Source organism: Haliotis rubra, unplaced genomic scaffold (genome assembly GCF_003918875.1).
Source record: "Haliotis rubra isolate DU_JTF1 unplaced genomic scaffold, ASM391887v1 Scf93, whole genome shotgun sequence".
NCBI lineage: Eukaryota > Metazoa > Mollusca > Gastropoda > Lepetellida > Haliotidae > Haliotis > Haliotis rubra.
In genome coordinates, this window is record NW_025767668.1 from 594,472 (window position 1) to 738,650 (window position 144,179).

At 39.0% G+C, this 144,179-nt stretch overlaps 1 protein-coding gene across 1 annotated transcript; it reads right to left on the bottom strand.

Moving 5' to 3' along the window:
* Nucleotides 1-42,909: 42,909 nt before the first annotated feature.
* On the bottom strand, nt 42,910-110,827 carry LOC124264531 (vesicular glutamate transporter 2-like). Its single transcript, XM_046699273.1, has 12 exons — nt 110,298-110,827; nt 75,202-75,484; nt 74,404-74,522; nt 73,141-73,255; nt 72,687-72,774; nt 71,097-71,183; nt 69,404-69,540; nt 67,139-67,288; nt 66,446-66,575; nt 56,587-56,697; nt 46,990-47,135; nt 42,910-45,555 (listed from the first exon to the last, which is right to left on the bottom strand). Exons 1-12 carry the CDS (start codon nt 110,384-110,386, stop codon nt 45,214-45,216), a joined length of 1,797 nt encoding a protein of 598 aa, XP_046555229.1. The 5' UTR covers nt 110,387-110,827; the 3' UTR covers nt 42,910-45,213.
* Nucleotides 110,828-144,179: the final 33,352 nt, after the last annotated feature.

A 144,179-nucleotide genomic window follows, 5' to 3' on the forward strand; every position in this document is an offset into this window, starting at 1 on the left:
TATGATTCACTTTTGAAATATTAGTATAAAAGTCAACGTTCTGACATGTTTGTGAAGGATTAAAATAGAGACTTTGCACGACTTGCATTATAACGCCATGAGTGTTAAAGGCTGTTTCAAAGATACTTAGCGAAATTCTTAATTCAACGGCAATATAATTTTAAAACCAATTTACCGTCATTGTTGGAAAGCATTGATCCTTGGCTTGGTAGTGTTCATCTTGTTACTTTCTTTTATTCTGAAACCACTTTTGTCATACCCAAGGCAGTACGTCTGAGTGATGTCGCAACGATATAACCAAAAGTGTTAGGATTTTCCACATGAACCGGTAACGCTCAATGTGACAAATTTAAATATGAACTAGAAGGAAAGAACACCTACGGGTAAAAACAGTCCGGATCATGTGACCAGTTTCGGGTGTCTCCTCGGCGAGGTTCGTTACTGAGAAGTTTGATTGAGGGCAAATAGAACTTTGTTGTGATTAAATGATAAATGATTTCTCTTTCTCAAAATTGATTTTACTATCAATTACTGTCGAATAGAAAAACAGGTTTTGTCACTGAGAGGTTTGATTGTGTTTATTGATAGAAAAGACCTCCCAATAATAGCATATGTACAACAGAAGTTAACTGAGAAAACGTTTTGTTGGAGAGATATAGATATGTACATATTTGAAAACATTCTGATTTGCAGTAAATGAGACACCTGCATTGCCATGTAAGATACGAATAATACCAATCAGTGTTCTAATTTTAACAATACTTTCTAAAGATTGCAACAGTTTATGTCTTTGAGTAGTATACATTGACATTCAAGGAAGTAATGAAAACATTCTCACATCCATGGTCACATTCACATGATGCGTCATACTTTAAACAATTATTCTAAATAAATCGTAGTTAAGTGCACTCGTCCTATATCTTAATATTGTGTGCAAAACATATAACATTTAGGTTCATAGTCTTTATTTGATTTATACGATACAACAGTGTCGCAATTTCTAATAGCTAAGTTAATGTTTTCAATATGATGATGCTGATTCCCGTTAGACTAGAAGGTTAAACCGAAATGTTTATGAAAATTAACTGACAGTGTGTTTATATTGCAGCAATAAAAATTCAAATTACTGTCTTTTCGTCCATCTTCAAAAATAAATAATAAAGCTTCAGTTTGTTCCTGTGTTTTTATTTGAACTATTCCATAATAATGTGTAGGTAACAGGTAGTAGATAATCTGTTCACTGAACCGTAAATGTTGTTGTTTTAAGGTGTCTGCGAACTGGCTGTCTGCGTAATGGGAGGACACCGTCTGCATAGGTGTGAGGGAAGTGATGTAACTATGTATGAAGCTTTCAGCACGCTTTTCTATCTAGTGTTTGAAGTGTCAGGCTTCGTTTGAGTAGTTATGGAGGGAGATTGCGAAAGTTACTCATCTTGCGCTCTGATAATTTCTCGTTAGACACGACCAGGGGATCAAAGAGTGTATGGGTAACATTTCCTTTAAAGCGACTGCGAATGACTGCAAGCTGTTGATGCGATGTTAAGCAATATTCACTCACTCACTCACTCACTCTCTCTTAATATGAGTTTAGTTATCATCGAGGAATAGTTTGAAGATTCCTGTCAAATATTTCAAAGGTTAAACATTGTTTGTGTTGTTGGACTATTTTAGGAGATGGCTTTCTTGATAACGAGAACCCCCCGTGCCCCTGGACAAGCGTTCACAGCGAAATCGATACAGACGCCTCCCAAATAACACAATAACCATAAATGATAATTAGATTTTGAAACTTTATGAAAGAAAGACAAATCAGCCATACACGTGCAATTATTCGATAAGGAAATACGCATTCTGCATCTTTGACTTCCAGATTGCCAGGGTGCGAAACCTCATCTGAACAACATAATTCCTGACATAATGTTCTGGCAGGGGTTGTACTGCCTGTGTCGAAGCTCAAAGAATTGCTATATTGATTAGGATGTCCATTCCAGTGAAATCATATCTGCTGACTTCCAATCTCAAGTTTGTCGAGACCAATGAAAGCTGATAGGTGCTGTCTTTGGAAGTACTTAATTTCTTAGAAAAATAAAATTTAATGCTTATCAACTGACATTAGAACTGTAGGTTATAAATGATGATACTGTAGGTAATGAATATTGTCACGAATACCTGGTGCCCTATAGATTTTAAAGCCAATCATAATGTATAATATATATTTTATATACATGTAGTTAGAATCCGATCACAAGAAAATGTATCATGATCATGGTTTACAAAAACTACATTTTAACTTTGGAACGACTTTGGAACTTGTCAACTGACTTAGAACTGGAGGTTATCAATGATAATACATCTTGTTACAAACATCTGGTGTCTGTTATTATATATAGTAAATATAGCTAAAATCTGAAAACAACAAGATGTATCATGATCATAATTTTGTTGCTATTAGAACTATTCCAAGCCTACCAGTCCTTGTGTATGGTCTTGAAACAGACAGGGTAACAACAAGTGACTATTGACGATAGATGTGTTGCAAAGCTTTACTTAGAATCAGCTGGGTCTCTGCGCTGTTGCAGACTGGACATAATGCCAAAATATTGGTCGTATTAAGTTTGATTAGAGTCAGTGACTGCAATATGATGTGAAAAGACTTCTTGAACACATCCTTGTCCAAGTAGAGCTTCCCAAACATGTGTCGTCCAAATACAAAAGAAAATCCCATGAATTTTTATAATCTGTAGAACAGGATCTGATTAGTGTTAAAGAGTGTAAAACAAACAGATCATTTAAATAATTTTATATCGTAATAAACCCAATTGAACCGAAACATATTTAAATAGAAACATTTGACAACTTACACACGTCACTGTTCAAAATCAGCGGGAACACCTCAAGACGTAAAGTATCTACAAAATGATAGTATATACAATGTCTTCAAAATATTGTTCCAACACAGCCCTTAAACCTTTTCTTCACACACAACTCTATAGATTTTTAGAGGAATACCTTAGATGAATGTGAGGAGGTATCGAGTTTGCTGGATTTGTAAACAACACTCACAAATTGAAATGAAATCGAATAGGCTTGATACAAGATATGTTAGATATTTCAGCTGACATTGAATGTTTAGCCTCGCAGAAAGGTATTTTTTCTTAAAAGATTAATGTTAACACCGGCCAAAACACGTGATGTTTCTGTTGTTATGGAGTCATGTGTAGAGGTTCAATATAGACAGACTTTATGGATAATAACTCCTTTATTTCGTGAGTGCGACGTTTCGATGCAGAATCTTGTACTGTTGTGAAGCAGGAATTCTGTACTTCTCAACTTCTAAAATGCCAGTTAAAGAAGTTAATATGTACAGGCTGTTGGGAAAAGGTTCTCTTTTGATTATTGCCAGAACGCCCTTGACTACAGACGTAGGTTGTGTTCACAATCCATGTTGCTCTTGAAGTTCGCAACAGGTATGCTGCTCGTGTGCCTGAAGTAACTAAATTACGTACATGACATCAGGGATTTGTGAGACATTTCTTTGACAGTTGTATTAAGTTGAACAATCAAGCACGTGATAGTAGAACAGCAGGTAAAGTGTTGATCTCTGAGAGCGTATCAGTAGTGATGGATTATTCGATTGCTTTGTGAACTAAATACTTTTACATGTCACATATAGCTAGAGGGGAAAGCGTTCGCTCTCCACGCAAAGACCCGGGCTTGATTCCTTTTATGGGTGAAATGCTTGAAGCCCACTTTTTCCTTCATTGTAATATGGGCTATGTCATTACAGCGGTATAGAACCACACTCACAATTCTCATGTATGTTTGAGGGTGACACCGACATCTATCTGAATGTTATGGGTCTTTCCAACACCTGCTAATCTGAGAACTATTGATATATGCAAACGTTGTTAAGTATTAATATTCTGTATCAGACATATATCAAGGTTTCCTCAACGCGAACACTAACAGTTAGAGAACAAACAGGTAATACGTTTCCGAGGAAATTCAACCACCCTGAAATAAAACTGAAGTTGATCATGTTTGTTTAATGTTGCATCAATGACGTCATATGCTTCCGCCGTATATGTAGTACACATCCGATAGAAAGAAGCTACTTGACGCATAATGAGCGTTTGAGTCCAAATTGGGTTGTACTTGTTGTACATCATGTAACACAAACTCCTTCATGTTATTCATCAAACAACACCATGGTTCGTGTAGTTTATTCATCAAATGTCACAGACTGTGTCACAGACATATCACACAACAATTTCCCGTTTATGGAGGCGCTACAATCAACTGGGCTCGACCCGCGACCGACCTCGGGTGGTAGACCACGGGTAACCAATGCTGCACAGGACCGCTACATCCGGGTGTTCCATTTACGTAACCGGGCCGTCCCAGCAACACAAACAGCAGAGAACGTCCCAGGTCTTCGCCGCGTCTCCGCCCAGACCATCAGAAATCGCCTCAGACAGCACGGGATACGCCCTCGACGACCTCACGTAGGATGCACACTACGACCTCATCATCGCCTGGCACGTGTTCGATGGTGCAGGAACGTCCAGAGATGGAATTGGAGACATTGGCAGCGAATTTGGTTCAGCGACGAATCTCGTTTCCAACTTCAAAGACACGATGGTAGGACGAGGGTCTATAGACGGAGAAACGAACGTTACGCCCGTAATTGTGTAGTTGAAGCGGACAGATTTGGAGGGGGAAGTGTGATGGTATGGGGGGCCATTTCTTACAACGGGAGAAGTGACTTGGTGCACGTCCGTGGTAACCTGACTGCAATTCGTTACAGGGATGAAATTCTGCAACGTCATCTTTTACCTGTCATCAACCCTCAACGTCACGTTTTCCAACAGGACAACGCCAGACCGCACGTGGCTCGCATCACGATGGACTACCTGACGAATTAGAACATCACAGTTCTTCCCTGGCCTTCAAAATCCCCCGATTTGAACCCAATAGAGCATTTGTGGGACCAGCTTGGGAAACGCGTTCGACGTCGTCAGCCTCAACCCCAAACGTTGCAACAACTGTCTCAAGCCTTGCAGGAGGAATGGAGGAGGATCCCCACAAGCACGGATTCAAAGACTGATCATGTCCATGGACAGGAGGTGCCAAGCTGTGTTGCAAGCTCGAGGTGGTCACAACAGGTACTGACCTCCACGCCATCTGTACGCCCGGTGCAATGGTTGCAGAGACAAATGATAGCTGCATGTTGTAAAGCTGACTCTTGACAACATCCATGTGAAATTTTATGTTCGTGCGATCATTAGTTAAAGTTTTATTTGGAAACAAAATAAAGTGTTTACATTCCTGAGTTTTCACCTGTGCGTTTCTTTTTTTGCAGAGTATATATACAATGTCTTTGAAATCTTGTTCCAACACAGCCCTTAAACCTTTTCTTCACACGCAACTCTATAGATTTTTAGAGGTATACCTTACAAGATTGTGAGGCGGTATCGAGTTTGCTTGATTTGTAAACAACACTCACAAATTGAAATGAAATCGAATAGGCTTGATACAAGATATGTTAGATATTTCAGCTGACATTGAATGTTTAGCCTCGCAGAAAGGTATTTTTTCTTAAAAGATTAATGTTAACACTGGCCACAACACGTGATGTTTCTGTTGTTATGGAGTCATGTGTAGAGGTTCAATATAGACAGACTTTATGGATAACAACTCCTTTATTTCGTGAGTGAGACGTTTCGATGCAGATTCTTGTACTGTTGTCGAGCAGGAATTCTGTACTTCTCAACTTCTAAAATGCCACTCAAAGAAGTTAATATGTAGAGGCTGTTGGGAAAAGGTTCTCTTTTGATTATTGCCAGAACGCCCTTGACTACAGACGTAGGTTGTGTTCACAATCCATGCTGCTCTTGAAGTTCGCAACAGGTATGCTGCTCGTGTGCCTGAAGTAACTAAATTATGTACAATACATCAGGGATTTGTGAGACATTTCTTTGACAGTTGTATTAAGTTGAACAATCAAGCACATGGTAGTAGAACAGCAGGTAAAGTTTTGATCTCTGAGAGCGTATCAGTAGTGATGGATTATTGGATTGCTTTGTGAACTAAATACTTTTACATGTCACATATAGCTAGAGGGGAAAGCGTTCGCTCTCCACGCAAAGACCCGGGCTTGATTCCTTTTATGGGTGAAATGCTTGAAGCCCACTTTTTCCTTCATTGTAATTTGGGCTATGTCATTACAGCGGTATAGAACCACACTCACAATTCTCATGTATGTTTGAGGGTGACACCGACACTGTCTGAATATTATGGGTCCTTCCAACACCTGCTAATCTGAGAACTATTGATATATGCAAACGTTGTTAAGTATCAATATTCTGCATCAGACATATATCAAGGTCTCCTCAACGCGAACACTAACAGTTAGGAAACAAACAGGTAATACGTTTCCGAGGAAATTCAACCATCCTGAAATAAAACTGAAGTTGATCATGTTTGTTCAATGTTGCATCAATGACGTCATATGCTTCCGCCGTATATGTAGTACACATCCGATAGAAAAAAGCTGCTTGACGCATAATGAGCGTTTGAGTCAAAATTGGGTTGTACTTGTTGTACATCATGTAACACAGACTCCTTCATGTTATTCATGAAACAACACCATGGATCGTGTAGTTTGTTCATCAAATGTCACAGACTGTGTCACAGACATATCCTGGAGAACAGAACATCGTGTCATCAAGACATTTCATTTCAACTTTACATCATTAGTTTCTAGCAAATGAAGAAGTTGAGCGATTTAAATCACATTTAGGGAAAAACATCGACGTCTTCACACCTTCGTTTGCGATTACTATGGAAAGAAGTTACGTTTGAGACTGCATGTTCAATTAGCGGCGTCCGAAAACTGAATTATGAAAAGGTTGTCACACAGGGACTGGCAATAATTTTGACTGATGTCGAGTTCCCTTGGCATTTGCAAAGAAAAGCGGCATGTAAGACCATCATCGTACCAGGGGAAGAAGAGATGAATTAAATTAACAGGCGAGGATGGTGACAGGTCGAGAACAACATGGCTAAAGAACCTCTTGGTTTATGACTCCTCATATCCTGAAGTTATGTGGAAGAACAGGATTGTAATTTTAAGCTATGTATCACCGCCTTCCATGGGTTTCTTTATATCATGTTTATTGCGCGCAATGTGGTTAAAGAGTCATGTTGTTGACTAGAAAGCTGTTGAACTTTCGGCTCGATAATGTCTTCCTTCAAGCTCCATTGTGATCAAAGGATTTTAAAGTGTCACAGGTTCTTTCGATAGGCTTGCTGGATTCCGAGATACGACGACAAATTTGTCTGTTGTGGAAATATCCAGTGTTATGTTATAGGTCATAATAATAAAGGTTCTCTTTTCATCACATACTATAAATTAGGCAGAAGCGTTCGCAGAAACAAACAATGGGTCTTTTATTACTCTTCATTCCAAATGAGGAATATGCCCACTCAGATGGACAACCATTTCTATTGTTGTAACACAATATGTGGAAAATGACCATTCCATCATATAGATTAGATATTTTATCAGAATTCATCTGGAAGTTAAATGTAAAAGTCCATTTTTAATGAAAACCAGTATTACTGACGTTGATTAAATCGCAAGTCCCAAATGGTTGTCATGTATTAGGAACAAAGGCATTGTGTACAGAGTCACAATCACAATGAAAGAAAAATTGGTGTTAACTTCTTTTGAAACCTGACATATTTACACACTAATCTTCCAATGTTCTTCCGTTGGACAGATGTGGATGTCACCACGAATAACTCTCACTCCAAACTTAAACACACATTAAATCAGATGTTAGAAGTGCTCACAACATCCAAGAAGGAAGTACATGATGCCTTGTATCATATTTGATTGAGGGCTTCGACTGGTTTCTCAGTTTGCCTTTCAACACCTGCACGGCCAATAAAGGTCCAAACCCGCTATTGACTTCATGGCTGACAGTTTATGAAATTGATAGTGGTCGGTTTCACACGTGAGGATGTCAGTTTCCTATTTGGTATGAAATGAAGAGGAACTGTTGTCCATTACAATAGTGTTATCCACAGCCCAGTCCAATATGGTTGTCTCAACACGTAACGAAAGGAGACATGTTGTGAGTTGTGATGTATGTTTCCGTTCGTCACTTGAACGATGAATAGATCTTTTGAACAGGCATATCGTATCATTCAAGGAGCAGTGTTGATTTCACTGGGTAAGACAGGCTGTATAGCAGAGTCAAAACGACCATGTCAAGGGAATGTTCCTTGGGTTATAAAGTGTCAGACCCATGTGCGATGATCAAGTAAATACGACAGTTATATGCAAGTTGCATCCCTTCCTGTGACAAGAAATGATGTGCAAACAGAATGTAAAGATCCTTTACAGCTGAATTGTACGATTCCGACCATCGGGTATGTGTTCATGAATCCGTATCAAATAGTGATGATAAAATCAACTGTGCAACGGAAAATCAGACAGGAACACATAAGATATGTCATAAAAAGCATTTGCATAAGGCAAAGTTATTGTTACCAGGGATCAGGTGCGGATACAGCTTTTTGAGAAAGGGGGTTGGGTTGGGTGCACAGTTCATCCGAACTCGTTTTCACGAAAGTTTCAATGGTCATTTAGTAAACTTTCAGGACAAAAGGGGGGACCATGTTTAGGAACCGTACATGAGGAGATTTAAAACACACATGAGTTGTCCTGCAGTAGGAATATACACCCAATACAATGTCTATAATTACACTTGCAATACGAAATCCCGTGATAACCTCAATATATGATGGGAAAATGTTTTATTACCCACATGGAACACATCTGGCAAAATCTTCATTCATCCGATCTTTACCTCAAGTAGGATTGATGTGTGCAAGCTGTCAGGGTATATATCGATTATTAATGAAACAGAATCATCGAAAACAAACGATCCAAGATAGTTCAATGTGTAATATAAACTGTAGATTCTTTATCAGAAAAATTATGGAGCTACGCGAGTACATACCTGTATTTAGAAACACAAAATACCTATGTAATATATCTATTGCCCTAAAGCTGCTGGTTTATGGAGCATACAAGTTTAACACTCTAGGACATGCGTACAGGAGAATAGAAATCCTCATATATTCCTGCTGCCCTGATCACCCAACTGAAATTTCTCTGAAATGCTCATAATGTCAATCACTAGATTGTTGAGCCGGACCACCTTTCGTTACGGACAGCCATCAAATAGCAGGTACAAAACAAGCAAACAAACAAACAAACAAACAAACAGGCAAACAAACAGACAAACAAACAAACAAACAAACAAACAAACAAACAAACAAACAAACAGACAGACAAACAGACAAACAAACAAACAAACAGACAAACAAACAGGCATTTTATGCAATTGGCAAGCCATTGTGGGTTTGAAGGAAATGAGGTGATCGCACTTCATGAAATACATTTTAGTTTATGCTCACATATTCGTATTCCTAGGGGGAGTGCGCCATTCAAACAAAAACAAAAGAAACCCTGGAAGCTTTCTGGAACAATGTACAAAGTGTTATAAACTGTATAAATATCATCACACACAAATGATTGGGTTAGTTGTGGCTGACACTGAACAGTAATTAAAACTTTTTATATCCTTCAGTGTCCTCGGCTCGCGATGGCACATGTCAAAACAAGAATTCAGAGTGCATTCAGATATGCATTCTTCCAACATAATACCGTGAACTCGAGCTGGGCAGTGACCACACAAGCACAAAACCAAACCATAAACTTACTTCATGATAGAAGTTGTATGTCACTACAATTATCTCCCTTGTTCAAGGAAAATTATTGTAAATGCTCCTTGTGAGTGCTTTCTCAGTATCATGCATATCATGTTCCAAATGTTTTCGGAAATCTGTTCAAATATATATTCTACATAAGAACAAGATATGTTATGAAACTCAATGGCAAATCTGAAAAAGTTTTAAAATATAACATTTCAAAAGCTTTAGTTAGGCCTTGAATCCTGTGTAAGAAATCAGGTAAGGGTTATCTGGTGGCTGCATTTAGAAGTAACAGCATCGTTTTAACTTTCAGTACAACAGAAACTTGTATGTATCTTAATGAAGTCCATAATCTTATTACTCTCGTTGTGGCCGTAAAATGCGGTGTGGCAGTGTTTCGGCTTGAGTCCTCGAGCCGCGTGTTCTATGCCCCACCATGAGCTTTGATGCGCCGGTATATACAAGAAACAAGGTTGAGAACTTCAAGGGTCAGTCTAGTGGTATAAAAGACCAGGTCCTGTTTCATTCAGTGCCCACCTCGGTACGGAGACATTTCATACAGACTATCGTTTAACCAGACGCCTGTATCTTTAATAATAGAAAAATGTGTTATGTACCTGGGAAGGGGAGAAATGAGGACTTAAGGAAAATGGTAGGAATGTGGGCAGCTCTATCAATATAATTTCTCAGAGGAATTTCTTTTGGGTAGAAGTAGATAAAGGGATAAGTAAGATTAAAATTGACTTTCATCCGTGTGATTGGGGAATTTCTCAATTTGTTAGACACTATACTTTTGTTATCTATAAAAATTCTGTATATTTTCAACAGGCCTCCCGCCATTATTATCAAGCCTAATTTATGAACCACACAACGTTGTTTTCCAGGTTAGTCCACAACATCACCATCACAATGATCTAAACACTCAACATAGTCCGTGAACTCTGCTGTCACTGCGTGTTTGAGGCCATGCGCGAATAGTTCAATTGTAACTATGCCACTTCTGAGCAAGATTTGTAGTACCATTAAGTACTCACAAGAATGATCATCTGGAAATGACATTTTTCTTCATTACTAAATAGTAATTTCGTCCCACCACATGCTTAACCTTTAATATTTGTAAATCAGTTGCAAGAATTTAGCAATGTATGTTATGGCAGCTGTTAACATTTTGAAGTTACTACGCAAGAAGTGCATAATCTATTTTTTAATCCTGGTCAAATGTGGCACACAGTTCACATGTATTATGTTAATTTCTAAATAAATAATACGAACAGTACTTGCACTTATTTGGGCTGCCTGATGTTTGGGGTCCTTAAACACCCTCATCAGGGAAATCAATGAAACAAATATGAAAATAGCTATGTGAGAGCATGTAGTAATCCCGCCGGTGATGTTTATGAGACAGAGGTAAAAGTCTCATTCAGTATGTCGTTTTTATTCGAAAAATGACGCCATTTGTTCGTTCATCAACTATAGTTTGGTTTGACTAAAAAGTGATTCCTCAAATGGATTCGGTTATGAAAAGTATAGTGTGATGACGTGAAGTTAAACGTCGAGCCTGAGTGGAGGTGCCTATATTGGTGGTATTATAAATGTTCAAACGTTTCATGCCATTCCAATATTTCGTAATTTTTCAAATATCGCAGCTCATTTAATAACTCAAACACGTTCTTTTTTAAAAGAAAACAGCGGAAATACTTCAAGACACAGCTCCAACATAAAACATATTCGTGTATGGTTTGCCATCTTCAAAGGGATATTATTGACAATGTCATTGGATTTGTTTTCTTTTAAAGCAATGAAAAATACTCATCATAAGCATTTCTTTTGATATTTCAAATAAAGCTTTACCATCAATGATTGTGAGGAACCATCGATATCTTGGATTTGTATACAACACTCAGCTTTCGAAAATGTCAATAGGATTGATACATTGTTCAAAGGCTTGCGCAAAATGGTTTCTTAAAAAAAATGTTTTTCAATGTCTTAATAATTCTGCCGCAGCAGTAAACAAAGCAACTACACGTGCGTTTTTGACGTTCCAGAGGTTTTATAAAGCCATTTTGTTGAGGTTGTTGAACAAACACTCTCTTCTGATCCAGCATCGACACGTCCTTGAAGACACACGTAGATTGTGTACACAAACCATGTCATGTTTGAAGTTGAGAGAGTGAAGTAACCTGCAAATACATTCAATTTCGTTTTTGCTAGTGTATTGGTAAAGGCTGCGAAAACCGATACCCACTCACTTTAAGGAAAAGGTGTGTTCATACTGAGTGATGGTTGATTATTTACTTTCTTAACTGCTACTGCTAAAGACGAGGACGACGGAAAACGGTGACACATCTTTATATGACCTTACTTTTTTTGTTTTAGATTATTAGATTATTTTGCGTGTGGCCTTACATTGTAGACCGAACAAGTGCTGCAAAAGTGTGTTTATTTAATGCTAAGTGTAACAGCACATTTGAATAATTGGATTGTAGTTTACACAATCAAATATAATCGAACGTTGAGCAAATCTATTTTTACTCGTGATCAAGGTTGATTGATACACATTTAGGTTTTCTAGAAAAATGCATCCTGTAAAAGAATAAATACAAACACAAGACAAATCACTTGTCAGTCGCGAAATATCACGTTGAGCACGATCTCCTGTTAACGGGGTTGGTATATTGACTTCCATGTGAAAATCTGCAATATCAAACAATTAATTGTTTGATAAAGGCGTGCCGTATCTAAATATCTCAGAAAGCAAAGGTGGATCTAAAATGTTGACATGCCAACTATTTGTTGAAAGTCCAAACACAGTTTCAAGACTGATATAGCTCCAGATAACAAAAATAACACGACAAATGACGCCATGACACGAGTTCAAAGTTGTCTTTTGATAGCAAACAAGGATAAAACCTGGGATGTAAGCAAAACACATTGTAAGGCTCTGTATGTTTATATAAAAAGAATGATATGATAAATTATGAGGCACCAAATCAAGCAGTGTTGTGTAAGAACACGATTTCAATGTAGTTGTTTTCGAGCTGTGTTTTAATGTATTTCCGTTGATTTTAAACAGGGAGGTGTTTAAATTATCAAATATTTCGATTTGACTGACTGAGTTTAGGTTTACGCCGCTTTTAGAAATATTCCAGCAATATCATGGTGGGGGACACCAGAAATGGGCTTCACACATTGTGCCCATGTGGGGAATCGAACCCGGGTCTTCGGCGTGACGAGCCAACGCTTTAACCACTAGGCTACCCCACCGCCCCTATTTCGATTTGAATATTAGGTGACGCAAATAAATATTGTAAAACACCTTCAGTGTAAACATAACTGGTATCATAATGACTTTATTCACGCACTCTTGACGCCAGTGTTAGAAGAAATAGTGGAAAGCAAGAAAACATATTTGGAATACATGTATCCAACTATCCTCATATTCTTCATTTTCGAAGGGATTTGACAACAGTCGGATCTTGCTCAACAGATAGTAGATGCTCATTGGATTTTTTAAATATTTCGACTACACAAGCTTAGGAAGCTCTTACTATGATAAGGATGTGTTTTCTGGCACTCTACATGTATATGTAATTCAGCCAAATCGATGTTTCTGCTGTAGGATTGGAGTCATATGCTCAGTAGCATATTTAATTATGTAGAGTCAGCTACAAAAGAAAGTTTTGAACCGAAACATTAAAACGTTTTCCCAAATTGGTTTTAAAGAAGTTTTATTCCCAAACATTTGACCAAAATAATGTCCGATGCAATTCCCTATTTTCACTTATACCATACGTTCCCTCATTATTTCAGGTGAACAAATGGCTAATTGTCATATGTTTATGACGGGTGCCACCGGAGGGGCTGGGTACGCTCACCTTTTCACGAACACCTGGTATCATCACTTTTTTTTATAGTGGTTCAGAAACACATGCTCTGTCATCGTATCGCATGGTGACAATCACCGGAGTGCCTGATCCAGACTCGATCTGTTTACAAAAAACATCGTACAGCTGTAATACTGGTGAAACACTTGTCTGCTCATGATATAGCCACAACTGTACAATCAACTCTTGTTTTATGAATGTGCAAACTAGGATTTTCTCGCTTCTATTTACTTAAAAGCTTAATAATCCCTGTACTTCTACACAACAGTCACAATTAAAAAACCCATCTGATCACGTGATTGTCTGGTTTGTTTGTACGCCGCTTGGCAGGAGCACTGCTGTGCTGCGTCACTCAAAAAGTACTTTACTTTTAGGCACACTTTGTGAAGGTCAGGACATGCTTACCCTTTTCTCAAACACCTGGTGTCCTCAGAAATTTTCAGTGATCCATTCATAATTGTCACAGCTATTTTCCACTTCACACCAAACGCAGCCTGTTTCTGAGGATACTGAAGACTAGATATTGTTTTGCACTGACGTCATACATTTAATTGAAAGATTCATCATGAGTTCAGTTGCATAATTACAACAAAAGTGTTTGGTTTGATACATTAAAGCTGGCGACCAATGCGTTGTATAATATCTATTTCCAAAATGTTATTTTTCTTTACTTATAAACGTCGGAGTCCCTCGGTCGTGGTTCGGATGGCCACTATGTGTATTTACACTATTCCTTCAGAAGGTAGCGATTTTGACAAATTTAGCTATGAATTAAAAGACCATATATTATAATATTAAAAACATGATCACATCTATCTTAACAGATATTTAGACTGAAATCATTTACGACAATATGACATCGGAAACTGAATATAACAGTTTCAAGATCCATTCGTTAATCTTAAAATACAAAATGCCAAAGCCAGAGAACAACCAGCCTCGATTACCTCGATTAACCTTGAGAACAAAAACACATTCACCACACCAGATGTCCGACTTCAAGCATACCACAGTGGCAGCACCCGCCACCCATACATATGTATGCGTCTTCTAACAGACAGATCACCTCAGTTAATTACGTCCGCTGTGCATAAGCGCGCAGACTCTGCTTCTTGTAGGTAAAGAATAAGATGCTTTAGAAGTATGCTTGTTTTGCAACAGTAGGGGACAGTTGCAACAATGTCACGACACACTCACACGACTTTAAAAGATAGATCATCTTCCCACAGAGGTCACGCTCAGGCTCCGAATGAATGAATTCATAGAAACACTGATTTGGGAATCGTCCCTTGAGTACACAAACGTCATGGACATTAACGAAGGAATTGATACAATTGTCGATTATTAACGAAATATCGGAATGACACATTTGCCTCCGGCTCATAAACCTCTCGTGAGATATTACTTCTGCCTCTCTCATCGCTATTTCCATATTTGTCACATCGATTTCTCTGATGAAGACGTTAAACTGCAGCACATATCAGGTACCCTGGATCAGTGGAATCACGTTTCAAATGATTCACTTTTGAAATATTAGTATAAAAGTCCACTTTCTGACATGTTTGTGAAGGATTAAAGAGAGACTTTGCACGACTTGCATTATAACGCCATAAGTGTTAAAGGCTGCCACAAAGATACTTAGCGAAATTCTTAATTCAACGGCAATATACTTTTAAAACCAATTTACCGTCATTGTCATTGGAAAGCCTTGATCATTGGCTTGGTAGTGTTCATCTTGTTACTTTCTTTTATTCTGAAACCACTTTTGTCATTCCCAAGGCAGTACGTGTTAGTGATGTCGCAACGATATAACCCAAAAGTTTTAGAGATTTTCCACATAAAACGGTAACTCAGTGGCAAATATTGTGACAAGAGGAAAAGAAACTGATCATGTGACCCTCGTTTCGTCGTCTCCTCGGCGAATGCGTCTGTATCAGGTTTGAGGGAAGAGGTGTAACTATGTATGAAGCCTTCAGCACGCTTTTCTATCTAGTGTTTGAAGTGTCAGGCTTCGTTTGAGTAGTTATGGAGGGAGATTGAGAATGTTACTCATCTTGCGCTCTGATAATTTCTCGTTAAACACGACCAGGGGATCAAAGAGAGTATGTGTAACGTTTCCTTTAAAGCGACTGCGAATGACTGCAATCTGCTGATGCGGTATTAAGCAATATTCACTCACTCACTCGCTCCCTTTAATGTGAGTTCAGCTATCATTGAGGAATAGTTTGAAGATTCCTGTCAAATATTTCAAAAGTTAAACGTTGTTTGTGTTTTGGGGCTATTTTAGGAGATGGTTTTCTTGATAACGAGAAACCCCCGTGCCTCTGGACAAGCGTTCACAGCGAAATCGATACAGACGCCTCCCAAATAACACAATAACCATAAATGATAATTAGATTTTGAAACTTTATGAAAGAAAGACAAATCAGCCATACACGTGCAATTATTCGATAAGGAAATACACATTCCGCACCTTTGACTTCCAGATTGCCAGGGTGCGAAACCTCATCTAAACAACATAATTCCTGACATAATGTTCTGGCAGGGGTTGTACTGCCTCTATCGAAGCTTAAAGAATTGCTGTATTGATCAGGATGTTCATTCCAGTGAAATCATATCTGCCGACTTCAAAGTTTGTCTAGACCAATGAAAGCTTATAGGTGCTGACTTTGGAAGTAGGAAATATTATGCATATCAACTTACTTATGTTACTGTATGTTATAGATGATGATATATATTTTTACCCACACCTGGTGTCCTTTAGATTTTAAACCAATCATAATGTATAATATATTTATAAATAAAGTTAGAATTTGACCACAACAAGATGTGTCATGATCTTGATTTTGTCGCTACTAGAACTAAATTTTGACTTTGGAACGACTTTGGAAATTGTTAATCGGCTGAGAAAATTGTAGCCCTTCCAACTTGAGTAAATCCAGATCAGCACTGACAGGACATGGCACCGTTTGATGGTGATTCATTAACACACGCTCCTTGGCGGAATCGGGTAATGGACGTTCACCAGCGAATTCCTGTGATTATGGACACTTAGGGTTTTGTGGCACTTTTTCGAAGTACGAGTAACTCATGACAATAGTTCATATGGAACACGGAAACAACTGGAGGTCACTAAAACAAAAATCTGTCCGTGACAGACACAGTTACTTTCCTAAATGTGCATCTGATGAGTTTACAACTACTCTCAGATGTTTATACGGCATTACGTCTTGGTCATTTTGGTCAGCGACAGCCACGAGAGTTGATAATCACTGTTCGTTGATGTTTTGTCGAGAAAATGTCCACTCTTCCCGCATCAGCGTCCAAAATGATATTGAATGAAATTCCCCATTTTGAACTGCACCGCGTGTTCTCGTTTATGTTCGGGTGGACAATTGACGTGCCTTTGCGTGCATATGTGATGGGTGTGATAAGCTCACTTTTTCTAATTTGTGTTTGTTATGACAATTCAATTGAAACTTCAAACGAACGAAGCGGTGACCTACATTATATTTAATTAATAAAACAAAATCAACAAATCCCTTTTTATCGATTGTAGAATTCGAACCATATCTTGTTTGCTTATGAATCACTTCTTGATGGTAATTACACCAGGTGTTCTCGAAACATATGAATGCATTCTGCCTTATCCATGCCCTAAACTATGAAAAAAGAACAATCCAAATGCAATCTCATATAAAAGTGGCTGACTGAAGAAAAATGTCACAGAATATCTTTTTTAGAACAAAGCATAACGGCGGATTCAATAGAGTATAAGGCGAATATATCGGATATCATTTGTCCGGTAACTGGTTTAAAGCCACACTAACGTAACCGTCTGTAAATAATCGAGTCTGAACCTGTACTGTAAGTCCCCATGGTTCCTGGTATGGTGATCTACCTTCAGTTGTTGGCAATCTATAGCTGGGTTGTATATTGTATTGTCATTTAAAAGTGACATATTTTAGATTTAATTACTAGTCTTAAATATATCCCTGTGATAATCTAGTTGTTGTACTGTCCTTCGTCGACAGGTGTTTTATAATGTAATTGTGTTTATTGTTAATTTATAACTTTTTAAGTCACAATATCGCTGAAATATTGCCGATGTGACTATAAATTTGAACTCACTCACTCACTCGAGTCTGAACCCAACAAACCAGTGTATTATATCATGCAAATATTTCACATCGATGACACCCATTCCACCAGTCATCAGATCTGAGCAACTTGTCAGTTGTGTTGATCTTATTTTATGAATTTCGCATCCAACATGCATACGTCTCGCACTAGAATACTGATACTCACACAGCAGAAGGAGTTACATTTGAGAAAACTTTCCTTGACTCAAACACCGTTAACCTGAGGTTTTCGGGTTTTTGAGATGTTCTCTCCGCGAAGTTCAAACAAGTTATTAATGTCACGTATTACAGGAGTGAATTTGGTTACAAATGTCTTTTAGCAATATTCTAGCAATATCACTACGGGTGAAACCAGCAATGGGTTTCACACATTGTAAACATGTTTGGAATCAAACACGGGCTTTCGGCTGACGAGCGAACGCTTCAATCACTAGGCTATCCACCGCCCCTCAAGTATTTCAGGACTCCCGAGAGCTATCATCATCTTCTAGCGTGGCAAGATCTTCACATTAACATCTAGTTACATGACTCCATACTAAGCTTGTCACTTAAATCATCTATGTAAAACAAATACAGTTCGGCTGACAAGAGCCTCCTCTAAAGACTAAACCATCTTGATTGATGGAAACCTCTTGATATCGATATTTAGTTTAACGGTAAGTGCTGTCATACTGAAAAGAATCGAAATCTGATAACTTCCACGCATATATAATATAAGTAGAGATGTAAGAGATGATTCAACCACACCATCTGTTTTATGTTAGCTTTAACAATTATGCACTTACAATATCTCTATATACATATGGATCATTTTCCGAAAACCCCTTTTAAATCCGATTCGAATGATACGAGGCTACAAAGGCCCTCCAGTCAAATTAGCCATATTGGTAAATGATATTGTGATAATGTACAGTTAGAGATTGAATATATACACCACATCTGTCATCTGTCATACATATGGAATACAACAGGAAACACAACGAAATAGTTGCGTTGTCCGAATCCTTTCACCACAGAAAAACGTCCAAAACGAAAGACACGTAAAATCACACATGCCATGGCTGGGAGCAAACTAACAATATTCACATGCCTTCTTGTGATGGCAATAAACCGATCTAGCTGGTTGCCAAATTATCATTTGGTCGGGGGATGTCTTTCTCATGATCAACACACAACCAGTTGTTCGATTACAGCTCTAAAGTATGTCAGTATGTCACAAGAGGTTCAGGTTTAAAGACTCAACACGTTTTTTGTGTCCTGAACATGCCAATCCAATTAACAGTTCAGGTTGAAATTGTATTTCAGTAGAATTGAAATAGAATATCAAGTTTACTCTCTTCTATTGATTAAGTCATATAGCGATGTGGTTGTATTGACCGCTTTGAAAGGTTACATTTAAGTGCAGCATGCGCTAAAGAACAATACTCGTGGTGCTCTATTTCCCACATCCTTTTTACAATCAAATCAGTCCAGTTTGCCAATACATGGTCGTTTGTTAGTTCAGGCTGTCACTTCGACTTATCTCGAACACTTCATAACTGTCAAGCAAAACTCAAACGCTCATTATTCAGCGGTAAAAATGCATGTAACATCCACGAAGGAAGTAAACGATGCATTCTATCATATTTGATTGAGGGCTTTCAGGTTGCAGGAGATCATCCTTTGTCTGAAATTAGCTTCTCAATCCGCCTTTCAGCACCTGCATGCCTTGACGGAAGTGTCGTTCAAAATTTTCCGTGTACTTCATGATTGACAGCTTGTGGAATGCACAATGAACGGTTTCACGAGTGAAGATGTCAGTTTCACCTCTTGGATGAAATGAAAAGAACGATTGTACACTTCACCAAGGTCAGGCAAATACCAATGTTCTCTTGTCCAACATTGTCACAACATGTAACACATGCAATTGATCGAAAATTGAAACGACGTGGATTAATAATGAAATATCTGTCACTGTTCTGTAATCCAATTATATGTCAAGGGTAAAATACACTGATCGACTTTTTCATAAAGTTATCGTAGAAGCTTATCAAAGGGGGAATGCACACTTGGGATTGATGTCTTTTTAAAGACCCATTATCAGTGATCGTTCGCGAGACTAATTACCAGCCTTACTCGTTTGATCGTTCTGCTTTGTTTGACGATGTTATAACTTTATAGTTGTATCAAACAGTTTACCTAATCCCAGTTTAATGTCTCCATGGTGCTCTTGTCAATACCTTGCTGGTATGTTTAAAATTGATTTTGACACGACTTTTATGCTAGATAACTAGTGTATGGTCAATGATCAAAATTACATTCACCACATAAAGCAAACATATAAAGATTGTAACACAGTATGGGAAAACAACTATTTGGGCATAAAATCCCATTACTGGAGTTCAAAACCGTTGTTTGCACCTAGCACACCGTTTACTGTCCTATGGGGGATTTGCAGCTAACGCCTGTAGCATTTTAATCCATAAATGCTGCCTTGTCATCGAAACTGCGTTCAAGCGGAACACATTTTCGCACACAGAACATCAAAGAATCTCATTGACAATGTAACATTATGCATATACATTCTCTCATTCGTATGAATTATTTGTGACGCACTCGCGCAAATTCCTTCAGCATCAGCTCTTCAGCACCAGCAGCAGTCATGGTACACACGAACTTGAATGTAGCACTCTTGTCAGCTAATGGTACTCAAATGTCAAATCCTGTCAGAATGTGTAATAATAACCATTCACATCTCCAAATGTCTGGGGTGTTACAAGATGACAGATTGTCATGGCAATAGTACCATCTTGTATACATTCAACACAGCAAGTGGTTTAAAGTGTGCTTGCGTAGAACGCAGGATCCTCAGATTTTCAAGTGAGTGAGTTGAGATTTACGCCGCTTTTAGCAACATTCCAGCAATATCACGGCGGTGTATACCACAAACGGGCCTCACACATTGTACCATGTAGGGAATCGAACCCGGGTCTTCGGCGTGACGAGCGAAAGCTTTAACCACACCGACCCGCTTTACAAGTGGCAGTTTCACTACAGCAGTTGGTAGGTGATGTAGTTATGTATAACTTTATCAATTCAACACGGCGTCCTTTTACACAACTAGGATACATGTACGATAACATGTGTCAACCACGTCAGAGAGACTGATCACTCGATGTCGTCAGTCGCCTCTTACGACAAGCAAAGGTTGCTGAAGAACACTTCTAACTCGGGTCTTAGTGTAATTATGAAGAACATTATATTCAGGTGGCAGAGCCTGCCAATTGGTAGATTTTAACAACCCCATCACTGCTGCTGACAGGGAGTGAGTGAGCGAGTTTAGTTTTACGCCACACTCAGCAATAATCCAGCTTTATGGCGGCGGTCTGTAAATAATCGAGTCTGGACCAGACAATCCAGTGATCAACAGCATGCCATGTGTCAACCGAGCCAGCGAGCCTGACCACCCGAGTCGCCTCTTTACGACAGGGAGTGTAAACCTGAGATGAAACAAACTCTGCACTACTGTTATTAGAGAGCTCAATTGTGTAAGATTAAACAACCCCAGTACTGATGTTTTTAAGAGAGCGCAATGTAAGATTCAACAGTACTGCTATTATCAAAGAGTGTAATTGTGTGAAAGTAACACAACATAACACTACCGTAGTCAGAACGGTTAATCGTGTGAGAAGCCCAGCACGGCTGTTGACACAGAAAGTGTTATTGTGTGGAACTGAACAACCCCAATGCTACTGTTGGCAGAGAGAGCGTACTTGTGTGGAAATCATCAACCCCGACACTACCGTTGGCGGATAGAGTGTAGTTGTGTGGAATTGAACAGCTCTAACATTACTGTTGGCGGAGGGAGTGTGACACAGAAAGTGTAATTGTGTGGACTCGAACAACCCCGACACTACTGATGGCAGAGGGAGTGTACTTGTGTGGAACTGAACAGCTCCAACACTACTGTTGGCGGAATTGAACAACTCAAAGTTGGCAGAGTGTACTTGTGTGGAACTGAACAGCTCCAACACTACTGTTGGCAGAGAGAGTAACTATGTGGAACAGAACAGCTCCAACGCTACTCCAACTCCAACGCTACTGTTGGCAGAGAGAGTGTACTTGTGTGGAACAGAACAGCTCCAACACTACTGTTGGCAGAGAGTGTACTTGTGTGGAACAGAACAGCTCCAACACTACTGTTGGCAGAGAGAGTGTACTTGAGTGGAACAGAACAGCTCCAACACTACTGTTGGCAGAGGGAGTGTACTTGAGTGGAACAGCTCCAACACTACTGTTGGCAGAGAGAGTGTACTTGTGTGGAACTGAACAGCTCCAACACTACTGTTGGCAGAGGGAGTGTACTTGTGTGGAACTGAACAGCTCCAACACTACTGTTGGCAGAGAGAGTGTACTTGTGTGGAACTGAACAGCTCCAACACTACTGTTGGCAGAGAGAGTGAACAGCCCCAACACTACTGTTGGCAGGAACTGTGTGGAACTGAACAGCTCCAACACTACTGTTGGCAGAGAGAGTGTAACTGTGTGGAACTGAACAGCTCCAACACTACTGTTGGCAGAGAGAGTGTACTTGTGTGGAACTGAACAGCTCCAACACTACTGTTGGCAGAGAGAGTGTAACTGTGTGGAACAGAACAACTCCAACACTACTGCTCAAGAGACTACTGTTGAACAGAGGGCAGAGAGAGTGTACTTGTGTGGAACTGAACAGCTCCAACACTACTGTTGGCAGAGAGAGTGTAACTGTGTGGAACTGAACAGCTCCAACACTACTGTTGGCAGAGAGAGTGTAACTGTGTGGAACTGAACAGCTCCAACACTACTGTTGGCAGAGAGAGAGAGTGTGAACTGAACAGCTGTGTTGGCAATTGAACAACCCCAACACTACTGTTGTTGGCAGAGAGTGTCTAACTGTGTGGAACTGAACAGCTCCAACACTACTGTTGGCAGAGAGTGTAACTGTGTGAAACTGAACAGCCCCAACACTACTGTTGGCAGAGGGAGTGTAACTGTGTGGAACTGAACAGCTCCAACACTACTGTTGGCAGAGGGAGTGTAACTGTGTGGAACTGAACAGCTCCAACACTACTGTTGGCAGAGGGAGTGTAACTGTGTGGAACTGAACAGCCCCACACTACTGTTGGCAGAGGGAGTGTAACTGTGTGGAACTGAACAGCTCCAACACTACTGTTGGCAGAGGGAGTGTAACTGTGTGGAACTGAACAGCCCCAACACTACTGTTGGCAGAGGGAGTGTTGGCAACTGTGTGGAACTGAACAGCTCCAACACTACTGTTGGCAGAGAGAGTGTAACTGTGTGGAACTGAACAGCCCCAACACTACTGTTGGCAGAGGGAGTGTAACTGTGTGGAACTGAACAGCCCCAACACTACTGTTGGCAGACAGTGTAACTGTGTGAAACTGAACAGCCCCAACACTACTGTTGGCAGACAGAGTGTAACTGTGTGGAACTGAACAGCTCCAACACTACTGTTGGCAGAGGGAGTGGAACTGTGTGGAACTGAACAACCCCGACACTACTGTTGGCAGAGGGAGTGTAACTGTGTGGAACTGAACAGTTCCAACACTACTGTTGGCAGACAGTGTAACTGTGTGAAACTGAACAGCCCCAACACTACTGTTGGCAGAGGGAGTGTAACTGTGTGGAACTGAACAGCCCCAACACTACTGTTGGCAGAGGGAGTGTAACTGTGTGGAACTGAACAAACCCCAGACACTACTGTTGGCAGAGGGAGTGTAACTGTGTGGAACTGAACAGCTCCAACACTACTGTTGGCAGAGGGAGTGTAACTGTGTGGAACTGAACAGCTCCAACACTACTGTTGGCAGACAGAGTGTAACTGTGTGGAATTGAACAACCCCAATGCTGCTGTTGGCAGATAACGTGTACCTGTGAAATTGAACAACCTCAGCCCTACTGTTGTTATATAATGTAATTGTCTGAAGCTTCATAACCTGAACGCTGTTGGTCGTAGGCAGTGCTACTGTCTACAGCTAACTAATGTTCAGCAATGTATCAAAAGGTCACCTTGTATATGTACAACTACTAGCAAATTGTACCCTTGATATGTCCAAGTAGTTTTAAACCACCATGGGATGTGGGACTTTGATGTTAACACAGTTGAATTATTTGTAATGTATTATCGATCATTGCCATTCCAAATTGTAAGAAGATTGATCATTAATTTCGAGATGACCTTTAAAACATTATTGTTGATTAATTTTGAAAGTTGAAAGTTCCAGCATCATTTAAAGGTTATCGTCGGCTTCAACACAGACCACTGGTCCCGTTTTTCTATTTTCATTTGTAACAGACTAATTACGTCTGCCGTTTGTCTATAGAATTCTACAACTCTAGTTCATAATTATGTGAATGTCATGAAACTTGCACAACCAGACTTCAAAAGTTCATTCTTTACTATTCCTGTATCATTACCGGTGAAGAGATATGGGTTTTTCGCTTTGCACGTGCCTGCATTCAGGGTGACAGAACGATGAGCCATTCTACAAATGTTCCTTTAAATTGTGTGTTGCGTTATTCTTTTGGATAACTGGACAAAGTGTCCACCCCCTAACGAGAATGTACTCCAAGCAGGATAAGTGATACATGTATGTCATCTATATACTGAATAATATACTCAAAATAACCCTTAAGGACCACCCCAATTTTCAGTGTTAAAGTGCCCATACTACCCATCAAAAGTTTAGACTCACTTAAAGCACTCACTATATGTTATGTATATATGTATGGTTACATCGAAGATGAATTTCTCCACTAACTTGGGGAACCAACTGAAAACCTCTTCAGATGACTTGCACGAGGATCATGCATCAAATTGCTGTAAGGCATGTGCAAATATCATGCATGTGTAAAGTTTTGTTACGAATTCCTCAATTTTCACTGAGTTTCATCATTTATTGAACTCATGACGATAATCTTTTCAACGTTACAAATGTGTTTTACAATACATCAGTTCATGTGTAAACAGTACCTTTAAACAGTATGGAAAGTTTTGCAAAATGTATTTTAGAACAATTGACTTAAGTAAATGGCTACATTTACACTAGTGAGTCTAAACTTTTGTTGGGAGTATATTTAATAGTTCATATTATGATCAATATAATACTTATAATAACATATTTCTTGAGTATAGATGAAAGATATAGTAAATGCCATCATAATGATAAGATGATCTAAAATATTGATGTTCATCACGCTAGTAGGAATGTATGGTGTGATAATTAGATCTCTGCCATTGGATTCCTTTGCAAACGTGATAACACTATGACAGTGATTTCATGCATAGTCATCCGATGTCGTGGGTACAGCACAAATGAATAGCTGGGTCAATTTTGGTGTCAGGTCTTCTGTCAGGTGGCGATTCATCCATGGTGACCCTCTTGTATTTAATTGCATCTTTATTAGGCGATTGACATATCGACATATGTGACAGTTATATGCCAATAATAACTACCCACTGAACACAGACATATTAATCCGACTTCTGTCTTGAACCATTAAATGTAATTACTGTTTCGGTACGGTGGATGTTCTGTTTCCATATTAGAACACTGACATATTGACACCATTGACAATAGCGTACCTGACAGAGGTACAGATAAGCTGCGTATCTGCGTAAATTACTCAAATATTTATGTGAACACTCAATTCCTATTAAGTCTATTGCGTACAAGTACGCTTCAATTGTTGTAAATACTCAATAGATTTGATATTACATGCGTACAAACAAAATAAGATAAAATAACTGAGGTAAATTCAGAGTTTCTACTTCAGCACCTATTCTTGGCAACGTGCAGTCTTTCTGATCGTTTGTCATATTACAGATCAAATATGAATAACAAACACGTAAACCAACATTTAAACTTTAATATATTTTTACAATTAATGGAAAATGGCAAAATACCCAATTGCGTTTGAGTGAGGTGGGTACAATTTATTTGGTTACTCAAAGGAAAATTAGGATACCCAATTAACTAACTCAATGACCCAAAAAGTTATCTGTAGCTCTGATACCTCATTCACGTTCTCATCAAAACACAGACATAAGAATCCGGCTTCACTCATGTAAAACCTAAACCACCATTTTTAAATACCTTCCCGACCCTGCGGATTTTCTGCTAGGAACTATAACAGTTGAGATCGCGTCTAACGAGAGTCCATTATCATGCTTCCCAACCACCTCCTCAGTCATGGCCCAGCGCAAGAGTCATCACTTCTGCACTGACACTGTAAACGCCAAATCGTCGACCGATTCTTATCTCTTCGGAGATATCATATAACATTAACCATAAACCCGTATCTCGTAACATACCACAGACCAGTGTCCCTCGAGAACACCAAGACGTTTTAGCGATAGAAGAATTATTTCAAGCCATCGTTTGGTGGTGTCCCACGACGAAAACAAACATCGCTGGTCGTCAGTTATGGGTCTTGGGCTGTGATCATCAGATTCCCGGGTGAACAACACATTCATCATGCGGCTGTGGAGATAGACACTCTGGAAAGAAAAATCGCGATACTATTGGAATTCAATTATCAAGCTCTAGCACGTGTGTGTATGATGGAATGAAATCCCTCGAGCTTACACACACTGAAAGAGATATCTCGGCTTTTTGTAATCGCTTTTGGTGATGGAAGAATTTTATTCAAAAGTTTTAGTTCAGAAGTATTATCTTTACACTTTGATCAGTGGTACGTGTTGATTCCAAAATTGAAATTTAAAAGTTACCCGGGACTCAGTCCTTAGGAGAACTCTATTCTAAAAATAACTTATATCACAAATCAATACATATTCAGTATGTAGGTGTCACTGTGACGATATAAAACCGAGTTGTAATTCTAATTCAGAGGCAGTTTAATACAAGTGCAGTGTTATAGCAATAAAGACAATGGTGGTAATATTTATGTCTGAGTAACAGTAACCCAACTTGCATCTAGGCCTGGCAGGATATGATGATCACACACGACGCTGGTCTTCTGGTGACTTGAGGGGCGGTGGGGTAGCCTAATGGTTAAAGCGTTGGCTCGTCACGCCGAAGGCCCGGGTTCGAATCCCCACATGGGTACAATGTGTGAAGCCCATTCATGGTGTCCCCCGCCGTGATGTTGCTGGAATATTGCTAAAAGCGGCGTAAAACCAAACTCAGTCAGTCAGTCAGTCTGGTGATTTGAGATCTAATGTAAAATAAGAGGCAATAGCTAGCTCCCCTCATACACACAAAAATTGCTGGAAAGTCCTACAGCACCTTCAAGAACGTTCCGAACACCAGAGGAGGGTTCTAGTACAATCAAGCCAAGCCGAAATATTGTACAGCACTGGCCCTCACTGAATTTACAGGTAGTATGTATAACAGGTGAAACATTGTTGCACAACATATAGCTGCCTCATAACAGTTACAGTTATGTTGAACTTGATATTTCAAGGTGTGTTTCTTTAAAAAGCATCGGACTTGTATATGTGATTCCTGAGCAATAGACGTTAAAGGGCTGTCGATAAATGATTTAAGATCACTGATATTATCAGTATATATAGGAAGGTTCTGAATATATGATCATTATTCAAATGAGAATAAAATTTGATAGGTGTTGATTTAAATGTCAGATCATGGTTTGGTTTATTCATCATTTCTGTGCTGTTCCAACCAAGTAATGCTATCTTTGAATGGTATTGAAACACTATTGTAGCCTTCTCAAGTTTCAGTTATGCAACACTGCACAGCGAAATACTGCGTCTTGGATGACTGCCAATTATGTGCATGTTGACGTAGGGGGTTGGGTAGAGTGGGGAGTCATAAACGTATCCTTACAATACGGTACAATGGACCCGCCTTTAAGGGAAAGTGTCTCATGAATATGTTCAAAAGTAAGTGAATGTTTGCCTTATCCCAGGTTTTGGTCAATTTACGGCATGTCAGCACAATGGGAGGAAAGACTGAGGTTATCGAGTGTCACATATACATGCTCACCAAGTTCGGTTTACCCACGATCACAAAATTTGAAACATAATCCTTGAAAATCTGGGATTCGAACCCCTGACCATAACACTGGACGCAACTGGACACTGCGGGTAGTGGCGACTTTGACTGTTAAAAGTAGTCTCAATAGCCACAGATGTGAACTGTCAGGTAACATTACTCTTCCGTCGCTGTCCTCCTCCTCTTCTTCTTCTTCTCCTCCTGCTGCTATATATCTTCTTCCTACTTCTTCCCCCAATACCTCCTCGTATTCGTCATCGTTCTGCAGAGTTACCGGAATCTCCTGGTCGTGGATACGAACTTACATTAGTTATACCCTTGAGCATTTTCACAGTACCATCCATTTTAAGCAGAGAGGTAACGTCAAACTTGGTCACTCATGTGAATGTTTTAGCAACGATATTACAAAAACATTTATTGCAATAAGTATGGGGTGAGTGAGTGAGTGATTTGAGTTTTAGGCCGCTTTTAGCAATATTCCAGCAATATCACAGCGAGGGACACCAGAAAGGGGATTCACACATTGTACCCATGTGGGGAATCGAACCCGGGCGTGACGAGCGAACGCTTTTGAAAAGTGTTGCACTATTACCTCTAATTTCACCAGAGTCTTAGAAGACAAACTTTAAATTCAAAATAGCTCTTTTTTAATTCATAAAAGACATTATTTCATATGATGACATGTGAAATGATGCTTAATGATGTGCAATGTTGGGGTTTAGCAGCCAATGTTGTCCTTTAAAAACTGACGTGAATGAATCATCGGGAAGGTGGAAGTGACAAGCAGTAGGATGATACTTGATTATATGCCGCGTTTAAGAGTGAAATAAATCCCCGAGGGACCACACAGAACACACAACCAGGCGTTTTGCATGTGGGGAAGTTACCAGTAGTAATTCGATTTAAAAAAGAACTATATTCGGTAATCGCAAATGTAATCGCATCAAATTATTTATAATTTCAAAGTTTACAAACGAGGCAACCATCGTGAAATTATTAGGGTTTACGATCAATTTAAACGAAATACTTTATGTTATAAAGTGGTGTCAGATAATGAGGCTCAATCATGTGCAACAAACTCCTGAAAAATCCATTATCATGGAACAAGCAGTTTCGCCCCTTCCAATCTGTGCAAGCACTACCTTCCTGGCTGGTCTGACTCTCAAGCTGTGGCGACCAATGCAAAAATCGAATCTTTTTGTTCTGTTTTGTTTCTCTAGCGAATCTCAAATTCCTGTTAAATTTCTCCCAGGCTTTTGTTTGGTAATGGCTTGATTAAGGCGTCGATAAACTCCACTTTCTTCACAGATACGCACCACAGCTTTAATGGAGGAAAAATGGACCTGCCAGTTTTAATTCCGCATTTTCATGTCCTATTACCATGCTCCAACTTTGAAGTCGTGGCTGATAATTATTCAAACCACTACGGGATTGTCGCACAGAAAATTCGGTTTCATTTGTAGAATCCTTTTTTTCTTTAAAGTCAACAGAATCTTCTCATCGCACTGGCCCAACGATTCTAAGGCAACCGTCGACCTATAGGGCCTTTTCTGGTAAAACAAATTCCAATCAGTCACTGAGTAAATAGGTGAGTGATTTAAAGAAATTCTTGTCAATCTTCCTACAATCATCTCAATGAGATTCTCTGCAATCTGAATGACATTTCAATCATTGGGTAGTCGATACAACGTTCGGTTCGTGTCCGGGGCTGCTGGATACAATTAAATTGCTTCGACAGACGCTAGATAATTATTGCCATAGATAGTAGACGTGTTCTATTTGTTAATAAATGATTAATCAAAGTATTCGGATCTGTCACTCCCCAGTCGGTCGAGACAGAAGATTCGCGAAGAAAAGTTCGGTTGTATATTTGTAACATTACACAATGTGTACACCAATTTATCTAATCGAATACTCATCAGAAGGGTCATGTGGCTGTTCTGACGCAGAGGCGGTCACGGAAATCAAAGGAATGCTACTTTGATAATGAAACATTTGCTATGTCATAGGTGTCTAGGGGCTAGATGAAGTCTGTCCAACATTCTGCCGGCGTGTTTCAACACAAGAGGGATACTTGCCACATGTTATGATAAAATTGATCACACTGAGGGAACACTGTAAGGAGTTTCAGGAATGGCAATTTCTAGCTCTGACCCATAATTTGCTTGCCAAAACTACTACTACTACTACTACTCTAGGTATTATACAGTCCATCGATGACAGGCTTCTTTATCATACCATATTTGATATTTATATTCAATTTCCCGTGACGATATGGCTGCAATATTGCCCTTGTGACGTAAAATTGTAACTCACTCACTCACTCACTGCTGCTATTGCTGCTGCTGCTGCTACTTCTACTACCTACTACTACTACTACTACTACTACTACTACTACTACTACTACTACTACTACTACTACTACTACTGCTGCTGCGACTACTACTACTACTGCTCTGCTTGGAAGAAAACGGATAGAACCGTGATTACAATTATCATAGTCCTTGCAATTTGTCCATTAAGATTGACAATAGAATTTGCCAGATTCTATTATACAAATGCATATATAACAAAAACCATGAAACTACTTTTGCATGTCATTATTGCTACTCAACACGTCGTCATAATTCAGGAATAACACAATTAGAAGCATATTACAATCACCAAAGGATGCCCTTCATTGTTTAAAACAAGATCAGAGTAATTTGATGCTTTTGATGTTTTCTACTTTTAAACTGCTATGCATCTCTAATTGGAACTGAAGAAAAGGCATTTCACAAATACTTTGTTGTGTAGAGAGCACACAAATTTGCTATGCAGAATTTAAATTTGCAACGGATATTTCCAGAAAACACACATCAATGTTCTTTCAATTTCCCCCAGCGAAAGAGGCATTTTCTCAGTAATTAACGCTTAAGCTGCAGCTTCTACTACCACAACTACCACCACCACAACTACTACTGCTACTCCTCCTCCTCCTTCTATTACTAATAGCAACAGCAGCAACAACAACAACAAAAGCAACAAAAACAACAACAACTACTACTACTACTACTACTACTACTACTTTATCGTTGCTTTATCATAGGCTTTACAGTGTTACGGATGCGATCGACATGATAGATATGCAGCCAAACAGATCAAAACATTGTTTTATGATGTTCCAAAAACTTATGTAGTGTGTCCTAAGTGAGAGTTTCTGAAGACATGTCGTTAACTATTTTGGCACATTATGTTAAACAGGGTGGTTCAAATATACATCTGTACATAGCATCTGAAGTTGCTTCATTGAAAGAAATAACATCTTAACCATCTATAGAGCGTCAGTGCAAAAGAATACCCAGGCTTCACTATCCCCAGAAACAAATTCTGTTTGGTGTAAAGGAAACAGTAGCTGTGAAAAAATACATACAGTGTACTCACTCTAACCGACATCGCTCGGGACCGGTGAAAAATGTCGGTTTAGAGGGAGTTTTTAGAAACTCATAACAAGCACTTAACATGTGATTTCACCAATCTATGAATCCCTGGAACTAGTGGGGCGCTGAGAACCAGTGAAGACACCGACTGTCCTGCCCTGCATAAGAAACACGTTATAAAGTATAAAGATTATCAGCCGAGCGTCTGTACTGTAATAATGTAATAACCATTTTCTAAGAAAGAAAACATGTATTAGAAATTTATTTATTAAATAAATTACGAGCATATAATACGGAAGCACACTTGGCGAATAATATCGACCTGTTTGTCTCTAACACACTTCCCCAGAATATGAAACGGTCGGTCCGTTGAGGCGGTTAAATATTCAACACCAGGTGATTCACATCTGAGACCTGCTGGTTGATACTGAATGCCTCTAATAGCAATGTTTTGATGCCATGGAGCATTAGAACTGCCGGGAATATTCATTAAGGTATATTTGTATACATCTGTGGTTTTGAGATGCATCCTGAGTACGACGAACAAGAAACGTTTAATACCACTGGCATTTATACTGTCGGGAGTATTCATTACAATACATTTACGATGTATCTATGCTGACAAGGATGTTTTGATTCTACTGGCATCTATAGAACATTCATTGAGGTATATATATTTCAGGTACGGTGATAAATCTGTATCCTAAATATGTTTACAATGATTTTACTCTTGTAATGCAAGTCATACAACAGTTTATGCCATACAACGTGATGGATGAGCGTCTTCCTGGATTGTAGTACTTCACAGGCCCGGGTATGAATCATCCTGACATAACATCGTTCCTCATGACGCTGGGCTAAGGTGGGATTACGCTGCTTGTTATTAAGGAATTAATTGAATAAAGTCTCCATTGCATGGCTGATTGATTTATTGTGCTCAAAAGTCATGTCCTAGTTCTTCATGACTTTAGTTTGGAGGATTCCTGAAGCTGCCTAGAACTCACTTTAAGATGTGAGAATCTTTCCTTTCGTGACCGTGCAGTGATATGAAATGATATTCCTTGTCAACATATCCTTAGGGTGTCACGATCTGGCTGAAATATTGCCGATGTGACGTTAACTCACTCACTATCCTTAGGGTTACCGTTGTTAAGTTGAATGTTCCGAACTGGCGTAAAAATCTGAATGTTAATTTGATGCGAAAAAATTGCTTTGGGGGTAAATTTTGGCATTTAAATTCAACCACTTTTCTGCCTTATGACAACAGTGCCATCTGTAAACAACATGTACGCATAATAGTGTTCCTTCGCATGGTCACAATCACTGGCTTGTCACCAAAATTATGTTTAATTTTTTAACGAACCTTTGTATTTTTTCAACTTACTGAGTTTAGTTTTACGCCGCTTTTAGCAATATTCCAGCAATATCACGGCGGGGGACACCAGAAATGGGCTTAACACATTGTACCCATGTGGGGAATCGAACCCGGGTCCTCGGCGTGACGAGCCAACGCTTTAACCACTAGGCTACCCCACCGCCCCTACTGCTGAAACAAATATATACTCATGATATAGTCACAATTGCACAACCGACACTGTTTTTAGTAGAGATTTCTTCTGGATGTGGAAAGGGTTTTGTTGCATCTAATCTATCTATGTATACATGTATTGTCTTAGATTGTTTGTATAAATATGTTGCGGGAGGTAGGTGGAGGTGGAGGTGGTGGTAAAGGGGATGAAGACAGGTGGGGATGGGGAAGTGGGCGCAATAATCCGCTTTTATTCGGTTCGGTTTTTCCCCCCAGACATTTGATCTTCCAGCACTATCACCGTGATCATGGAATTTATCAGTGGGATTACAAAAAGAAGTTGGATTGGGATTATTACTGTTTCTGCTATTGATAGTCATATCTGTACCTCGTTCATCCTAAAACTATTGTTCTCTATTTGCCACTATTTCTGGTACCCTAATCTTTACTAACACCATGCTATACTCACTGTCTATTATTACGGGTTTGATTCCCCAAATGGGTACAATGTGTGAAGCCCATTTCTGGTTTCCTGGTGCTGGAATATTGCTAAAAGCTGCGTAAAACTATATTCACTCACACACTTCTCAATGCCTACTACTGCTACGCTAAACATTCCCAACACCATGTCATGTCAACTGTTGAACATTACAACTATATTTCAGAGCCATGTTTCCAATACTGGTATATCTCCAGTACTCATCTTGCAGTCAAAACTATGCATTATCAATTTCTTCAACTAAATGTAAGACGTCAACGCCACAGAATAAACAGTCGTGATTATTCAGGGAGACAGATGAAGTGGACATAACGGTGAAAACGATGTGACAGAATCACAGCGATGACACCAGGCCTGGCGAACGAAGAAAGCATAACATGTCGTCCTGGTTAGCCGAGACTGAAATCGTAACCTACCATGTTCTACAAATTCTACTACTGCTGCTGCTACTGCTACTACAACTACTGCTACCACTACTACCACTACTACTACTACCACCACCACCACTACTACTACTACCACCACCACCACCACCACAACCACTACTACTACTACTACTACTACTACTACTACTACTACTACTACTACTACTACTGCTGCTGCTGCTACTACCACCACCACCACCACCACCACCACTACTACTACTACTACTACTACTACTACTACTGCTGCTGCTGCTACTACTACCACCACCACCACCACCACTACTACTACTACTCCCTTTTCCATAAGTACGACCCTTGCAACTGTCACAGTTGCTACCGCTCCCCAAGCTGTATGTCTATACAAGCATTTACTGTGGAATGCAGTGGTTGTATCGTGTTGTAGAGCCACGGACTGCATGTTTTCTACCGCACCCATCCGATCTTACTGCATCCCACCGCACTGTAATACCACCACGCCCGTCTTCATCACATGTCACCACACAGTACTACATCCTCTTATTACCACAATCAATATATGGCGCTACCATTGTACAGGACAGTATGTTTATAATCAGTCCAAGGTCACCTGGCTCTAATGAAACACTTTCTTATGAGAACACCTCCGTTAATATGAAACTGAAATGTCTATGGGTAGAATGCTCACCTGCTGCTAGTGTAGGCAGGTTAAATAACTGTTAATTAAAATCTCTCAGAAATACCTTATTAAAGGCTGATATAGAATTATTAATAAACGTATAGCTCATAAAGGAAGAGAAATAGGATCTCTCTCAGAAAGTATATCCGATCTGTAGTCCTTTCAGGATGATGAGATATTATATGAGAATTTTATTATAGTATTTTGTGAAGAACAAAATTGTGATACTTTGCTTTTGTGCTTGTAGAAAACATAAATGAAGCTATTAGTTCATTCAATGTGACACCGAATATTAATCGAGAGCTATACCTGATACCCTTCGAGGAGCAATGACTCAATGAGTCCTCTACTGCATCTCGTATTACGATGGATCATCGTCGTTTGACACAGGTAATGCGAGACATGCTCTGGGGCCTCAGCCAAAGAAACCCAAACTGAATCCATGACAGGACTTTCTGATCATTTCGAGAATACTCTCATAACGAGCGTTTCAATTCATTATTCTTCACTTTCACCGGATCTAGCGAATCTGGCCCGTGGCGATGCCTACGGCATTTGTAATAAAACTGAAGAATATTAGCTGAAGGGAATCTACCAGCGCCTAACCGATTTAATTAACCGATGGCCTATTTTCTGATATAAAGTCCCTTTTAGGTAAAATCAATCACAAATAGGGACCCCCGCAGCCACCGTCAAAGCATTATAGTACAGAAAGACACAGTCGGTTCTCTCATCTTTGCATCTGGCTGATGGGTCAGAGTTAGAAGAAATTGTATTATGGATGATACTGTGGAAAAAACAAAGCGATAGAATGCCTATAATATGAAATGCAAAAAATTAATCGATTTTTTAAAATAGAAACGCCATGGGGTTTACGTGTCAGCGTAGCAAGCGATGCTAAGAAATGTCCTTTTAAGAGATATCTAGCTCGTATTTTTGCCATTGCGTGAATCGCGTTATTTAATTTAAGGAAATGATTTCCACAAGAAATAGGATGCACATATAAAATACGCCGTGTATGCTTAACTTTAAGCAATTATATTTTGCGTGTGCATTTCTTAGTAACGCTAATTTTTAATTGTTTCTTTTTATATTTCAGAATTTTTTCACTTAATTAAAGCGATTGAGATGTTCATGATAGTAACCTGTCTATACATTAGTGCGTTTATTGAATGACACTACATGTATATGTGTTTGTGGGATTTTATATAGTGAAACATTGTATGATTGTATATACACAGGTGCAATTATATTCATTAGCATGATGAATTATGTTGTAAAATGCTACTAACTGGCCAGGCTGGGTTGATGAATGTCATGGTATATGCAGATTGCGTAGATCGAAGCTCATAATGTCAACCACTGGATTTTCAGGTCCAGACTGGACTATTTACGTAAAATGGGAATATTGCTGAGTACGGCGTTACAAGACGCCAGCAAAACAAACCAGTGTAACGGCATATACGTGAGAGGAAGGTTTACTGAAAAACGGTTATGGATCACCATGTTGCATCATAAACAAGGAAAACTACGAAGAACATTAATGAAACTGTCACAAATAACCCAAACGTATAACCTCTCTTATCACAATGTACACCTTAAGTGACAGACAAAATACAAACTTCACAACCCAGAACGCTAGGCATGGCCACTGAACGTGTAATTCTTAAACAGATGACACACTGCTTAAAGACAACCTCTGATCACTCTGGAGACATTTATATTCGTATCCGCAAATTAGTTAATGGGTTGAAACTTTGTTGACCGCAGTCCCCAGCACAAATTAGGACGTCGCCAAATACTTATAAACTGCTGCAGAGTGATCAGGTAGGCCCAGAGCGTGACGCCAAGTGACGTGACCGTCAGCCATACTTGATCGTAATTTGGGGCGATTGCTGAAATTAGATCTAAAATATCAAAGTGGGAGTATGTGTGTTAGGAATAGCATCATCCAGTCTGGCGGACGTCTTCTCTCTGTTGAAGCAGCCATCGAAACAAGCAGCCTGACTCTAAATCGCCCGGGAGTAGCGCCATGGTTAGATAGCGTAAGGGAAGGTGAAGGTCCTTTTGGTACACACTATGATTGCAGTTGAACGTAATCTCTTCTTCATTTTTATTAATGTCCTGAACCTCTATCTATTCGCTGATCTCCTTTGGGAAAATTTGGAAGTTATCTCCTGGGCGGTTGATACAGTTGGTGCAGGTGGCTGCATTCACAAGTACAGGATTCAAACATATGATGGAAAGAACAACACAAATCCAAAGAAAATATCGGAAGAAAATATTGCTGTACAGGAATTACAATTACATCCAATTCCCATTTTCAAGTTAAATTTGTGCCAAAAGCAGAATTCTATGTAAAATCCATAATCATGTTTTCAATCTCACTATCAAGTAGTAATGGTACCAGGTGATCCCATGAAGGTGAGCACATCAAACCCCACAGATGACACTCTTCCCAAAAATAAATGCATACGCATGTGCAATGATCGCCTGAAAAAACACGGGATCATGTGGTGCAAGTCAATGTAGGGAAGTGCCTCGAGCAAAGGTCTAACTCTTATCACAGACCTTTTTAGCAGGATTCGTGAGATGCTTTTTTTGATCTTCATAGAAAAACAACATGTTCGATCGTACCTAAAAAATAGTGAAATGTAGATACCTGGAGCTGATTGAATATAGTTCCTCTTGAAAAGAATGTTGACAATTTGAAAAAAATGGCGTTATCTCTCTCCGAGTCGTCGTACAGTCTTCTGGACAGACAGTTTTATAATGGGTAAGTCACTTTGTTAACTTTAAATAAACCCATTTTACCCCCAAAATAGTGACTGAGTGAGTTAGGTTTTACGACGCTTTTAGCAACATTCCAGCAATATCACGGCGGGGGACACCAGCAACGCTTTAAACTTATTTATATAGCGCACATATCCACGCACCGCCCGCTAATTAGTCAAATGAATATCGTTATTATATGTGAAGTCTCTTTAGGTTCATACTGAATTATGTTCATCTTCATCTATGTCCACCTACAAGTAGGAGTGAATTGGTACAAAGCCGTACTTTCTTCCCATTATCGTCATTATCATTAATATTGTTATTGTTGTTGCTTAAAATTTATAATACTTGTTTTAAATATATAGTAAGCGGTGAGTAGCTATTTTTCAGGTTAATGTGATTAATTCGGGGAGAGATAAAACCAGTGGTGAGGAAAGCGTGCTTTGATTCAAAGTAACCATCGCACTTGAAGGTGACGATGGTAAATTTAAGCAACGGCGCATAAACAAGTATACCCCTGATTTTATAACCCGTGGAACCTTAAATGTTTTCGCACTTCCTTAGTTTTACAGTAATTTACGAAGCAGATGACCTCGCTTGAGGATTTCAATGACAGCGCCTCTCCATCCAAAAGGAGATTTAGGATTTTTCTCAGCTTCTTTATGACGTCAGAACGAAAGGGGATTTTCTTGTAAAAACACGATAAATTTCAATTTGCCTGTCGGGGGACAATCGCATTTCATTAATGTTACGGACAGACTGGAATAAATCCAAATGAGTGATCTTATTTGTAGGTGGGAATTTGATCAAATCACACGTGGTCATTCCCTAAAACGAATGGAAATCGATGTTTTGCTCCGAAATTAATATAAAGTTTTATTTCATGATAATTGAAGCATTAAACCACAACTCAAAGAGGACCCGAGAACGTAATTGAATAAAAGCCCAAAGGAAAAAGAATGTGGATGTTCTCCTATAAATCACAATATAGAGAACCAAACCGTTAGCTGGGAGCCCTGTAAAGAAATCCCGAAGGATTTCCATTGAATGATTTATTCAGAACGATGTAAAATGTACTCTTAAAAGACTAGTCAGTTTTTCAGAAGGTGGAACGCACTTTTGACAGGATTATGATGGGTTCAATGTCTTCGTGAAATTGCTTTTTAAAGATGACACTTCGATGCAATGAGACGTGTGCAAAATTTCGTAGGTTACGGTAGCAGACCAAGCGATCATACTTTTGTTGGTAGACTCTTTCCCAGAACACTAGTCAATCTCTCAGATCACCATTGCCAGTAAATATCTCAGAAGACTGTAGTCAATCTCTAATATCACTGTTGCAGTTCAGTTTCTTTTATCACTGTTGCAATTCAATCTCTTGTCTGTGTTGCTGGTCAATCTATCACATCACAATTGTTAGTCAATCTCTCACATGACTAGTGCTAGTTTGTTTATGATGTCACCATTGCTAGTCAATCTATTTTATCACTTTTGTAAATTAATCTCTCATATCACTTTCGCTGTTATTACCCAATCTATGATATCACTGTTGCTAACCAGTCTATGATATCGCTATTTATAGTCAGTCTCTTAGATGACTATTGCCAATCTGTGCCGATGGCACCGTTGTTAGTCAATCTATTTTATCACAATTACCAGTAAATCTCCTCGAATCATTGTTGCCACATATCTATATCGCTACCATTCAAAAAAATCACCGTTTACAGTCAATCTCTGATGTCAGTGTTTTAGTCAAATATATGATATCATAACACAGTATCTAGTCAATGTATTGCATCAGCAATGGGTATGATTGCCAGGTAGCTATATATAAACAAGGGAGATATATCACATATCTCATCATGCTGCAAGTCAGCCTGTCACTGATCTCTCATACCAGAGTTACTAATCAACGGGTCATTTGCATAGTATCTTTGTATATGGACAATCTCATTATAAAAGCTCTAGTCATGGTCTTACAAGCGATTGCTGGTCAGTCTCTTTGTACTGGACAATCACTATAGCAAGCTCAGCCTCTTATGGTTCAGTTGCTGGTCAGTCTCTTTGTACTAGACAATCACTCTTTGCTGGTCAGTCTTATGGTTCAGTTGCTGGTCAGTCTTTATAGCAGTACTAGCCTCTTATAGGAAGCTCTTTGGTGAGCCTCTTATGGTTCAGTTGCTGGTCAGTCTCTTTGTACTAGACAATCACTATAGCAGCTCAGCCTCTTATGGTTCAGTTGCTGGTCAGTCTCTTTGTACTAGACAATCACTATAGAAGCTCAGCCCTTTATGGTTCAGTTGCCGGTCAGTCTCTTTGTACTAAACAATCACTATAGCAGCTCAGCCTTTTATGGTTCAGTTGCTGGTTAGTCTCTTTGTAATAGACAATCACTATAGCAGTTCAGCCCCTTATAAACTCACGGGCAAAAGAAACGTCACCAAAATTATGTTTCATTTTTAACGAACCTTTGTATTTTTTCAATAAAAAACGTGTTGAAACAACTTGCCCGAACCGAAACAACATACACTACGCATTGAATTGCACGAGATTCATGTAATTTGTGTAAAAATGTTAAATTTGCACGAAAGTTTGCGAAATTCCTTCGTAAAAAGCCGTATTGAATTCAGGTATAAAATGTTTAGAGAAATGATGTATTCCATTATCACATCATATGGTAAAAAGGAAACATGCCAAGACTAACAGCACAGCAGAGAGAACGAGCTATTGGTATGCTGGATTTGGGAGCGACGCAGTCCCATGTTGCAAGGTTGATCAACTGTTCAAAGTGAACAATCCTGAGATTGGTGAGCTGTTACAGACGGACGGGTGTCACGTCTGACAGGACTAGAAGTGGACGTCCGGGGGGTCACGACCCCCCAGGAAGACCGTTATTTACGACTGCTTCACTTGAGGAACCGCTTCGTAACTGTGGCGTAATCCGCCCGAACTGCTCTTGGCCATCCAGTCAGCAGAAGGACCGTTGCCAGACGTCTTCGACACCATGGTATCAGAGCCTATCGACCGCTGAAGGCTATGACGTTGACGCCTGAACATCGTCGTCAAAGATTGAGGTGGGCGAGAACTGTTGAGCGATGGCAGGCAAGAAACTGGTCCAGATTGCTCTTTACCGATGAAAGCCGTTTCCAAGTGTTTAAACCAGACGGTAGACAACGGGTATACCGAAGGCGGGGAGAACGTACACGACGTTGCTGCGTACAAGAGACCAACCACTATGGTGGTGGAAGCGTGATGGTCTGGGGAGGGATTTGTGGCGACATGAAGACTGATCTTATTGTGATTCATGGTAATCTAACAGCTGCACGGTACATCAATGAAGTTTTAAGACCAGTCGTCGTGCCATTCATCCAGAATCACCCACATACCATGTTCCAACAAGACAACGCCACACCTCATAAGGCACGCATCAGTATGGACTTCCTTAATGCCCAGAATGTGACGTTACTTCCTTGGCCAGCTCGATCTCCCGACTTGTCCCCGATTGAGCACCTGTGGGACCACCTTGGACGACAAATCAACAAGCGACAGCCACCCATACAGACAAGAGAGGCGTTGGCACAGGCCCTACAGGAAGAATGGCGGACAATCCCGATACATGTGATCAGACGACTAACATTATCTGCTAGACGTCGTGTCCATGCTTGCATACAAGCCAGGGGTGACCACACACGATATTGACTGTATTAAACTGTCTGTCTTCAGTTTAGAGCCGCTTATGATGAAACAGATGGTGCTCGAATACCGGACAGTCAACTGTCCTCGATTCAATTGTACACTATGTGATCATTCAAATCTGTAGTTCACACTTTCATCATTCAGAATGTTGTAAAACCATTAATTTTCCAAATATGCACTGTTACATTTCCAAAATCTGAGTTTGTTGTTTTGTGACATGTTAAAAAGCGACAATCACAATAGCAGCTCATGACTGTCAGTCTCTTTGTACTAGACAGTCACCATAGCAGCTCAGCCTCAGCCTCTATGAGTCTTATGGTTCAGTTGCTGGTCAGTCTCTTTGTACTAGACAATCACTATAGCGGGTCAGTCTCTTATGGTTCAGTTGCTTGTCAGTCTCTTTGTACTAGACAATCACTATAGCAGTTCAGCCCCTTATAGTTCAGTTGCTGGTCAGTCTCTTTGTACTAGACAGTCACCATAGCAGTTCAGCCTCTTATGGTTCAGTTGCTGGTCAGTCTCTTTGTACTAGACAATCACTATAGCAGCTGAGCCTCTTATGGTTCAGTTGCTGTTCAGTCTCTTTGTACTAGACAATCACTTTAGCAGCTCAGCCTCTTATGGTTCAGTTGCTGGTCAGTCTCAGATATCACTGTTTCTGGTTAATAGCTGATATCATTGTTGCTATGTACGTAACGCGGTGAGCAGGCAATGTGCCTGAGTATGAGCGCCATATAAGCGGACCGTTAATTTTTGCGACTCAATTTGTCCTAGTGCCGTTGTTAATCATTCTCTTAAATATATTTGCTAGTCGATGTCTTATATATCTCTTGTTAGTCAAATCCGATACCCTAGCTGTTAATAAATATTTCATATCCTCGATGCTTGTTAATCAATATTGTTTGTCATGGTTGCTATTAACTGTGTTACATATTTGTTACTTGTGAATTTCAGACATCCGTGTTACTAATGCATATCTTGCGTTTCTGATATTTGTCACTGATATCCACTGCTAGCCAATCTCTGACATCCCTGTTGCTAGGAACCCTCTAATATCAGCTTTAACTATGAATCTCTAAACCTATCATTGCATGTTACTCGGTTATGTCACTGTCGTTTCCGTTAACTAAAAGAGGCAAAACCATTGCCATTGTCTTAAGAAATCTGTGCTCAAAAATATTTCCATGTATGATTCCAACACCATATAGGCTCGTGTACATGTGTTTAGGTATATGATCGAAACTATGTTTTTCTGTTGTTTTTTCCGCGTTTATATATGGAATAAACCACGATCAAAGATTTATAATATGAGATGTTTGCGAAAAGGTTGGTGCATTCCACCACTCACAGCTGTGTAAGTTACTGTTTTCGACGTCTCTTATTGCAAAATGCCAATAGCATATGTCAGTATTGCAAGCAATCCAATGCAGTATCTTATGTCATGTTTCGCGTCAGGCAATAACTCATGTGACTGTTTAAGTTAAATATTTTAAAATAAGGTCTTTTCTAGCCATGGTTCAGTTAGTAAACGCAAGATATATTGTGGATGACAATTTCTTTATTCTGTTGTGTTACGACATTTGGGTATAGATCCATATACCGTTGTCAAGAAAGGGTGAAGTTAGCACATTATATATTAAACTTGGAGTAACAAAAACAACATATGGGTATGTTTGAAAGACAACAACAATAACAACAACAAAATAAAGCCTGATAGTTGATTGGTACAGTCATCCATAAAATATCGTGCCTTTATTGTCACTTACCAGCTTATAAAATGCCTCTCAAACTTCAAAATGTATTGTTCATCACGATTTTATTCCACATAATGTTTAAGGTTTTTGGACTTTATAATGTGAGTTTGAGTTGATGAAATGTGATTGCTTCGTGTTTTACAGTTTTCTCTGGCTCACAGGAAGCCTGAAGATGTGCCTGTTGCCTGTTCTGGATTCATTTCGTGTCACATTGTAAACACTGCTAAATATCACCGTGATTGATATTGATGATTCCTATCAGGAACTGGCTGTCCATGCGTGACAAAATAACGATCTGAACATGAAATGAAAACAGATATTAACATGTCATGCCAATTGGTTTATTTACCAATTTAATTGCTCTTGTTGGTTTATTTACTTGCGCCCTTTCTACTACTTCAAAGTATCGTTTGCAAACAGCTCGTCAATCGGGTTGTATTATTAACAAGGGGGTAATAGCTATGGATGCTAACAATATTTACACATAGTGATTGACATGAATGAACCTGCAATATACATCAACGACTATCTAATATGGGTGAGTATTTCCACATGAAACATCTATGATAGAAGAAGTAAAGAGAAGGTGGGTATTCTGCTCTTACATCGCCATTCTCACCACAAACTATGAAGCGTGTAACAAATCATTGTGAAAAAATGACGATGATACTCTCTTATCTATCATGATGAATATTCAAATACTACATGGTACATTCAGTTTTGTCATCTACACAAGTGCTAATAGATCTATCCATTTACTGCCATACAAACACAGCTAATATCGCAACATAACAAGACATGGTTTAACTTCTAAATACAAACATGAAATATATTTAGTTAATACTTTTGTAAATAGTTGTTTTAAATTTCAAAATTCCTTACGGGAAAATTTACTTTTTCATTTGATCTGCCTTGAATTATGGAGGAGGTAACACGAAGATAACAGTACATATATCTGCATTGTAGACACTGTCTATCTGTTAATGGATACGTTTAATATCACAGATTAGAAGACGAGTAAGACACAAATAAATCACTTGTAGCTTGGTATAAACCCTTATAAATAGTCAAACAATTTAAACTCAACACGTTAAGATGACGTTTATGAGTCAACTCGCCACTCAAAATCATTATGTACATTCATGTTATTTACAGAACAGATATGTTTTTAAAGAGATCATTTAAGTATTAGATAATCAAAAAGATAATTGTTCTTGAATTTGCTTTGCGTTAAATATTTCATATTTAACGAAAATATCTAGACAATTATGCCAGAGAATTGTTTGGACAGAAATCTGCCAGAAAATAGTTAAAGGCGTTTAAGTACTAATGAAATTGTTTCATGTTTTTAATGTTGAAGTATAAATATAACCCTCATGTCTCTATCACAGTGTTTCAAAATGAATCAAATCTAAGTCAATGAGCTGGTTAATCAATATAATGAAATCGCCTTCTCGCTTGAATATCTTTCTGCTTTCTCTACCCAACAAACATTATCACAAACATTTGAAGCGAAATCACTAGTAACACTTATAATCAAATTCATTAAACGAAATTCAGCATTTTATAAATCAACCATTATAAAGAATACAAACGTAACTCCATTTGTCTGAATACTCCTCATTTCCCTTTCCTTGTCATTCCATATTTGTGATGTTTCCTATTCCATTTATACCGGCCTACAGTATATGTTACCACTGAGTATTGATTTTGGTCGTAGACACATGATCAGTTCTCCCCTTTCTCTGTGGAAACAGCTAGATAACTCTTCCTAACCTAATTTACAACCCTCAACTTGAAATGTGCGTTCTCTTTCTTCCACCGTCATCAAATTTAGCTCAAAATGTAATCAACTCAATCCTGGCCCGTGTTGAGGTCCAATCCCATTTTATATTCGGGCATCTGGCCAGAGGGAAAACATTAGCCATTGGGTTATACAGTTGCTCAAAGATATTACCCAGAGCGATTTGGGTAAATTGAATTAGAAAGTGTGATTAGAGCGGCCATGTAAGATGTCCAAAGAAAGCTTGTCTCTTGGAAAATAGACGTTAATAGGAGATACGCAACTGCGGCGGCCACCTGATCCCGATAACCGCCATCTTGGATAGTCACGTGATCACATTTTTCATTTGACGAGCATGGTCGATGATGATTTATCATGATGTGGTTTAAAGCATCTTCTTGTCGTAGAAATTTGATTTTCTACAGAGTTGTATTTGGCCTAATCATATTCTCGGCCATGTTGGCGGACTCTTGTACTGGGATCGTGATTGGATTGGTTGAGAATCCATCCCCTTCTTTCATTGCCGTGAATTCCCTGGATTCTTATTGTTCGATGTTTTTGTTGCTAAGCTTCGTTACTTCCACACTGATTGCACAATGAAACCATCAATCTCGTATCGTGAACATATGATTCAGTTACACCTAATGAAATGAACAACCCTCGATTACAATACCGACAGTCACCGAACCAGATCCTTTCCAACCCGCCATGTTGTTCCTGACATGACCTCGAACCAGTATCCATTACTTGAAATTTAATCTCCTGTTGGTCCTTCGACCTTCAGCGCATGCCAATATTCCTATGACCTACGATGTGGAATAAAATGATAAATGAAATCATCTACTACTTTAGAAATCTCGTTCATTTCCATCAGCCATATAGCGATCTCTCTGTTCCTTCTGAACAAGTTGCTCTTTAGTTTCATACACGGGACTATACGGCGGGGGTACGGGTCCTCCATTGCAGGCAGTGTTCACTTCCCCCTCATACCCATGGGTTGTGGAACCGTAGGTTTGGTATTTCCATGCATTCCCGTCGTCTGTCAGGGTGTGCTCTGGGCGCCAAGTCTCCTCAGCCGGGGGTTCTGCCCATGGCTGTTTTTCTCCGGAGGCAAAGATGGCGTAGAACACGACTCCGCAGAAGTGAATGATGCTGGCAATCAAGAACACGGTCTGCCATTCCTGGGCCGCCTGCAACAACATATCAACAATTATGTCACGCACTGTAAGAATATAAAGCATTTGTCATAATCTCATTGCTGGCAGTTTATAAGCTGCAATACACGTTTCGTTGAAGGCAGCTACTTTCTTTAAACGCTAATGCAAAATCCACGAGTCAGCTCAAACAATCACTGCCAGAATTTCGAATTTCACATGCAGAAATCATACCTATAATACAAAGTTACATTTTGAATACTATGCCTCGAGAAGCCCTGGTTCTGAAGTCTCCAAAGCTATTAGTCTTCTTGACCATTAGTCCACTCGAAGGGTTCAAATGCACCAAATCGCTAAAGTGGTTTTCTCTCACGAAACTATACGTTATTGAAATTGAAACAGATCGACTTTAATTATTTTGCACATGTTCATACCGGCAACCTGTGAGCAAGTATTTCACATAACTCTTACTCCTATGTTTCGTCCCCCGGGAAACTCATCTCACCGATGCGAGACAAATTTCTGGACGTTTTTACACGTTGGATGTTTTAAATTTAATTACGTGGCCATGTTCCCGTAACAGTTGCACCACATGTGGCCTAATCAAGTTAGTTTTCTTCTTGTAGTATATCCCTGCTCGTGACAGTGCGCAGTGCAGTTTGTATTATTGATGTTTTGAGCATTCCGAAATGTCGAAAAGTTTCAGTGTAGATTACATTATATCCAGATATTTGTGTGATAACAGCTCTATAACCGAATTGTCATCCGCCATGAGCCGGGTAGTTTGTGCTTTTGTATAATCATGTCTCTTCATGTGGTCGATGGGACCTGGCCCCGATTTCTCGAAACAAACTTAAGTTTTTTACTCAAATTTGAAACTGAGTTGGACAATTGGAAACAGCTGAATTTTTAACTCAAATGCATTTTTTAAATAAAAAAGCCCAATCAACTTAAGTAATCTATCCACCAAACTCAAATGGTCTACCATGTTTGAGTTTAATATCATTTTTGGTCATTTTGGGAAATGCATTTTCTCAAATTTGAGTAAAAACTCTGACTTAAGTCGAAACTAAGACTTAAGTTTGTTTCGAGAAATCGGGGCCTGATGTTATAGAATATTATAGCTGTAACGTATTGTATTTCCACAATTCTTGATTGATTACACACACCAGATATCACCAATGCTATGGAAGCAAGTAGGAGATGATGAATTGCTATATCAATCGAGATCAAAACAGATCTCAAAAAACAATACGTCACATGAAACACTAACATTTGCCAAAATCGCCACAGGAAAGACACAATGCACTTGCAGTTTCCTATGGCTAGTTTTCCACTGGTCTTCCCAATCGTACAAGGTCACATCCACTTTCCCATATTTACATTGCTGGATTGAAACTGATTGGTGTTTGATCACACCACAGAAACTCAGTTTGAGCAAACAGGATCTGTCGATCTGTTCTGACCTACCTCTGCTGGTGACTTGTCCTGACCCTTGGTGACGTACTGCACAACAATCGGACACAACATGCCCGACAGGGTCCCCACGCTGTTGGACAGCCCCATCAAGATACTGGCGTACCGCGGGGCAATGTCAAGGTGGTTCACGTTGAAACCTGAAAATGAAGATATTCAGTTATCACCAGATGAGCCAGGGTATACACAGGTACTGTACCTGGATATCATGAATATTTAGGGGGCTATTTTGCAGTGAATATTAAGCGCACAACTTCATATTCGAGTTCATGACCGCTAGATGATTTCTTCAGTATATGTAAATACAGAATATTTACGCCAGAAATTATCTCGATTATCCAACGAAAAAGATTCCACTGGAACTGGCCAAATAGTGATGAAATTGACACGAAAGGTACATGGAAAATGAGTGGAATATATGCAACAAAACCCTTTACGCATCCAAGCCTTGCTGAGTAGAGACCAATAAGGACAATTCTTCCTTACGTATTGCTTTACGATATATAGCCACAGATCAAAACTCGAAAATCATGCACTTTACAAAATTATTTGATTATGTAAATAAAACCTCTCATTGGTATACCAATAATCCATAACACGATAGCGCAAATGCATATTGAATGAAACATATTATTAATACCCAGTGAGAAAGAAAAACTTAAATACCCCAAAGCTCCAAACATTATACCTTGAGCCCTGATGTAAGTTATATATAGGAATAATGACGACATCTGAAGAATATGAGAAGGAAACATGCAGTCATAGCTTTAAATGTCTTCGTGTACTTAATGATGTATAACTATAGGCTATTTCAATAAAGGTATACGTTATTATTGTATATCTGTGTAATATCCGTGCACATTCACTGGGAATATGAAACAATGTGACCTATCTGTGATCATGTATTTAAGCTACATATAATCATCCCAGCAGTATTGTGAGTAAGAATGTCATTTGTGTGCGTCATACACATACCAGAGAATACCTAATTTGAAACTTAACATAAATGCTGCTTACAGGACATAAAATATTCAACATTTGTCGAAAGCTGAGACGTCTTTGTTATTAATGAGTGTTCCAGAATGACTCATATGTTAGAGTTTTGAACAATGACGTATTTCAGAGTACATGGCTAAATCTTGAATGTTTAATGACCATGTCATTAAATGTCATGTACATCGTTTAAGTAAGAAGAAGAGAATTGGTTGTATGACTATTGCATAAATTACAAAGCATTTCTTGGGGTAATGGAACCGGGTGTTATGTCGCTGATTTGTAAGTGACTGAGTCTTGTCCCTAAACATGATCCTTTGAACTCACTCACTCACAATACATGGGCATCACAATTTGTACAGAGACATCAGTATAATATGATACCGATTTCACCTCCTACATGTACTCATGACAAAGACACGGCATTTGTTCTATTCCATAGCGCGACAATAATGCCATTTGTCCCTTGACCCATTTATTTGTCTGATCCAAACCACGAAGCCACTATATATTCCGAGTTCGAGGTTATGTCAATACAGATTAATTTGATCAGCGATGATCGATATCTCACTTGTGTTGTAAATAATACACGGACAATAAACAATATGCGCAAAACACAGGCACAGATTTCCGCTTGAAATGTACATGCATGTAACGATCAAATGATTGACATCCACATAATTATTTTAGATGCTGTACGTACGAACGTCTGTGAAATATTGCCTACTTTGGTTTATCATACCCTTTCAGCGCAAAGACATGGAACCCTAGTCAAGCGCGGTAACACAACTGTGTCGTCAATCTATTAACCCTTAATGTATTAATCTTTAGTGTCTGTAGCAAAGACAATAGCAAAATCGAACATTCGATCATGGTATTTGCCTGTAATTATCAAAGCAAAGCTCCCTGATATCGACAAGCGAAAAATCAATTGCCGAGACTCTAAGTGGTTTTGGCATAGAGTGTACAGATAAAAGTTGTTGATAGCTGTTGTTGATTGCAGCAGAGCTTGTAGATTGCAGTTATCTCAGGCGGGATAAGGTGCCTAGATAAAGACGCATTTTCATCAACATGAAATTGAGTGCAGTCTTAGTATTTGTTCAGTGAAAGAGATCTAGCGACAGAAGAGGTCATTGACTGTCGCTGATTTCACCTTCACATGCAACGGAGACGCGTGCTCACATAGGTTTTGTTACACATCTCGATGACTCTTTCTTGTAATACAGAAGTGAAAAAGTAATTTACGTATCGATGAAATAACAACAGGCAAGTTGAACATAATTCAGCTTTTTCAACAGCACACATATGCTTATTTGAATTGAACAGTGGGATAGATATATTTCTGTTGATGTTTTATTTCTTGCTTTAATGTATATTTGCACTTCACCTGTAACAAACCGGGAGAGGTTAATTCTTTTGCAACTTGTAGATGTGGTTTTATGTGTTAGAAAGTACCATAAGATTGTTGCCATTATTTCTGTTTCAAAAGGACAAAAACTAAATCCTTGATATGGATATACTTACAAAATCCACCTTTCAAAATGACTTAGACGAGAGATATTTTAAATTTCAACAATATTTGCTCCTCCTCCTACTACTACTACAACTACTACTACTACTAATACTACTACTAGCACTACTACTACTACAGCTGCTGCTGCTTCTTAGTCAACAGGATAACAACAAAAACCCATTCTATGATTTCATGTAATATCAAATGTTTTGGACAATGTTAAGCCAGTTGATGGATAATGCTGAACACACTTTTAATCAACCACCAGAAATTCCATAAAAAATCTTTTTATTTGAAATAAATCTCTAATTTCCTCAAGTTATCTTCTCACCTAAATACCATGGATTATTGGTTATTTTCAAGCCTCGCTTAATTCATTTCAAGATTTGGGAGGATTTGGAAAGCTTTTTAAATGATAACAGGCTGTGTTTTTTCAGCTAATGGAATATTTCACACATCGTTGCCTTGATGATAGAGCAAAGGCATGTATTAGGAAAGTAATATTCAACCACTATTCCATGTATCGAATCATATTGGTTATTAATAGTCAAGCCGTGCCTTCTTGTGTCTTAACATGTTCAGCTGTAGTAAATGCGAAGAGCAGCTTTATCTTCCTTGAAGCGGTGGCACTGCCAATTTGAAAGCAACCAAGCATTAAATAGGTCTCCTCTCATCTGAGCTCCAATCCCTATTCTTGGTAGTCGTTGGTCACAGGAACCTAAAAAAGTGACAGGCAGCGGACTAACCCTGGAGTTTAGACAAAACCTGATAACTGTCTTTTTAGTTCGGCAACAGAATCAATTTTAGGCGGAGTAGATGACCCTCCTCCTCTGATCGCATTTTATGATGAATTAAACTTGCTGAAGCAATAAACATCACATTTTGCCGCACTCCCGGAGCACTTGGTAATCTGGGCTGCCAGAGAATCATAAAATCTCACTAATCATCATCAATTTCTCACCAGACATGTAAAATATATCACCCATCCACACGTGCTACGCATTGATTTATAATTGCCAGGGATATGAACATATATTGAGCCTGTACGGTAAGGGCCACCTTGCCGTACGCCACTTTATTGGTTAATAAGTGTGATTGAGTGAAACAAAGCTTGCCGAGAACTGTTCTTCACGTGCATGAAAACGTTTATTGTTTGTTCACAAAAGATGTCCCCTTCTTTATTGTTTCTTCGATTGAAACGTGTTTTACATGCCAATAGGCATCTAATTGCAAATGGACACATAATACACCGGGTTGTCTGGATTTGAGATGTATGTTAGTAATAAGAAATAAATTTGTCAACAGGAATGGGCTTTTTACGAGCTTTCTCGCAGTTGCAGGTCTCATAATGTATCTTTACATAAGGTCTTTTATTGTTTAATGAATTATTGATAACTGTTTTTCAGCTATTTGCAAATGCGAATGGTGACAAATTAGGCATTTATATCTTCACATGGTATTCGAGTGTGTTTGGTGAACGTCAGATTCTAAAACGAACAACCATATCAGTGACACCTTTGCTGGCCAAGTTTACAGTTTTCCTGTTAAGCATAAACATAAGCAGACATAAAAACTTATAAATATATTGTTGTTCTGGTGTTGGCTAACTACCTCCACCTGGTGTCAAAACATAATGCTGTTGAAAACATAATGAGATTTTGACGCAAGCTTTTAATTGCAAAAATGGCGTTCCTAAAATGTAATACACATTAGTATGTCTTCACTTGAAAATATTATGGATAAATATTGCCATTGCATAGTTCATTTTTAACCCACTTTTGAGAAAGTGGCAATTGCATTTTGTCTGGCTAAAACCAAACCCTTGTATTTAAAACATGCTTATGGAGTTGCCCATCGAATATTTTATTTAAAATGTCAATGAAAGTATCCATTGCGTATTTCCTTTAATAACATGCCTGTAAAAGTGTGAATTGTGCATGTCATTAACAGCTTATCGTTTAAAGTGTTCATCGTACTTAGAAATAGAAATAAAAATAAAATAAAACTATACCGATGAACGTTTCCAGTGTGTATTTCGATTAATAACATGAATACGGAAGTGCTAATTCTACATGTCCTCAACACCGGTGAACGTGTGCAATGTACATGACCTTAAAACATATCGCCCCGTGTAGATTTCTATTTAAAACATGCATATGAAAGTGTCCATTATACTTCTACCAATGGCATGCCCGTAAAAGTATCCTTTGCATATTCCCTATAATAACTTGCCAATGAATCTGTGCATTGAATATTACATCTAATACATGCCGGGGAGTATGTCTATTGTATACGTCGTATAATAACATTCTTGTAAAAGTGTCAGTTTTATATTTCTGTTAGCAAGACTGTTCATGTACGTTTCATTAAAAGCATGCATATGAATGTGTCCACTGTATATTTGCGGTAATACATGTTCGTGAAACTACCATTGTATATCTTCTTTGAGAGGCATTTTAAAAGTTGTATAGATGAAGGAAAACCAAGTTCTATGGATAGGCAACTTCATATTGCAATGAGTGCGACGTTTCGGTGTAGGTACTAACACCGTTATCAAGAAAGCAGTTGACTGTCCATAGAACTTAGTTTTCCTTCACCATTGCATGTGTCCATTGAGATCATCCCTATGAAAGTGTCCATTGTATATGTCCATTGAGATCATCCCTATGAAAGTGTCCATTGTATATGTCCATTGATATCATCCCTATGAAAGTGTCCATTGTATATGTCCATTGATATCATCCCTATGAAAGTGTCCATTGTATATGTCCATTGATATCATCCCTATGAAAGTGTCCATTGTATATGTCCATTGATATCATCCCTATGAAAGTGTCCATTGTATATGTCCATTGATATCATCCCTATGAAAGTGTCCATTGTATATTGTCCATGAAAGTGTCCATATTATGAAAGTGTCCATATATGTGTCATTGATATCATCCCTATGAAAGTGTCCATTGTATATGTCCATTGATATCATCCCTATGAAAGTGTCCATTGTATATGTCCATTGATATCATCCCTATGAAAGTGTCCATTGTATATGTCCATTGATATCATCCCTATGAAAGTGTCCATTGTATATGTCCATTGATATCATCCCTATGAAAGTGTCCATTGTATATGTCCATTGATATCATCCCTATGAAAGTGTCCATTGTATATGTCCATTGATATCCCCTATGAAAGTGTCCATGTATATGTCCATTGATATCATCCCTATGAAAGTGTCCATTGTATATGTCCATTGATATCATCCCTATGAAAGTGTCCATTGTATATGTGTCCATTGATATCATCCCTATGAAAGTGTCCATTGTCCATTGTATATGTCCATTGATATCATCCTATGAAAGTGTCCATTGTATATGTCCATTGATATCATCCCTATGAAATTGTATCATCCCTATGAAAGTCCATTGTATGTCCATATGAAAGTGTCCATTGTATATGTCCATTGATATCATCCCTATGAAAGTGTCCATTGTATATGTCCATTGATATTGATATCATCCCTATGAAAGTGTCCATCCATTGTATATGTCCATTGATATCATCCCTATGATATTGATATCATCCCTATGAAAGTGTCCAAAGTGTCCATGAAAGTGTCCATTGTATATGTCCATTGATATCATCCCTATGAAAGTGTCCATTGTATATGTCCATTGATATCATCCCTATGAAAGTGTCCATTGTATATGTCCATTGATATCATCCCTATGAAAGTGTCCATTGTATATGTCCATTGATATCATCCCTATGAAAGTGTCCTGTATATGATATCATCCCTATGAAAGTGTCCATTGTATATGTCCATTGATATCATCCCTATGAAAGTGTCCATGTATATGTCCATTGATATCATCCCTATGAAAGTGTCCATTGTATATGTCCATTGATATCATCCCTATGAAAGTGTCCATTGTATATGTCCATTGATATCATCCCTATGAAAGTGTCCATTGTATATGTCCATTGATATCATCCCTATGAAAGTGTCCATTGTATATGTCCATTGATATCATCCCTATGAAAGTGTCCATTGTATATGTCCATGAGTAACATGTCTGTTAAGGTGTGCCTTGGATGTCTGGATATTACCATGAATGTGAAGGTGTCCCTTGGAAGTTTTCATATCAACATCACAGTGAATGTGTTCATTGTAAAGTTATGAAATTAAAACATGATGCCTACAGTCTCCATTGTGCATTTCTTTTAAAGATCAAGCACGGAAAAGTTTCCATTGTACATTTCATCAAAACTAAAGCTAGTGAAAGAGTCATTGGTATATTTGAGTAGTCAGTGAAAGTGGCAATTGTGTTTTCAATTAATATCATGCTGTTGATAGTGTCCTGAGTTTATTTCATATGCAGAAAATATATATTTTATATATAAGTTTTCACCGAACATGTCGGTGATGTTTCTGAAGTATATTCCATCAAATTGTGTATTTGATTAAAAACATGCCACTTAAAGTGTCCATTGTATAGAGTATCATACACATGCGGATGAAAGTGCCTCATACCATTCATTCACCTGATGAAGGAGTAAGTTCATTCTCCGAAACGTTGTGTTCCTCATAATAAAGAACTTGACATTCATAAAAGTCTCTTCCTGATGTTTATCACTTCTAAATGCCATTCAAAGACCTGATGAAAGTGTCATTTGTACATTTCCTTTAAAAATTCATGCGGATATGAGAGTAATCTCTAAAATGAATTTAAAACCTAAGGTTGCAAAAGTGTGTCTTGTACAATTCGTTTATAACCATGCTGGTGTTGATAAGAACGAGTCACACGTCACTGGGCTGGAGTGCGATTACCACGAAACAATGGAGGTTATTGTTCTGAACTTGTCACGATCGGAACAGAAAGCCTCAGATTACTATTGACATCCTCAATATGGAGAAAATGACGGTTTCGCACTTTTCATTGTTTGCCCAAGAGTAACCTATAAAGTGTAGCTGACTCCTGACAACTCCAATCGATGGCTGTTCGTGGGAAATATCGCCATCACGAACCCAGAGGCGGTTTAGCTTCCAACCAACGTGACCACATCGTTTAGATATGATCGCGTATCAAACAAAGGTGTCTAGCTGATCTGGGCAATCTTCTGTAGTTTAAGTACGTTTTAGCTATATGATGGCTGCTTGACATTTTACTCTACATGTTTCTTGTTTGATTTAGGATACAGCAGTCGAGACGGTGTATGCGGTAGAAATAGCCGCAGACAAGGATTACTAGAAACATCACTAAAACCAGTAACAAACAATCTAAGGATCTTCTGTGGTTTCACATTTCAATAAGTTCTTCAAATATCAAAACCATAGACTTAATACGCATTATATGCTTAATATAGATCAAACTGTAACTGTTGTTTGATTTGAAATATGTACTATAGACTTTTTGGTTTGGGTATGGAAATTCAACCGGGCTTGGACAATTGTATTATCGGTTTCTTTAAAAACTCTTATCGATGATTTTTTACCCTGATGGACAACGTTCTAAATATATTGACCAAACACTGTCAAATCCGACTTATCATTTTCCGTGACATATCCTACATGCATCGATCATTTTAAAAGCCAAACTGTGTCCTTCACCTTTGGTGTCATGGCGCGATACTTTACATTTAACTTGGTGTTTTTTACATCAATAATACTAGGCTGGTCCGTATTCATGTATATATTGACGTGCCCCAGTTTCCTCACACTTTTATTGTTCTGATTGACAAACATTAGCCACGAACTAGAAGAGGATACATACATTCTCAAGAACATTATATAGTCAGTTTTCGTCCTTTTACATCATATCCGGATGTGTAGTCTCATCCTCCGGCACAAGACAGCCATATATCAGGAAGCTGTTTATCAAGGGCTGATGGCGTGGTCTGCCTCTTATCGTATATTTCAATAAACCTTTTATCGGCCGTCAGCGAGCCCGATTCTTTCCCTATTGATCACTAATACCTTCAACCAACACTGAGGGCAGGGCTTTATCTGTTCCCCGTCTCATCATCCCTAGCCACAATAAACCTTTTATCGGCCGTCAGCGAGCCCGATTCTTTCCCTATTGATCACTAATACCTTCAACCAACACTGAGGGCAGGGCTTTATCTGTTCCCCGTCTCATCATCCCTAGCCACAAAGAAATCCTCTGACGTCCCTCATATTCTGTAGACTGGTGGACAAAAAGGGTTTTATGTTCAGATTAACGGGTAATAGTGTTAAAACCTTCGCAGGAGCAAATATTTGCGGGAAATCGTTCTGGCAATCAGTCCAAATGAAACAGTTTTCACTTAAAAGGGTAGAGTGGAGGGATTAATCTGGCATTTCAACGAGAGGGGCCAGCTTTTCCGGAAAATGCCATCAAATCATGATTATGAAAATTCCAACCCGGTCCCCCCAGTCCTCATCTCCAATTGATTTGCTAATGAAACGCAGATTTTGCCAGAAGTGGACTCTTTCAAGGAGGCAAACTTCAGAAAAAACCTTTTTAACTTTGATGAAGATTGTAAAAGGGTGTTTTTTCATTAAATTGAGTGTGTAGATGATGGAATGTTTAGACATTACTCAAGCTGCTGCATCACCCACACACTCGCTCTGCCTCTAAGACTCTTATACACACAGAGCATATAGAACATTCAGATCCTGTAGTCTGATGGACCACGGGCGTCATTAGAATACACAGTTCGGCATTTCTATTCAAAACCACTTCACATAAAAGAGTTTCTTCGGACTTTCCAACTGCATTTTATGAAATGGAACCATCAAATACTTTTCCTTCTAATCAGTATTTGCCAAAATAAGACCCCTTTTGTATAAATTACGATACTGTGCTAATTCGGATTCTGAACTGTTTAAACGCATGTCATTCCACGCATAAGGAACAAACGGACTGCGTTTCTTTGAAGTGATGTCACGGCGCTGTTATCAAAAGGACAACACACTCGCAGTGTTGTACACAAAGGCTTTCCTTCTGGTAACAGATTTCCACATAGCCGTCTTTGCAAGGAAGGGATTCTATGAAATGTAAACCAACAGTCATTTTGAGTTGAATTCATGGCGTATAAAACCTTACCGGAAATGGCAAATCCACTGAATCCGACGGCTAGAGTGAGGCAGACTATTGACGTGGCTGTGTCACGGGTGAAACCAACGCCCAATAGGAAAACAGCTTCCATCCCGAATCCTGAAACAGACAACGAAACAATAGTGAAACATCAAAGTGTAGTGATGTAATCTCAAGAGACTAATTTTACAACTTTGAAATTCCTATGACTTCCATGTGAATTAGAAATATTGTAAATCTTATACAAAAAAGTTGATTGAAAGCCTTTTATCTCAACACAAATGTGGTTAAAACGGTTTTGGAATTTACAAATCTAACAGCACACGTCACAAATAAATAGGGCATCATATTGCTAACAACCTTTTTTCAAGCGCTGTATTTTGATACTTCTCAGATTTGCCCGAATCGCATCAATGCTGTTTGCACAAAGATGATATATGAAGCTTTATGTGTGATCATATATTTTTTTCTTGGAGTCAGGTTAGTGTGGCACTAGGGCGTTAGACATCAATGACGATGCTTCATCTTTTTTATCAATATACAAGTAATCAGTCAGTAATTACATGCAGGGAATATATTCACTAAAAATGACACATGTTCTGTTTTTGGATTCAATGGTCTTGTACACTGAAGAATCTATTTGCAACTCCAACTTTTTTTCTATGACAGTGTATGATTTCGAACATCAATCATTAAAGCATATGGCTGTGTGTAAATGTGATTTAGCATTCGGTGTATGGCGCGACAGCACAGCCGCGTTGGTGTCGGGGAGGTTGATAACGGTTATCGCAAACTACTCACGAGGATTAGGTAGCCACGGGGGTCACTTATAATAGTGGACGGATTGGCAGACAGATAAGCGCGCGAGGAAGTGGTAATTTATGTTGCAGTCTGATATTTCGGGGCAGATGAAGGTTAACTCTGACGAGAGGCATCCGGTAGCCCGACAGGCAAGTTGCGACTATTTGCGAGTTGACTGAATCCAGAACTTAGGTAGAAATTATATGTTTGCATAGCCAGAATAAGGAATTATACGAAGGCCACAATGAATTGATATTTACTTGTCGGAACTGATCAACCCTCTTTACTAAAACGCATTTGTTGGGGTTATTTATGGTAATTTTATTACGAGGTTTGAAGCTTCTTAGCTAGCAAAGTCAGAAAGAGAAACAAGCCACAGTGAACTTCATGTCTGTGTTTATTGGGATGCATTAAGTGTAGTTTTAATTAAAAGATGCATGAATAGAGACAAACAGTTGATTTTGGTCGAGACGTTTGGGAATATTTTATTTATTTTTTCTAAAATATTCTTGATTTGCTGTGATGTTTGAGTAACGATCCCCATAAACGTTGGAGAAATGTATCGTGATTCATATTCGTATCTGTCAAATTCACATTACAAAAAATGTTTAATCAATAGATAACATCTATAATAATACGGCTACCCTTATAAAACTGGAATAGTATGACTGTGACAGTTGGAAATCCTTCCTGACATCATGTATTGTGTTGCTCCAAAACGTTTGTTCTTCTGATAAAAGTTCTGCAATGATTCCATGATTTATGTCTTTTACTTTCTGTATATATATATCTGAAGACAACATTATTGAAGTGTATAATTTCGGTATTTTAACCGGCAATGAACACTTCATCTGCTCCGTTCTTTGATGTGAGGAGAAATGTCACTAGGTTCGTACACCAGGTCACTAGTACTGCCGCGTTCAGAAACACAATCATTCCACACTACAAAGGGACATGTTGATAGTGTCACAGTATAATACAACTGATCGATTTGTAATTAATTCCCCGTGTTCTTGTGTTGGTAAGGTAAACAAGGACATTAATACAAACTAATCAGATTATCCCTGTACTAATTTACACGGACTTCGTTTTCCTGTATCGCTTGGCCTGAAGCTGACAACCGCCATGGTGTATTTCAGGATGCCAGGTCGTTTGTGTCCCTTAAACTTTGTGCTTAAACGAAACACGGCACTAAGAGCTGATTGGCTTCAGGTACTGCCAATTACCTGTTCAGGATTACTGCAGAATCAAGGTTGGTTAGTATCTATGGACTAAACATTTTACATTTTTCCAATGAACTAGAAAGAGTTGTTTTACCCATATGGTACCCAGCTTGTAAAGTTCACAATTTTTGTGTTTGTATTCTTATAATGCATTATCGTCGGATTCACATCGTCAATGCCACACAAACATTGCAAATACTCGGATGAAGGCCTGTGTTTAAGAAAAGTTGCCTTTAATGAAGTAGTTACATGTTTTACAATTGTTAATTCCATAATCGAGAAGCGCTCGAAATCCTAAAACACCAGGATATTACAATGTCTTAAGTCAGTAAGGAACTTTTGCAACATATAGACTTCTAACTTCTTTGAGTTGCATTTCAGAAGTTGGGAAGTACAATATAGAACAAACTTTATGGATAACAACTTGTTTTTATTCGTGAGTGCGACGTTTCGATACAGATTCTTGTACCGTTGTCAAGCAGGAATGTATCGAAACGTCGCACTCACGAATAAAAAGAAGTTGTTATCCATAAAGTTTGTTCTATATTGTATAGACTTCTATTATATATATATGCAAGGTTCCCTTCCCGACTCCAGAGCTCAGCGCCCCTCATTACCTTCAGGTATGATTATACTGAAGCAAACACAACATACGTTTTATACAAACTGTCTCAGGGATGGGTAATGTTTACCCTTTCGCCCAATAATGCAGAACATTTTCACTAAAGGCGTAGTGTCATCACATATATTTCCTGTAATCTTCATGACATTAATATTTTGTCTGTTACGCCCAGCGGGATCTGTTTTCGAGACTGACCTTTCTTTGGGGTTGAAGTTTAATATTTACATGTTCTGGATTTAATTTGCGATTCTGAGATTTATCATATTACCATATGGGTATGGCACTGGGTGATCGCAAGTAGGGTAGGGCGGCCCGAAACTCTTATGGAATGGAATCTATTAGTGAGAATGCTGAGCAAAGTTGTTTTCCATCGGTGTGCTTAATCCTCTGATGCTGATGTCAGATAATACCGATCATGGCACAAGAAAAAAATAGATACCAACCTAGGAGTATTGAGTACGCAAAGTTTGTCGTATAAACTTATTAATCGTACTACTCAAAGAATTTGAACAACACCCGATTTTATTCATATTACTATAGCAACTACAGTCGTATAAAAATGCGCGTTCTTTATTTGAGTGGCATAAAGGGTATCTGATTGCTTCAATGTTTTACCTATCTTGATCTTTAAATCGTAGGATGTTGTTCATGCTATCGGTTCCTCGTTAGAATCGGTTTCTTGAAGATCGTCGTATGGAGCTATGTGACTGCTGATTGTGACATTAAGCAACATTCAACTTTGAAATGTATTCACGTAACGAAAGGTAAATTTCAAAACATACAATATAAAGACGTCGGAAGAAAATAGCAATAAAATAACAGTCCTTTTGTTATGTTTCAGATATATAGATTATCTATTAAAATAGTAAAATCTACATTCTATCTAACAGTCTATCTAACACGGAATCCAGGTTTCCATGGTTACGCAAATTTTAAATTTTTTTCTTAAGAAATGATGTTAAAGTTTCTTGTTGAAAGGTTAAACAAATAAAAAAATTCTGTTCAGTAATGATTTCAACGTTGAAAGCATTTCATTTAATACTTGTGGACAATTTATAATTCAAGTCACTTACAATTTTAATTCGCTATGCAAAGCTATTACATGTTTGAGCGATAGCATTTCCCTAATGCTGTTTTCCAGAAAGATAATTACGTCACTGCTCAGCACTCTACTCCAGACATTAGCCAAACCTTCTGCTTTTAGGCAACTCATCACCGTAAAATGATTTTCACCAAGTCAGCATAATTAGCTTAATGCTCCAGAGTACAAGAGTCAACCATTATGCCTTCTAATCCTTCCCAACGTAAACATACCCGCTATGAACTAGAACAACGTGGGCGTGCAAGGCTACTTTGGTCACGCAATAATTTTACCTACCGCCAGATTCAAAACTGATCGAATTAGAATCGTATGGTTCTATTTGTTGATGATGGTGGATTCGTGGCATCTCATCAGCTGATCAGTTCTAATTCACCTCCAGCATGTATTCTCACAATTTATCACGCGTGCTTTAATTAGCAGTGTTCAAATTAGCAAGCGAGTAATATCCGGTCTAAGGTGCTAGCGCCTAAACGCCCGCGGCGAACGCGGACCAATCCACAGAGAGGATTCATTAGACAGACATAAAAAAGCACGGCATCAGCACGCAAGAAAAAGTACTAGACAGTTCAGAAGGATTCTTGACAAATGATCAGCGAAAAAGATAAAAGAAAGTCCTATCCTCTGTGTCATAGGCGACGGTTTTCCAGTGATATATTGTTAATTTTTTGTTTGGTCGAGTAGGTGGTGACACGCAACCAAAGGAGTATTTCATGAGGTTATTTTTTATAAAGTTTATTTTTCATGCAGGTTTTCTGAAAAAGCATCGTATTTGAATTACATCTTGTTTTTCTTTTTTCTTATTTTCACTGGATGAAGTAATTATGACGGTGATATATTCAAATTTGTTATATCGTTTCTTCTATGATGAATTATTTTTTACATTAGTGTCTGAGTTTACGTGTTTGTTCACCTCTTCAAACAATTATATAAGCAACCCATTCACTCTCTAACTCCACTTCGAAAACGTAGTTCTCTGCGCACAAGTGAGGATCAATTTGGTATGCTGTCATTTATAAGGTAGTTCATACCACATGGAATGACGTTGAAGATCCTAGTTTTAAACTAAGTCATATACTATAATGGCTTTTGTCCTGAATGTTATGTTCATTAGACTTAAATGACAATGTTAAAAACATTGGTACCATGATAAACACAGTTTTTGTCTCAGATGGACAAATAATCAATGCTTTTATAAAAAAAGCAACACAGTTGATAGATACACGCATGCTACGGGTATACTGCTAATAAAACAGTAATCTGTACAGACAGCACTTAATTGATAGTCCTACATTTGATCGATGAAATTAATTGACTCTAATTATCTTACACGTAAATCTGATCAAGAAATTGAAGAAGCAATCAAACTAGAAGCAAACCAATTCCCACCCATCCATCCACCTACCCTTACACATGGAAATAAACAAACAAAAACATCTTCCCACCCACACCCCAGCCAATCAACAAATGCACCACGAAATGTTTAATGCCCCAATAAAAGCAACATTATTATATCATTACTGCCTTTCCACATGCAGAAAATACATCTGTGTGTACCGTGACAGCCTCGTATCAATTCAGCATCACATTGTCGTGATAAGGGAAATATTCACAATATGACAATGTTTAATGGACATGCCTATTTCCTGACTCCCCTTTTCGCAAATGAATATTTTATCACGCGGTATACCCATTTGTAAACTGAAGACAGGGCAACGCCTCTTCAGAGCAGGTTCTCGAGGACCGTGTGTATCACTGGTCATTAGATGAACAAACTTGTCTTTTCTAGACACAAACAGACCCATTGGATGAGGATGAGGATGGAACTTTTAGGGTTTGGGCACAGACCTCGTGTTTTTAAAGGTACCTTGTACAAGAAAGCGATAAAACGCATTTTCCATAATTAGAAGGTTTGGTTTGGTTTGCTGTTTAACGCCACACTCAGCAATATTCCAGTTATATGGCGATGGTCTGTAATTAATCGAGTCTGGACCAAGCAATCCAGAGATCAACAGCATGATAACAAAAAAAGGCATCTGCTAAACGGATTCCAACAATATCATGACAGTGTTTATGAATCAAGTTGAAACAGTGCGAACGATATGGTGGGGGCATCCTGCACCCATCAAGTCCTAAAATGTTTGGCTTAGTCATTCAGGGATATACAGTGTGTGTTCTGAACCAAGTCGAAAACTCGAGCATTACCAAAATATAAAATTGTCAGTCCTAATATGAATATCGCCTTGGATTGTGACTGAGCAGCACCGTTTATATGTTTGTGTAGCCCGCACATGCACGGAAGACTTGTTTAGAGCCTCATTTGGCCACGTGTACCTGACTAAAGCAGATTTAAATTAATCATTCCTGGAAAATGTCATTAACATTGACAGATATTATTTGCCATATTCAAATTGTTTTATACACTGAGATTATCGGCCATAGCAACATAGGTGGTAACAGGACTGGGTATTTAGACTGCATGATATGTTTGAATCAGTGTCACTGCACGTGACAGCTTGGAACATTGCTTATAAAATCAACCACATATTTATCAGTTCCTGCGCTAATATTTATAGGCTGTTGAATGTCATCGAAACAGCACTGTGTTTAAGAACAAAAGGATACATCTTATGTCGACTGCTTAATTAATTTATATACTCCCCCAAAAAAGTTTAGACTCACTAGTGTAAATGTAGCCACTTACTTCAGTCAACTGTTCTGAACTAAATTTTGTAAAATAATCCATACAGTTTAAAGGTACTGTTTATACATGAGCTGATGTATTGTAAAACAAATTCGTGACGGTGAAAAGTTTATTGTCATGTGTTCAATAAATTATGAAACTCGGTGAAAAATGGCGATTATTTATCACAACTTTACACCAAAACGCAGCTGTTCACATGCACGATATTTGCACACGCTTTTCAGCTATTTGATGGATGATCCTCGTGCAATTAATCTGCATAAGGTTTGCAGATGTTTCTCCCAAGTTAGTGGAGAAATTCATCTTCGTTGTAACCATATGTACATACATAACATAGCGAGTCTAAAGTTTTGATGGGTAGTATATATTCTCTGATCCTATATATGTGAATATAAGTATTGTGGCCACTAACCCCAGGCCAATGCCACGTACAGACATTTGCCTAAATGGTCATTTTCCAGTGTTATTTATGCGGAGGAAGGGAAACGAACGCAGAGTATTTATGTCAAAACTGTCAGGGTGGAGAGTCATTAGAAACTGAGATGGTGTCCAAAAGATCCATTAGGATAAGATTTATTTTGATTAAAAGTGGACACATGCAGCTTGATGGAGAGTTTCTACGATGCCTGAAAACATTGTAATGAAAACCACGTTTGCTTCCCACTGACACTGTGCCGTAACATCAGCAGACAGAGCCAACTGTCCCAGCCACCCACAGAGCGATGTCCCGATTGAAATGCTCTTCTAAAGACTCTCCAGTCAGAATGCTTCTCTCCTTGGCGGTACTCCTGGTTCGATAACGAAATAATTCAATTAAATTATTGAAAGCTAAGCTCGATTCAGGAAACTATCGCTTTGATATAAGCACGGTCTGATGTCTTTGGTCCTGACGTGTCTAAGCCTTAGCGTGATAACCAAACCCATTGGAGATTTGGCAGCAACCTCGATCTGAGTCCCAGAGCCTCGTTTTAATGAGAATGGAGGCGGCGATTGACTTTAAAAATTGATTGTGTCGATGGGCGGTATATAGTCCTTCCACGCGCATGCCACAAAAGCCCGTGTCTTAGAGGTAAACACGCACGCTTGGGTTTGATATGATTAAAGTTACGGATTGGGGGTGGCAGGCAAGCCAGAGCACGCCAAGAGAAAATCCGATTACCTTTCCTAAAATGCATGTCTTGAATGCTTTTGTAGTCTCTCTCACATCCAGATGAACAGCCAAAGAAAGCGACTTAGGGAACAGGGCACGGTATTACGGTTAATGATGATTAATAATGGACTGCTCAAAGTGATCGGACTTCACTCCGAAGACATGGTACATCGGGCTTATTACATGCTCCCTCCGAGAATTTGAAAGTTTATCAGTTCCGTGAAGACGCGTAAATGGAAGCATACTGGATTATTATGGCCGCTTTGGAGCCTCCCTTGCGTAACTTCCTACAGAGGAAGTTGAGTTGATATCAGACAGTTATTTTGAAATGGTAGGTTAGATTTATGCGTGTCTGTTTTGGAAATTTCTTCTTCAGGTTAAGTCAGGTATTAAGAACAATAGGTAGCGTTCAACTGACGTGCAGCGGTGCCGCTGATATTGTCCTGAATTAAAAACACAGAAACTTTATGTCTTTTTCACTTCCATAAACTTTACTAGGAACTTTAACAGTGCTGTAATGAGCATCGTTTCTTAAAAATGAGAAGACTATCCACTGGGAACGGGAGAGATATGAGGTTACAAATATTCCCGCTGATTTTTGTAAGTAAATTAGAAATTTCACTTACATGCAGTTTGCAAGATGCAATTGGTGTGGAGAATGGATTCGACAATACTTGAATTTGCTTCTGAAGTGATACGGACAATTTACATTTGTGGTTAGATGAAGTTGCTGTTTGAGGCATCAAAGACTGATGGCTCATGTGGCCTGTTAGTGGGACTAATTTACATCAAACCAAGGAGTGGCCATGTGTTGATGTGTCAGATCAGCTGAACCAAGGGGCTTTATTGTGATTGGCATCGGGCAAGTCACGGTTCGATACGCATTACTTCACACATTTATGGATAGACAACTTCCATAATAAAGTGTTTTTCTAGGATATGGTGCTTTAACTGGAAGGGTACGTTAGGACCTATGTTGGAGATCAGACACCGTTGTTTACTTGGATATGTTACCGGAGGGAAAAGCTAATGTATTAAGACATATGGTGAAGATCATACACTTGAATACAAGATATGTTATGTAGTACATTCCGTGGAAGGTCATGTTAAGACCGATATTGACGATTAACCAATGTTGTATACTAGATATGTTACTTTCAGTGCAGGCAATGTTTGGACCGATGTTGAAGATCAGAAACTGCTGTTTACTAGTATATGTTACTTTTGAAGGAACGTTATTTTTCATCCACATTGTAGATCACACCGTTACACATACGTAACATTCATGCAATGTTTTATCATTTAAATATTGAACTTTAACGGCAGATATTGTTTCCCGAAACAGATCTGAGTGGGCGTTAAATGTGACAAGTGAAGAAAGTTAAAGCAATGGATAATGATGACAACAGATGTACACCAAAAGGGTAAGAGCCACCGCTAGCACCTTATTAGTACAAAGTAGGTGTTTATTGCCCACCACAGCACTGAACGTTCCTTTATAACAAACTATATCCCAATGTGTGCTTGGCGACGTTGAGTTGAACGTTGCGTTCATTGTATTCATCAGATGTGTATTCCTGACAAGTTGAACATAAAATAAAGCAACAACTTTTTTATGGCGTGTATGTGACGTATGATTGAACGCTACGTCAGAAGGAGTAACCTATTAAAGTGTTCTTCTCCTGTGTGTACTTGACCTTTGGTTGAACGCTACGTCAGAAGGAGTAACCTATTAAAGTGTTCTTGTCATATGTGTACTTGACCTTTGGTTGAACGCTACGTCAGAAGGAGTAACCTATTAAAGTGTTCTTCTCATATGTGTACTTGACCTTTGGTTGAACGCTACGTCAGAAGGAGTAACCTATTAAAGTGTTCTTCTCCTGTGTGTACTTGACCTTTGGTTGAATGCTACGTCAGAAGAAGTAACCTATTAAAGTGTTCTTCTCATATGAGTACTTGACCTTGGGTTGAATGCTACGTCAGAAGAAGTAACCTATTAAAGTGTTCTTCTCATATGTGTACTTGACCTTGGGTTGAATGCTACGTCAGAAGAAGTAACCTATTAAAGTGTTCTTCTCATATGTGTACTTGACCTTGGGTTGAACGCTACGTCAGAAGAAGTAACCTATTAAAGTGTTCTTCTCCTGTGTGTATTTGACCTTGGGTTGAATGCTACGTAAGAAACTGCTGCCCCAAATGTCCACGAATGTGAGTTCCACGTCACCGTAGAGACGCTGAATCATGGCAAACAGTCTCTGAAAAGCCTTACCTCCGCAGTTGAAGATCTTCCTAACAACAGTAGTTGTGAGAATCCTACGACGTAGAAAGTCAGCAAGCTGCCCCCCTATAGGAACGATGACAGCCATCACCAGGTGAGGCAAAGCAGACAGGGTGCCGCTCTGGAACAATAAGCATCATTGGTCTTTGTTTTGTTTGGAATAATTATAATGAAAAATAATAATGATTATCAATGTTTTCAATGTGCACCATTTTGTACTTAAATATCGCCAAGAAATATATTGTTAAGTCTCTGTTTTTCTTGTACGAATTACAGGATTATCACCATGAAACAAAAGACCACACAACTGCATTACTCCTGTGTCTTATTGTAGGTATACAACTGTGTAAACCGTTAGATTACGTTAGTTGCGGAGATTTAGTGAACTTGTCACTGACCTCTGCTCAACTACAGGTGACAATAATAGTCATAAGTAAAATACATAGACAACAATAACTATCATAAGTAAAATACAAATTGCTTCAATATTTGACTTTGGTAGTATGTTGGTCTTGATTCATCATCGGTTGCATGTGTACATTCACAGTTACAAATCGACATTAGTGTGCGTTACTTGTAGCAGTCTTTTGGTAATACGTCCCCTTAAGGTAGCAAAATAGAACTGATTGTCAGAAACGACATCAGTTTAATTTCTATATTAACATAACACAATGAAGGTAATACCTTGTCAATCTCAAAGCCGAAGACCTTGAGGAAGTATGTGGGCTGGCTGATGATCAGGAGATAGAACGTCCAGCTTCGGCAGAAGTTGGCTACCATGATAGCATACACCGGCATCGACGTGAAAAACTTGAGCCACGGGGTCTTATGGTTCTGCAGATATAAGTAGAACGCATGTTATTGTTGTAAAATCCATATGGTTCAAAATAAAGAGACCCGTGAAGACCCGGAACAAATCTGGTCTTCAGGAAGCCATGCTTGTCGTCGAAGGCCATGTATCGGGTGGTCAAACTCGCTGACTTGGTTGACACATGTCATCGTATCCTAATGTACACGGATTGCGCATGATATCAATCACTGGATTGTCTGGTCAAGACTCAATTGTTTGCAGATGGCTGTCGTATTTGGAGCATTGCTGAGTCCGGCGTTAAACAACAAGCAAACAATATATGCACCTTCATAAATTAAATACGAAGTAAATTAGATTTGTAACAAGTGATTGACCAAATGCAGAGGGCGGATATGTTGTTTACATTTCACACATTAAAAACAAGCATAAGGTAATAATGATACGTGATCCGATCTGAAGGTCACTGAGATATGAGTGCCTTCTCATCATATAAAAAATTAAGGTGATATATTGTGTTATCACAGAAGATGATGACGGCATAGTCTATAAGTCATTACAGCGACATTTTGACGAGGTTCTGGTGGCAGATTGTCAAACATGGATTATATTATGTCAATTACAAAGTTACATCATTCGATGATGTCAATTAAAAAGTTTATTACATTAGTGATTTTAGCATACTGGGTTCACGAAACCCGAGTGACAATTCATTGATTTCTCGTGCTTTTACTGAGGAAAAAAACCCATACAAAACAATCAGTATATCCAGTAAAATAAATATAACATACACGCACTTAATCACTTGTATTGGTATGGCTAATTCAATTAGAGCCGTGTCGTGTTTTAGCGTAATGTACTGGTCTTGAGATAACATGCATGCTGACAATCAAAGCAACCCTGAATTTCTGAACACGTGGCAAATTACCTTGATTCTCATTCCTGAGTTACTTTCAGCACGTCACACATATACTGTGCTACCCTATACTTTTTTATGATTATTCCTGTTGTGAATTACAAATAATACAGCTACATGCATAGAACCATGGCCTACATGGTATATTTTGAATGAGACTTTCCATCTGCCTGTAAGAGAAATGGCGTAACACCCAGAATGAAGCATTTGTATAATATCTAGGGCGTTGAAGAGGCGTTTTTGCACAGTGATCCGGTTGAATGCCCTCATGTGGAGTCATATTCTTTGAATTATGGTTATGATGACATGTTTACTGTTTTCATTGTTAACGCCCTTAGTGACATGGAATAGTCGTGCATTGAAACTGAATACAGTTTTACACCGCAGTAATACCACGGCGAGGGATACTATACATGGCATCACACATTGTAACCACGTGAACATGAAAAGGAGAACTTTTGAACCACAAAACCGAAATCGACAACTCTGCATAGGACCATTATTAGAATTGGTTTGTTTGTTTGTTGTTTAACGCCGCACTCAGCAATATTCCAGCTATATGGCGGCGGATATAAATAACCGCGTCTGGACCAGACAATCCGGTGATCAACATCATGAGCACCAATATACGCCACTACGATGACATGTGTCAACCAAGTCAGTGAGCCTGAACACCCGATTCCGATAGTCGCCTCTTAGAACAAGCATGGGCTACTGAAGACCAATTCTAACCCGGATCTTGACGGGTCGAATATTATTAGAACACAGCTGGTGGATTGAAATATGTAAAAAAAGTGTGTAATTATCAGGTTAAAGAGTTAGGTATCCATGATATCGTCGATCGTCGAATGGATTGTTTCATCATACCAAATTATAGCTTGATGTCCCTCAGTCTTTTGTATTGTGCTTCTAAGCTTATAAAGTAGTTCTACTTTTCAAGAAAAAAGGTCGATGCGAATTTGAAGTGAAAGATACACAAACACACAGAGAGTGGGGTGAGTGACATTTATGAATACGTGAGTGAGTGAAAGTATTTTAGGTATATCCCAGCTTGTCAATGAAGCAATACGTTTACCATTGGGTAAAACCGTACATTCTGTCAACGTAGTTTCATTATCATTGCTAACCCCGAAACACACCCCGAATCTAAATCTTAAGAGTTTACAGTAACGACCGCTTGGGGTTCAAAAGGCTGCTATGGGAGCCTTGTAAGACGGTGCCGCACCTTATTGATTATAGATGTATTTTCTCCGATGGAGGTTTCGATGTAGATCCTCTCCTCTTCAGTAATTGTGGGATGTACTCCCGGCCTTTCGAATGAAAAGAACCACCATACAATAGACCATAACGCACCTAACACACCTGTAACGGACAGAAAAAGAGGTGAAATATACATCGAGCTCCCACCGTATAACACGTGGAATAGCAGTGGTATAATGAAATGTAATGCAATCTACAACTCTCATGTTTACGAATTCATTACGCGGGACAGTAAGTACCAGTGTGTGATGATATGAAACATTTATACAAATTGTGTGACGTCATAATATTGTTACGTCATTATGCGTTACGTCACCAACGCTGATTACAAGATTAAACATGCGCTTCGTATATTATAGCTGTCAACGTAAACCATATAGAGAAGTACGATATTTCCAGATCAACGGTATATATTGAACCGGATCATGAATATTTGAGGGATAGTTTTGTGTGTTGAAGACAGAACACTCAAATTCATGAAAAGGATCCCCCAACTTATTTCTGATCCCCAACTTTTTTGGTTGAGTATATCGATATTTCGGAGTTTTTTCGTTCATTAAACTATCTCTATGCTACTCCCGGCAGAATACGATACTAAATTAATATGTTAATTCGACAGAAATCAAATGATTGCTTTAGGGTGTATCAAGTCAAATAAATCGGATGGATATGAATAGTTTGATATCCAACGACTTGATCTGAATTGGTTCCCGATAAATCTGTTCGATTTGGGGACAGACAAATATTGCCAGCAGAATATTTTTATTCGTATTTTGTATCGCTTATTGAATATGCAATGCTATTGCAGATTCCATTGTCGAGACCTTTCATTCAATTCGGCATTTTATTTGATTAGGAAAAGTGTCAAATGTTATTTATATGCCATTGCTCTGGAGATCGCCACAATGTAAATGTGTTTGGACATAATGCTCTTAGAGAAAGCTTCCCCTAAGGTAATAAATGAACTGTAATAGAAACTTGTATTTCCAACAATCTGCATCATTGGTCCGTGGACACTACTTCATCAGGGATAAATTTCGTAATGACAGCCGTGCATTATTCTGCTCGAGAAATCATATTGTCCACCTAAAATGACCAGATTCTGCTTTTCGATAAAATAAATTAAATGTGAATTTTCAATTTCGCTTTATTAGTCAAAGCCGACTGTGATTGACGCTGTAAACTGCATTAATGTTCTTGCCGTCAGATATCTTTCAATCGAACTGGGTTTCGGAAGCTATCATCAATAACAACGTATCGATATTTCGATCAAGCGATGTGTCAAGACACACAACAGGTTTAAACGAGAGTGATCGTTACAATGGACAGGTCTGATTGAAGGCCACGCTTCATTGGGCAACGCCTAAAACGTCATTCAACGTACACCGTCCCAATCACAAACAAGTCAACCCTCTTTTCCTTTGTTGACTTTACAGTTCTCGTTGAAAATAGCTCAGATTAAGCTTTCATTTGGCTAAATGTCAGTTTTACTACAGTATGCTATCCCGCGGGGAAATACACTTAGAGAATTACACATTAAAGGCGAGACTCTACAATGGACTCTGCTAAAGGATGATGGTAGTCTAATCAAGCAGCCGGTCTGGCTCTTGCTGAGGTTTATTGAAGAGGACACGAAGTCGGAACTGGGAAAAGCTTACCGAACACGTAAAAGCCCGATTGCCATCCAAGGTACTCGGTGAGGACCGCCGATAACGGCATGCCGAGAACGGCACCCGCGTACGACCCTGGAAAATCAATGAGTAGAGGCTGAGAGAATGAATGCAAACTGGCATCGACTAATTTACAGCCGGAAACTTTGCTTTTCGAAATCGAAAGTGGGCTTCGGTGTCATGTCTGATCCCACGACACACGTCAACAGTAACGTTATATAACTCCATCTGGTACGGCATTGGAAGAACTATTGAATTCCATGGACAACGAAAATATACTTTGGTGAAGGGGATTTAGAACATGATTAAGGCACGTTTGTTATTGTGTCATGCACTGTTATGTGGGAGGGTGACTTTGATTGAAGGTCTTTAAGTTGGGATAAATGCATTACGCGCGATACTGTTCTAGAGGAGAGTGGTTTTACACGCTAAGAGAGCGTGTGCCCTCAGGATGACATGCCATGCAATGTTCACACATTTAGATGTCACTCAAGTCGCTTACCTATGTCGTATGCATGACATACGATTAGCTACGACGATTTTTTTAAATTGATGCGACATTGAGAAGCAATGACTGGTTAAATATCAGAAGTACTTGACGAAAGCACTTGTAACTAAAACCATCAGGATCTTGTCGCTAAGTGCCAGCAAGAGCCCGTATACATTTTATTTTCGTACCAAGATAACAATGAGTGCTGAAAGATCGATTGCCAATGAGACATGTTCATGATGTCCATATTAGCCCTGACATTTAGATTCAAAATAACTTCCATGTTGTCCTCGTGAGAGAAGATAGGGTAATGGACCAGCTGAAGGCCTGTGAATACCGTGGTGGGGAATTACAACTACCCAAGGACCCAGAGACTGACAGTCAGTGTTTGTTTTGTTACCTGTCGAAATGATGTTCTATTATACAATACTTGTTCATGGTCTAAAGCATTCCTCATGTGACCCATGCAAGTGATAATACAAGGAGTATAGGTATGTACTTACAACAAAATGAGTTAGCTACATAAGTGACTACTTACTCATATGTACTTGAGTTATATAGTAAGTAGGCAATGTGAACATGTGCTTGTAAAAGGATTTTTTTATTCAAGTGGATGATAATTGCAACGAAGGACGTAACAGCTAACATGGATACTTCTCACAAAATGATGTAGCGCAATGAAGATGTGCCTACCAGAAAAATATGAAGTCGTTAATAATAAAGATCTCGGCAGAAAATGAGGTGGCATGGAATGTGCGTTCCAATAGGAGTGTAGAGCAAACATGGAAATGTGCTTAGCAGAAAATAATGAAGTGGCTAGCACAAAATGTGATCCGAAAGGATGTAGCCTTTAGCATGGAATGTTCCATTCAGAAAACACTGCAGCGGCTAATATGAAAATATGCTAAGGAGATAATGATTTAGTGCCTGACATGAAGATGTGCATCAGAAACATATGGGAAAATGTAGGATTATCAGAAATATGATCAGGGGCCAGTATGGAAATGTGCGTTCCCAAAGGGTTGTGGATTAACATGGAATTGTGCTTATCAGTAAAACGGAATGAGCTGACATAGGAATGTACTTACCACAAAATGATATAGTGGCTAACATAGATCGTTCTAAGGGTGGGGCCCAGTGCCGCCAAATACCGTGACAAGAAGGGTATGTCACACCCTGAAACACAAACAAATCAAACTGAAAATCGTGCACATGTTCATTTGATAAATACAAATATTGGTTTGTTTTTATTCATAATGATCACTTTGAAAAAATGTAACGAAGTTATAGTGAGTGAGTTTAGTTTTACGCCGCACTCAGCAATATTCCAGCTATATGGCAGTAAATAATGTAAATAATCGAGTCTGGACCAGACAATCTAGAGATCAAGAGCATGAACATGTGTCAACCAGGTGAGCGAGCCTGACCACCTGATCCCGTTAGTCACCTCTTACGACAAGTATAGGTTACTGAAGATCAATTCTAACCCGGATCTTCACGGGTCTAGCGTATTTATAATTAATAAGCGAAATAACAACTTACCTCAACTAATCCTTGTAGGATACGCACTGATATAACCAGACCATAGTGTACTTTAGCAGCTGCTGGTAGTAACATGTTCAGGCATGCCGATAGTCCTATAGCCATGCCAAATAACCTGGAAAAATATATCAAATTATATAGGTGCAGATAAATGTATTTGATAGATACAAAGCCTAAGTTAAAAGTGAGTATTAGTTTACTCGTCGTTAAGTAATATCCCGGCAGTATGGCGGTAGGGGAGAACAGAAAGGGTCTTCACACGTTGCTCCCAGAAAACCCGTGTCTTGGGTTTAACCACTAGACTACCCCCAAAGATACAAAAATACATAGGTTTAAGTATTAAACGAATATATGGTACTGTTCACGGGGACTTTCATCATTATGTGTAGCAAAGGGGAAAAATAGTACTGCTCAAATTTCAAAAATGCTTCTATATTACAATGCCATTACATATATAGTAGATGCAATGAAATAATGACGATGCAAGGGTGCGGTCGATGCCGTCAACTGTATGATATAAGAATGTAATTGCAAGGGTATGCATAACATGAATGTATTGTATGTATGATCATTAATAAAGTGGATTCAGGTTACACTGAACATCAAATTTCATGCCCCATTATCCAATGACCTGGGGCTTCAAGAATAACGATACTCGCCAACGATACTGTTTTGATAGCAGATCAAAGTTAACGGTGAACTACTTATCGTGTTATAGATGAAAGAGTTTTCAATATTTACCTAAATTTCAATCCGTTATTGCTTGTATAGTATATTAACATTCCAAAATCATCAATAATCACTTGCTATAGGAATCTCTGCCGTAACATGTGAACACACTGAGAGATTTAAAGCGTCGTTGTATGTCAGCATGTTACGTTAGGACCTAAGTTGAAAGTGACGAAGGAGGTAAACGCAAACTCGGTAGGGCATGCAGGCTGCTGATCATTGAATCTTTATTCGGGCTAAGTTTTAGATCAGCGGACGATGGTGAGGACGCTACTCCACGCAGCGATCTGCGGTGCATTCACATCACATGTGCACTCATTTCCATTATCATAAGTGATAACTTAGTTTTTAAGTCGTCTTTTGCAATACTCCAGACAGTTCACGGCGGGGGCACACACACTGTCATTACACATTGAACCCACGTTGGGATCTGAACCCAGGATTAGGCAATACGAGCAAAACGCTTTAACCACAAGGGTAGTATTTCGTCCCTTATCACAAACATGTAACATTGGATAATTAAAGGGGTTTCACCTGTTGGCGGGTAACCTTGATGCCAGATAACCTCCTGGCACCTGTGTAACTATGTATCCCCAGAAAAATGAGCTATCCACAACTCCCACTGTTTCTGGCGTCCAACTAAACTCTGGTTCCTGAAACAAAAATATTCGATTAAAACCAGATGTACCATTAAAAGCATTACAAAATAGCTACCAATTTTAAGCGGGTTTTGTGAGTTAGTGAGTGAAAAGGTTAGTCACATCTCTATCATTTCATTCAAATCAAGCGTATTTGATGAATTGGTGAGTAAATATATCAGTCTCATCTTCTAGCATTTTAGGCGAATAGTGTCAAAAACACTGTTGTGACAAAACTATAGAAACCTGATACACCCAATTAACTTTATTTCAAATTAACTTTATTTCACTTATGATGGAATACATTTGGGCATCGTCCATAATCTAGAGCCTTATATCGCCACATTATAAGGATAAGCGCCATGACCTTATTGCTATCAAATCGTTCGGCTTTGACATCCGCATCTCCTTGCTTCCTATGTCAATTCTACACAGAGTTTCTATTTCACGGCTAGTATTGGGATCGCGCTGTACGACTCAGTCACGAAACGAAGCTATGGCAGCTTTGGACCCATGGTGTTTAATCATAATATCAATATCACACCCTGACACATCGAGGATGATGCTTGAACTGCAGGGACATACATTTTGTTTTCAATCATATCATTCGTCTTGTTATTTTTGTAAACAATATTGTGACTAAGCTACTGATAATATCTTTAATTACTCAGATAATTTCCTCAAACCAGATTACCGATTCATTTTTTCTTATTGTTCCATCTCCATCCAAGTCCACACTTTCGTTTTTTGTCATTTTCAAGATGGCAACTCCCAAGTTGCACCGAATACCAAATGATAAAATGAATCCGACGCTGCTGAGGATGGCGATAAGATATCTCTTGGCACAGTTGCATCTGCAGCAGCTACACTTGAAAGCGGGTTTGGATTTCTTCTCCGGATCATCTTCCTCGGAGTAAACCTCATCTAGTTCGTCATATTTGACAAGAGATTTTTCATCTTGCTGCTTCCCCAACATCCTGTAAAGACAAAAACACGTTGATCAGACCATGACAAAAATACAGTTATATATGGATAACAATAATGTGTTGACTGTTTGTTGTTCAACGCCACTCCCAGCAATGTTCCAGCCATATGACGACGTTCTGTAAATATTCGAAGTGAGTGAGTTAATAGTTAACGTCACATCGGCAATATTTCAGCCATATCGTGACGAGAACATTTTACATTGAAATGGAATAAATATTCAAAGTCTGGACCAGACGATCCAGTGATTGACATAATGAGCATCCGTCTACGCAGCTGGGATACGATAACATGCATCCACCATATTCCGTTCGTCGCCTCTTACGACAAGCATGGGTTGCTGACATTCTAATTCCAATTCAAACCCAGATCTTCACAGGTCTACAATAATGTGTTTTAGATGAAAACATTTTAATGTGACGGCCAATGTTTATGGTTCTGCTCAGCATTGAAATCCGTTATTGATGTCAGTTCTGGTCTTGATCTTGTCACCATCATCGATTGGGTACCCGACAGAAAGGAAATGGTAAAGTGTATGATGGACAGTTAGGATCATATGATCCCAAAGGAGCTGAGAAGGTAAGTATTTATTTATATTTTACTGGTTATGTTTACAGATTAAGATAAAATGCAGCAAAGAAGGTTGGTGGTCCTCGCACAGTCAAGCTGGTTAAACTGATCATGAGTCAAGTTGGTTAAGTTGATCCTTGTCCCCTTTACACGCAGGAAAGGGAGCGCTAGAGTCGAACCAACAACTTCCCGGAGAATATGGAGACTCTAATAGTGCAGCCTTTTTCATTACCTAGCGTGTAAGAAGAGCTATGCCGCCTGTGGAGAACCCGGGCACTCTTCTGATCTGCGCCAAGATATCAGGAGGTACCAAACCATGGGCAACGAGAACAATGGGGAGCCTGACAACAGTGTACTTTGAATGTAAGCGAGACATTTCCAAGGCGAGGTCCGCATATTTGTCATCTTTATTTCCTGAATCTTTTCAATCACAATGGTGTCACAAGGGACAGACAATTCAATGATATAATTTTTTCATTGGTTATATAAAATTGAACAATATTAAGTTTGTGGGCCTGTATACGTCTGAGACTATAGATGGGCCAAGAATTTGTCATTTTCCATTTTCTATCTAAATCACAAGTAAAGTTAACTGTTATTTTTGGTGTGGTTTTTATCGTTATTCTTATTATTATATCATTCGTCAATGAAATATTCAGTTTATTCACACCTGTTGGCTGCTCCTTTGAATACGAGGCGGAGGGGTAGCCAAGTGGTTAAAGCGTTCCTTCGTCACACCGAAGACCCGGGTTCGATATGGGTACAATGGGTACAATGTGTGAAGCCCATTTCTGGTGTCCCCCGCTGTGATATTGCTGGAATATTGCTAAAAGCGGCGGGAAACTAAACTCACTCACTCACACGCCTTTGAATACTCAAAAGTAACACATACACCTTTGCATCAATACATTGTATGATGCTATCACTGAACACTAAAAGGTTCCGCAAATGAACTTATTCATTTTTAGATTACAGCAGAAACAAATCATTTTTCAACCTAGGATATTTGATACACCCTACATGCTATTTTACTAGTCACTTCTGGTAACCATCGTCATTGTATTGATTTCATATTACCTTATTCCTAAAGTTATTTCAGTCCGTGTTTTTTGACATTGTATATTTGCGTTAGTTTATTATACGTTTGAAGTAAGAATACGATTGTGTTGTAGTAATTGTACTTTCGTCGAACTTGAGACTGGCGTAGACAGTGATAAGTGACAGCGATACGGGGAGATTAGCGATACATAACACAGTGATACTTCCATTAAAACCCTTACTTTGTAGTTTATTGCAAACCAATTCCCTACAGTCAACCCAAGGCCCAACAAAAGAGTTTTCCGATTAAGGACTTCCTACAAATGGTGATCATGCTTTGGTCCGACTATATTAACTGATACGCGCAGAGTCAGAACGACGAAGCAAAGCAATCAAACAGACTTCTCGTGTTTCAATTTATCGACCGGAATAGGAGCTAATATCGACTATATTAACATCTCGGAGAAAACACATCACCACGAGATGAACCCAAAGGGACCTTAATGTTTAGAAAGATATATCATTTTACAATGTATCATTTCACAACTAGAGTTATCTGTACGGTTTGGATATAAATAACTTCTAGCAACAGTATCTCACAGTACTAAACTCTCGCTATATGTTGTATAGTATTTATTCAATAGCTTTAATCGGTTTTTATATGTACAGTGTAAACGGCCGTTGTTGATCTGCCTTTTTGTATGTTATTTCCATTAAACATTAAAACTGAAGGCAGGGATTTTATATCATGAGTTTGCGAAAAAATGAGCAGAACATCTTTTCAACTCTGAAGATCAATCCCTGGTGTCTATAGATTCCCCAGTAACGATAATGGCATATTTCAAGTATGTTTTATGCCATTACTTTGCTATAAAATCTCACATCGACATCAAAGCTAATGTAGCCATCAATAATGTAAATATTTTCTGAACAAGCAGAACATGACCTTTATTTTCAATGTGCATACACAAAATCAGCTGAAACTAACTCGTTTCTACCATTCGCCTTCCATCAATCTCTCGAGTGAAGCAAAACGTTAAAGCATGGCCGCGCTCGAGGACATATAACAATTAGCTGACGACGAGAACGACCGAAGTCGACACGTCGTGCAGAAGAAGACAAAGCAGCCAGGGTGACCTCACGCAATCTTTGCGCCATCAATGCAAACGTTGACAGTGACGGTGCTAGATTGTAGCAAAACAAAGAAGATTTGTAAAAGCCTCTTAGAGTGTCATTCAGGAGAAAGCATTAGGGACAGAAGCGCTAAAACGACATTGAAGTGGGCAGAAAATAGGGTTGTGAAATGATAATAATGAAGTCGATTTAATTCCAGTACATTAGGGTGGCTTAAAGAACTGCAGAAATTCTGCTTATTTATCTCAAAGTAATTTTAAGTCATACTCTTTGGCTAACTTTAAAGAAAAGTCCTCAAAAGGATTTGGCTGTAGGGTTAATCAATATTCGAAATAATGTATACAATTTCCTTTTATGGTTATATAGCCATGGTGCATAATTATAAATATGATAGAAATAGATTTTAACTTGAACATGTGTTTATACATCTGGAGCGAAAGATACGAAACGTGGAACATTGTGGATAACAATTTCTGGTTTATTTGATTTTGCTGAATGCTTAAAACCCCAGAAGTTGTTATCGTAACGTTGCACGTTTTCATATTCGCTGGTCAATGTCTAGAATGCCAATCAAACACTGTATATATCCCGAAATTCCATTTGTCTTTTTGTGAAACTAATGTTGATACATATCCGAAATACCCTTTTGCGGTTGGTACAAACACTGTATGTTCGTATGGAGACTTGTGATACCGCGTGATACAAAACCAAAGAAAGCAGCGGGAAAGTCCAATAACCATTGACGTGGACATAATGTATCGTTAGAAAACCTATTTCAATTACTTATTTCAATACATTGATAAGCACTGTTATACAATTGTAATAACACTGAGGTGTAAATTAAGCTTAACATTTCTGTAGGTATATATGTGTAATACTCTAATTGTAAGTCTTTATATATGGTGTGTAAATATATCACTGCTGTCTGTCAATTGATGCAATAAAAGATTTTATGGATCAAATCATTTTCTGGTTATCAGCGACAAGTTGGCGATCAAGTAACGAATCAGTGACAATGGACCACACCCATAATCTGCAACTAGTGAATGGAGCTGATCACTGCTAAAAGCATGGCAGTACTTTTCCGTCTCTACCAGACCAGTTCTAACGTTATCTGTGTGCAGTAACTGATATATAACATTATCTTAATATGGTTTCTAAAGTGCAGCTTGTAACACGAGCAATCAATTCACAGTCATAAATCATACCCCCATCATTCATATTCATAAAAAAACAATTGCATAATTTCAAAATCATTCATCTACAGAAGAATATTACGTACACCATTCACTTGAACATATACACAGCATATAGATAAAAAGATTACTATACACAATTTACTTTTGAAAAATGCCCAACAAGTCAAATATGACTGCTTTTGTTCAACTGATACAAAATTCCGTTTCTGTTTCGGATGACACATCAAATGTATTAGACGTCAGTTTCGAACGCCAATACAAAAGTGGAGTAGCTAAACTTGAACGGAATATCATGACTGATGGTATAGAAACTGATTGACAGATTTCAAAGAGTGGAGTCAGAAGAAAAACATTGAAATAATTATTTTTGATCAAGGGGCTATGTTTGTGTACCTCAGTTGTCAGGGTAACCAATCTGGTTTACGATGACTTTGCATGAATGAGAAGCCATGCGGAAAAGGTTCTGATTAAATGCTTTTATATAATAAACTGGTTAGATGTGAGCGGATGAATTGTCACTGCCAACAGACAGGATTGATTGCTCTGGGAAGGTCGACACGCAAGTGTGACAGTTTTGCAAACGTCAGATGTCACGTTTAACGTTAAACGGTTTTGATACAGGTCTTGTAATTAGTGTAACAAGCTAGACGTCATTATTGGTAATGTATGTACAGGTAAATATATTAGGCAAGTGTTGCAGTGTATTTTCCAATGTTATCGTTTTAGGTAAAATACTGAGTAAGAAAGTTCTAGTTGTAAAATATAATTTGTCATGTGAACTGCATGATAGTGAACATCTACACAAATGTACAAATTGCACAAGAACGTATCAAAGAATCAAGTTGGTAACAGCTAAAGTTTATAAACTGTTTTGAAGCCCCTGAGTGAGTGAGTATGGTTTTACGCCGCTTTTTAGCAATATTCCAGCAACATCACGGCAGGGGACACCAGAAATGGGCTTCACACATTGTACCCATGTGGGGATTCGAACCCGGGTCTTCGGCGTGACGAGCGAACGCTTTAACCACTAGGCTACCCCACCGCCCTGAAGCCCCTGAAGTATTCTAGCAGTCACTGAAGTTCTTACAACATCAATACAATTGAAAGATACTGTTAAAAACAATATTCACTATACCATCTATAATTCCCATCAAAAGTTTAGACTCACTGAAAACAGTCACTATATGTTATGTATATATATATGGTTACATCGAAGATTGATTTCTCCACTAACTTGGGGGAACCAGCTGCATACCTTATGCAGAAGAACTGCACGAAGATCATGCATCACATTGCTGTAAAGCATGTGCAGATATCATGCATGTGATCAGTTGCGTTTTGGTGTAAAGTTTTGTTAAGAATTCGCCAATTTTCACTGTGTTTTATCATTTCTTGAACTCATGACAATCTTTTCAACTGTACGAATTTGTTTTACAATACATCAGTTCACGTGTAACTGTGGCGTTTTGGTGTAAAGTTTTGTTAAGAATTCGCCAATTTTCACTGTGTTTTATCATTTCTTGAACTCATGACAATCTTTTCAACTGTACGAATTTGTTTTACAATACATCAGTTCATGTGTAAACAGTACCTTTAAACAGTATGGAATATTTTGCAAAATTTAGTTTAGAACAGTTGCCTGAAGAAAGTGGCTATATTTACACTAGTGAGTCTTAACTTTTGATGGGTAGTATATATCTAGATAGGCAGTCACTACAGTGATCGATATAATGAACGACTGTACACGCCGTTACAGTACTGTGACACCATGACAACCAAGTCAACCAGTCCCTCCATCCGATGCATTTAGCCACAAATGTTGAGTCAAATTCCATCCAGGAATCCTCAAGAGTCATTTTATTATTACTAGAACAATCTTGAATATAAAATATATCATTACGGTTGAACACTCGCACTAAATATACCGATAAATGATCGGAATAGTGATGTATTCTTCAGTAAACATAGGCAACGGTGTCATTGACAAACACACATCAGATCATGCTACTTCCATACTCTGCCACAACGAAGGACATCGCATTGCTTTTTACATATTAACTCTGGTATTGTCTGCAGTGTGTAGTGTAGAAACCAAATAAATTTTAATGGAGGTCGGTTTCTAATCAGATTTGGAAAATGAAACAAGAGCTGAGCAAATATTATTGCAATGCGAGCACATGCCCTTTGTTGCAGTGACCAGTGAGATTATTCCAGGGCAAAAATTGGATAACGTATTCTCACGAGGACGACACGTACTACTCGCTGCATGACTCTGTGGAGATGAATATTCCATAACCTACACAAAAACGTTTAGATTAACTGATGAAAAGACGTCAATTCATGCGGCATTCATTCACAATATGCCAAATATTTGTTTTACTGGATCGGCGATAAGACCTCTCTATTCTAGAACTCCCAGGTGATTGATGACAATATGCTGTTGAGAGCTATCAGTACACTTGGCACCCCAACAAGCAGCTCACAAACTACATAGCAATTTATACTGATACGGTGGATAAATCACTTGCTGAAACAACTTGCCAACGACAAGGAAAACATTGGTGCTGTACTCTTTTGATTAGAAAATGATACATTTCGATAAATTCCTCATTTTGACTTGGCAGATTTAAGGGACGAAGATGTAAAAAATATCAAAATTTGCACAGCTTCTAGGTAGAGATAAGAGGGAGAATATTTATGACAAAATGATTTTCACATCATTTTTGTAAGCTGATTTTGCTGACACAAGCCAAGTCCTGGATTGCAATGTATGACCCTCTTCCTCTCTTCAATCTAGATGCTGGTAACCCTCCCTCTACAAGTGTCGTCTAACGTCTTTAGGTTTCTCATTTTCTGTGTTTGGTATTTCTTATCAGTTTATTCTCAGAGTTCGTGACTTTACTTTGGCTTTTTTGTACGTGAGATATACGCGTTTACTTAGTATCCCTTTTGATTCAAGAAAGATCCGTCTTGTTTAGATGGACGTTCTCACATCTTAAACAGATATTAATCGTACTTGTTCGCCGCACATGGTCACCACCAGAAAATAGGTATAAGTATTTTGTGAGACAGAGAGAAGGCGCCAGGTAGACAGAAAACATTAAGTCCGTAGGCATGACTAACTTTGGTGGATAAAGTGAAAAAGATCCTGTCTTGGATATTTAGCAATTGATATGCTTCGTTTTTATTTAATTCTTTCTTTAAATGCAATTTCTGTTGACGTGAACTTTTGGAAACCGAATAACTATGAAATCAATTTAATTCATTCTGACATTCCTTTTCATATAAAAGCAATAATGAATATTCGAATATTATTTCCATGAGCCTTTGTGACCTCCATTGTCATTTTAGTAAAATAAATGGGATTACAAATTAGAAAATTACAAAACAACACCTTCAATGGAATGGACATTAATCAGACACCGACAGAGTTTTCAAACTCGATGCTGTAAGATCAAAGAAATTATGAAAACAATGCATTGTGCATATTAAAACTACAAAAAACCCAACAAAACAAAATCCATTATGCTTGGAACACATCACAGACAGCTTTAGCGTCTAATGGTATACTGATTTTAGGCTTTAAAAAGGGGGTTGTAAAGTTTTTACTTGTAAATATATATATTTGTATCAATATTATGTTGTATCAGTCTGCATTGATACCTTTTAGCATTTTATCCTTGCTGCTAATTTTATAATATCAAGTTTACCTTATTAGATTTTACTGTTGTACCTTTTGGCGTAAAGATCAAACAGATGCGTGAGTCATGGGAAGGATCATCATAAGTGGGAACGTGAGATTAAACGGAGGAAATTTATCTTTGACGTTATTAGCTTTAATGAAAATAGTATCGCCTCATTGCCTCAGGTGATGTTAATTGGGATATGAGTTTCCTGCCTCTTGAAAAGAAATAATTTAAGAGGATGTTGTTTAATAGGTCTGTGCCAATGTAGCATATGATCAGCAGATTCTTAAATACTTTTGATGCCTTTTTAAGTCAGCAGAATAAATCTTGTGAAAAGTAGTTTCATAGTTGGATTATTTCAGATTTCTGTCCATCTGGAGAACATGCTCATGCAGAGAAATATCCATTACCTATTGATTTTTAATTCCGATGCACGTATCAACATACTTCAGAATAGCCTTTGATACGGAGAGGAACCTAAGATGAAATCTTCAAAAGACAACACTTCCAACAGAACGTAAAACGGTTCCGTGCGTATGGATCTTGTTTTCCCAAGACAATTGTATCTTTAACATCTCGCGTTCTCTATCGTTCGCGGGTGAAGTAGTTCAGAGCGGAAACTCATGACTCTGTCTTTTTATAGATAATTTACCGATGACAAATCGGTTCTGCCACGTCTTTTGTCATGTGGATGAACTGTCTTAGAAACTGAACACATAAGGTACTCGCTGCCTCCCTTGAGGGCTAATTTAAAGGTTTAGGTGAAGCAAGATTTTTTCTTACACCCTTTTTTGAATCAAAATGATACATCACTGTCCTCTGACCATTCTCTAAGGACTATTGTTTATTTTCTTACATGGTAATAGGCTTGTTGAGTCCATTTTTTTGCACAAAATAATCTTTGGTTTAATACTTTGGTTGAATTGACAAAACAATCACGTTTTGGAGTACGGAGTAGAATATATTCATGACTGCATGTTTTCAGTCATACAAACGTTAAAGAGAATACAAATTAACATTCTTCCATCCGATACGTTAATACTAATACGTATATGTTGCAGATACATTTACGTGAATGTAGATGATATTATCGTATACTGAAAGCCACATCATTTTGACATAAAACCTGTACATAAATGCCCAGCCATGCTTCTCTTTGATGTCCAATAAATGGGTTCTCTGTCGCTGCAATATCCTCAGATTGTCACTTTGTAATAACCTGTCCATATTCTTTCAAAGGAGGGGAATGTTATCACAGTCAACATGCATTCATTTGATACCGAGGACATATTCTTTCATAACGGTAAACGTGGGATGAATAATTTACGTAAGCGCGAGAACCCTGTGTCAAGGCTAGTAATATCTGAAGAAGCTGTGGAACTGGAATCGTCCTCATGCTTACCTCGAGTTGTTCATTCATCATAGGTTCTTCTTGAACAGTGATGAAGTATGTCATGTTCGAACGATATGACAAGGGACGATGGAAGATGTCAACTCAGCTTTAAGAGATGAAAATCCTTGTTCAAACTAAGAACCAATGTCACTCTCGTTTCTATTACCAGTCCAGATGGGGCCGTCGACAAAAAGCACATCTGGGGAAGTTTTTGCACCCTCTGCCTGCATATTGCAGGTCGATTGCTTTTTCTGCATCCGTATCTAGAGATTCCAATTTCGTTTGTAGCCATACTCAAATCTAATGTAAATACATGAAATGGCTTTTGAATGTCTGCCTAGGGGCTTTTAATAGTGCATCTGTGTGTGTGTATGGAACAGTCAATATTACTGATAAATGTGTATTAGAACATTATATATGAATAGAATATTGCGTAAGAGTTGAAATGCTGACACCTTCATGCAAAATGATACAGCGAGAGGATGGCACACAATGTCAGGCTCCTTTGCATGACTATTTGCACATGTGCGTTACTCGTGTGATACTTGATTAAAATTCTGGACTGGTTATTGCATGTTCAGATTAACGAATACAGGTTATTGGGACCGGAAAGTGGCTTGGAAAAATTGAGTGATCAAATCGATGGATTTCACGACAATTATTACATGTTTTTACAAAATCGATAGCTGTATTTCGAAAAAATATTTCTTCATTGATGTCAGCAGGTTTACTGTTACTTCTTCCGCTTCTTCTAAAATTGTGTTTGTTGTGTTTTCTGAACTTATATTAGTATCTGGTGGGAACAACAACTGAAGTTAAAAGCACCCTACAACTGAATAATCCGAGCTTTTGGGATTCATAAGCAACCTTTTTTGAATTGTTACATTATATCATGGTAGCAGTGATGATAGTGATGACGTTCGCGTAAAAGTTACACAACCATTCATCGTCTTTCATGAGGATCTGTCATATACTCTCAATGAAGTGATGGCGTTTTCTTCACGGCAATTACCACAGACGATCCATAAGGAACATTTGTATATCGTGATGATTACAGCTACAGCTACCCGTGAAGGTCCGGGTTAAAATTGATCTTCAGTAACCCATGCTTGTCGTAAGAGGCGACTAACGGGATCGGGTGGTCAGGTTCTCTGGCTGGGTTGACACATGTCATCGTATCCCAATTGCGTAGATCGATGCTCATGATGTTGATCCCTTGATTGTCTGGTCCACACTCGATTATTTACAGACCGCCGCCATATAGCTGGAATATAGTGTGGCGTAAAACTAAACTCACTCATTAATACAGCTATTAACGCTAAACGTGTGTAGATGCATCATGTTCATTGCCTCGTCTTCGTAATGCTTACTCAGACATTGGATACAACCTCACAATAATAACTCAGATATTGGCCACTAAGGCACAACATTAATCATTACCTATGTATACTTGGTCGTTACCATGGGTGGTAATGATGAAAATGGCTATGATACCTCAGATAGTGGCTGCAACCATGCCGCTATGATTACAATTACATTGATTACTAGCACATTGGATACTACCGCACTATTGTAATGATTACATAGAGATTGGTGATGATATCAATGGTAATGATTACGCATTCATTAGCCTCTACCTCACCCAGTGATGATATCAGTGGTAATAATTATCCATTCATTAGCCCCTACCGCACCCAGTGACGATATCAGTGGTAATGAGTATCCATTATTAGCCTCTACCGCACCTATCATCTCTAGTGATGATATCAATGGTAATGATTATCCATTCATTAGCCTCTACCGCACCCAGTGATGATATCAGTGGTAATGATTATCCATTCATTAGCCTCTACCGCACCTAGTGATGATATCAATGGTAATGATTACGCCTCCATTCATTAGCCTCTAGCGGACCTAGTGATGATATCAATGGTAATGATTACCCATTCATTGATCCCTACCGCAGCACGGCAATGATTATAACTGGTAGAACAAGATATGCTAACAGCGTGTGTTTTTCATCCATTTATATAGTTTTCATCATCATTTTGCTTTTACGCCTGATAGAATAATTATGTTTCATCAAATACTCGAGACTCTATTCTCTAGCGTTGATGTGTTGAATTTAGATATTAGTTGCTACTGAAGAATGGTAATGAATACTCAATCATTAGCCACGACCGTACTAAGATGAAAAGTATCCTACAATAGATTCTACGACTATCGAAATTATCTCAAAATGGCATTAAGACCTTTACAGAACCCCTGCCGGGACCTGACACTTTTATGGAACCTACAACTAAGGCCATTTAAACATCTGCATCTACTAAAAGTGTCTACCCGTGGATTAAGTTGAAAACCGACGGCCACTTTCCCTGAGTGTACAAGAGGGTCTGTTGTGAGTAAGGAAAACCATTCCAACAGGACGGCTTCCTCCAGCATTCAGTTCCTTGCATCATGTGTGGCATATTGACAAAGACACGTCTAGCCAGTGTGACTATCAAACTGAGAAGCTCATCCCCAGTCATCCTCCACCATCAATCTGCCCTGTACAGTCTCAATGTCACTTCAGGGTACTTCCTTTCCTTTTGAAAGCTAATTCATCTTTATGCTTGCGTTAAACATTAGTTCTGTTGTGTGGTGACTATATGAGACCGTGTTGACAACTTGAAACTGTTGTCTATATACAGATGTGGAGATCATTATACTCAAAGACGAAAATAAACATAATTTAATTTCTCTCGTTTGGATGTTCTGGAATCACATATTCAGATTCATTTTGAGATGTAATTGTTAAATCTGGTTGAAGATGGATATGTTTGATCATAAATTTAAATAAAATATTTTAATATTAAATTTAAAAAATTCAAATTCAAATTCTCAATTTGTGTTATAGTTAGTTGTACTGGTCATAGTGAGATGTGTGGTTATTTTCAGTTTCTATTGGAGTTTTCGGTATCCGTGGCATAGTGGTTAGAACGTCTGTACGGAAAGCGGAAGTTCGGAGTTCGATCCTCTGCCTCATCATTTCAAAGGTAAGGTACTTACAAGGCATTAAGGGGGTATACAATCAGCTCAACATATTCTAAAAGATGGTCCGGAACATTGCATTGGTGCTTCCATCACGCAAACATGTGGGAGAAACAGAATTATTCTCTTTATGGAACACAAAAGGTAATGCCATCATATGCATCTAAGCACCGATTATGTCCACATATACACTTGGTTCCATTGCATAAATGTTTATTGTTGTTCCGAAGCTCTTGAGTAGCCAAATGGTTTAGCGTTCGCTTGTCACGCTGAATGTCCGGATTCGACTCGTCAACAAGGATACACTATGAGAAGCCTATTTCTGTTTTCCCCTGCCGTGATATTGCTGGAATATTGCTAATAACGACGATAAGTATACTCACAATTCATGCTCTTACATACAGCGCTGAGGTCAGATTAAAACTTGAAAAGAATAATGTACTTATGGACATGTGGAAACTAGTGTACACGCTGATACAAACATGAAATCAATATATGAATCCCAGCCCTGGGGAATCCACTGGCCTGTTTTTATTAGACCCTTGTCCTACCGCGGAAGACACCTCATAAGAGATTAAGAGTAAATCGGCTTACGTTCTCGCGGTGTTTATTAGTCAAAGACGCGGCCTGAGTCGGAAGTTTGGGGATAAATCACCGGGATGGATCACGTTTAATCGGATTTCCGACATTCATAAATGAAAATATCCTGGCACTGTTCATGGTAAACATGATACTTTCAGAGGTGCTATGTTTAGACAGAAATGTCTTTTTAACTGGGCAAACTGCATTTCTGTGTTTGTGGGCTTAAGTATGTTATGTTGCTTTGTATCATTTTATTCTATATTCATTCTGTTCTACACTGCATTGTCTCGCATGGGTTTACTAAACCTATTTAACGAAAAACAGGAACCTAATAGAGCAGGAGGAAGAAAGCCATTGTGAGAGGAAGTAAAACAGAAATATATTAACATACTCTAAATACATTACTCGAACGATATTCACGCCAATGCTATATGATATATGGGGACCTCAAAGAGGCCACTGGCAGTAAGGATTGTTTTTGTTGATATCTCTATTCTCATAGATCCCGATTAAGCCAGTGCAATCAATTCTGTCAACTGAGCCATTGCATGTGCAGTACAATGACACGTTGGTATGGATTGACATAACAATAAACAACTTGCTAAAAACGAAATTCATGCTAACAGTTGGTGCAAGTCTGTTATTTATATCTCCTCAAAGACGTTCAATAATCATTTGCATAAATATAATTTGTATGTTCACGTAATGCACAAAAGATCGCTACACAGTTATGATCGCGTTTAAATATCACACAAATCATTCCCAAACCATCGCCCTTAAATAAACGGTCATCCGAAGTAATATATGTATTCACATAGATCATGTTCTCCGCAGACGAATTGCTAAGGCAACAGTGGTTATCTATGTCCTTCCAGGAACTAGGCATAGGGAGAACAAAAGGCAAAGCAATCAATACAATGATAATGTCAAATAAGAAAAACAATCTCCTTTGTTCGTTGACTTTTATAGCAATGTTGGACACAGCCCTTGTGTACATGGTCTGTTGGTTACAGCCGTGCCAGAGACACAGACATTTATTGATCAGAACCTTGTTGTCTATATGCTCTGCACATATTCGTTAAAAGCTTTTTTCTGAAGTCTCGCTGGATGGTGTGAACTGATACATGTACGTTGTATGCTTGGTCTATTTACTGAAAGGTTCATCGCTGACTTTAGGGAGAAGATAGTGATGTTTGATATGAAGACAAGTCAAGTTAAGATCAGACCTTTAGGTCACTTTTGTAAGTTTTCGATTTTTTTCATAATTATAGAATGAATGTAAATACTGGTCTTTTTATATGCACTGACATTGTATTTGTGTTGACAAGGTTAGGGTTTATGCTAGTGCAAAACAATACAGGCTGCGGCTGTGGTATTGTTCGATAACGTGGGCAATACGTCTACTCGAGTGTCGAGTTGAAAGTGCCCAGTAAGTAAACATTACCCTTTTCTGAAATAATTTATTTTGGTCCTTGGGTAAACTTGACAAAGTAAATTTTTAAGAAATAACTTGAGAAAGAAGTGGATCATGTATGTTTCTTCCACCTTAAGAATCAACAGACTTTACATTTGACGAATTTTGTGTAACGAAAGTAAAAATGAGGTTTTTCAATACAGTTTGTAAAATATTAAGAAAAAAACCTTCTGACTTATTTGTCATTGAAAATGTCTGAATTCACAGATAGAAGCTATAATATTTTCGGGGACGTTAGGTAATGACTTTTCTTTTTCGTAATGCACTATTAAATTTCACGCTAGATGTATCTGCTTTTCTTTCTTGAAATTGCTTTGCACAACGGTAGCGAAAAAGAACCTTATCTATTTCTGCCTCATTGATAATCTACTCGTTAATGTAAAACATCATTAATTCTTACGCCGTAAACGCGTGTTATCTTGAAGGGATGACGCCGAAAAGAGGCTTAACGACAAACTCCATCGAGTCGCAACCAGCCTTCTTTGAAAGAAAAATAAATATGTCCTGAGAACGAGGCCAACCCACTGCTTAACGTAACGATCATAAACATATCGGATCGTAAATAAAGCATTGCAGTTAGTTTCCATTAGGCCATAATAACGTAAAGATAATGATCCTGTTCCCTCGTAGTTATCTGAAGTGAATGAGGAATAAATGAAAACTAAAGATGTTTACTTCTTTTCATTCTAATTTCAACAAAATGATCGTTGTTTCCTGTGTCCCTAACGTTATTTATCGGCGCATCATATAAGGTCTAAAAGCCTAACAATGAAAATTTATGGCCAACGGGTAATAAACACCCACAACTACCAGCACAATCCATTGTATACCTAATGCGCTGCCTTGTTCCAGTTTTTTCATCCTGTTATTATGAGCTCTACCGGAGGAAAATGACTGTCAACTGAACCACCACATTACATGGGACAATAAACTGTCTGTTTGATCTCCGCATCAAAAGGAAGTTGAGCGAGCAGTCACCGGAAGTCAGAATACAAAGAGCAGTACCGCAGCGATTAAATGTGCTTTCCTCTTAAACGCGATCTGAAAAATTTCCACTGAGATAAGACAATTTACTTGAACGTTTATGATTAACCATATCCGAAAGGAGTCGATCAAACTATCTCCGGGTATACCCAGAGCCCTTGAAAGGCACGTGTAGCTGTTAACAATTCAGGATGTGAGATATCGTCCCTTACGTTAAGGGATCAAGTTCAGAGTACTGTGGGAATGTCGGAAGAAAGCAGTATTTCCACTTTATTGCGTTTCATTTTGACGAGGCATGCACTCTCCGGCCAGTATTGCACTCTAGTAATTGAGAGGCAAAAGAGAGTAGTCCCGCACACGGCAATTACCTTTGTAACCGGAAGCACCAACACGCGGACGACATCCGTCTAATATAAAGACGCTTCTAACAAAATAAAACGATGATGAATAAATGCATATTCACTATACAAACACGGTCTTTCTAATGGTTTTGTAAGTAACGCATTTATGTTAAATGTCTTGCAAAAATCGATCTGTCTTTTCAATACACTGTTAATGGACTGTTAGCGACTCTTTTATCGACTGGTTTCGCCTGTCACTTGAGAAAAGGCATGCTATTGGTTCGGAAAGCATTCTGTTTGCTTGATCAATCCCAGCGCGTTCATGTCGAGTCTGACTTTGGTTGCGTTGTCTACGTAATGCATTGCCCCTTGGCTGAACGCCCGCGTGTTTGCACAAACAGATTCAAAATCGAAAGCTATGCTAATATTTACAATATAAAGAACGTATTGTTATCTATTTATGAGTTCCCACGAAGTGACAAGGATACAGCTTGAGGACAATAACGTCTTACTGGTAGAGCGCATCAGAAAGTGTCTCGGCGCTTCAGACATGACTTGGATCAGGCTAGCCGGTGTGTTCTGCCTACATTTAGTGTAGCGGCACCATTGAATGTAAGGAACAATAGACACCTATCAAAAATAACAATGAATAATTGATTGACCTCATTACCATCACGAATTGACGTGGGCGTAGGACATACCTATACACACCTTCACTGATCAGATTCAGGGCCCCGTTCAACAAAGCGACCGTAGCGCTGAGGTGATCGTAACACCCATACTTTAACATTGGCTTAGGATAGTCGTACCGTTAACATTGGCTTAGGATAGTCGTACCGTTAACATTGGCTTAGGTTAGTCGTACCGTTAACATTGGCTTAGGATAGTGGTACCGTTAACATTGGCTCAGGATAGTCGTACCGCTAACGTTGTCCATGTTTTCAACCAATCTGGGATCATGACAAATGTTGTAGTAAATATTATTAAGTTGTTCCCTTAACTGGTTATTTTTAGTTTTTTGTAAGCGTGCAGGCATTTTTGACTGGACACACTAGAAATTGGTTTAGCGCTGCTCTTAGCGCAGTATTAAATATGGGCTTCACACATTGTGACCATGTTGGGAATTGAACTCGGAACACCATCGATCCAAGCGAAAGCAGTAGCCTACGCCCGTATCCCTCCCCTTCAGACTAGTACCAAATGGCTTTAAGTTTCCACATACGTTAGCAGCTAATCCTACGATCCTTTGTGTAAAAGTAAGATTGCAGACAAAATAATTTATGATCTTGCCAGTATGATCATGTCAGGGTTTAGTCAACAGAACATGCGCAATCACAAATGGCCAACCTGATGCTTTTTCTGTGTCCCATGTGGTTATTCTCCGGGAGAGAGAAGGGGAGCACACCTGACAGTGTCCACGGAACATCGTGCCAGATTATTTCTGTTGTAGAAAACACCTGATCTTTGGTTCATGGGCTCTAACTTCCAGGAATCAATTTGGCTTTCATTCAGTTAAAATGTCAGGAGTGGAACGAGTAGTGCTGTCTTTGTTCACCTTGATTACAAGGAGGGCTTGTCATTACATGATATCAACAAGGTGTCACTCACGGGCACACGTCTGGTACATTTCACCATCAACGCGATCAATAAATAATTAGTGGAGGTTAATTAATTTCGTGATTACAGAATGGAAATGATGCAACGTCACGGGGATGATTAAATATCGATGAGCCCGCTGATTGAGTTCAATAAGATTTTGAGATGTGCTTCATCAGCAAGGTTGAAGCGCTTTATCCTTCATACTGCAGAAGGGCACAAAGACCCACATTCACATGCATATATGACAATTCATATACACAACCATTCTTGTCCATAGAGTGGCTACAAAAGATCAAATTGCTTTTCATAGTAGTCAGCGTTTGTAAATCTCTTGATGAATCCGAAATCACCTTGGCAACAAATTACAACCCACATAGGCTGTTGGTGACAACAGGTCTATGTTCCTTTAGAGCAGTGTGACCTGTTTATCAGAACTCAATGCACATCTCTATGCATATGTTCAAGGGTACTCAACGTCTCGACAACTTAAAGCACGGTGGCGTGGGTTGAATAGGAACTCCTGCATAAACCACAACCCAGAAATAATTACAATGACAGTTTCAGCACAATGGAATTGCAGCGCATCAAACCGTGCTTCGAGACAGAGGCCACATTGACACAGGCTGTATCTTCACAATAAACTCAGATTGGATTTAAGCAACATCATTTCCATGACAATACTGTAATCAGGATGAAGTCTCTGAAAGATCTACTGTATAGCTAAAATAAATTATGGACTGATTTGAGAGTACATTATAGATGAATAAATCAAGTGATATCAGAATGATCTGTGGACGCAGGTCCAAGCCAACGTGTGCAGGGCACAGGACACAAGGCTCTATTCTAGTCTTGTGTTATGCCAGACACTTAACGAGGATATTACTCAACATTTGCCAGTTCGTATTAGCACATCTAAATTCAGTGTGTTGTGGGTAGGACACAGGTGCTTAACATGTCACCTAAGAGGCCGGTAACTGGCAGACTTAATTCGCAATCTCAGATTGCTTCTGGACCATGCCAGACTTAATTATGGCGGTCCATGCTGAGACAAGGGCGCTATATTTTCACAATATGACGGCGCAGTAATTTGTCAGAACGGACCGGTCTTACATAACGTGATTGCATCCAAGTAGAACAACGAGTGGTCCTTTGCTTTGCGTCTGAGAGAGAGGAGAGAGAGAGAGGGAGAGAGAGAGAGAGAGGAGAGAGAGAGAGAGAGAGAGAGAGAGAGAGAGAGAGAGTCGAATACATTTGTACATCCAAGTGACCAACGAGAGAGAGAGGAGAGAAAGGACAAGAGAGAGAGAGAGAGGAGAGAGAGGGGAGAGAGAGAGTCAGAGAGAGTCGAATACATTTGTACATAGTGTTAATGATAGTGTTCCAAAGGACAATAGACAGAAAGAGAAGAGAGAAGGGGAGCGAGAGAAAAGGAAGGGAGAGAAGTGATTGGGGTTAGTTGAATAAATATTGTACATATGTTAATCACTGTGTTACAAAGGACAATACGTTTTCACCATCCCGTCTTTATATAGAAAACAGTTCGTCAGTTTCCAAAGTTCAGCTGTCAATACTCAACTCATTACACCTCCTTTGGGGAATACCACGTTCAGGTTTGTGAATAATGGGACGACAATAGCCAAGAATGTCATTGGATGTTGCAAAAGAAACCAAACCCAGCTTGCACTGAAACTCCTTAAAAAAACGAAAAAATAATTCAATAACGTAATGTTACTATATCGTGCAAATACTGGAGCCCGTGTTTTACACTTATCGAAAATGTAATGGAAGGAGTGACTTTGACGGGTGGGCAGCCTGGCATTGACGTCATCAGTGTACAAAGTATACTCGGGGGGAATGTTTTACGAGCGCATGCAAGGTATCAACACCAATGAGCGTATTTCAGGTAAGAAAATAGAAACGCTCGTGAATAATTTATACTGATCGTAAACTCATACTGACAAGAGGCTCTTGAAAACAATTATCGACCTCGGACTGGTGTTTCTGTGCGTGTTGAGAAAATGTTGGCTACAGTTTCAAGGCGGTTCCAAAGGTCACGTGAAGGTTAAACTTAATGCATAACTGTAAAAGTGCAGTAAACTGCCTATAGTTAAAATTCTTGAACATAACAACCATAGAAAGAACATGTATATAGGAAAATAGTATATATTCCCGTGGTGTATACTAATGGCGCCAGTTTTAAGCCTTTGGAGTCAATGTCATGCAGACTGAAGGCAACTTTTGGCGATAATGATGACGAAGCAAAGATCATAGTAGGTGCAAATCTGGGTTTCGAACCAGTACTCAGTACAACCAGTTTGATCAAGCAACGCAACTACCCACCCAAACTAAATTACCACACCATATTAAGCAGATGACTGGTGCTTGATATTGCATACTGCTTGAATTTTACAGTATCATAGAATGACGTCATTAAATAATTTGCACTCTAGAGTAATAAAGGAGCCTAATAAAACATGTTACATTTCGTCAATCAATATTCATGAACGAACCAGTGAATAAATCATGTAAATAAAGAATACATTCAAGTGGATAAAAACAACAAAAATAAATGTACTTAACTTGCTAAAATAAATATGACATTTCTTTGAGAAGATACAGCTATCATTCGATAACAGAAGGAGCTAATCCTCTTGCTGAGAAACCTCCAAGAAATTTCATTTTATCCGCTAAACAAACACACTCAACCGAAAACGAAATCAATATTTCAAAGAAATCCTCCAATCTTGGAAAATGTTTGATAAATATCTAATCAGGGATAACACATTTTCGCCCAACACCTTCCCTCCGATAGTGATGTGACTGTCCAAACGCTCCACAAGTCCCTGCTCACACAACGATAAATAATTCATTCCCATCCCACTGTTCAAGGATTAAGTCTGGGCCATTGCTGGGCTTGCGGACAGAACAACAGCCGAGGAAATTTCATTTAGATAGAGTAGAGTTATTTAATTTAGAGCGGGTGTTCCCCTCCCCTAATCAATTATTCCGACTGATAGTAAGCAGAACTTCCCCGGGCCAGAACATGTCTCATTAACCCTTTTGATGTTAGCCTGCCATTTCGCAAGAAGGCTCCGAGAGCCATTTGAGATTCCATGTATCATCTGTCCAGCAAACACTTGCAATTACATGATAGGGATGTAAAGGGTTACTTAAAAGTGAAAGAAATTCATTATGATAAACACATAAAAAATTTAGTTTAAGTCCGTTAGACGATCCCTTTCTTGGACGAGTACATGGAAAATGTACAGATAGCATTTAGTATTTAACAGAAGAACGTGCGTGATGAAATGGTTTTATATGTACATTTTCACATTTTGGTATAAATGTGTATGGGTTGTGTAATATTAAGTAACCAATTATTTTATTGCACAAGATGAAACATCAATATTCAGATGTTATTCGACACATACTATTCGTAATAATAGGGTCTTGCATGGAAAGAAGAATGATATAGATATGGTGTTTCTGTTGGATTGTTCTCCTGGCTGCGAAGGGTTACAGCATCAAATAACATGGTGTGCTGGCATTCTGTCTCTTGTGAGACGCAGGGATGCTGTGATGTTATATTAAACTAAATAACATAGCAACTGCCAAATATATATTCCAAACATCAGAATAACTATTACGTTAAGGGTATCATAAGACGGAGGCTCTCGATTGAAATTCACATCCTTGTCTGCGCGAAGTGAAATTGAAATAAAGCGTGTAGATTTACATGAACTGCCGATCACTACGTTGTGCTAAAGTCTGGCATCATAAGATGAAAGCACAACTTGACAAACATTTAATGCTTAGCTTAGCTATTCAATGTTAGGGTATGTCTGTGATGTACATCATTAAACTGGTCAATTAAGGGGCAATTTCGGTCATTTGATATTCAAAGCCAGCCTTAACAAAACGGTATGAAGTTCAAAGAAAAGGTTACAACAGTTCCAACATACTGCAACATGTCGAAGAATTCTTGATAAGCGTTAGTCTTGGAATATATAAATTGTAATAAATATTATGTAAATTAATACAACATATCATTCCAGTTAACCAACATTATTAGATCAAAATGCCATTATATTGCCTCAGAACATTCCCAGGAGAATTCTACAACGGGAAACTGCAATTTCAATTATGTTTGATATTCTTTTAATTGTTTAGCAATTTCAACTGCTCTCAATTTAGACTCCCAGTCTTTTCATAAATCAATAAAAGTTAAAGTCCGGAGCACAAGTCCTTTCCTAAACCTCTCCTGACTTAACCCAAATTCACTCATTCTTTAATCAGTGTCAAAGCACTAAGTCCGGATCCTTCACTTGAAAAGTCATCAATATTTTGGCACTTTTCTCCTGCCTGAATCCGTATCCGCCACCAAATCAATTCCCATGTTTACACAAAACCAACATGACAGAAACGCAGTTAATAATACAGTCCCGAGGATAATATTTTATTTATTCATCTTCCGTGAATGAGACACCGTGGTAGGGTCAGTGACATTGGTAAATACTATCTTTACACAATGAGCCAATCAGCTGGAATTAGATACGACACACAATGTGTGTGGTCATTTTCCACGATTTACACACATGCCACATACTAAATATAACTTTACGTGAGTGAGTGAGTTAAATTTTACATCGCATCGGCAATTTTGCAGCCATGTCGCAATGAAAACAAGTTAGTTATTATTCAATGCAATAACTTTATGAAATCGTGTAACGTCAGGAAAATTTACTCACGAAACATCTTAAAGAGTTAAATAATATTTTTGTTCTGTCTTGATATGTTCCATGTAACTCTATAAATCGTATTAATTATTTAATACATGTACGCTCCTGTCACAATGTATCACATGGCTATATCTGAACTGTCAATATACATCACATACAAAATTGAAATGTAACAACTACCATTAAGATAGAGCGCAGATGGTAAAAATTCCAAATAGCCTTTGAAGCAAACTGGAAATATCCAGTGTACCTTTTATTGATATCCTAACCGTGGTGAAACGACACGAAGAGAGCAATGCCCATTGTTGAAGAATCATACCAGCCTGTGACCTGCAGACTAGACTATTTACCATTTATTCTTTGTCTCTGCCAATATTGTAAAACCATTTGCAAACGATGAGAGAAGTTGGATCAATTTTGGGCTACCCAATACGTCTCAGGAGTACTTGCTCGTATCATGGGAACGCTGCTTCCAGAACCCTGACAGGGCTCTCCCTACCACATGTTAATTGATATTGTCACTAACGTTAATCCAACCCAGAAAAATGGACATCTATTGGTCGTTCAGTGCTAGGCTTTTTCCCAAGAGGGACTTGGAAATTGGTTCCAAGAAAATTCAAGATCCACTCTTTGGAGTTTTGATGGACTCGTTCTTGCATATCAGTTCGTCTGAGAGGCAGAATGTAGCCCACTGGATAAGGAGGCGTGCTGAAGACAAGTGTGGCATCATTTGTCTGTGATGCCAAGGCTGTATATTTTGCAAATATCAAAGTTCAACGGAAATTCATACTTTAGAAGGTTTTTTATTTGGAAAATGTGATTGCATGTCATTTGATGAGTACAGAATCAATGACTTCACAAGTTTATGCTTCATACCATACCATTATTATTTCGTATAAGAAATGGTTATAAGGCATAGGTTAGTGATGCAATCAACGCACATATATTGATATCTTCTGTGTCTTAGATGTCTCTGAAATCTTTCTACCACTAATAGCGATAATAATGACGATAATACTTCTAGGGAGGGTGATAACATCTATTTGTACATAGTCTGGTCTAGGTACGCCCTCTATCCCACAATAACCATAATGGAGTTTTATCATCCGCTCTATACGTGAATAAGCATATCAAAACGTATGGTATCCGAAGAGATCAGTTAGGTAATCTATACGATGTACATGCTGATGAGATTGACCCATTGAACATACGAAAACAAAGTCTTTCAATAGGATCTACTTGTTATAAGGTATACATATGCTATACCTCAATGACAAATCTATACACACATTATTGTGAACAATTATCATATTTGTATTGAACGTTTAACACCTTATCACAAGTTTATCATTGATGTAGTAGGTGGCTTGTGATAACACTATCTTTTGATAAATATCATGACGAAATAGATCTGGCTAGGCTTAATTCTTAGTATTTTACCATTGCCCTGGATATGTCGTGTTTGTAGGGCCAACGCAGCGGGGATAAAAAACACGTCTTATCTTATGGAAACTAAAACGGTACCATTTGCATGTTGCTGTTTGTTGAATGAATTGGATTTTTCGCTTGCGTCCGTTATCTTTCGGCCAGAACTCGCATATAGACTACTGGTATTAACCTTTAGTCGGAGTACTAATTAAGTAGGTCTGAGAAGCGTTTTACCAATTGTACATGCACGTGTTAACGTCAACAGTAGCGTTACGCCATTACCCTTGATAAACGACCCTGACCTTTCCGTGGAGCTACACCGCTCGTTAGAGGGTTCTTGTTATTCGCCGCAGACAGTAGCCTAGATTGTTAGCTGCATAAGAGAGAAAGCTTTCGTCAGACAACCTAAATGAAACCTTTTTAACTGGAACATGACGAGACAGGGAGGACCATCTATAAGAGGATGGGGATTATAAGGATAGACTTGCATATAGCTACATCGGTTAAGATTATCTCTTGTGGGACAGGCACAACAGGAAGAAGAGAGGCAGATGTATGTAAAGCCCAGTTATAATTCCACTCTTCTATCAACGTACGAGGAAGAAGGTAGCCTAGTATTCAGAGTACCAAACAGGTTTATTATTTTCAGAAGATTTAAGGGCATGGAAAGAGACAGAGGTCTAAGATGACAGGTGTCGGGCTGTTCGCTGTTATATCCTTAGCTCAAGCCAATCGTGTACAAAATCCCGGGATTGTCTCGTTCGTGATTTTTGGTCTGACAGCATCACAGTCGTTTTATGCATTTCACCAGAGCGGTAAAAGTCTTCGGATTGTGTTGCTTTATTCAAACATTATGCTTACACACCAACAAGTCATGTTTTGGTAGACATCTGTACTTGTAAATTCGCACTTTCATTTACGTGCACTTTGTTCTATAGTGACGATCTTCCGATTGAATCCTTTAAAAATCCCTCCTCCTGAAATTCAAATTCATTCTACTTACTTTTTTATGTGGGTTTCAAATTACGATCGCGTGTGCAATGAAAAGGTTAACAAGAAATTCGCATGTTTAATGCCCCTTACGGGTATTTTTTGTCATGTACTCCATGTGAGGTCTTGAATCAGAAATTGCATGTTGGTTCATTATATGGAATCTCCACAACGTCTATGTTTTCCACTTTATTGGCTACTTGAAGCACACTTGAAGCACATATTACACTCAGCTCCGTTCTCTGTACACTTCCATTGCAGCCGAACACAACAAAAACACAAGAAAAAAAGATGACAAGTCATTGAGGACCTATCCCTGAAAGTGTTTAATTATTAACTGCTAAGAACCTATAAATGCCTGAACCTACAAGAAAGTATGTGAACGGGTTCGGGTAAGCTTGTGCAGCCTCAATCAATATCCTCAAAGGGCCCCCGATGTGTCCTGTGACGGTGTGTTTGCGTGCCATGACAACGTTGAATGTACAATTTGTCACCGATCATTCACATTTCAACAGAACTATAAAGTAGAAGGCGGTGTATTAGGTGCTATTGTTTCGATTGTTGGATAACCTTTACAATTCACCGAAAGTGAATTTTATCGGTGATGACTTGATGTGTTTTGAATTCAGAGTTCTAAAAAAGGATGTTCTATCTCGTCATAACAAATCAGAAATGCACTAGTTATCGGCTTCGATGTTTAATATACATTGGGGGCGATGGGGTAGCCTAGTGGTTAAAGCGTTCGCTCGTCACGCCGAAGACCCGGGTTCGATTCCCCACGTGGGTACAATGTGTTAAGCCAATTTCTGGTGTCCCCCTCCTTGATATTGCTGGAATATTGCTAAAAGCGGGGTAAAACTAAACTCACTCACTCACTAATATACATTGCTCCACAAAGCAGGATATAATGCTTATTGTAATATATGTCTTTCTAACACTACAGGTCCGCATCATTTAAAACTGCTGCAGCTTAAAGAGGAAATACCCTTTTGCGTTCCACATATAGCATTTTTATTACACATCTAATGAAAATATACGTCACGTCGAGTTCTTATGAAATTCACTACCACTGGTATCGCATTAATGCGAAAGAAATCGAATTTATACCGAAAAAATCCCAGTTCTTACGTTTATAGAATTCTCCTTTTTACAAAGATTCGTAGCCTCTCAGACACTAAGTCTCTCGATATCTGTTAGACCTAAAGACATTAAGTCCATCGTTCGTTCGTTTAGGAATAAATGTGCACTGGTGTTTTGACGGGGTCGTAAAATGGCTCTTGGTGCATGAGAGCCAGTTTTGAAGCATGTTAAGGTAATAACAGGGGACAATTCATAACAATTTCCTCCTAGATGACAGGATGTGCTGGTGTACCTCATCTCATGACACCAACAGTACAAATCCTTCCATTAAACATCCGTCAATCTACGAGTAAGGAGTCAGATCTTCTCGGCACTCTTCCAACTGGACCAGGCTCTACACAGAGAGAATCCACGGTAATCGGGGGGTAATTTCAGCCCTGAAGACCATGATGACAGATTACCTTGCCCTGATGGCTGTCAAGCTGGACGAAGACAGCAAGGTTAAGAGGATTCATCCCTATCCCCCTGTATCAGACGACCCATCAGTTCCACAGGAAAGACAATGCGACCAGTCAAATACAGACGACTGCTGTTGAAGATTCTACCTTCGTATTCAAATACGTAAGATTAGGAATAAAAGCATCGGTTCTTTTCTGCCACTTCCATCTTCGACTTGATTATGAAGTGAACAAACGTTAGCACGAGCAGAGGAGAAGAGGCGGTTGTCAAGGCCGCCTACTGAGCTCCCTTTGAAATCGAACGCACCTTTACACACATGGACTTGATTACACTGACACGGTCCTGAAATCTTAGAGACCTTTGCGAAAACTGCATAATTTTATCTAATTAATCAAGGGCTAGACGAGTGCACTTTGTGTACGTTATTGTGATATGAATGGCTTCAAAGCAATTATTCTTTGGCCTTTGGAGATCGGGAAGAACCCACAATCGAAATAATTGCCATTATGAATTCCGAGGCGAGGAGATGTGTTTGGACCGCAAGTCTTCCCACATCCGCTGCAACCAACGTCGAGGTGCAAATTAAGCTAATAAGCCCACAAACACTCCATCAGCAAGGAACCACAGTCGCTACGTGACCTATCTCCAGCATAAGGCCACGGTAAGAAGCAAGATGACAGCAAAGAGGAGCCCAATCATAAATGAAGACAAATCTCGCTAATGTCCCCTGAACTTGTAAAATTTGCACCAAGGATGTAATGACACGGTCAGTTGTAATTTGTCTGAACGTACATATCCTAAATTAGTAAAGCACCGTTGAGAACTCAAGACAATTGATAATTCAAGTCTTCTGAAAGTCTTGGCTCAAAGGATCCAATTGTCTAGTCCATTCTGTGTGAACTTGCGCGAACGGACACTCAATCAATCTCAGATGCAAGACGTGTATGTTTCAAACCAAGGTGTCATATCAGCTGAAGTCAGACAACAAACAGGACATCCCTCATCAGCTCAAAATATATTCCTATATATTCAAATATGTTAATGAACGTCTTGCATATCGCTGTGCTACATTTGGCATTAACAGTTACAAACCATGGCGACGTGTAAAGAGGTGGCAACAGAACATGCTGTCATGGTCATGAGCACCTGGTGTCAACACTAATTTTCAGTGATACATTCAATTTATTTTTCTGTTTACGCCCAATGGAATCTGTTTCGGTAGATCATCATTTCATAAGTGAATGGCTGTGTAATTTGACATGTACTGTGGACTAACTTACTCATGTCGCTGTTTGATACAATCCATGCTTTTTTACAGTATTGCTCGTTGATTAATTCACACCTCTTTCTCTGATGAAAAAAATCAATCCCGTTGAAGGATGTAATCATTTTATGTTAGTTAAAAGCACCCTGCGGCCCCCCTTCCTCCCCCCACAACACACACACACACGCACGCACGCACGCACGCACGCACATACACACTAAAACATTATATAAAATCCCAACATCATGTGGATCCATCAAGGAAATCATAATTGAATTTGCAATAGCTATTGTTGTGCATAATAAACTATATGAACTATATCTAGCCTGGAAAGACTATATGTCCAAATACAATTTAGAAGCCGGAAACGCAAGACTTCATTTAGCTTCCTTATGTCTTCTCGAGTTCATCACACAGTAACAACATCTCGTGATTTGCTGAACATGTTTGGTTTCCATTCAGTGTAAGGAGCGCTGATTAAATTGGTGGCCTTTCAAGTAATTAATTAGCCATGTGCTATCAATTATTCATTGCAATCCTTCCAACTTCAATGTGGCAGTCAGGCTGGGTACATCCTCACACGGCCATTTACTATGTTATTTTTAAGACCACAACTACTCTCAGGAAATGAAAGCATAGAGTGACTGTACATCTGTGTAAACCTCACCGTATATAACGTACTGTGATGCTGCGATAATGGCCATATTTGTATCAGTTTGTTCATATGCCAGTTCAATATGCGAGTGTCAGTGAAAGGCAATGGGAAGTATTATTAATTTATCACCTTTGCCCATTAATCAGATTGTCTATCGACTGAAAGTCTATATTGGAGTGTTGACCTTGCCACAAATCAGTTACTGTTTCAATCAACTATTTCAATTATTTATGCTGAAATACAAATATTTTCTCGTGAGGTCAATTAGGGTTACATGGTGGTACAAATGGATTACTGAAATAATATATATGCCGACAACTAATTATGTAATGCCAAGAAATGGTCAACATTCATATAAAAAATATGGGTATGTCAAAATACCACTTTGGCAACTGCCAACCAACATGGGTAAATTATTATTTAGTTTGCTACATCTCTCAGAACATCACTGAGTGAGGCGGTTAACAACAAACCATACATCTTTTTACATCGTGCCTTTGAACCTTTAGGGTTAACTCGTCACGATATGGCTGAAATATTGCCGATGTGACGTTAAATATTAACTCACACACTAACTAACTTTAGGGTTAACATATATAGGTGTTTGCTCCTAAGCAAACATTAAAGTAGACAAGACCACATATTTTACCTAAACACAACACCTATTTTCATTTTATAGGCTTTGTCGTGATTGTACAAAAAATCTTTAGTATTCCCCATGTATGTGGTGTTCAAAGGCAACGCATACAATGTGTAGGTGTGGTATGGGAAACCTAGAGCACTACACAAAGGTTTGTTCCTCGTAAATGCTGCATAACCTGTTGTCACCACAGAAAAAAACAAATTCACCATGCTTAAGCTGAAATGAAGCAACACGGGAGATTTAAAAGCTGCTCTTTGTATTCCCCATACGATTCGTGAATTAACAAAAATTGAACTCAAATACAACACCGCAATCAATGCTTCATCGATGTCGCTAACATCTACTGTCTGTGTTTAATTTACTTAAAACTTTCATTTCCTTCACAACGTAAAAGCATTCCACAGAGCTAATGGCTTTATTTATTATGTCGATAATTTCATGCAGAGGCTAAAACATTTGGACTTACCTGATAGCAGAATAGTATTTGTTTATTGACGGCCTTGCATTATCGTGCTGAGATTGTCAAACACATTGACATCAACCGCTAGTGCATGAGCGTCATTTATTGAGAGAAACAAATCGTATATCCGAGCTGACTGTAACGCAACCTTCAGTGTTAAGTCGTGACAATCATTCAGAAATTTTGAAATGCTTCCGAAAAAAAGAAACAAATGCATTTATCTCTGACGGAACAATATCCCGGGGGATGTGACTTGTAATATATCCGTCTGAACAGAAGGCGACAAACATTTTGATAACACGCAGAAAAAGACATTATGATTATTGATTTTGGATTTGAAACAGATAATTAATACAACGTCCACCATTCAATGTTCTGAATTTATACCGCATTCCACACAATGCACAGCGGGTATTTTGTCATGGTTACTGTAAACTTACACCGTTTCCAACACAAAGAACTATGCGTGGTTTTGAAAGCGCCATGAGATCATGTCACTGTGCCAGAAGAACAAACATGACCGCATTGAACTTATAGAGTATTGAAATAGAAGGATATTTATCCGTCAAATATAGCCGTTACTGAACCAAAACCAGAAACGCCTTGCTTCTGTGGTATGTAAATATTCTCTGCTAGTGCCAGTTGAATCGACGTTAATGCTGATAAAAGGGCAGGTGTTCTTGTATTATGTCCGCATAAACGGAAATTGAAAATATCAAACCGAGACTGACGTTTAACTTCCTGTCTGAAGGTCAAGGTCGGTTATAAAATCCATAACAGAATTTGGCTTGGCCGAGCAAATTCAACAGTATCGGTAATGAAGACAATATAAATGTGATCAGAAAATCACCCTCGGTATATTTGTATTTCTTATTGCCTGACATAGGGATATCTTGACATAGATTTGGGCAGAAAATGGTTAATAGATCCAAACATACCCATTATTTATGATTCTACATAGCCAAGGACGTTTCCGTTTCAGCGGCCATGCCATGTTACTACAATTCCCGTGTGTTCAAGTCGTACGTTATTGTCTTCTTGTACTGTATTCACAATAAGACCATAATTCTATTATCAGCTCCGGCTGACGCTATTTGCGGTTTCCATGGAAACATTTTAAAAATTCATGGATGAGTTAAATCTAAGAAGTTTCAGAACTGGTTTCCTGTCGACATAGTAACAGATACACTGTGGCAGCAAAACAGGGACATTGCAGAACAAACATGGTCACACAGCAGAACAAATGAAAACTGAATAGGATACATTTAACATTGTTAGAGGGAGCGTAACAAACAGTCGCAATGGCATGGATGTGATTAACACAGTAACTGTTTAAAGTGGAAGTCCAAGGCAGTGTATTTATCAAAAAGGGATAAAAGCAATGTGTAGAGGATTTTCACATGAAATGGTACTGACACATATCAATAAGAAACTGGCATGATACCAATGAAGTTCAGGGAATTGCGTATCCCGCACCATTTAATTCACGAAACGGTATACAGTGTTTTACATTCATCGAGGACCCTGGTGACACGTCCAGTACATCAGCTCGTTTTGCCGGCCATCGTGTGACTGACGGTTCTTGAATGGGTACTGCCAATAAAAGTGCCATGTTTAGGATGTTTCACTTGTTTAGCTGATCTCTGTAACTGACCATTACATTGCAAGACCAATCCTGCAACAGCTGGTGAAAGCAGGTTCCTCTATCCCTGACGTCTTCTAGGTCCCTTATCGAGGGTCACTACGTTGTGCAAAGTCCATCACTATAGCATGTGTTAACAAGCCATATACGATAAGCGATCTGTCCGGGGCGTTACTGTATTCATTATATAATGACACAGAGACCCCACTACTGCCACTTAGTGCCAGACTCATATGCCTGAAACATACATTTTTTGCATGTCAGTCACAGTGTAATTTACAGAGCGTCCTTTGTCAGATATAAGTAAGGTATTTATTTTTGTGACAACCGAAGGCATGATAATACTGTCATATTTTCTGGAAAATTACACGTTGTTGTCTTGCACAAATATTAAGTGTTAGAGTAATTGTGAAAGATGGGGATATTTACCCTAGCTGCATACTTTTACCGTTATCAAGGAACATAAATGTATGGTTAGGTTAAACATGGTTAACATCGAGACTGGCGTGTTTGCCATCAGTATAATTACGACATTTATAGCAATAATGTGGATTTAAAATTTGTTGTGTACTAGCGATTTGCAATCCAATTCAAGTACAGTACATATACACACACGCACACGCACACGCACACGCACACGCACACGCACGAACACATGAATATATACACATATTTATACTCTGTGTGATGTTCCTGGATTATTACGCACTCTCTCACCAATATATTTTCTTTTATGAATTGTTTGCATACGCCGATCTTTCCAAGTCATTCATGCCACCACAATTGATTCTCAGATGTTATTTCGAAGTATCTAATATTTCATATTTGAATCCAATAGTGGAAAACCACTTTTATGAAATGGCTTAATTTAGATATTGTTTTTGTATTATTTTGTAGTATATTTCGTTCTGAACATACCTGTAACCCTATGTAGAGCATTTAATTAATCTACCAATGCAAGACAGTTATCTGGTTTTATTCATAACTGAGAAAGGAAATTTAATAATAAACTGAGATAGGAGAAGGCTATTCAAAGGTTATTATGAGTATATTAAACCGCGCCAGGAACATCTATATCTTTGATGAAGATACGGACACGGATGTGACGTTGACAGACCGAGGGTCTTGACACTGGGTTTCGGTTCCATATCCTACGTTTCCTGAAACTTAAGGATCCAGCCTACACATATAGAGATAAAGTCTATTAGACTATATGGGGGCAAGTCACTGAAAGGACAGAGTAAGTAATAACTATGGTTTTATGGAATGAAGTAATGTTGTTATTTCAACAATTTATAGATTTTAAATTGTATATGCAGCTACGTGATCTCAGCTCCATGCCTCATTCAGTTTCACCAAGTTCACATATTTTGTGTTTTTCAAGCAGTGACATGACCTCATGGCAACAGCATGTCCATGCCTCATTCAGTTTCACCAAGTTCACATATTTTGTGTTTTTCAAGCAGTGACACGACCTCATGGCAACAGATAACTTAACCATGGGGATTTACAGGCTCCACACACAAACAATGCTTAATTACTGCATGGTCCACCAGGGTATTAAATGACGACTTTAAGAGAGCATGTTAACCGTTAGGAGAGTGGTGAAATCAACATGTCTATTGAGACTGCTTTGAATGGCAGTGCTAATGATTGCACACCTCTACCGTATGTTATCGACCCTTTGAAACATTCAACATTTGGGGTAAAGGACATCCAAAATGACATACGTAATGAAACGATTGCTATATAGATCTTCAATATGAAATGTAGATAGTCGCATTATTACGAATCAGTCGCGATGTACATTGTGATTTAAATATTTATCTGTTCACGATCTCAAAACATTTAATATAATAATTGTTTCTAAAATGACGTTTACGGTCTTTTTAGCTTAATCATGAAAAAAGAATCTATAAGTGTATTTATGAAACATCCCGTGGGCTGATATGGAATAGCAAAGTTGAGCGTGACGTCATTTGAATTAAACAATGACGTCACAAGCTTTCATAACTGACTTTTCATGCCACATTTATAAGTATTTTTGTTATCTATGGCAATAAAACATATCCAACGAAACAAAGAATACTTTGTCACTACAACTTCATATCAGAATAAGACATGAACTACGATGTAGATGTTGAAATCAACATGTATTATTCATCACTGCCAGAGCTTTCCAAGGCATCATTACTATTTGAACATCAGAGCGCGACTGCAGTTTCTATCAGTGTTGTATAGGGTTTCCATATGAAAGCCGCTTCACGGTTGCTGCATTGTCATGGAGTAAACGGTTTCCCATGGGAAAATGAAACCATGGTTACTTTGTTACATTCCCACATATACAGGCCAGCATCGGGCGTTCGTCTAATGATGGTATATCAAAATCGGTGAACTTAACTATTATATGCTGCCTCAATGGATAGTTACACAGTATATGTGTTGATCTGAAGCTTGTTGCAACTCCCGCAAATATTTTGTATTTGTTGTTCGCGTACACACATGTACTATATCTGTCACCCCAGAAAATTGTGAGGTGATCCCACTACTTCTATATCCCATGTAATAATGTGACATTAATTAGTATGGTTCCATAAGAATTCAAACAAAAGACAAAACATGCAGAAACCATGGATTTACCCTTTTGGCGAGGACCTGCTGTCATTACAGATACTCAGAGATTCATGCACATAATTTGCATGTTTTAACCCCTGGTGCCTACACTGGTCCCATGATTCATAAACACATGCTCGTAAAGTTGCATTCGTCCAATCAACTCTACTTTTAGCAGAGATTTCAGGATGTAGAAAGGGTTTATGTCTGTTTTAATTACAAAGTGACTAAAATGCATTTAATTTGAACACACACTGGAACAGATATGAGGAAAGATATTCAGTAGGCATGTGCGACTCTGAACTGGCGGTTGTTGCTAAATCGGGGAATGAATGACTTTCTATATTGGCGTGGTGGATGAGTCGTGAAATTAAACTGCCGATGAAATTGAAACGTCTCTGTGCTGCTCTGTTCACATCTGGATTCCATGGCTGGAAGATGATAATTTCATAGTCATTTATTTCCCAGAACAATTTACATACGGCCATCATTCTCTATCGCACATGCATCAAATGTACCAGTGCTACAGGGACAAAAAAACAGGCGCCTTTTCAATCGTGTTTTTGACATTATATATTACATTGCTTCTTTCTTATGACTTGCAAATCACATTTGACATTTGTAGAATATTTTGAATGATATTACACAAGAAATACATTCTAAACGGCATCCAAAACCGCTCCTTTCTTTCCTGTACAGTACAATGCATTCTTCTCTATATTTAATAGCTTCGGAAAGTTTAGCTTATATAGCACGGTTGCCATGGCAATGGTTATGGTATGTTCAGGTATTGACATTTTATCTGAGTGTAAGTAGGTAGAAATCTTCTCATCTTCTCGTTTCTAGTTCTATCATCCGCTACTACGACTGTCCACGTCTCGCAATTGAAGCACCGGTCTTGTATAATTCATAAAAGCTGTATTCCAGATAAATATCTTGATTATATTTGTATAATGTGTAAATGAAACAGAACAAGGGGTTATTTGTGTCTTGAAATATTGATGTTAAATTCTTGATTTGAAATATCTCCCATTTACAATTTAAGTATAATGTTATTATCCTTATCGCTTGCTTGGTATTTATCATTAAGTTCTGCAGCATGATTTCCATAAATGCATTTGAAATCCATTATGTGTGAATATATAACATTAACAGATAAAGCAGAACAGAGATACCATCTACATATTCAGTCTTTTTAGGGAACCTGCTTGCATAAATGTACATGGAGTGTATTTGATTCTGAGGTTTTGACTTGCTGACAACGTTGCTTCTTATAGCAACAATACCAAAGCGCCATGTGTGATAAACACTCTCTGAATAGGTCAGATAGAGTCTTTGACTCTTGAGAGCAGGTGTTACAGTAGCAGAATGTTACACCTGGGTTCTGAAGAACCTTACTAAATAATCCCGCGGTTACATACACAAAAATCCGCATGCTTCATATGCACTAATAACCTTTTGTTTATGTTGAATAGTTAGCAGTCATCTCGACAAATCCACAGCAAGGCTTTGACAAAATATCATATTTTATGATACATGGGTGTATCGGACCGTTACGCCTTGTCAACCGTTATAGTATCAGCGATGGATATGTTCTGATAGTTAACCACACATCAATGGTATAATTCCTTTGACATTATGCCATCTATACAGGTTAACAATACTTTATGTTAATTGAATTATGTTAAATGTGAACGCTCCCAATGTCAGCTGTCCAAATCTCGCAAACTTTTTCAACACACTTTGAAAAGTTTTCGACTTAAAAGTTTCAAGAACCCTGACCTTCGTATGGTTTTGACTTACCTCTGAAAGGACATTTTCGCCAAATGGGCAGCATCCTTGGGGGGTTGAAGGACTTTTCCTTTCAGGTTTTCAAAATTTCCGAAGGGCATCTTGGTCTTTTTTGGTTCTAAGGGAACCAGACCAATCTGTTCCACTCCGTTGGAAGTAATATTTTCTCCAATTTTGCCACACCTCACATTAAGGTCCTCAGAAAGACTTGTCTTTCGCTTCCTCCACACCTGTGGCCGTAGGAAACACCTAGAGTAAAGTGATCAAAAAGTCGCTGCCACTACGAACAAGCGCATTCGCCATACACGTATTTGAGCAGACGATCTACCTGCCGGAGCAGACGACCAATCAGAATGAAGATTGACTTTTGAATAATTTAGTCGGATGTGGGTTCTTCTGCTAAGCAAGGAATGTCGTCATACCAGCACGCCAAACCGTGGGCTCGCTGGCATTGTTAATTCCACATCGGCATGAAAGCTCCTACCGTTCCCAAGAGCCCATTAGTAAATTGAATTTTCCGCGGACAATGCAGACGAGCCGAGAGTGTGATGGAATGGCGGGCCGGTTCCCTCAGATCGGACTTTTATGTCAATGGTGCTGATCTTGAACGGACGAGATCGCTTGTTGTACAATGAGAAATGTACAATAACTAATCGATATGAGGCTGAACTTGGTTGAGTGACTTTGACAGTTGAACACTGTTTGAGCCTAGTGTACATACTGCAATTCCGACTGCAGTCATTATTATCACAGACCTCTATATATAAACATTGTCAGGCAAAGGTGTTCCCTTCCAGGCAAGAATTATCGACTAACTTTTTTGTCGGTGACAAAACACGACAATGCAGTTTCGACGAGGCTGCAGTGCTTTTAGCTCAGGAGTGGCAGGATTTAAAGTGACAATTCTCATTTTCCTTGTCGATTGCGATCAATTTCGAGCTCAAGCAAAGAGTCAATGAAACTTTACGTGGTCTTCTTACAGCCAGTATCATGGCCCCTAGCAAGATAAATTTAGATTCATTATATGTTTTGAAAGCTAGTCTACTAAACTAAGTACTCTTCCACTGGCTCGTTTAGTTCGTAACAATGGACGTTGACATCCGTACGTTGGGTAATGGTCATTACAGAGATGCTGTTCAATTGAATATGCATGCGAATGTTCTCTCTACACTGAAATGAGCAATTGAATTGAAGTAGTTAAGGAAACGAGCTGATCATTAATAGGATGAAGACTGGACACCAGAATTTTATTATTGTTTAAGGGTCTCCAATTAAAGGTCTAATAGGTTACGAAAGATGACTTAACATTCGTAACTAGTGGTAGGAGAAAGCTTGACATAAAGATCTTGTTATTCTTTCAGGGTCCATCATTAAAAGGCAAGCAGTTTACGAAAGCTAACTCATCAATCGAAACGGTTCGCCAGAGAGGTGAGGTGAGGTGAAATTGGGTTTAACGTCGTGCTTGAGAATATCTCGCTCATATGACGACGTGCATGCGTGTGTATGTGTATGTGCGCCTGCTTGTACTAGCCCAGACTTAAGCTGGTTTTATAGTGCTAGCTCACTGAGATACCATGCCGCAGTGAAGCATGAATACCCCACTCAGACACAGTATACTGACTCCGAGCCGACCAGTCCTTGTCGTACCCATTAATGCCGAGCGCCAGGCAGGGACCAACAAGTACCATATTTTAACGTCTTTTGGTATGACGCAGTCGGGGATCGAACCCGCGACCTTCCGCTCTCCGGGCGGACGCTCCAACCACTACACAACGGAGGCGGTTGTTCGCCAGAGAATTAAATATGAAGATATGAAAAGTAATAATCTTCATAAAAAAATTGCTATAGTGGGTTTTAAGCATGGGGTTTTATCAAGTGTATAACTGATGTATGTTAAAGAGAGTATGGACGGTGTAAACATAGTAAAACCTTAAACCCATAAATGTTTAGAAACCACAAGATCATACAAATATGCATGTGAAAAGTGTTATGTTCAACCGCATTGCATTATTGAGAGGCCACGGGTGGGCAACGATACGCTCACTGTTTCGCGAACACCCGGTAACTGGTCGTTATTAAAATACACTTGCTATGATGTTGTCGGAATCGGAGTGGGGTCTGTCCTTTTAACAGAGATTACTTGTTATATTATGGAAATGGTTTCGTCGCTTTACGGAAAGTACAAGTAGAAATGTAGGTCAGTTCGGGAATAGAAATTTCCATACGTTGTTAGTATTTGAAACGCTGGAATATAGATCGTGTTAAAGAATGTTTACAATTTTCTGCAGGTTTGTTGCTTGTTTGCACTAAGCAATATTCAAGCTATCTGACAATGGTTTGTAAATAATCAAGTTTGGACCAGGCCATCCAGTGACAAATATGAGCATCAATCTACGGGATAGGCATACGATGACATTCATCAGCCAATAGGGATGACAATGCATGCATTGTTGTAGACCAACCCGGATCTTTACGGGTAGCTTCAGTAGTCATTCCCTATGTGACTTTACATTTGAACTCTATCACTCAGTAATCATTCACATGGACACCAATTGTGCACCATCTCTTGCTGATTTGTCTGTTAACCTATACGTTTACGGTGGGGTGGGTGGGTGCGTGCGTGTTGTATGTGAGTGTATGTCTGTGTCTGTAAACATTTTCAAAGGTTCTTGTGTGGAGAATGGAAGAAGCAAAGCAAATCATGACTTCGACATACACTCTCTATCACTATCCACTGGCACTTGCTACAAGTACAATCGGCCTCTCTTGCCTCAGAATCGAAACAGATACAATCAAGTGATAATGTGTACACCAGAAATGTAGAATGGTCCGTTGTTATAATTATCATACACCATTGGGAGAAAATATATTTTACAAATAATTTACTGATCATTTGAATCGCTTGAATAAGTATGATGAAACATACAGCTGGCGAACTGTGTAATTAGGTTTAGAGGCATCTTATTTCATAAAAGGATATCGCTTTACATACTTAATTATGGGTTTGGGTGAAATATGAACATTTAAGCAAGATGTTTCGTACAGTGTTGACCTGTTCAAAGTGGCTGCGTGCAAATACGATGTAGGTAATGTAGGGATGGTTGGGAAGTGCAGTAGTTACAGCGCTTGATTTTACACCCGATTCAACTTGTGTGCAGCTCCATTTTGGTGATATTGTATGGATATTGCCAAAACAACACTGTTACACTTCACACAACATGGAAGTCCATGGCTGAAGTCCATGGTACATTTCATAAAGAAGCTCTGAAGCTGAGTGAGTGGGTTTAGTTTCACGCCGCTTTCATCAATATTCCAGCAATATCAGGGCGGGGACACCAGAAATGGGCTTCACACATTGTAGCCATGTGGGGAATCGAACCCGGGTCTTCAGCGTGACGAGTGGACGCTTTAACCATTAGGCTAACCCATTACCCCCTCTGAAGCTGAATTTTAAAGACAATTGATAAAGAGTGTAATGTATACTAGAATTCCCCTTACTAGGTACAGGTCTTAGTCTTTTGTGAATTTGTGAAACCCAGCTGCGCAGGTCTGATGCTGACATACCAATGGCCATTATCAGGATGAATCTGTGATTCAATCCCAAGTTCACATGGATGGCACGGTGTCATCGACAAGGAACTCAGATCTACATAGAGAATTAAGATTAGTGGCCTGTGTTCTCAATACACCAGGCAATGTTTACACTGTTGAGTTTAAAAAGCATTATATTTACGGACATTTGTCCAGATTATTGGATAGGACCTACCCGATTTCTCGTCGTCTGTTACTAGACCAATGTCAAAAACAACAACAGTCAATGGTCCTCAGTATCAGACATTCACCGCTAGACATATGTTGTGAAAGAAAACGGCTCACGCCTAAATATACCATCAACACAGCAGGTTCTTGTGCGTTTATCCCCAAACCTAACGTCAAGGACACATGGCAAGGACTACACATCTCTCCATGTGTAGTTGCCTTCGCATCTGTGCAACATGCATGTATGGCAGTCTTGCTGCGCGAAGTAACCGTCGAACCAGTTAAAATCTTCTAATCTTTGAGACAGCCCCTTCATATTGTAATCACCACCATTGCAGTAAGGTATATTCTCAGGCAGAGATTACTGAAAATAAATCTTTTAGGGCGATAATATTTCTTTGGCATCTATCTTGATTCCATCAATGTTTTGCACTGTTCATTTGAAAAGGACTGGCGGCTTGGAGATGGTTTCGGCTACCTAAAGGCTGATTAATTAAAGATAACGCCATGTGACCCTCCAGCAATTATTGGAAATCTGATTTCAGGGATCATGGAATCGACTTCACCGGACAATTATCACCTGCATCAGTGTTATGGAATTAAAAGGAAGATGTTCCAATGATGGGAGGCTCAGCCGCCTCTTCTATGGCGTGAAGGATCTGGACATTGCGACTTCTTCAAAGAAGTTTCTGCTGATATCAGGATCACAAAATTAAAGTCATGGCCTATTTGAATAAGAAAGTAAGAGGGTTTTAAGACGGCCTCTACTTGTCGAATTCCTGGGTAATTTGGCATCACTAGTCATGTTGTAAAGCTGTGAAATGAGTCACCCTGTTTAAGCAACAAAGGAGTGTTATTTCTCTCCACCGACCAACACTTTAAATAGCATTGAGTATGGCAAACTAAATTTGGACCCAGTTGCACATTTTAAAGGCTATCTACAATTCCAAGCAGTTCTTGTCCAAACCCCAACTAGACGTTGAGGCCTCATTGTATTTGGTTGTAATTATTAATGTAAGCTTGGGTGATGTGGGAATAAAATTATCATTAATTCTTCACCAAGCTACCCAGAATATTTTTGAACATTTGACCAAAATGAGAACTCTTTTAATGCGACTTTTCTCGAGCAACTGATCTCACCAATATTTGATGGTGAAACATAAACACATGCTCAAGATATAGTCGGAAATCCTACAATCAACACTGTGATTTGCTTTGACAATTAAAATGTGTTTATCGCATTTATTAATAAAACTCTTTATATTCTAATTTTCATAATATGGTTCTAAGGTTAAGAGTATCTCCCATATAGTATTTGGTGAGACAACGCTTTGAACAGAATTTCAGTTCTATCACAGAGTGCCGTAATAAATGTTTTCCTTGGCGTACCCAGGAGCGCATACCAAGAAAACGTAATCAGATCGAATCTGGGATTCGAACTCACAACGGTGTAAGGGACACACCTCTTCAAAAAGAATTGCAGCGCTGTAGACGACCTGGCCAGACATACCCCCACGTACTCAGGGACAATGTTCAGATGAAGTCATTTCAATTTATAACACCATGAAAAACTTCCTGATACCTCCTCTTAGAAGACATGTTAGAAAACACTCAATTTGTAATTGTCCCGCAGCGGACCATGTAACAATGTCCACTCGACACACACATATACACAACACCTTAGTTCTTGATCCTCTGTGAATTTGAACTAAAAAAAACAAGCGTCGATGGTTGTGTTTACATTCAAAACATTTCCACAATGGATCTGTTTAGAAATAATCACGTCAGCGAGGCGTTAACCGTCAGTGGTGTGATAGAAATATGGTGGTAGAGAAACGCTCCCAGCTGAAGTTCATGCGGGACATTATTCATCTAACACCATCCAACCACATAAGCAACTGAAGTCAATTTGCACCGACAGAAGTAGGATCTCATTGCCGTGATAGATCAACGGCTATTCCCTGTAAACCGATAAGAACGCTTTACAATTGTCATGAGAAATGCAAATGCATTCTGCTATAGCAATGTGCTTCACCCACATGCGCTGTTTAGGGAATTATTTCGAGACAGAATTCCCACTACTCTCGATGTCCCGATTTTTTGCACACATCATACCTATGAATATTCTTAGAGCTTTTCACTAAGAGCAATGCCGTGAATAAATATTTTGGGAATCTGTCGCAACAGGAACATATTTTTAACGCTAGATAGGTTTTGGAGATCTGGAAACATATCAGACTTCAATCCTCTAAGGATATTCAAGCACCAGAGTTTCGAAAACAAATGATTTCTAAAAGCCTAGGTGTTCAGTACAGACTTTTGATATGCATTTATACGCTCAATTCATGTATATGAATGACTAAGAATACACTTTAACTTTTCCTTGACTGTCGTTTTTTAGATTGATAAAAATTGTAAGTAAGAGTCATTTGAAGATTTGATTTTTAAAGAATCGGCGAATGTCAAAATGTGCGATGACTTTGTATATGGGGAATAGCTTCATCCGTTTCTGATGATAAGTGTATTCAAAACAGTGGATATGGATTTTTCGACGCTGTCATCCACATGGAGGACCTGTTTAGTATTTGTTCCATCCAAATAAAATGTAGCTCCCAGCGCTGTCAAATATCCGGACAACAGCGGATCGTTGTATTAACCTGAACAGGACCAGCTTCAAGCAGATTATTTAAAATGGGAGTCAGTGGTACAGATCACTGCAGTTCCTGGCGGACAATGTACACCCATATTGCTAGCCACATGTTCAATCACCGCGTCATGGCATCAATAATATAGACGCAATATATCATGAATAGTCATAAACATTTAAATAATTATATTGTGGTCTCACAATGAATTCATTTAATCGTGTTGCCCTAGGCGTCTAAGTGTATTATTTGTCCTTTATTCAATTCCCACGCTGTACAATCAGCCTCCCCAGTCGACATGGCAAAATTCAGCAGTACTGTTAATGGAGCTTAGATGCAGGCTGTCAATTATATTTACTTGGTCCATTGTTGTGAACAGCTTTACGTGAACTTACTCTATGACTTACTGGATACATGTTGTCCATTACACATTAGGTACTATGCTGGGTGAATGGCGGTTTGGTGCAAGCTGTCAATGATATTTATTTGGTCAACTGTTGTGAATGGCTTTACGTGAACTTACTCCATGACTTGCTGGATACATGTTGTCCATTGCACAATGGCGGTTGGGTGCAAGCTGTCAATGATATTTATTTGGTCAACCGTTGTGAATAGCTTTACGTGAACTTACTCCATGTCTTGCTGGATACATGTTGTCCATTGCACAATGGCGGTTGGGTGCAAGCTGTCAATGATATTTATTTGGTCAACTGTTGTGAATGGCTTTACGTGAACTTACTCCATGACTTGGTGGATACTACTTATCATCTAAGGTACATGTTGTCCATTGCACATTAGGTATTATTTGGCTGAATGGATTTAGGTTGCATGCTGTCAGTGATATTTATTTGCTCAACTGGTAGCTTTTCGAGAACTTACTCTGTGACTTACTGAATACAATTATCATCTGAGAAACATATTCTCCATTGCGCATGAGGTATCATCCTGAGAGAATGGCGGTAGGGTTCAAGCTGATATTTATTTGGTCAAGTGATGTTGATTGCTGTACCTAGTCTATAACTTACTCTATACAACTTACAAGTTGAAGTCTCCTGCACATAAGGTAATACATGGGTGGGTTGGTTTGCGGTTTTTAAATTTCAATTTATATAACGCTACACAGTGTGTACTGGCGGGAACTGAACATGGTTCTAAGTGCGACTACACAGCACCATTGGGTATTTTAACATCAACTGAATTGTATTGACTTAACACTTTTGTAGGTACAATGCATCAAGGTGTAATTATCAATGACACGTTTGAAGGTGTCTTACTGTTTTACAAAGAATGTGTGATTATAGTTGCATAGCATGTATGATTGTATATTTGTTTCAGGAAATGGATGTTTTCAGGCATGCACAGTTGATAAAGTTGATCAAACGGTTCAAGGTGAGAATTAACAATTGGAGAAATTAACTTCATACAGTTTTTATGAAACGTAAGTCGAAACGTCAAACATTCACTCACTTTAGAAAAGGTCAAAGCACTTGATGACTGAAAACACGAATATTATTGTATCAAATACAACTGTATTTGTACGTTTGTTGTTTATTGACGTACTAGCAACTGAATCAAGTCGTCTCGAAAATGACTATGTCCTATTTCTACCCAGAGAGACAAGTACCCAGCCGGAGATTCGAACCCAGGTCCTCGACATGATGATACAACAATTTACCAAAGGCCAACCAACTGCATCTAACCACAAAATGATGATCTTAAGTTGAGCCGTAAGCACATAAATCTACCATTTTTTATCAGACTGGAAAGGCAACTGATCAGACCATCCTCAACCGATAAGTTCTGTGTCTGGCTTGTAATACAAAAACACACACCACACCGATCTTGCTGTAGACTGAAGGTCACCCCGCACCACCGTCGCTACTGTTATTCTGATCCCTACTATTCGGCTTATCTCAGACGGTAGTCCCACACTTGTTCGCGACAGCAATTCTAGTTAACTTAATCTGACTCCTGAAAATTCGTTTACAGTCACCGCAGGATATTGGGTGCCCCGGGAGCAAAGGGAGCCAGATCCCTCTACTTGTGATATGTGACTGAAGAGAGACATAATTAAGTAGCGGGTTATATGCCAGATCTATTTAGTGGGCAACAAAGGGAAGAGATAGTTTGCAGGGATTCAGTGGGATAAATACGTATGGACCTGACAAACGTACATTTAGATACAATGTTCTAGTGGTCAGTGTGTGAAATCTGATCTGACATCTGGCCGTGCGGCTGGACAAGGTTCCAGGAACATCACGCTATGTTCGAGTGGTGCATAGAGGTAACTTTGAAATAAAGTTCAAATTATCGATTGTTTTTCAGTAATCACTTTACACTTGCTGGTGTCTGTCTCTGTGGTTCTTGCCTTTGGTCTGTGGGTTACATCTTGCAGCCGGCTTGTCAACAGTGCTGTACCATCAGTCTCACGCCCTGTTGCAAGTGCGTGGAGGGGATGTGTCACGGTTACACGTCACACGTTCTGACCTTAACTGATGTAACTGAATGCTTTTGTAAGCCCTGACATCAATGCTCCCTTATATTATTGTTTGATCGGCATTTTAGAAATTGGTGAGTCCAAAATGTCCAAATTCTTACACCGAATCTACATTGAAACGTCGCTCTATACAATATACAAGAAGCTGTCATCCATAAAGCTTATGCTTCACTGTTGCCTTATATCATTGTACACGTGCTGGTCCATGGGCATAGTGAAAGCTAATGATAAGAAATCCATCGCAGAGTCCCTTGTACCATTCTGATTATATAACGATCATATGTTAATGAACTACTATCAAATAGAGAGAACACCATGCATTTTTGGAAGCGTGGGACATCATGCACTCAGCCTGTGGCATCCGTCACAAACACATGCAAAGGCAAGTCAATTGTTTATTGAAAAACGTACAGGAACATGTGGTAGCAGTTAGAATAGGGATATGCTTTGGACAACAGTTTTGAAAACTATGCCGAATTTGGAAATGTCACCTACTGTCTAGCATAAAATTTGAAAATGTCACCTACTGTCTAGCATAGAAGATTCAAAAAAGCTCTTCTCGGCCTGGATTGCTGTAAACCTAATTACCAAGGACTGGAGCTGCCGGAATATTGTTCAAGATAAAAGGAAGCTTACTATTCAACCTTGGCTTTCTTAAATGTCCAATGACATTGAGTTCTTGAGAATCCACGTGGTACCCATTTCTTCTGTCTCAAATACACACACACACACACACACACACGCACGCTTATGATCGTACAATGGCATCTGGTGTGTATTTAGAATTCACATTATGAAAATGTATTTGTTGCTTTGTATTTAGGTATGCCGCGTGTCTATTTACTCTTTAAACTAACCCGTGTATGCGTAATAATATGCAATGATGTATAATGAATTAACAATTGCCCATGAATACTTTGTTTATGGCATTGCTGGAAAATTGAAAAAAGGAGATGAAGCCAACGTGGCATGAAATGATTATTTCATATGTTATTTTTTATGTAAAAAAAGACAAGTTGAAAAAGAGATGTGTGATTAAGCTTGCATTGCGGGAGCTATCAAGCGAGTAGCTATGTAAACTAGATGTACTATATAGGTTCATTTCACATGCTTTAAATACGTTTTATAATTAGGAACACATGAATCCCCACGTGAATATTTATACAATCGTGGGAAGATAACTACGCTAACTTCAATGAACGTCCTTTTTCACACAGGAGGAAGATATATATTTTATTTTACAAGTGTTAAATGTACATCGACATTGACATCTACGCCGCATAAGCTAAAATATTGTTAGATTTCGTGTTTTAATGGTAATAAAGATTTAATATATCCATTCAATCAAGCTTCATACATCCGTTCGAGGAGACAGCCAATCAATCACCACTCCTCCAAGTATTCTCCAGAGAGATAACTCAGCTTCATCATCCTCTCTATCCTTTTGGAAAAATAAATATCTGTCAAAGCAGTTCTTTTTACGATGTACATCTGAATATAGAAAACAAAAACCACACAATTGCACGTTGTTTTGAAAAGACACTGAACTGTGACTGCTCTTAAAACTGTTATTCAACCGTTCTCACGGTATTGTTAAATGCCATTGAGTTCATATTCAGGCCTTATGTCCCAGAAGAGCAAGCCTCTTCAAGAACGACACAGATGGTTTGTCAACCGTTTGTGGCATAGAAGCTGCTACGGGCATTAATAAGCAATACCTACATCGTGGTGGTCTCTGAATCAGGGCTGATGATAACAACATCCTCTCCGTCTTTCAGTTACGTACCCTTGGGACATAACGTGGCCATATGCTTACGTCATGCTTCAACAATAGGTCTTCATTATCTATTAACACGAGTCTCCATTATATTCAGGCATTGAATTTTCTGAATTGTATATTCGTTAATTTATCTTGACAGTCCAGTTTTAATACATATATATATTCCCAAAGTTGTAAAATGTGATGGTATTCAGTGCTGAATACAAGAAATCCTTTGTAAATGTTTTTCAGTAGAAACGTAATGTAATGCCAGTTTAACTACATGTATTTGATTCCGTAATATCGTCTGAAAACTGATACTTAACTTAACAACACTGATAGGACGTTGTGCAATATCAATTACACAATTCAAAGAGATGAAGTTTTAAATTTAAACATTAAATATTATCATAACTGGTATTAATATCGGCCGTTCATCATTACTGGTATACAACAATATCGTTGAGAATAAATCAACACTCACTTACTCGCTGTATGTTAAAACTGGGGATTTGATTAAAGCCCTAATGCCAAGGTCACAACACACAGACAAACCTTAAACAACAACAAGGCTTTCCGTGAGCAACGTGATAAACTAATGTGCAGGCTTTAATTTGAGTGTCTTCAAGTATAATTCAATTGAAACTGAGTCCAGGCGATTCCTGGTAAAGTAATGCGCGTGGGTGTGGACTGCTATACTCCACGTTACACAACATTCATTTAACGTTATCTACACAAGCTGATACTTGCAGTTAAAGAATACCTTACACAATACGGTTTTAACGTCTCTGCTTTGCAAGTGTTGTTGAATGTTCTGAACACGAAGCATTGTCTCATTAATATGAGACACAAATCAGTGATAATCAACTCTGTTGGGGTGATGAGGGCAGGGGAAGTGGATGTGGTGTGGGGGGTGGGGTTGGGTGCGGGGTGCGGGGTGCGGGGTGTGGGGTGTGGGTGTGGGTGTGGGGTGCGGGGTGTGGGGTGCGGGGTGGGGGTGTGGGGGTGCGGGGTGTGGGGTGTGGGGTGTGGGGGTGCGGGGTGCGGGGGTGTGGGGTGCGGGGTGTGGGGTGGGGTGGGGTGTGGGGGTGTGGGGTGGGGTGCGGGGTGGGGTGGGGTGTGGGGTGTGGGGTGTGGGGTGGGGTGGTGGGGTGTGGGGTGCGGGGTGCGGGGTGCGGGGTGTGTGGGTGGGGGGTGTGGGGTGTGGGGTGTGGGGTGTGGGGTGTGGGGTGTGGGGTGCGGGTGTGCGGGTGCGGGGTGCGGGGTGCGGGTTGCGGGGTGCGGGTGTGGGTGTGTGTGTTTGTTGCGATTTGAGTGAGCAGACTGGAACAAAATGAGGTTTCCACCCCACCCCACAAAACAACAACAACAAAACAAAACACAAACAAACCCAAAATCAACCATCCAAACGAACAACCCCCAACCCCCAACCCCCTCCCCAACAAAAACAAAAACAAAAACAAAAATACTATTGCAGCATATCTATTACCAGACATAATAATATGTCCGATTTTCAAAAGATATATGTATGTCTTAAACATTTTTACCAATCTTTTCGTGCCTATGATTATAATATTGTGTTTTCCAAAGTATTTGTTTTATAAAGACATTTTAAATAGAAATTCTCCGACACATTCGATAGTGATGCTGAAGTCGGTGTGTGCACATGTATAAGAGGAAGGTGATCTGGACTGTGTGTACTGCGCGACCGTGATGGCCTACTGCCGGTCCATTAGTGCCAATGAGCTTAGGAAGAACAGGTTTACAGCTTCTGGTATTGACTTGGAATCAATAATGAGCATAATGGCAGGCTTACAGCACAGGTGCGTTGCTGAACATGCGTCTGACCCAGTATCACATATACCCCTTTGACAAACAAGCAACTCGCTGTTGTATCCATACGGTCAAGCTTACACTGTACAGTGTATACAACTACATTGTTTATCCTTGTAGGAAGGAACCCCGTAAATACAGCTCTACCTACAAGTTCCTGTTAAATGGGTAACCGGGTATATGAGGAAGGATAAAATATGTGGAAGAAGACCGTCTTTATGCAATTCCCTTGTTTGACTTGTATCAGGCGAACGGCTGGCAAGACGTTGCACACGTTTATGACGGTGCCATCGGTGAGGCAGAAGCGCTCACCTTTTCGCGAACACTTCATAGTGATTCATAAACACATACTGTCATAGTATTGCATGGTGACAATCACTGGATTGTCTGGTCCAGACGTAATCTGTTTAATCTGCTGTAATACTGCTGAAACAAATATATGCTAATGATATGGTCACAATTAAGCAATCGACTCTACTTTTAGCAGACATTATTTATGAATGTGGAAATGGTTTTGTCGCCTTTATGAAGTGATGTACACATTATGATTTAGCGGTATATATACAAATGTTAGGATGTTTTTTTACACGTGTTGGATTAGGGTTACGCTAGACTGAGAAGTCAGTTATAAAGACGATGGGTACGACATGAGTTAAAACAGTAACAGGTGAAGCCTGTGGTATGACAATGGATTATGACTGATGTGAATCTTTGATACGCTGAAGGGATGTAATAGCCTTGATCACAGTTGATTGATTGTTCTGTCTTTTGGCAGAGATTGCTTCTTGGAGATTTCTGATTTTGAAGTCTTTGAAGCTGGTTGTTAGGGCTTTGATTTTGTCCCACTGGATGATAAGGCTGATTTTGAGTCAAGTTTTGATACTGAGCTCTGATGGTCTTTGATTCTGGTTGTGAGGAGTCTGGATGTTTCACCAAGATAAGTATGACCACAATTGCACGTAACGTGATAAACTGTTCTTACAATCAGTACAGCACGTTCCGTATAATTTGTGGACGTAGTATATCCTCATATGTGTATATATGTCTCTCAGCCATACAATGTACATCAGTTGCTTGATTACGATGCTAGGACCCACACCGAAAAGTCACTATAATAAAGAAGTTCTTCACTCACATATCTTATCCATCCTCTCTATTCCAACTTCGAAATAACCCCACGTTACCCAGCGTTTACCTGAATGTGACTGTATTGTTGTTGTTTTCTTTTAGATTGTTGTTGAACACTCAATATTCGAGCTGTATGGCGTCAGTCTGTAAATAATCGAGTTTGGACCAGACAATTCAGTGATCATCAGCATGAGCATCGATCAACGCAATTGAGATACGATGACATGTGTCAACCAAGTCAGCGAGCCTGACCACCCGATCCCGTTAGTCTCCTCTTACGACAAGCATGGGTTACTGAAGATCAATTCTAACCCTGACTGTTCACAAATGTGAGTTTAAACCACTACATATAAGTGTCTCAGTCTGACTTCATACATAGATGCCAGAATTGTTTTTTTGTTGAAACATACACAATCAATGGTCGCCACGGGGCGTCTGATAGCGTCAGTAATCTAAACAATAATCTGTTCACGCTCGAACACATGAAATTGATTTTGGTCATATATCTACATGTACCTAATTGACTGCTGATATTTATTACATGTTAATATAATCTCTGTGACAATTGTTGCTAATGTTTCCTCCAGCGTGGGTTCAGCAGGGTGCGAATCTGTAGCATGGCTGACGACCCAGTTTATACTTCAACTGATTCAAGAAAAATAATCACGAAACTACTGAATGTGTGTATATAATTCAATATTTCCCTTTTACGGTTATCTATATATCTTTACTTGTTTTTCCTTAAGGAATGGTGGCAGTCTACTGTCTATTTTCCGAGATGGTTTAGACGTCATCTGTCAGTCAAACATTGATTGATCAACCCGAAAGTCCGAAATGACAGAGAATCCGGTAGCTTGTCTGGAACTTGGTGTTTATGAGCGAGTGAGTTTAGTTTTACGCCGCACTCAGCAACATAGCGGCAGTCTGTAAATAATCGAGTGTGGACCAGACAATCCAGTGATCAACATCATGAGCATCGATCTACGCAATTGACATCCGACGACGTCAACCAAGTCAGCAAGGCTGGCCACCCGATCCCTTTAGTGGCTTCCTACAAGCATGAGTTACTAAAGATCAAATGTAGTGTGGGGCGGTGGGGTAGCCTAGTGGTTAAAGCGTTCGCTCGTCACGCCAAAGATCCAGGTTTGATTCCCAACATGGGTACAATGTGTGAAGTCCATTTCCGGTGTCCCACGCAGTGATATTGCAGAAATATTGTAAAAGCGGCGTAAAACCATACTCACTCACTCACTCACTTAAATGTAGTGTCTCTGATATACATCTGTAAACTCATATCTGACTTAAAAAGACAACACTATTATCCTTGCTTTAGCTATTATATATATAGATGTTCCATCACACAGAAGTCGTGACAGCCATTATGAAAGTTGAACAAAACATTCTTTTTAAACTATTTTTGTGCAAACAATGTAACTGTTTATACGCACAATAATACATCAAACATCGTCACAGACATTTAATACATCTCAGTAAACCCGGAAATACAAATGTATCGTATTGATTAGAAGTATGCAGGTTAGAAAGGCGGATAAATGGTGGAACGTGGGTAACTCTGCTCAGGTGTTAGGTCAAGTGAGTGAGTGAGTGAATATTATTTAACGCCTCTTCAGCGTCTCTACGGTTCGTTAGGTAAATTGAGACAGTGGGGTAGAAGACTATAAGTTCTTGGTAGACTGACTTAGTGCCCATTTCTGGTGTCCCCCGCCGTGATATTGGAATACTGCTAACATCGGCATAAAACTATACTCACTCACTCACTCACTCACTCACTCGTGCATATGATTAATGAATTACCTGATTCAAACCTACTAATGCTGCAAATTGAACAGAACATTCCTCCAATAATAGCACTCTGTCTAAATCAAACTAGGGTGATGGGTAGTTCTGTTGTTTAAGTGTTCTCTCGTCACTCACTCACTCACTCACTCACTCACTCACTCACTCACTCACTCACTCACTTCCATGTTCTTATCCTGCTGCCCTCGTCAAACAAGCTGAGGCACACAGAGTAGGCGGTAAATATATCACTAATGTTTCCTAATCATAGAGTAAAGTTACCTACGTGATATAAAATGTCATGAGGTGATTACATAGAATACCAATTGCTGTATCTGCCCACGCAAAACAATATACACTGCACTTAAAAACCTTTTCTCACATCAAAGAGATCATAATGTTATTTTTTCAATCACGGGTTGTTTAGTTTTAAACGTTTTGTGTAAGCTGTGTTTGATTTTGTAGGTGAATGCTTTGGGACAGGAGAAGCCATGCAGTGCAAATTGCTTATCGTTGTGCAGAGTTGCGTCCCTTAGACGTGTTGAGATCCGCTGACTGTTGATTGAATGTCTGGTTCGCAAAAATTGCGTCACATGACAGGACCATACCCGTGCTCGTGAATTTCGAAAGAATGGTTCTTTGGGTTTTGTTACTACAACTGGTTAACTAACCAGTTTGTGGGTGAGTGAGTGAGTTTAGTTTTACGCCACACTCAGCAATATTCCAGCTATATGGCGGCGGTCTGTAAATAATCGAGTGTTGACCAGACAATCCAGTGATCAACAGCATGAGCATCGATCTGCGCAATTGGGAACCGATGACATGTGTCAACCAAGTCAGCGAGCCTGACCACCCGATCCCGTTAGTCGCCTCCTACGACAAGCATGGGTTACTGAAGGCACATTCTAGCCCGAACCTTCACGGGTCTACCAGTTTGTGAGAGGAACATGGAACTTGACATGGTGTCAGATAGTTCTGGCTGTGGAGGTAATGAATCATGTCTAAATGGTTATCAGTTTCCAGAGGGAACAAAGATGTAAAATATCTCTTTCGTGTTCAAGGATGTTTTAAGATAAAATGCTTTAGTATCAGAATCTGCTTTCACAGACGAAGGTCAAAATGAATGCAAATTCATTTTAAACCTAAACCGCCATTTTGAAATCCGCCACAAATGAAATCATAATGGTTTTAATATATTATGGAATGAGGTTTGGTTGAAATACCTACTTTGGAGACCGTTCCTTTCATTACGGTTCGTTACAAGCGCCATGACATACGTGTACATAGAGGACCGGGCACGACCACGTGTATCAACTCTAGCAACAGGTGTGTTTAACTCGAAGCTGTTCAACGGCGCATCACAAAGTCAAGGAGGGATTATTACCCCTGATAACCTAAGCTGCCCGTGAGGCGCTAGAAGGTTATAGTCACATGACTTATCCCACCGGGTTCCCATTTTTCTGCTGGGTGTTTTTCTCAAAAAACAATATGATTTACATTACTGATCATAATCAGAAAATCCTTGAAGCCGACTACAAAAAATAATACGTGAACTATCTCATCTCCTTTAACATCTTGTGTTACGTAAAACAAAAGTGTTTGAATAGTTTTCATGTTTCTGAAATTTAAATACCCAAACCAACAGACATATCAATATACCACAAAGTTTCAGGTAAAACACGTGAAAGTCACGGTATTATATAAACAACTCAAAGAGGAACAGTTGACCAGGTCATCGTATGAGCCGTAATTCGCTACGTAGAGTTACGTCCCTTGGGTACTTAGGTTTTAATCCCGGTTAGGCGTGAATGGTTGTGTTTGTCAAAGCGATGAAAGTAGAAGACATGAATTCCTTCGGGATTTTCTCCCACATGAAGCATAAACGTCGTGATACAACTGCTCAGACAAGAAACACTCTTGACCGTATTTCAGCACTTGGCCATGCTTTTGGTAGAATTTATGTAACAAAATAACACCTCACTTCTTGCACAAGTTATTCAGATCTAGTTACCAAAATGGCCCTTTCTGAGTTTTTCCGTACAAACATCACCAATCCTAAATAACTTGCTCAGACGGCGGCCCAGTCATTATACGCACATTATGCCCTCGTGTCTCTCCGATTGAAGTGCTTTGTTCTAGCCAGCTAACAAAGTTCATCCGTTCATATTTTCATGTCATTGGTTCCTGAAGGCACTTTGGCATATTGGAAATTATATTGGCACTAACACGTTGTGAAGAATACCAGAGCCGGTAGATGGATGAAAACACACATGTAATTGATAAAACAGTAGATATGTAATTACACGTATATTGCTATACCCTGGCGTCGGATGATGGGATGATCAGGACCCTTGAGTTTACAATAAAGATCAGGTTTTGTCAGAAACGTTTACAAAAGCTGAACGTAAAAAGTTGCAGATGGACCCTCAAGGAACAAGTAGATTCCTTGCACGTTTTTGTTCCCGGTTATTTGGAAATCAAATTGTAAATACATTAGCAGATTAGTAATTGGCTGATTTGTAAAATATTCCTGACAATAAAGTAATAATTATTACTGGTCTCTGGCATGAAGTGAGTGAGTGAGTTTAGTTTTACACCGCTGTTAGCAGCATTCCAGCAATATCATGGCAGAGGACACCAGGCATTGGCTTCAAACGCCTTAACCACTAAGCTACCCCACCGTCCCTCTGGCATGGAGTCTTTGGATTGCCATTTGTAAATAGTAAAGATGTTTAGCAAATTACTCGACATTGCAGTGTTTGAATTTACGGGCCCAAAGTATTCTACATAATAAACAAATAAATAGTGAAACTGAGAGTTTCAGAGCAGATCCTGAGGCAGAACTTTTGTTTATGAAACTAGTTTAAAAATAACCCAGAAGGTTTAGATTTCAAATTATCTGTATGACTCAATATCCATTGTCTCTAGATTTTTACATCATATTAATTATTCAGGATTTAACTCAACTTTGAGATACCGTATTCACTCAAAGTCTGTAATCTGTCGATTCTTTACGTTATGAAATATTTAAGTTTTTAACTCAACTTTCAGATACAAGATACATGTACGTATTTCAGTAAGTAAATTATCGGTCAGATTCATAGGTTTCAGTTCTAAATATAAATATGTCTTATATTGGAGACGAAGGCCATCACAGAAATCCACAAAGAGATTAGAAAGGTAATTCGATATGTAGGTGAGACTATTCTCAATTAAAGGTAGGCTAGCTCAATATAAACAATATCATTTTACTGAAGTATGTTTTTCATTCAGGTTAATATCAGGTTAGTATGGAAGAAAACCACATACTCACGGTTCTGACACCTGGGATTGTAAATACTAAAGCAAGGCTTAAATCTCGAGATATTGGACATTTTAGATCCCTAAACATGATCAATAAAAACAGTAATCAGTGTCGCTATTATATGTCCTAATGCTTCATGTAGAATTACTTTTTGTATATAATCCAAAATAAATGGACACGTTCGTGGCCAAGGGAAGTTGCATGGTGAGTGAGTGAGTTTCGGTTTACGCCGCTTTTAGCAATATTTCAGCAATATCACGGCTGGGGACACAAGAAATCGGCTTCGTGTACCCATGTGGGGAATCAAACCTGGATCTTTGGCGTGACGAGCGAACGCTATAACCACTAGGCTACCCCACCGTCCCTTGTTGAATGTAGAATTGTGGAGAACACTTAAAAATTTGCTGCATCAGTGGCGAAATGATGTCCGATGCAATTACCTGTTTTAAGTTCCCATGTTTCTGTGAACAATTGACGAGGCCCAACATTTGTTGGGCAGAATACGCTCACCAGTTAACGAACACTTTGCATCCTTGTTTTATACTGATTCCTAAGGACAAGCTCTGTCATCGTATCTCACTGGATTGTCTGGTCCAAACTCGATTACTTACAGAGCGCCGCCATATAGCTGGAATATTGCTGAGTGCGGCATTTACAAACAAGAAAACAAACACAAGCTCATGATAAAATCGGAAGTGTACAACCGACGTTTGGGTCTTTCGATGTGGAAAGGGTTTTGACGCTTTTAATTACATACCTATCTGATATCAAACAAACGCCTACATTTGGTTAACTGGTAATAAATCATAGTGATTGAGTGAGTGAGTAAGAGTTTACGCCGCTTTTAGCATATTTTCCAGAAACGGGAATACAAGAAATGGAACCCTCCCAAAATGTACCCTTTTGGGGAATCGAACACGGGTCTTTAGCGTGACAAACAGACACTTTAACCATTAGGCTACCTCATCGCCCCGTAAAAAATCATAAACCATATGAATATACTCAAGTTTAATCATGAGTTGATTATGTATCGATTTTTTTTCCAGGCTGATTCGGGTGACATCAGTTTGGTTTCCACAATATTTTAATTTATTCGGTAAAAATAGATATACTTTCAAATTGTTTCCAAAGGTTATTTGCTCTTTAGTCACCTGAGACGGTGTCTGTGTTTGGATGTTAACGACAGCAATAAGCACCAACCCTGACATATCAACATCAAACATATAAAATATAAAACTCGTCACTGCAAATATCAAACAGCCAAAGACGATGACGCCAGGTGTGAGGGGAAAGGCTGAACACCCTCCTGGTAGATACTGATTGCGTCTGACCACAAAACAACACGCAAAAGGCCATCACCAGAATCGGAACTCGGACTTAAAAGCCTGGAAGGTTTAATATTCTATCCTGCTATTATATATCAGGCATTAGGTTCCGGTAAACTGTATGTAGCAACACATCATTACAAGGCTGGATGTATAAATGTCAAGCCTGTTGAAGTAATATTATAAGTTCGGTGCGTGGTAATCAAGTTGCTCTACATTGTGCTGATGTCTTCAGATAAGTCTGTGTGCTGCAACAGAAACAGGCTGGGAATGACGATTAATTCAAATGCCAAAGCATCACAAGTGATTTAAAATATCAACGAATATAAAGTAGAATTATTTTTCACAATATATACGTATTCATAGAAATACAAATGCTAGTCCTAATATCAAGTAAACATTGTCTTTTAGAAAGGGTCAGGCGTAACTAATGATATGTTTTAGATGACACTTTCTTTGTAAAGCACTAATTCTAGTACCTTGATGCCCTACCTGAGACTTTGGGTTTGAATCCTGGATGGGAGTAAACCCCCAAAAGTATTTGGTTTTGGTTTAATACTAATAAGGATAATTTTCATAATTAAAGAAATGGCGAGAATTGTTCACTGCAATGATACCAGGATGTGTCTTCATCAAAAGAAGGGAATGTTGTAAACATTCATTTTTATGTATTCAATGAAAACGAATTATACTTGTTTCCTACTTAAATATGAACTCGTAAACGTGAGCTGAAAGTTTAGGGAAACAGTCGAACATCTAACACAATGCGATTTGTCCGTTGAAAAGAGGCATGCATACGTAGTTCGTTAGTAAAAACGAGACACCCATGTGTACATCATTCAGCTAGCTTGTCTGTATCAGTGGCTGATGAAGGGAACCAGCCCTGTAATGGAAAGAGCCATCCAATACAAATAGTATATATTGGTTAAATACTTTGTTTGATATACTGTACACACGTGAAACAAGGAATCTCAGGATGTGATTGTCATTTGCATGAGTACAGATGTCAGTTAACGACTTCAGTCACGCCTCTTTCAGCAAGCATTACCGGAAGGCTGTGTTGGATGAAAAGTTTTGGGCGTAGATTAAGAGCACGAAGAAGAGAACCTAAGCTATTACCCTTAGAGTAGAATGGTCATCGAATAGAAGTGACCGATAGTAGACATGTGCATTTGGAGATCCTAATTACTGATTGGTTATGTGAAGCCATAAATTATCCCAGTGCTTCATTGTTCGGAAAAATACGATATGACGTCACTCCATTGTTCATGACGTCAGGTTTTGTATATATGACGTCATCTGAACAATAGGCTGTCCTCAGTGAATCTGTTTGTGGGTTTGACTTTTTTCTTAGTTTTAAAAAAAAATGTTTTCTCCTTAATTGCTTACACCCTAATATATGTTTCAGGTTTATGCAGGATTCGATTTAAGTTTCGTTTATTCGAGAAATATACGAGAATAATGTCTTTGTTTATTGATTCGGGAATGATTACCAACCTGTACTTCAGACTGATCTTCTAATGTATTGTAGAGATATCAGATCCTGACCTGGGGACAAGCAGTGATTTATCCGCAGATGGTTGTGAGCTTTTGTTTTTGTTTCATCTTCATGTTTAATGACTCCATTTAGAAAAGACATCTGCCTGTAATTACAGTGAACTTTTTACGGTTTTGAAAAGCAACCAGCGCCTGATTATATGGCACTGTTTGATAATGTTGTCTTTTTAACGTGCCTGGAACAGAAGGATATTTACATTGGGTCAAAATAATTCACATTCGTGTTTTATAATTGAATATTTCCGATATTTATCTCATTGTTGGGAGTTGAATGTTGATGCTAATTCGCAGTCTTGCCTCGATTTTGATTTGACGAGTTGCAGCTGAGGAAGAACATCATACGAATCTGTTTTGAACGACCTGTGAGCTCAGATGCAACAACCAGCACCATATGGACGGTGGAGATAAATATATTTAAGATTCGATGCTGAAAATATAGAACTTGGCAAATTTCATAAATGTTTGTGGAGGATGCCACTGGTTGATCAGGATACGCTCACTTTTCTGCGAACGCCGCTGATCGTTACTATTTGATAGTGATTCGTGAAGACACGCTCATGATATAGTCAGAATCTTACGATCGATTCTGCTTTCACGGATATATGTTCTTTGAATATTGAAAGTGTTTGACCCCCATCTCTTGTCTCTTCCTGATGTCCCGTTTCTCCACGTCTACATCTACTGTAACTACTACTACCACCATCATAACCTAACTACTATGCTACTACTATTACTGCGGCCACCACCATCACTACTGCAACATGTTTTGATACGACTACATCTGCGACTACTGAAGCACGGACAGCCTCGTCGTCTGGCACGTTTGATTGGCGTGCCAGTAACCTGAGATTAGACTCAATAGATGATGTTTCTAGCCATGTCAATAGCATACCCATTCGCCTTGGTACATGGAAACTGACTACGACAACTACGACTACGACGACAACTACTACGCCCGTGAAGTTCCGGGTTAGAGTGGAGCTTCAGAAACCAGCTCTTGTCGTAAAAGGCGACTGACGGGATCGTGTTGCCAGGCTCGCTGTCTTTGTTAACACATGTCATCGTATCCCAGTTGTACACATCGATGTTCATGCTGTTGATGACATACTTGTCTTGTTCAGGCTCAACTCTCTTCAGACCCATCTACATCATCACCACCACCACCACTACCACTACCACTACCACTACCACTACTACTACTACTACTACTACTACTACTACTACTACTACTACTACTACAGCAGCAGCAAAAACTACAACTACTACTGTTTAAGAACTGTAAATATATCTGTAAACTCCCAGAGACTTGCAGCATCTTTTCCAAAACAATAATGTTGTCATAACGTAATTAAGTACAGCATCCCGTCTAAATAAATTTTGGTTCAGTATTATTCGTTGCACTGTTATACTGATTCTAAAAAACCCTAGTAGAAGGTCGCGTCAGCTAACTTTTGAGCGACCTATGATCTTCCAATCAAACGAGAGACGGCCGAACAGATTTAACCAATCAGACAACGGCTACTATTCAGGGTTCGGCGGGACTTACAAGCGAAAACCCGCATGAAACACAGATATTTGACCTGCAGTATATACGCTTAGGGGTTTCTGATGACATGGCTACTATAAGTTTATATTTAAGCAAGATGACATCCTGGAATAATGGCAAAACGCTATTTTCAGCGAATGTTTACTCACTGTTGTGAATAATGGCGTCCTCCATGTGTATCACTCGGAAGCGATCGTACAGAAAGTAGAATCGGAAACGTTTTCGAGGTAAAAGTTCAAACGGTATATGCGAATGTTTTAAGGTCACATGCAACCAAAAGAAAACCCCAAACATAATTAAAACACAATTATCACTTACTCATGACATATAATATACATTGCTGATTATGAAAAAACCCAAATATACAAAATTATAAGCGTACAATCGCATATCAAAAGTGCAATATTTTGTACTTGGGTTTACTTCCCTCGAAACGAAGCACCCGGGGTACCGAACCCAGTCAGAGCGGGTGGGCGTGCACTTAAGTGTAACGAAGTTTTCATGGGCTGGTTCATTTGCCGATACACTCTTTGTGTGTGTATAGAGATGTTGGGTTTTGTAAATAAACTGACGAGCAAAAGAAAGTACACAGGTGTACTTGTTGTTGCAATCCCAAATATGCGTTCTAACTAATAAAATTATTGAAAAACATTGATTGTATAGAACGCAACCATCATGTTTCATTTTCCAAAATGCAACCAAAAACATTTGTACGTGTTTTGCACGAATTTTTTGCAAAATTGTGATTATTGTCCCATGCACCAGCACTTTTCTGACAGAGAGTATAAAACCTGTTTGTCGTGAAGACTGAACAATCACTTGACAGAAATCTCACAAGGGAATGCCAAGATTGACGTCGGCCCAACGAGAACGGGCCAAAGGAATGACACAAATGGGTGCTTTCAACAGCGATATTGCAAGGACATTGGGTTGCACAAGACAAACCATCATTCGCCTGTTTAACCGTTTCAGTACGACAGGCCAGACATGTGATCGACCCAGAAGTGAACGTTCCAGAGTCACAACACCCCAAGAGGATCGTTATCTGCGGGTTATTCACCTACGCAACTGGATGTTGAGGGTGACGTCATCAGCAGTCACATCATTGGGTCATCGCGTAAGCCGATTCACAGTGACAAGACGACTTCGTCCTGCTTGCATGTATGGGCCTACCGACCGCTGCGTGGAATGGCCTTGACCTTCCAGCATCGTAGGAACGGTCTGCAGTGGTCATCACTACATCGCTGTTTATTGTTACAATGTCATTTTGCTGATAAAACACGTGTATTGCAGCGTGCTTCAACATACATTTTCCATTTCATCAAAAGGTTTTGTTATTTTTATCTTATTGGAAGAAACACAACCTGTGTACTTTCTTTTGCACATCAGTTTACATGCTCATTCTTTGTGCATAACAGTTTGCAATCAACAGACACCATAACATTGCATGTGTACAAGTATCACACCTGCCTGTCTGTGTAATTACATAATGTGACAGAACTGGGGTGTACGAGCCATAAATCAATGCATTTATATGGGGTATAGCCTGATAGGTGTTCAAATTGCATGTGGTCAGTGATCGAAGTTGTGTATTGCATATTGTCATTAGCAGACATGCAGACACATAGGTGACCAATAAAACGGACATCCCGCTTCCAAGCTGCGCGAACCTATTTACTGCGCATGCGCCATGAGCGCAGTGCAGCGCAGCTGTTGAAACCACTTTTCAACCTAGCTGGGGTGAATTTAATGAATCGTTTGAACTCCGATTTCGCGGGGGTTGGGGGGTGGGTGTGTGTGTTCATCGCGTTATTTTCAACTTTATAAGTTGAATTTTCATTTTTGATGTTTATGTAAGTCCATACCGAAAGGTATCAGAATCTGCAAAATTGTGATTTACGTTGCATGTGACCTTTAACTTTCGCGATTTGGTAAGCTGTGTTCTGATTGGTCAATTCAAAAATCTTGCTGACACTACTAGGGTTTGTTAGACTCACTACAGCAGTGTAACAATTAATGCTGAGCCTAAGTTTACTTAGACTGGTACAACATCTAGTACAACAACTACTGCTACTGCTACAACCCCCATGCCACACATTTAACCAACCCCAGGAAATGACAATACTGAACTATGAGACTAACACTTACGCAAAAATACGCTATTTCTGTATAAGCTATCGACGAATATATTAGCGCCCCAGATTGAATTAGAAACGTTTCCTAATTCCAGACCAAACTAATCAGGGCTTAAAATCACATTACAATTCACGTTAGAGCTCTTCTCTCATGTTGATGTGAAAAAGGCTTCAAGGCAGATATCATGTTGAGATACGTACTCTTATAGCCACTCTTACAATAGGCAACCTGTATTCGGGAAAGTAAAATCAACGCACATATGATGGCATTAATCAATTTCCCTTACGCCAACTCTCACCGCCCTACATTAAAGATGTCTTCATGTGATATATGTTCATTGCACCCGCGCAATCCAACAACAATATCATAAATAGACTGAATGGAATGAGTGATATTGGGTTCTAGCAGGAGATAAGTCCTCAAGACAATACGTTGTAATTGAAATGCGACTCTGTGTGTGACAATCCGTATAAATATATTGCAGTGCGCGGGCGTTGGACCTTAGACACACCAGGAACCAGGTTAGTACAGGTTGCAACATATTTCCATGTACAGTAGACATTTTGAAAATCGTTTCCTATATTAATATTCTGACAGGCACTTGCTGATTTGGAAATACAGAGAGAGAAACCGATTATCAAATGCATGGCAACAATTATAGTATGCCCAGAAATTATTGAGAATTTTAGGAATATGTTTAATTGGATTTCTAGTATAAACAAATTCCATCACCGATCATGAAACCTGAACAAAAGGAGCGAAGGTTGAACTGGTGCTTACAGCATAGAAATTGTAACTGGGACAATGTGATTTTCTCAGATGAAAGTTCTGTCTGGCTGTTTCCTAATACACTGAAATTCTGGACCAAACAAACTGAAAAACCTTTGTATCAGCGCCCAAAGTACAGTCCGAAATTTAACGTGTGGGGTGGCATATCTGTGTTAGGGGCAACGCCCCTCTGTGTATTTGAAGGGAATATGAACAGTGAGCGGTACACATATTCTCGAGGGACATTTACTTCCATCTGCTCACGTGTTCTATGGAAAATTTTGGATTTTCCAGCAGGACAACGACCCAAAACATCGTTCAAAGCATTCACAGGCCTGGTTTCAGACCCAAATATGACATTATTATATTGGCCAAGCTATAGCCCTGACCTAAATCCAATAGAAAATGTTTGGAGACTTATGAAGGAAAGTGTCAATAAGAAAAATCTGACAAATATTGCTGAAATGAAAGAAGAGGTGGTCCGATATTGGGACAGCATGGACCACGACTTTCTAACTTCTTTGATCAGTAGTATGCCCCGCCGCATTGAAGCCTGCATTGCTGCCCATGGTGACTTGACAAAATACTAACTGTTCACCTGTCTTTGAATCTGGAGTTATGTTCTGCTAATATTCACATTTAATACGTGAGTAATGAGTGAACATAAAATAAATTACAATCTTAAATTCTCAATAATTTCTGGTTGTACTGTATATTAGGTTGCATTCCTATGACACATTACATCATGCGGCCCTGTCCTTTTGAGAAGACGGATATAACTGTGTGGCCATGTTTGGCAGCCGTCTCATTGCGCACTGCACACCTACTACACTAATAACCTTTAGTAACTAATGATGAAAAGAGTTAATAATAAGAGTTAATGTTAATCTTGAGACAATGGTAGTCGGTGATGAAGGTATGTGTTGAAAACGTCAATACTATGTCACTGCAAAACAGATAAGGTAATCAAGGATATTCTGACGACCCATGGTCTGGCCGGTAAGGTGATACATCCCCCGTGCCGAAATGTTTGCAAGTACATGTTTGTCTTTATTATTTTGTTCAAATTCTATCTCAATATTGACAACTTCTTTTGTGAGTGCGACATGTCGATACAGATTCTTGTACCGTTGTCAAGCATGTTGTTATCCTTAAAATTTGTCAATATTGTACGTCCCAACTTCTAAAGTGCCACTCAAGGAAGAAATTCTGTTTACTTTTACACATGTGCGTATAAGGCAGTAAGCAGGGCCATGTAAGTCACAGATTATTCATACCACGTCAGGCAATACATGTGAGTCACAAATTTGTTGTGGAATTTTTGTGTGAGATAACGCATTCACAGGATATTCGTTCTCTCACTCTCTCTTTCATAAATACAAATTTCTCCCGAAAGCACACACTAAGACACACACGCACACACGCGAAGGAAAATACACACACACGCACGACCGCACGCAGGTACTCACACCAACGCAAACGCACGCGTCAGTAAACATGCTGTGACCATCACTGCTACTTTACAGTATAATGTGCTAAATAGAGTCAATATACGCACACTGCTCTGGGATCTCTCGTACATTACCATAGTCAAAATAATCTGTTTTAACACCCGCCCACGCAAATGAAATTCAGTTTGAGTACCTAACGATTGTATGTGAGAGGTAGATGGAATCCCGACGTATCACTGATGTAGTACCCGCAACACGGAACCAATGATCGGTCATATCACAAATCGTCTCGTCTGTCTTACTGTTCGTGCACAACATCAATTAGCTGTGATTGATCAACCTCAGATGCCTGTTTATTCAGAACATTTAGTAAAGTGATGTGCCCCCAAACCATGTTTAATAAGCACTTGTTGTTGGCTTGTGTGATCTGAAATAACAAAGAAGTCGATGGACCCTGTGTGAGTCGAGATAAGACTGAAAATAGAAAAGCACAAATGAGCCTCATCTTTAACCTAACTGCTACACTACTTAATCAATACGTGAGGTTTTAAGCGTATTATGTAAGTCAATACTTAATGTATGAACGCGAGGGACACAGTAAGTATGTGGGAGAAAATCGACCGGGATGCGAATACCCTTTCAGCGTCTATATCTGGTATTCATATGAAAGTAATATTATACTATTCTGTTTGAGAAAGGAAGGAGTTAGATTGTTGACTCTCTTATGTACTGAGGAATTAAATGAGTAGGAAGACCAATGAGCTTTACATCCATGTCCAGAAATAGCTCAACCGCTGTAAGGTGATCCTTGTCTGATCAATCTGATCCAGTGGTTAATAGTGTGACCATGTTTTCTCCGGTGGTCACATATCCAGTATTACCAAAAATATTCTTAAAACCCAAAATGTCGACACCAGAGAATGACGGAAACAGATTCCATTACGCGTAAAAAGCAAAGTATAGGTGAGCATGTTATAAACCGTTCACCTTAAATCAGTGATGACACCAGGTGTTCGCGAAACGATGAGCATGAAGCATCCGCCACTCACACAATTGCATTACAAAGAACACCTTGTTGCCAAACGTTACGCCGCTTTACATAAGAGTGATTGAGGTAAAATTTATCGTCACATTGGCAGTATTGCTGCCATATCGTGACAAGAGAAAACTATATGCTAATAACAAATGTATTTAAACGGTATAAAATCATGTCAGCAAAGGACAGTATAGAAACCAGATTATCACACTTTATTTAAAACTAGTTTGACAGCATGTAAAATGTAACTGTTAATAAACATCACAATGTAAATAATGGCTAGAGGTCGCTAGCAACGAAAGTTAGGGCACCGTACTAGAGACCGTGGGGATGTTTCTGTACGGTTCCCCAGTTGGATGTCTTACATAAGACGGTTAGTAATATATTCTCATATTTTAAGAAGAAAGCGTGAAGAGAGGAAGGAAGCTCTGATTGTTTTCGTTTGGCACTTGCGTGATGGACCATTATACGAGTATTTAGCAGCAGCAAGAGCAGAACACGTGCGTCATGACACGTAAATACAATATATCACACCCAGGAAACAATGCACAATATCACCAAGCACTACACGGTATAGGCTCCATGCACCAAACAATATCTTTGTCATGCATTGAATAAAACTGTTATCAAGCAGAAAACAGAAAATGCATTATGCACAAAACAATTACGTTATCATTGCATAAACAATAAAGTTACAATCTACAGAAATATTAAGTGATCATACATTAAGAATAAAGCCTTCGAACACTAAAGAAATATGCTGTCGTGAGCTTGAAGTATCCGTTATTGTACACTGAGCAATAATGTCATAATGAGACTGCTGTCATATTCAGAAAGGAAATTTCACTCATGTTATCATGAGCTCCAAACAAAATTATCTGGCATTATTCACATATCGTCAAGCCCAAAACGGAACTTTTTCATGTCCGCGACTTACACGACGACATATGTATCAGCAGCAGCAGTAGCAGCAGCAGCAGTAGCAGCACCGTCGTCAAGTTCGTTTTACAAGTTAAGCTACGCAACAGCAAGAAAATAATGAAACATTGTTCTAATAGGTAATCAGACACTATGCGGAAATGTTTGCATGCACAGGAAACAAAAACTGTCGTGAAAGATAAACCACGCAATACTTCAAGAGACACACATGTGAAAACTAATCAACAAATAATACATCATTTTACATTTCATTGATGTGCTTCAGGAAAGCAATGAATTGAAATGTATATTTTCTTCAGAAACTGCATCAGGACATTATAGTTCAGGAAGTAGATGACATAAAAAGCACATAGTACCATAGAAAAGGGTGAATACAGAGAGTGAAAACATGGTAAATGTGAATATTAGCATATGTTTTGTCATAGGTCTTAAGTTATGCAGGTTCACTTTCATTGAAAGTGCTGATACCCCTGTACATCATCTCCTTACATAGAACATATTTTAAGCATAAACCTGCAGTCATATTGTTTTGAAAACGGTTTATTTGTTGAAAATATGATGTTTGAACGACCATAATTTGACGCACAACAAAGTCCTTCTATTTCGGTCGATCATAATTTAGATCACAACACGCATCGGATGTCCTGAAACACTTAACACTTGTTTACAGTTAGGTTCTTTCTGAGACTAGGGTCCAATCGACTGTTGGTTATGGGAGGAATTGATGGTCTACGAAACATTGTGAGGTATATATATGAACACTGGTAGGTTGTGTACACTACTGCAGTTGTGCCTGTTAGGTACGCGTGATACTAATCCTGTTGTAAGAATGACAGTTTTGTGTCGTGTGCATGATGACATTTGCTGGAGCAGAGGAGTACTAAAAACCACCACAGTATTTTATTAAGGGCATGAATACAATGATTCTGACCATATGCGACCCGTGAAGATCCGGGTTAGAATTATTCTTCAGTAACTCACGCTTGTGGTAAAAGGCGACTAACGGTATCGGGTGGTTAGGCTCGCTCGGTTGACACATGTTATTGTATCCCAATTGCGTAGATCGATGCTCATGCTGTTGATCGCTGGATTGTCTGGTTCAGACTCGATTATTTACAGACCGCCGTCATACAGCTGGAATATTGCTGAGTACGACGTAAAACGTAACTTACTCACTCACTCACTCTGAGCATATGCCAATGCCAGATAAATTTAATGAACCTGACATAAATAGTAAATGTAATAAAAGTACCATTAATGTTCAAGATTAGTAAATGTATGCGGTTTCCGTTAATCTTTCTATTTCCACACAAATGTATTCTATATGTTAACAAAATCCCATTGGTATTTTAATAAACCTTCAAATAATATTCTTCGGAGCTCTTCTTATCACTAAGTCATTAGGACATGTCTTCTTGCTATCACATACTGGGCACAATTCATGACCACATATCCACATAAAACATATCCTCATTTGCAGTTTCAAAACATCGTGACAGCTGTTGCAATCTATCTCATGTTTTCTAGTGGAGAATCTTTCTTTATGTTTCAGTTTCTCATGAACATAGCCCTAGGTTTCAAGTTGGGCTCGAAAGGAGCAGCTGCTATTACAATTATGTTTCTTCAACTTGTTTGTGCAAGTGTAAACTAAGGACGGTGATGATAGAGCTTAATACAAGATAGTGAAACACAAAATGTCTGGAATACAGAAACAAACTGCACTGGGCATTATTTTTGTCATAATGCATAATTACAAAGAATATATGTGATTCAAATAATGTGTTAGCAAAAGGCCTTTGGACATAGAAATAACACTATAAGTTACAGGGTATTGTCTGTTAGAAGTGATACACATAAAAGGTGAAACGAATGAATGTCAACATCTCCATTATACAGAAGTTGCCATCCACATATTTTCACCTTTTGTCTAAAAAACTGGTTTGAACATTTTGAGATATGTACAAAGCGCCTTTGAGCAGCTGAGCTGAGCTGGATATCGGCGCTATACAAATGTATGTATGTATGTATGTATGTATGTATGTATGTATGTATGTATGTATGTATGTATGTATGTATGTATGTATGTATGTATGTATGTATGTATGTATGTATGTATGTATGTATGTATGTGTATGTATGTATGTGTGTGTGTGTGTGTATGTATGTATGTATGTATGTATGTATGTATGTATGTATGTATGTATGTGTATGTATGTATGTATGTATGTATGTATGTATGTATGTATGTATGTATGTATGTACAGCTGACTCTCAGCTGACAATTCCTTTTCTGGTAATTGCAAGTATTGGACATCTGAAATCTGATAATACAAAAAATCTGAAAATAGTTGTAACCTGTAGCCATATATTAATAAATGTTTTACCTGATACAGTCAGTGCGCAATTTGAGTTGTCTAGTCCAAAACATACATGCCTACAACTGAACAAAGTCTAACCAATTCTCATTCATGCTAACATATCTCTGATTACAATTTCTAAAGACGTTTGAGTATTGTGAGTGAGTGAGTATCAGTATTAGAAGTAATAGCAGTATTAGTCATAGTATTAGTACTAGGAATGGCTATAGTAATAGTAATAGTAATAGTGGTGGTAGTAGTGGGGTAGTAGTAGTGCTAATAGTAGTAGTAAAAGCAATAGTTATAGTAAAGTAATAGTGCTAGCTACTACTACTACTACTACTACTCCTACTACTAGTAGACCGCCTCCGTGGTGTAGTGGTTAGAGCGTCCGCCCGGAGTGCGGAAGGTCGCGGGTTCGATCCCTGACCGCGTCATACCAAAAGACGTTAAAATATGGTACTTGTTAGTCTCTGCCTGGCACTCGGCATTAATGGGTACAACAAGGACTGGTCGGCTCGGAGTCAGTATAATGTGTCTGAGTGGGGTATTCATGCTTCACTGCGGCATGGTATCTCAGTGAGCTAGCACTATAAAACCAGGTTCAGTCTGGGCTAGTACAAGCAGCCGCACATACACATACACACGCATGCACGTCGTCATATGAGCGAAATATTCTCAAGCACGACGGTTAACCCCAATTCCACCAGTAGTAGTAGTAGTAGTGGTGGTGTTGGTAGTTGTAGTAGTGGCAGCAGTATTATTTCTCACTACGTTGCGTAAATGACTTACAGAGGGTGTCATCACCGGTAATAGCTACCGGAGACAGAACTATATTAGTTTTCTTAGGTTATTTTTGTTTCCGTGTAAAGTTTCGCTGTAATCATTCATCCCAGAAACGGTGGCCTTACCGAGTAATCCTCTAATGGCTTTTGCAGGTGTCTTTTGCGTGTGTATAAGTACGTAATGAGTGCAGTCCTAAGTCGTACGTTAATATCACGTTCATCAACGTGGGTCGATAAGATGAGGTTTAAGTTCTCGCGGTGCGATTGTATCGTACTGTTGGAACTACGACAGATACGTCATGTTGATAATGGCGAGTGATCTTTCATCATCAACGTCAGCGACAGCCATACGGAATGATGTAGCTATGGTTCTGGATGAAGACGCAGAAGTGTCTGTGGTCAAAATGTAGAGAGTATTAGTGTATGAGACAGGAGCCAAGAAGCTGAAACTGGTCAAGTGAAACTGGCTGAACCTCATAAACATGATTATGAGTGGACGCATACATGAAAAATGAAGTGCTGAGTGACACCGCTTGTGATGCAGAGACGTGCAGAGAGACAATGTTCGTTTGTGTTCTCTCTTATTTATATATAAAACAAAACAATAAAAGGTCGATATACCGTCATAGAAGCCTACGTTTAAGCCCGTTTATGTTAAGTCGCAGTAGGATTATTCACAATATAACTGAAGGAACTTTGTGGCCCTAATCTTAGATTATTAGATGCCTTTCATTGCCATAGTTTCTGTTTCTTTAACACATTCACGTTTATCTCTGGAGTGAGTGAGTAAGTGTTCTTTGGCTAACGGTTTATTTTGACAGGAATCATTCGCCTGTTTCGTTTTTCAGTTTGACCTACGTGTACAACACTGTAGCATTGTTGGACACAATTCCAGTTATATCTCTATGTGTCACTCACATTAGGGAAACACCTTAACTGTCGTAGATTTTGAGTTCATGTAATGCTTATGAGCCATAAAATGGAAACCCATGCACTGACATGGAATCGTACTGGCAAACAAGGATATGTTGGTCCAGCCCAGAGAACGCGTTTGCGAGAAGTAGGCGGTGCACGGCAATGTGCAAACCCATTTGGTTTGTGAAAGGTAAAGCAGATGCAGTCTAGTGCACGTGCATTGCATGGCGATGGAATTGATTCCGCGCGTAGCTGCAACACGCCTTGCTCATAAGACTCTCACGTCGGTGTAGCAAGTCGCACTGCACTTGATCGCGGACGACCTGGGGCCCCTTCGCTAACACTGGCAAGCGCTAG

What these genes read in the sequence shown, in the direction of transcription:
- LOC124264531 (XM_046699273.1), bottom strand. Translation starts at nt 110,386, where the DNA reads ATGCCCTTCGGAAATTTTGAAAACCTGAAAGGAAAAGTCCTTCAACCC. An exon ending in CAATAAGAAAAAATGAATCG is followed by an intron (nt 74,523 to 75,201) that starts GTAATCTGGTTT and finishes TTTTTGTTTCAG; the next exon opens with GAACCAGAGTTTAGTTGGAC. An exon ending in TCAAGGTTACCCGCCAACAG is followed by an intron (nt 73,256 to 74,403) that starts GTGAAACCCCTT and finishes ATATTTTTCCAG; the next exon opens with GTTATTTGGCATGGCTATAG.